This window comes from Pinus tabuliformis, chromosome 6 (assembly GCF_031772625.1).
Source record: "Pinus tabuliformis cultivar Carrire ecotype Pingquan chromosome 6, CPIR1, whole genome shotgun sequence".
In the NCBI taxonomy this organism is placed as follows: domain Eukaryota; kingdom Viridiplantae; phylum Streptophyta; class Pinopsida; order Pinales; family Pinaceae; genus Pinus; species Pinus tabuliformis.
The window spans coordinates 1,059,528,622-1,059,672,800 of record NC_142292.1 but is presented as its reverse complement, the minus strand read 5'-3'; positions in this window follow the sequence as shown (position 1 = coordinate 1,059,672,800).

Sequence of the window (144,179 nt, the reverse complement as noted above, 5' to 3'; positions counted from 1 at the left end):
ACGTAGAAGCTCCCTCATCAATCACAGTCCGATGAATAGGCCTGTTTTTGACTATCACTGGGATTTGGAAAGCCATTTGATGGGGGAGACGCGGTGTACTACTTTCTAGATCAAAGATCATTAGGTTCGGGTCCTGAACATCGACAGCTCCAATAGCCGACAAAAGCAATTTTCGTTGCGCTGGACATGATTGCAGCACTTCGAGTGCCGACATTGCTGAAGGTGAAACAGCTAAGTCTTCAACAATGTTGTAATTCTGGGCTGCTCTCGCATGTGGATTGAAAGCAGACCTTCGAAGTACACCCTTGGCGGGCGGCTTAATCACTAAGTCTGGGTTAGGTTTTTCGATCTGTAGTGGATCGGAACCAGGAGCTGAGGTTGATGGGTTAGAGTGAGAAGATTCTGCTTCCTTACCATCAACAGGAGCCTTACTACCATAATCTTGCGATCGAGTCGCAATCCTGACATGAGACATCATCAAAATGGGTTCTTCACTGGCATTCGAAGAAGAACCTATCATCTTATTCTCCTGCTCTGGAAATGGATTTTTTAACACAGCAGGAGTGGGAGAACCTTTGACTATTTTCACTACCTCGGCCCGATGAGGGCAGTCTCTCGTAAAATGATCTTCTTCACAAATGAGACAAGGATATCGAGGTTTGCGTTTTTCGTCATTGGTTTCCGACTTTTCCGTTTTCTCCTTTGGAGCCTTGTCTGCTTTAGCCTTCTTCTTTCCTTTCTTCTTTCCACCGTTTTTTGATTTGGCCGTAGATGACTCTACAGCGTGAATGTCGGCGGTAAGTTCAGGAGGAGAAGACTCTCCTGTCGGAGAATCAGGCAAAGTGATAATTGGAGTATTGGAGGCCTTGGAAGACTTCTTCTTACTCTTCGTAGTCACGATACCAATCATACCATCAGCGGCATGAGATCCCGAAGGAGCAGCAGCGATTTGGTTTGACTTTGGAAGATCCGGAATTTTCTCGTGTAACGTACCCGACTGAGTGTAAACTAAGTCAAGGTATTGTGCCTGAGCAATGACTTGCTCCTCAGTAACTACTCCGGCCTTAGCTACATCTTCAGTAATTCTTGGTAATAATGATTTGACAAACCATTCAGCTAAGATTTGGTCCGGGATAAAAACTTTCACTAATCTTCTTCGACGTCTCCACTCATGGATGTGATCAGAAATGTACGTGGATGTCGATTGTTTTAGCGAAGTTAATAATTCTGTACCATTATCGTATCTGACTGGTAACTGAAAATGAGTTAAGAACGAGGTAGCTAACTGGCTAAAGTTGTAAAAAGAGGCCCGTGGTAACTCAATGTACCACTTGGCTGCGAGACCAATGAGTGTACGCTGGAAAAGACGTAAGCGGATGGAATCATCTGAGATGGAATTTGATGCACACCAGAGGTGGTAAGTCATCACGTGATTAGACGGATCCTCTCCAGACTTACCTTCGAACTTGGGTATATCGCTGGGCAACTTATTTGGCATTGGCGGCCAGAACTGAAGATATTGAATTGGATCGTTCGTTAGGCGCGTCAAGTCGGGTAAATCTAAAGTCGCAATAAACGGTAACTGCCGGTTAGGATCTCTAAAACTCTGAGTCACAATACCAGCCCCAGGAGGAGGATATCCAGGATAACTAGGAACAGGAGTCGCATTTGGGATATTATATCCTCCTGGAAAACCAGGATTAACCGGACCGTACTGGGGTTGCTGAGGTGGTTGATAAGTGTACCCAGGATACGGTTGATACTGGTAAACCGGTTGTTGGGCAGCTTGCCCAGGTTGATACTGTCCCTGGTACGGAGGTTGAACAAATTGAGGTTGAGTAGTAACAACCGTACTTGTACCAGGTTGGCCTGCAGGCATCTGGACTGTGGTTTGAACCGTGGGTCCAGACAACGGTACAGATGTCTGAGGAGTGGTTACAGGGACAGTAGAAACCGGAGCTGCCGATACTCCAGAAGTAAGCATGGTAGATGAAGCGGTAGTTGCTGCAGCCGTGTGAGGTGGAGTACCAGGTGCAATTGGCGGCTGAGTAACTACGGAAGTTACAGGGGTCTGAACACTTGACTGGACAGGTTGCGGTTGCTGGGGTGGACCAGGAACTGCAGGTTGTCCTGCTTGAGGTACCGACTGTATACTTGGTTGCGACATCTGTTGACCCTGTGACGGATCCCATGTTAACATTCCAGGGTATTGACTCGTAACAGGTTGAGGATACTGAGATCCATAGCCGTATTGAGGATAGGGTTGATAACTGTAAGGTGCAGTCCCATATGATTGCCCTTGAGGTGGTTGATAACCTTGACCAGGGTATTGACCCGTAGGTTGATAACCTTGAGGTAAATACGAGTACTGGGGTTGACCTTGACCTTGGGGTTGGTATCCTTGAGGTTGATACCCTTGGGGTTGATACCCTTGGGGTTGCCATCCTTGAGGTTGCCATCCTTGAGGTTGATATTGATACTGAGGTTGACTTTGGGGTACATATTGAGGCTGGGGTTGATACCCTTGGGGTTGATACCCTTGAGGTTGCCCCCCAGTCACGAATGAAGTACCTTGAGGTTGCCCCCCAGGCATTAACGAAGGTTGCCCCCCAGGCGGTAATTGGCCACCTTGAGGTTGGTTAATGGGAGTTGAACCTGACATCATATAAACATCACCTATACTCAATGGTACATTACCACTGTTTCCAACTAATAACCCATGATCAATGGGTTGAGGAGATGCTCCCGCAAAGGTACCAGAAAGTGATTGATACCCAGTAGGAACAGAAGGACCGCCATGTAAAAATGATTCAGGACTTTGTGAAAACACAGATGACTGACCAGACATATTTACAGGAGAATGAATTCCTCTAGGTGGAATAGGAGTACGAGGTGTAGAAAAACCTACTGAGTTGTCTAAAAAATTGGTTAATGCAAGGTACCAAGATTCACTTCTAGGAGGACTGTAAAAGATGGATTCACGCTCCCTTAGATCAAGGGTAATTAGATCTTCAAAATCAGAAACGCCTATTTCTTCCTCTGGAACAAGTTCTTCTATAGAAATTAATCCAACAGGAAGATTTTCGGTGATAATTCTTTCTATTCTTGGTGAATCAGGAACACTAGGAGTTGGAGTAACAGGTTCGGAAATTTCAGGTTCTTCGCCTGTTTCACTGGCAGATGAAAAACTACCAGCAAGCTCGGAAACTGTAACAGCTTCGGGATTGTAACCTGTTTCTAAACTTTGGTAATCTGGATGGACTACCAAGGAAAATTCTCCTTCTTCAGGTGATCCTACTCTACTGCCACTAGGAGGAGTTACAAGGACCTTTAACCCTTCTAAATTACCTGGGTCGTCTCGAGGAGGGGATCCCCTAAGTCTACGGGATCTTCTCAACAATTCGGCCACAGAAACAACTTCAGGAGACTGGCCCGCAATTCGACGGGACCTTCTCGGTAATTCCGCCACAATTAAAGATTTTTAACTACAACACACGAAAACAAAGTAAAAATTTCAAATCAAACCACCTAAAGTCTTCTAAAGAACCAAACAAATTTGAAGCACACGCCTAAATAATCTAGAGCGTCAAACCACACACAAACAGTAGTCTTCCGGACCAAAAGCGCTAGTTGGTGATTAGGCCCAACCTCGCAGGATTCAGTACAGAAATGGCGGGTGGAACAGTTACCCCGGCAACCTGCTTAATGAATAGACTGGACCAAGTTCCTCCACTTTAACCGTCTCGAAGTGAAGCGAACCCCCCAGAAAATCCAAGTGAGTATAACCGACGTCTGCTCCAGGTACAGTGGGACCTTCCCTCCACCGTCACCTTGGGTAGAATCCTAGATATTATGGCCACTAAGGTTACCAATCACAACAATTACACCTGGGGGAACAGTCTAAACTCCGACAGCACGCAAGGGCAGAGTAGCAAGCTCCAATCCCCTTACCGGCTCCTTGACAACAATCCAAGGTTTACCGATAAGTGACCCCTGGCTCCTCGACAATGGTTAATCCGAGGTTTACCGTTTGTAATACGTACTGCCTGGCGTCGTTCCCAACGAGGGAGGAATGATCCCCTCACTGGTTCGGACACGAGCTCGTGCTTCTCCTTTAAGAGGAGCTTTCCCAGAATGTAACTGAAACAATTGGATTTGTTCTACTCAAGATAGACTATCTGTTTGGTTTTGTAGTCTTGGAGAGTTAAGTACTCACCTACTCCAAGACCCTAGCCTAAGCTATGTTGGTGCTTCAGAGCCCTAGAAAAATAAAGATTACTAGATTGATTTTAATTTAAGCGTTACTTTTAAGGTTGTTTCTTAAGTCAAAAGGTGATGGAAGTGAAACCAGTGGTGTGTTGACTCGACTCGAAACCACTACAAAATGCACCTAGAATGATTTGTCCACTACTTTACTTTTTCGATGAATTGCTTAACTAAAAAGTTGAGAGAATGCAATCTTTATAAAAGCAACTTCTTAATTGAAGACAATCAAAGAAACAATTCGTTTTTCTTTTCCAAGCATAAAAACATAACCTCTCTTTACATGCACGAAAAAAAAACTCTTTTCTTCTTTCAAAAACAAAAAGCTACTTGAAACAAGACTTTTTAAAGAAGATGTTTTTGTATTTTTCTTTTATTAAAGCAAATAAATCTAATATAACCAAAAAATCAATCTTAACAACTCTTAAAATCTATGAAAATGCACTCATAAGCAAACTAAAGGCAAATTTACTCTAAGCAATCTTAACGAGGCCAAAACTAACAATGATTATTTCTAAGGTGTTTTACTTGATCACAATCAAATCAAGGACTAGCTTATTGCAGAATCAAAAACTAGCCAAAACAAAACTCTAATCTTTTTGTTCTTTTTGTAAAATGGAAATCAATACTTTATAAACAAGCAATTCGAAATTTGACCCAAAACAACTCAAATGGCAAGTTGCTCACACAAAGAGACTTTACGACAGGCCCGACTTCTAAGAAGGTTGACTAACCAGAGAGATCTAAGGCTGGACAACTTTCTACTATCAAAGTCACTACAAAACCTATCCAAAAATCAAACCCTAGGTCTAAACTTCGTTGAAAACCACTAAAACACTCAAAGCTCACAAAACAAGTTCAGGTGAAAATTCTTGACAGGGTACTAAAGGATCTGGGCAGAAAACACTAAGGAAAATCAAAATCTAAAAGGAATTTAAAGCAAAAATGGAATTTTCTTAAGTTTTACAGGAAGACGCAGGCAACCCGTTGTCACAGGTGCGGCCCCGCTCTGTGCAAACGGAAACAGCGCGTCCAAAGACGCACTGTGCAGTACTCAGAGGGTGCGTCCTTCTGGAAAAATGCAGAAAAACCAAATCTAACTAAATCTAAAGCTAAGCCACCCAAATACTAATTCTCACAGTCAAAAACCAGAAAATAAAAATGATTTTCTCAAAGCAAAGTTCATATAAAGGAAAAGACTCTCTTAATGGATCATCCCCAGCGGAGTCGCCAATTTGTCACACGGAATCTGTCAAGGGTGCGGACACGACTGACCTTCCTAGAAGTCTAAGACATTCTAATGACAAACAAGACAAAATGGAGTGATCTTTCTCTAAATACACCTTTTACAACATGAAAACTACAAGTGTTTAGGCTTACCTTATTCCAAAACGCTGTTGTTGAAGTCCGTTCTTGACGATCCGGATGAGCTCCTCCTTCAAGTCAATTCCTGCAACCACAAACAATCAAACAATTACCAAGCACTTGCATTTCATATAATAAAACATATATTCAACATGCAGACCAAGGAACACATGAAATAACTCATTAACACAAGCTATTGAGAAAAATAAACCAGTTTGTATTAATAACGAAACAAAGAAACTCTTACAACCTGGCCTTGGTGTTGTGCAAGTTCCTCCCAGGGTCCATCAAGGGTTTTCCTCTACTTTGACAAAGCTCACCCTCTCCCAAGTAGAATCAAGTGAAGACAATCTCTCCTCACAAAGGCTCTAATGGAAGACCTAAATCCTGCAGCATTTACCCAAAGAAAATGTATAGCTCCAACCTCTTCTCCTTCTGGCTCAATGCCTTTATTTATAGTGCTGTAAAGAGGTTATTCAGGTCCACTATCAATGGGATCATCCCCCTCTTTGGGTGGGATAGGTCCCTTATTGATGGGATAAGTTCCCCCTTAATAGAGATACATGAACCAACTGGAGGCGCATCCATTTCATCAAACCGACCTCTAGAATGTTCTAGAAGTAACCACAAGTAACTTTTTCAAGATAAAACTCGCGCATTTTGCCTTTTACAGAGGGACGCACCTGTCCCTTAACATACAGAGCGTCCACGGACGCAGATTTTGTGAACATGGTCAGCGTCCCCGCAGGTAAGGCTAGAGAGAACCTGCGACCCCAGAGATAAACATAGTTTTTACAAGACTTTCTCTCTTCTTTGAGTTTGAGATGGATAACAGAGGCATGAGACTTGCCTAAGAAGGTAGCATGACTGTTGATTTGAGCCATACTAACTGTAAGTAGTCAAGGTGACATTTTTTAGTGTAACAAGGTGTGCACCAATCAAACACTGTGGTGAGACATTCTACTGCTAGGCTCATAGATAATCATGAGGCCTGATGCCAAGCAGCATAACCATTTACCCTGGAAATGGTAAATAGTAGAATCTTCAAGGACAAGCTCTCTAAGTGTTTGATTGGAATCTGACTTCCAATATTTTCAGTATGAATGGGACAATATATGTGGATGTAATCTTCTACAAAAAGACTACCCCTTATCCTGCCAGTAGAATGCACTACCTCTCTCCTTCGAGATAGGCTGGTAATGAAGTAAATATCTTCGATCTCGATCCTTAGGGGCATCTAATCAATCATGAATGCATCATCCTCTGCACTCCAGTAATGAATCAATAACTCAAGCAATTGTGTGTTGGAATTTTAAAATATTTTAGCAAGCCACAACCTCTTAACGCATCCAAGGCATTTTGGTCCTCCATTACTTGATTATCTATAGCACTATGCTCCCTTTCTCGCCAGGTGATGGTCATCCTACCCAAAAAATGTTTCAACCGTTAGATTTATGTTTTAAAGTTTTTACTCGTGCACACATGGGTTGCCTTTTAGCATAATCGTGTGTAGGGCCCTCGTATATGCGGGTTACCTGTATTCACCTCGCGCGTACGTAGAGTTGAAATTTTTGACATATTTTCCTACGGTCAAAACTTGAAAAAAAAACATTCAAAAAGTATCACAAATAATTACAAGCAGGATATAAGGGTTACCTGGAAGTTTTGAAGCGATTTGAACGGTTCAATTGGTCGGAGGAATCTTGTTTGGGTTTATCTCCACAGCTTGCTCAAAACACAAATGAGAAAATTGTGAGTCCATAAGTCCTTATATAAGTTGAAAAATAAAAATTATTTTTTCAAAAATTGATTTTTGTCTTATGGACTTTTTGACCTTATGGCTTAGAGTGTCGAGAATGGGTTGTGAGTTCAAGAAATTTTGGATACTTCTTCGAGACATCATTTTGGTCCCATGACCATAGACCCATCATAGCAGGTATCGTTTTCTTACTGGCATATAGGTTAGAGAATACCACTTTCCACTGCATTTTTCATACTAGCCCCCATATTGTGATACATTAGTCATAGGGTTGACCCCATCGTATCTTGGTTCGCAAACCATTTTCACTCGCCGACTTTAAAAATCATGATGTGATGGTAGAGCCAACCTTTACATGGGCATATTATTTTGATCCTCACTGACATTGGCTACCCATGCTGCTATATTGAGTAGGCTCAGGAGTCTTCTTTGGTCCCGCCATGACTTATGCGTTGAAGACTCATTCTCATTCTTCTACGCTACTTTCTGTCCTTATACCCTAGAGGCTCCTTTGTGTTGAGTTGTACTGATGCATTGCATATTGAATACTTGCACCTTTTGGCCTTGAGCCGGCTTCACTTGGACTCGTGTTTAAGCCACTTATCGATCATGTCTTCTACAAAATCAACCTTGCAATCACTTAGCCTCTGCAACTTGACACACCCTTTTACCCGTGGAAAGAACATCCCTTTGGGTGTCCTTGACCATTTTTTCTAACTTGCATTGAGCATAGGAATGTTCCCCTCCTAGGAACTAGAGCATCTACTTTTTCGAAACTCGTTCTTTCCACTGTACTATAGCATTATTTTATTATTTTTCAAGCTTCATATAAAAGAAAAAGACAAAAAAAATTATATATTCCAAAAAAAGTGGGAACGAGACATTATTTCCATATTTGATGGCAGCTAGAGTCAGTTGTGTCACCCTTGAACAAAGCACTCAAAAGAAAGTATTTCCTCCATTTGGGTGGGCTTTAGTTTGACTTAGGAGAGCCTTAACCTTGTTATTGAGTCAGTTCTCCTCCGATTGGTTACCTCTTCCAATCATATGGAGAGTTTTCTTATGCCTCCTGCATGACAAACTTATACAAAGTTATCATATGCTGCCATGTAGTCACAGTTGAGTCGTGTTTTTTGTTCAAGGGAAGTAAACCTAAGTTAGCCTCTTTGCAGTGTCTCTTGATCTATTTTTCAGTCGACCATCCCTGGTTGTCAGTGTCATGTTCATTATCACATCAGTTTTATTGGTCCTTTGCTCGTGCCGGTTTGAGAAGGTCTTCATTGACTTCTTGCTGGCGGGTCTTGTCCTTATCGACTACGACAAATTTCTCTGAGGGCAGATATAGAGCCACACCTGGCCTTATTTTCATTATTGATATGTCACCTTGTGCTTAGCATCGATCAATATCATGGGTCTTTGACTGGGTGGTTTCCCTTGTGTTCAACATCAGCTTTTATTATCACACATTGGGATTCGTGCAGTGCCTTGGTTTCCATTTGACACTATTGGTGGATTCCTTGCCTTTGTGTCAGCTTTCATTATTGGTTGGTTTAGAGGCTTTCTATCATGCACTAGCCATATTTTGTGTACGCCAGAAACGTGCTTCGGTTAGGTTACTACATCTTTGTTCTTCCGATTCCTTCCATGTTATTGGCCTACGGGTTACACTCGCGCTAGATTGATGAAGGATGTATTAATGCCTTCCTTCTAGTAGATCTTTTCCCATTGACTTCAGCGCATTGATCTAAGAAGGAGATCTAGAATCCATTTGCCAGTACCTTAGGGTTTGCAGTCATTAGTGGCAGATTCCTGCGCTATCGACAGTGGGAAAACATCATTGTTTCCTGATTGATAAATTCTTTCAAGTGTTCGACTACAACTCATTTATTCACACTTGTTAGATTGTACTGGGTACCTTGACTCTCATCATCATTATCGGTGAGTAGTCTCGTGTTTGTTAACGGTATACATCAATGACCAGTAATCAAACAATTTCTCACATGGTCGACTTCAGATCATTCATTCCCATTATGTATAAATGTACCACGGTGGTCGGTGAAGACCTCGGGTTTGCATCAACATGTCTTGGTTCACTTGTCAGTTGCTCCTGTTTCTGCTAGTTGACACCATTCACATTATATGTTGCATTTCCTTATAACGACATCTTATATGCTGGCACCCAATTTGCAGTGTAGTACCATTTATTCCATCATGTTCACTTGGTACTATTTTGATCAGTTTCTTGACTTCAGTGATCAACTTCATACTTCAACATCATTGATCAATTCTTTATATGTGATATTCGGACATGTACTTTCTTGATTATGATAAGATGATCCATTATGTATTTTCAATTCCTTTATACTTATATGCATATTGGATTCACTTTTGTACTTGACATGCGGACATGCTTTACTATTTATGAGCATGGGTATGCTCGCCTCAGACATCAGTTTCTTTTTGATCTCTTTTGATGGCTTGACAGGCTAAATTCGCGTGAACTCCTCGGTCTCGGCATGATTCCTTCCATACACTTAATACATTTCGGCCATCACGTACCCCTTCTAACCTCATATATTGGGGGCATCTGTTATGGCACCATTTACCACTCTTGGTAGATCTGATGCTCTAATTATGGCCTAGGGAAACCCTTCCTTCCAGACTTGGTCCAAAATCTAAAAAAAATGTTTTATTCCTTATATGCTACTTTGCCCTATGATAAAAGTGTGTACACACGGGTTAGCATATATCCAACCTGCGTACATATGTTAAAACACTAAAAAAAAAAAAATTTCCTTAAATTCGGGCGGAGTTCACGGGTTTTACCTGTTACTCACCTCCTATTGCCCGTGGCCCAACTATTTCCCAACTAAAAAAACCAATTTGGAGAATTATAAATAAACCTCCATGGGAAGGCTTTAAGGGAGAAGATATGAGATATTGATACTATAGTTAGATTATCCCTGATCGAGTCCGACGAATCCTTGTGCCTCCTACACTCCCCAAAGCTTCAGGAAACCCTTGTTCCCCTGTTATAGATATCTTCCATCTTGATTGAGATATCCTCGTAATGGTGATGGAGGAAGATTGCTGAAGGCCGGAAAAGGATGGATCCGGAGGACGATTCTTCTTGGAGCCAGAGAGGGACTCAGGTCATATTTCTCCACTTTACTTATAGCTAACTTCAATAAAAGGAATGATGTTTTGTTTCCAATATTAAATGTGTTTATGCATCAAATTATGTTGTAATCTATTTATGAATCTTATATTGATGTATAATTATTCATTCATTTATATGATTTAAAGTTAATATCATGAACATGCTTTATGTTTCTACTGCTGTGTATGTTCCATTTGAATAATTTTTAGGTTTCAAGAACATTAGGAGAAGCCGAGGGTTTGCACCTTGTGGGACCTACCCAAACGAAGGACATCTGGGTAAGGACACTCCTACACAGTTTAGTAGAATAAGCATTTTGGTTGATTGCTTGAGCATTTCTTCTTGTGGTTTGCCCTCTGCTCTGTTGGGGATCTCAAACCAAAGCCCTAGGATGGTTTCACCCACAACAGGCAGAGAAGAAATTGATGTTGAAGAGGGTGAGTCGATGACTCGTCTATCAAAATATATTCCGCCGTGAAAGGATATGCCTAAAGTACCAAAAGATCCAGACAATACGAATTTCATGGTGTCCATGCCAACCATGGTGACCACGAGAAGTTCCCTTAGTTGGTTCCAAACAAATACCTGTCCAAGGTCTATTATGAAGAATCGAAGGTCACAAGGTTGGAGCCTATGAAATGGGTCGCTGGTGTTGGGGCCGCAGGGCTCTTGAATATGATATGGGTGCTGTACTTCAGTCCCACCAACATAAACACCATCTGTGTGCGCCAATTCCTCACATTGGTCCATGATGGGTGTCTTTGGCTGGGGGAACCCATCCCTATCACAAATATGTTGATCCACCAGATTACCCCGTTTCCATTCCAAGGAGTGGACCCTTTAGAGGCGTTTGGAGGAAAAACATAGGAAAAGAAGTTCATGGGCCAAATGAAGAGCAAGTTTGGTTTGATAAAGAATTCGTGGGGATACTCCATCCGCTCTATCTCGGATCTCGCGGTGTAGTTTTCCACACAAATATTAGCAGGAAAGACAATGCGTAAGTGTCACGCATATGAAGTACCAACACCGGTGATCTCTTTGGTTTCTCAGTGTGCCAAAGGAGTCCAGTATAACTGGGCTCAATATTCATGCAAGGAGTTTTTAAGAATTGTAGGTAGGCCCAGGATGAGGGCAAGGCATTCCATTACACCTGGTTGGTGCTATTGATAGCACTCGTGGCTTGGAGGATACCTGAGGATAGTCAATTTCCTCCACATGACGTAGACCTCCCGTAGGCAGCGAAGTTCACTTCACTCTAGGCTACCAAGGACCCTACGCGCATCACCGAGGCAAAGATTTTTTGGGTTCTTTTAAGATGGAACTAAGGAAGGTGATTAGTAGAGGCCACGACTATCACCCACATTGCACATGCAATATTAATCCATAGTTGAATTTAAAGAATATTTCCACAATCTGCATATTCTTGTGAAGGAGGATGCCATGAGGGTATGGAAAAAGTTGCCTTACTTGGTGGCCGAGGAGGACATAGCAGGGGTCGTCAACAAATGGCCAAGTGACTGGCTCACCCCTTCATATGTAGGTGCAAGTACAAGTAAGGCCGTTGAAGGATCAACCGCATAGATGAAGACAACAAAGAAGAAAAAGGAAGCACAATAGGCTTTCGCTCAGGAAAAAGCTGTGCAGAAGAAGGGAGTTGATGTACGAGAGAAAGAAGAGGAAGCCAAAGAAAATAACGTCACAGGACACAATTGACGTCAAAGAGTCAGAAAAGGAGAAAAATTCAGAGGAGGAAGAAACAGAGGAACAAGATGAAGGGGGTGCGGAGTTAGAATCCCCCTTTATGGCAAGGACAAGGAAGAAGCAAACCTCAACTGGGCTGCGCAAGAAACAAAATTTCGACTGATCAGTTGGTGCGGCCCCTTTGGTCTTCACCGAAGGGGACTTAGATGAAATAGGTGATGTGGTCCGCAACACGATGAAAGATCTTTGGGGCCACTTTGAGGAACAATACCAGCAGGCGCTAGGAAAGGTTCAACAAGACCTGCGTGAGTTGCAGGTCCAAACAGGTAGGATACAAGCGAGCATGGGACAAGTGAGTGGGAAGCAAGCGAGCCTGAGTCAAGCAAGCGGGTCAGTTCTGGACACAGAGATGACTTTGGATCTCCGCGCCATTCAACTACTAGAAGGATCTTTGCGCGTCAAGACAGAAGAAGAAAGAGCCCAACTGATGCAGATGAAGAAACTGAGCTTAAATCTCGCGACGCTCCCCATCCAGACCCTGCATGAACTACACCAAGGGGTGTCTGATGAATTGAGGGTTCGGGAGCAACACACACTACTGATAATCAGTGAAGTCAAGACAAGGAATCAACAATATTTTGAGGAGAAGGCGTAGACACTTAAAGAAAAAGAAGAGATCACAACATGAAGCCAACAGTTGGAAGCCACCCTTGTACAAGCTTGTAGTGAGCTTCCCGAGCTTGAGATCCCGACATAAGTGGCCTCAATGGAAAAGATTCAAAAATTGGTCATTTTAGTAAAGGAGTCCAAGGATGAAATCGGCCGAGTTTGGTTCAAGTTGGAGCTGCAGATATTAGAGTTACAACTAAAATTGCAGCCCACGACTCCTCGAGAAGTTAGAGAGCTGCATGAAGCTGCTATCAAAGCAGGCATGGAAACCTTAGAAGATGCAGTCAAGGGCTACACTGAGCTATTTGAGTAGGCCATGGAGATATGGACCTCACTATAGGAGGATCCAACTCTGCAAAAGATTGGCATATACATCAGGGAAAAGCAGCGCTAGTTTGATGAAATCAGATCAACAACGCGAACTTTAGCACCAATGCAAAGGTTTTCCAGACTGCAGGAAGGAAAGTTGATTCAGAACGAGATTGATGAGCTGCATCGCAAGGAAGAGATCATATCTTCAAGGACACATCCATGGACATATGAGGCGAGTTAGTTGACTCTGTCAGTTCAGAGCAAGCTCAAAAGAATGCAACAGACTCAAAGGACCATGAGCCTTGCAGTTGAAGGCCCAACTACTGAAAAATTGGTCGAAGAAGTGCAACAAGATACTATGCAGGGAACAATGGATATACAGGTTTTGAAGATCGAGTTTAGTGAGCTGCAGGTGAAGATCGAGCCTCCGTCAACAGAGTGACTCGAGGATGAGTCACCAAATTGTGTTGGGACAGGTTCCCTTGGGGTAAATTTTGTCATTAATTTTTGTATATTTGTAAAGTATCCGTGTTTTGAGGGAGCAGAGCGTGAAGGTCATAGAGTAAAAAGGGGCTTTAGTCCCTTAGTTTGTTAGAAGATAGGGAGTTTTGTGACCCGCCCATGGTATTGTAAAAGAAAAAGATATATAAAGGATTCATAGCGAGTCTAGGAGGAAAAATAATAGAATAGAATATCATTGTATGGGCAAGTAGTTAGAGACATGAAAGTTTGTTTCTTGTACTTAGGCAAAGGGGAAGGATCCTGCAACTGTGTGCGTGGAGACCTTGGTAAGTTCGTAGGATGAGTGCGCAGGTCCCTACAACTGTGTGCATAGGGAAGAAGAGTCTGTAACATAAGAATACATCTAACAAAAACTATTTTGATCCATACTTGTGTATTTGTGCATCTATATTTACTTATGCAATGTTTGTATATTTTCTCTATTACTCTAAACTTATATGAAGTAATTCTTAATTGATAAGGGAAAGTAGTAGATCTGCTTATTTATTTACTATTATGAATGTTTAAATCATTTCGTGAAGGTTTAGAGTATGTTTCTGCTTGTTACTGTAATTATCTATATTTTAAGGGTTAGGGTTCACGAAAACTGAAAGAGACCCTAGAAACCACAGGGACCCATCACACTAATATTTGGATGCAAAAACCTGGTTCTGTCATACCCCAATACTGCTTTGGGTGAGACTACATCTTGTGCTATGTGAGTTGTTTCCGAAAGGGCCAGTAGTTAGGGTTTTGTTGGTTGGCGCAACTAACTCTGAACCTGGGTCATGACCCCTTAAGCCAACATATACATATCACAAACTCTTTATTTGGATCTGCAATCTTCATGACTAGAGCATCTGTAAGCATGTTTCTTCCCTTTTAACAAGGACGTAATATGATAGGTAATCTGTGAGAAGTTCCTAATGAACCACATGTAGTAACCTACTAATCCCATGAATGATTTGATCTCATCCACATTCCTAGGAGTTTCCTACTCCATGATAGCTCTGATATTTTTTGGGTTCACTACTATAACTTCCTTAGAAACAATATGTCCCAAGTAATGAACTTTTATCTGAAATAAATTGCACTTACTAAGCTTAGCGTACAACTAATGCTCTCTCAACAATCTTAACCCTGCTTCTAGGTGTTTTGCATGCCCTTCCTCATTCTTACAATATACCAATATGTCATCAATGAATACTATCACAAACTTGTCGAGATAAGGATGCAACACGCTATTCATCAAACACATGAAAGTAGACAGAGCATTAGTAAGACCAAAATGAACTACTACAAACTCATAATTCCCATACCTAGTACAAAATGTGGTTTTGTAGATGTCCTGTTTTTTGATGCGTACCTGATGATATCCTGATCTCAATTCAATCTTTGAGAACACTGCTTCTCCCTTCAATTGATGAAACAAGTCATCAATTGTGACAAAGGATACTTGTTATTGATAGTGACCCTGTTCAACTGCTTGTAATCAATACACAACCTAAGAGTACCATCCTTCTTCTTCACAAACAACACTGGTTCACCCCAAAGCGATACACTTGGCCTAATGTATCCATTATCAAGCATTTCCTTAAGCTGCAACTTCAATTTCACCAACTCTGGAGTGCTCATCTTGTAAGGTGCCCTTGATTTTGATGTTGTTCCTGGCATAAAATCAATAGAAAATTCCACTTCCCTATAAGGCGGTAACTCTAAAATCTCGACTGGAAATACATCCCGAAACTACTGCAAAATTGGATACCTCTTCAAGAATTTAGCATCCTCAACATCCTTTCCTTTATGATTGAAAATATGAACTAGAAACAATACACACCCTTTCCTACTACTGTACTTTTCCTGCATAATTGTAACCATTCTCATTGATGTAGGTTTCTTCTTCACTGCAAGATTCTTCTCTCTCCATCATCATCCAAGCACTCAATACCCTTGTCATAACACTGAACATTATTCCTATGAATGTATAACCAATCAATACCCAAAAGCATATTGTGTGATCCCAATGGAAGCACATTTAGATGTGCTGGTGTAGACATACCATTAAGCTCAAATGCACAATATCTCACCCAATGATGAACTCTTTTCTTGGTACCTGTAGCCAACTGCACCAACTAAGACTCTGCATGCACTTTTTTATTCAAGCAACAATTATCCATGAGGTCAGGATTGATATAACTACAGTTAGATATAGGGTCAATCAAAATAGAAACAAATTGATCAAAAATCTTACCTTCCATCTCGATAATAGATGCCTGGTGATCAGCCTGCCAATTATCCAATGTTACATAAATCTGAGGAATATTTTGTCCAACATACCCAACTATCTATGCCTCCTGAGCACTGTAAATTTGAGGTCTACCACCTTGATGCTATGGAAAATCTCTCTTGTGATGATCCTTACCATAATTACAACACTGTAAAGGCTTCCTTCCATCACCCTTATTCTGCTCCTTAGACTGAAATTTCTGTCCTCTATCAACTGCATTGAATTTCTTATATGGTGCTGCATTCTCCTTGTTACCGCATCCTATGGTCTTCCTCGCTTCTTATCCCACTTTCCTATCATCTTATCATTACCTTTCCAACCCTGCTTAGGTTCCATCTTATGCTTAGACTGTTCATAACAATGTTTCAACTTCCCAGTTACTTCCTCTTATGTCGGAGGCTCATCATACTCTATGAAATCCTTAAATTCGAATGGCAAACCACTAACAAATCTTTGAACCTTCATCTTCTCATCCTTAAGATAAGGCACATACCTCAACAACTCCAAAAACTTAGTTATATTGTCTTCATTTTTCATATACCCCATCTTAAGCTCATATAATTCCTTGGCCATACCATTATAGTATCTCTCTCAAAAGTACTTCTTTCTGAAGAGTCTTCTGATTTACTCATGCCAACTCAACTCCTCTATCTTGATGCCTTTGACACGCTTCACATCTTCCCACTAGATGTCTGCTTTTCCCATGAGAATGAAAATTGTTATTGTGGCCTTCATATTCTCCAAATCATCTCGTAGCTCAAAAAACTTGTTCATCCCAAGCAACCATGCTTCTGCATCTTCTCGTTTCTTCAACTCTCCATCAAAGGTAGCGGTTTGGATTTCTTGAACTCATCTGACAAGTATTGCTTCTCACTCCTCCTGTAAGGATGATAATGATGATGACCATGTTGTCTCTTTGATTCAAAACTAGAATAAAACCCATAACCACTACCTCTCTTGTTAGGTGTACCCATTCATCTACCACCTATGACTATGTCATCTCTGTTTGATTTGTGTCCTCCATGAGACCTGCTACCATATGCCCCATTTGTCCTTTCCTCCTATCCATAATTGATTTTTGGTTGTCCTTATCTCTACAAATATGATAAACTCTAAAGGATCACTGCATTGACCTCTGCTTTCTTTTCTTGTTCCTAGGCAGGTATTTCCTATGACTAAATTACCCTGTCATTATTCGCCTTACAACTTCTGACTCTGCCTTTAGGCTTCTCAAGGTTATTGCTATGTCAGGAGAGTACTCATCTCTTTTTTGCTCATATGATCTATAACCGGAGTCACATGAACTATAGTCCACCATTCTACTTGTCCTCTTTAATATTCTTCTTTTTGCAAACATACCATGTCAGATAACCAAATATAAACATAATCAACATACCCAAGTGAAGTTCAGGAGAGGCTATCTCATTTGCACAAATTAATCTATATTGGCATATATATATATATATATATATATATATATATATATATATATATCATCATCATAACATACCCACATCATCAATATCTACATGATGACACAACTGCGACAATGACCATCACGAGAAATAACCAACATGCATGCATGATAGACAGATAGACAATCAGACATGCACACATAATAATCACATCTACCCGGAGGTCCAGTGCTACAACCTCACTCTGATACCACCCTGTAACAAATCCTCCCACATTTACCTAAATTTGCAAGCTCACCAGGGTAAATATGAGATGAGTGTCAGTATGACCTGACCCAACCTCCTAGTTCCAGTTAAGGAAATGGGGCCTACAAATTGACCATAAACTTATATCCTACAAGGACTACATATCACCCTAGAAATGAAGAAACACCACGGTTGTCAATCCCTGAGCTGGAACCCTTTTTCTTTGGATTAGGCCTATAACCGCACCCTTGACACTGCTTGCATGCAGTTGTGAGCCTCCAATCGCACTCACAAGCCTTTCTTCATGCGATTATGACCCCATATCTCCATTTTTGTGCCTGCAGTCTTGGGATCTGAGCCACTTTTCTAGGCTAGTCTCTAGAGCACTACCCAAAACTCCTTGTAACTTTCAAGAATCATATTTCTTATCATGAAAATGCTAATCATTCAAACTTGACCTAGACTGCCTATAACACACTAGACATTTCTTTAAACATGTGGCAAACATGTAAGCTATTGGTCATGAATGCATATATGATCATAAAAGTCTGAGATTCATATGAGAATCGCCAAGAAGGATTTATGCCCTCACCACATAACTGCAACAACACTTGTTAGTCCATATATTCATCAACCATTAGATAACTAAACAAAACATGACATGAGACATAGATAACATACATCATGTAACCAACAAATAACCAACATATAAACCATGGCATTCAGCCATAATAGCACCAACATAATCACTACAATTATACATGAATCACAATAGAAGAATAACTCTTGTTAATATATGAAAATACCAACCAAGTCAGGGACTTCCACGTACCACCCAACCATAGATTGCTTTGAAACAAATCTCTCTTTCAGCCAATCACCCCCATGCCATATTCAAAGCATGAATGTAGGATCTCATGGAATAAACCAAGACAAAAACAACCAGGGCTTCCAGAGGCCAAACCACCTCAACCCTCAACCACGGTGATTCCACCTCTATGATCGGACATCACTAATATCAACTAGATCGGTCTCTACCAAAGTTGTCGAGGGCTCTAGGAACTAGTAACTGAACCCACAACCTTCTAGAGCTCCAGAGCTTTTGTCCAACCCGCCTTCAGGGACTAGTAACTCAACCACCAAGGGCTCTATAATGTTTGTCCCAACCTTGGCTCTAGGACTAGTAACTCAACCTAAGTTGTTCTAGGGCTTCCAAAGCATTTTTTCCAACCCACAACCATTATGAATATGATCAACATTCATAAAAAAAATCAAGTGGAAAAACCCACAACACCATAGATGTCCAGGAAATGTTAAGGCATGGCTAAAACCACTATCAATCCAAGAAAATCCCCAAGCCAATGATAACACATAACCAAAAAATCACATGCATATACCATGCATCCAAAAATCAGCAAGGAAATCACACATGCAACCTATTACCTGCAAAGCAATACAATTGTAGTTGTTGATCCTATCGTTCCCTTGCACTTTCCTACTTTCCTTTCCTTCTTTCTCCAATCCAAGTGAATATTAGAGTGCTCCAAGAATTCTCTAAGCGTGCAAGAGTATGGGAGAATAAAAAGGGAGCTCCAAAACTAAACTGACAAAAGTTGTGCACTGATCCTCCAAAGCCTTTTTATCATTGAGGCCTCTATTTTCTTCATTTTCCTTCATTTTTCCTCTAATTTTCTTTTCTTTCAAATATGTGTCTCTTCACCTTTATTTTCTCCTAGTTTCCTTTATTCCATAAATAAAATGCCAATTATTTCCACTTTGCCTTTTCCATTTCCTTTGTCAATTTCCATAGCCATTAATTAATCACAAGTGATGCCCACCAAAGTGTTTTGCCCAACATTCAACTTGGAATATGTGTCCCATGACCTTGGTCTTATTTTATTTACATAGTAAATCAATGAGGGGTTGTTACATTGTCCATGAAGAAACAAGGGTTGAGGAAGTAAATAAGGTTATGGCCAAAGAAGCAAGTGAGCCCCTATACATCAAAGCAAAGTTAACAAGCCATCCTCCATTTCGAAGATACCTTTAGGATATTGGGGACTGATAGTTTGCAGGCTTTCCAAAGGTGATGGCATGCTCTTCCCCATAGTCTACAAATCAGGGAATATCACTCCCCTAAAAGGTTAAGGAATTCCTTGGAGAGAACCCCATTCTACAAAAGAATTGTTCAAGAAAGAAGATCAATTGGATTGGGCTAAAGCTAAATCCTCCATTGCTAGTGGGCCTACAAGAGAGAATAGATCAAGCAAAGGAACAAAGGGAGTGGGAAACCATAGAGGCAAGTGCAGGATTCTAGCCACATGAAGGCACATCGTTTGAGGTGCCTTGGGATGTTAGAGAGGCCACCAAGGCCATGCATGAGCTACAAATCAATGAGTAAGTTCCTCAAAGGGTGATAAAAAGATTCAGTAGGGGGGTGATAATGGGACCCATAAATAGATATATTATAAGGCCCATTTTTCTATCCTACAACCTATAAGTTATTCTTTTCTCACATTAATTAACATATTTTTGGCTATAATGTGCTTGGTAGGAATACTAAAGGATGTTTGTCATTCTTTGTGGCCTAATGTGGCTAATGTCCAAGGAAAAGAGCATTTTTGAGTGCATTTACTATGCAAAGGTGTGTTGGAGGTATCTAGAGGAGATTTAAGAGGCTTCTCCACTGCATTTACTCTCCATCAACTTCACTTGATCCCTAAAATAATTCATCAGCAACTCGAGATATGCTAGAAGCCAATGAACTCAAGTAATTGTGAGGATCTAAGGGAGATAGATCCACATTTTTTTTAGTTTTTGGAGGGAGGCAATCTTCTTTCCAAGGAGGTTGCCCCTTAGTCATCTTTGTATAAATAAACAACCTAAGGGCTCACTACGATTCAAATTTTAGGAGAAAGGGAGAGCTACTAATAGCCATGGACTTGAGATTGTCATTTTTTCTTTGCATGATGTATTTGAACTTCATTTTAAGTTAATGAAAATTTTATTTTTGTCTCACATTTGAGTTTGTTTCAAAGGGTTGAGTCCCCTTGGGTTAGGGCCCAACCAAGAGGCTCCAATATCTCTTTGCTTATTTTATTTAGGCATTATTTTTAGGAGTAGCATTTCCTTCTTTATTGTTGGGTTGTATTATATTCTTTCCACGACTAGCCCACGTAGTTAACCGGGGGGTTAGAAGGGGGGCAGAGCCCCCCTTTCGTTGCATTGATTGCATAGCGAGGGGGGTCACAGGGGGTTTGAGGGGTGCAGGTAACCCCACTCTATGGGGTCCAGGGTAGCGCCCCAGAAAATTTTGGTTTTGGAACCTATGTTAGGTTGGGCGGACACACCTATGGTTTTGTGCATGATTTTTGCACATGTTTTTTGACGTGATGGTTTTCGGTCCATGGTATTGGATGCTTCAGCATGTATAAATATGTATTATAACATTGAAAGGAACACAATGAAAAATCAAGCTGGTAGTCCTAGTTTTTGGATCCAGGGGAAATCTCTGTGTATATGTGTTTTATGTGTTATGCTCTTGCATTGTTTAGTTTATTTGTTTTAGAATTCGTATGCAGGTAATTTCTGTACGGGGTTAAAACCTACATTTGGTATCAAAGCTGTTTTGGCTTCAAGGGGACACCTTTTTTGCTGAGGGGTTTCACTCATGCCTGTGGTAGACCCTGTTCAGTGGGAGATCTGCGAGATCGATTTTGGTGGTGAAAGAAGATGGCGAGTAGTGGAAAGATAGAGATTGAGAAATTTAATGGTCAGAGTTTTGAGTTGTGGAAACTCAAGATGGAGGATCTATTGGTGGATAAAGATCATTGGATCATGGTAGATCCAGGTACTAAACCAATGGGAGTGTCCGATGAAGAATGGAAGAATTTGGATTGGAAGGAAAAGAGCACAATGTGATTATGTGTCTCAGATTCAGTATTGCTGAATGTATCAGGGGAAGCTACGATGAAGGCTTTGTGGGACAAGTTAGGGACTTTGTACCAATATAAGTCTCTGGTGAATAAACTGTTCCTGTGGAAAAAGCTGTATAACTTGAGGATGAAAGATGGAGATTCGGTGATAGAGCATCTGAACACATTTAATACTGTGGTGAGTCAGTTAGAATTTGTTGATATTAAAATTTCAGATGAAGATAAGTGCATCAGTTTGTTGTGTTCTCTACCAGATTCGCGGGATAGTTTGGTTATTGCAATAGGTAGCAATGAAAATGCCTTGCAATTTGATGAAATAGTCTCATCCTTGCTGATGGAGGAGATGAGACGGAAAAATATGGAGAGATAGAATGGTGATGCCTTGTATGTACGAGGATGGTCCCAGAACAGAAACAAAAATAAGTCATCGAGTGGGAGATCTAATTCTAGAGGGAGATCTAAATCTCCAGGAAAACCTGTAAAGGTGGTTTGCTGGAAATGTGGAAAGGAAGGGCACTACAAAAGGGACTGTAAATCTAAAGCTCCTGATAAAGGAAAGGGATCTGATGATGCTCCTTCTGAAAAGGCGAAAACCACCTTAGATGAAGCTAGGGATGTGTACTTGTCTTCTTCAAGTAAACATGTAGATCATGAGGCATGGTTGATTGACTCAAGTGCATCCTTTCACTTCACTCCCCATAGAGAGTGGTTTTGCGAGTATGAGAAATATGATGGTGGTGATGTCTTCTTGGGGGATGACGGGAAGGCTAGAATTGTTGGTCGCGGAAAAGTAAAGTTGAAGTTGCAAGGTGGAATGGTTAGAACACTTCCGGGTGTTCTGCAAGCAAGTTGGATGATGCAGGTGAAAAAACAGTGTTCGAGAAGGATACCTGCAAGATGGTTCAGGGAGCACTGGTATTGATGTGGGGAGTTTAGGTTGGAACTTTGTACAACTGCAAGGTAGCACAGTTGTTGATGGGTGCAACAGTTTTGTGGTTCCTGAAAGTGGAGCAGCAAATCTAGTGGTCTCTGGAGAGAAGACCATGTTGTGGCATCAAAGGCTTGGACATATTGGAGAGAAGGGCCTTCAAATACTTCATGGTAAAGGTATGGTAGAAGGTATGAGTAATAGCTCTCTGGATTTTGATTTCTATGAAAATTGTGTATATGGGAAGCAGAATCGGGTGAGTTTCCCCTCTGGTGGTAAGAGGGCGAAACATATATTAGAGCTTGTGCATACTGATGTGTTTGGACCTGTGAAGGTTCCATCACTGGGTAAGTCTGTGTACTATATATCATTTATAGATGACTTCTCAAAGAATAAATGGATATATTTCCTTAAGAAGAAATCTGAAGTCTTTGACAGGTTTAAAGAATTCAAGGCTCTGGTGGAAAACTAGACAGAGAAGAAGATAAAGGTGCTAATGAAAGATAACGGTGGAGAGTTTTGTAGTAAGGAATTTGAAGAATTCTATAAGAAGTGTGGTATAGCACTGCATAAGACTACTCCATATACACCTTAGCAAAATGGAGTTGTAGAAAGAATGAACAAGACGTTAATGGAAAGGGCAAGAAGCATGCTTAGTGGTGCCGGGTCAGGACAAGAATTATGGGCAGAGGCGGTGGAGACAACATGTTACCTGGTCAACAGATCACCTTCATCAGCGTTGGAGGATAAAACTCCACAAGAGGTATGGACTGGTAAGAAACCCTCTCTTTCACGTCTGAGGGTATTTGGATATGATGCATATGTACATGTTCCAAAGGAGAAACGAACCAAGTTGGGTAGTAAATTTGAAAAGTGCATCTTTATTGGGTATAAGGATGGTTTAAAGTGTTATAAGATTTGGAACCCAATAACAAGGAAGGTTGTGTACAACTGAGATGTGGTGTTTAGAGAGGTGAAAGATGTTATTAAACATGAAGTCCAACCAAAGGAACCTGAGAAGATAGAGTTTGAGCTAAAGGAGGAAGAATCAGACTCTACATCAGAGGAGGAATCAGAAGATGAAGAGCCACAAACTACGGGTGTGAGAAGATCAGTTAGAAAAACAAGACAACCATAAAGGTATAGTCCATCTGCTTTCTATTCAAAGTTTGCTTTATCTATTACTGATGATGATCCCATAACTGTGAAGGAAGAAGTATATTCAGAGGATGGAAAACTCTGGAAAGAGGCCATGGTTGATGAAATGGCATCTTTGCACAAAAATGAGGCTTGGGATCTGGTGGAGTTGTTGGCTGGAAGGAAACCCATTGGCAACAAATGGGTGTTCAAGAAGAAGACAAATGCATAAGGAAAGGTGGAGAAATACAAAGCTTGGTTAGTAGCAAAAGGTTATTCCCAGGTGTTGGGAATTGATTTTAGTGATATTGTTTCTCCTGTTGCCAAGGTAGCTTCTATTAGATTACTTTTATCTGTTGTTGCTACTTTTGATTTTGAGGTAGAACAGATGGATGTGAAGACAACGTTTCTTCACAAGGATCTGGAAGAGGAGATCTACATGAAGCAACCTGAAGGCTTTGTGGTGAAGGGTAAGAAAGAACTAGTATGCAAGTTAAAGAAGTCTATGTATGGGTTAAAACAGTCACCAAGGATGTGGTATCAGAAATTTGATACATTTGTATGGGGACTTGGCTTCACCAGAAGAAAAGCAGATCACTGTGTGTATTTTAAATTAATTGGTGACCGTGTTATTTATTTGGTCTTGTATGTGGATGATATGTTGTTGGTTGGAAATGACAAAGAAATTATCCAGGATTTGAAGACCTAATTGTCCTCCAAATTCGACATGAAAGATCTTGGTGCTGCAAACTAGATTTTGAGCATGGAAATTAAAAGAGATCGGGAAAAGAGGAAGCTTTGGTTAAACCAGAGGAATTATGTTGAGAAAATATTGCAGAGATTTAATATGCAGGATAGTAAACTAGTGAAGGTTCCTATTCCTGTAGGTGTAAAGTTATCTGCTGAACAGTGTCCCAAGACACAAGAAGAGGAAGAGGACATGTCCCATGTTCCATATGCAAGTGCAGTAAGTAGCCTGATGTATGCAATGGTCTCTACTAGACCATACATTGCACATGCAGTGGGAGTATTGAGCAAGTTTATGTCAAAACCAGGAAAGGAACATTGGACAACAGTGAAGCGGGTTTTCAGGTATTTGCGTGGCACTAGTGATTATGGTTTGTGCTACCAAGGAAGACCAAGATTGGACAGAGTGTTGGATATTCATGGCTTTGTTGATGCAGAATAGGCTGGAGATATGGATCAGAGAAGATCTACAAGTGGGTATGTGTTTAACCTATTTGGAGGTGCAGTCAGTTGGATGAGTAAGAAACAATCTGTAGTGGCACTATCAACTACAGAGGCAGAATACATGGCAGCCACTCATGCAAGCAAGGAAGCAGTTTGGTTGCAGAGATTGTGTTCAAGTATGGGGTTAGTACAGGGAGCTATAAGGATAAACTATGACAACCAAAGTGCAATTTTCTTGGCAGAGAACCCTGCATATCATGCAAAGACAAAGCACATTGATGTTCAGTATCAATTTGTGAGGGATATGATAGAAGACAAAAAGGTGTTGCTGGTAAAGATGGACACTTTAAAGAATACTGCAGATGCATTGAAAAAATCTGTGAGCTCTGAGAAGTTCTCTTGGTGTAGAGAAATAATGGGCATTGCAGGGCTGGATGAATGACTAAGCTCTCTTGTGGCCCCCTGTGGAAAGAAAACAACAAGTGGGAGAATGTTGGGTTGTGTTATATTCTTTCCATGACTAGCCACGTAGTTAACTGGGGGGTTAGAAGGGGGGCGGAGCCCCCCCTTCGTTGCGCTGATTGCATAGCATGGGGAGTCACAGGGGGTTTGAGGGGTGCAGGTGACCCCACTCTATGGGGTCCAGGGTGCAGGTTCCCCTTGGAACCTATGTTAGGTTGGGCGGACCCACCTATGATTTTGTGCATGATTTTCACACATGTTTTTGGATGCGATGGTTTTCGTTCCATGGTTTGGACGCGATGGTTTTCGTTCCATGGTATTGGATGCTTCAACATTTACAAATATGTATTATAACATTGAAAGGAACACAATGAAAATTCTAGCTAGTAGTCCCGGTTTTGGGATCCATGGGAAAATCTCTGTGTATATGTGTTTTATGTGTTATTCTCTCGCATTGTTTATTTTATTTGTTTTAGAATTCATATGCACGTAATTTCTATACGGGGTTAAAACCTACATTTATTAGTAGAAGTTTAATTGAAAAAAAATTATTGTTGTAGGCCTAATTACCACCTCTCTTGTGGGAAGCATGGTTCAAGAGTCTACCACAACAAGTAAAAAATATGTGGTTATTTTCCTTTGTATATTGCTAGGCTTTAGAACATTGCTCTCTTACATACTTTTGGGATGGGGTCCCTTGGGTTAGTTTTGGGGTTAAAATAACCCAAGTTTTGATACATTTTTTAATTAATGTAAAGTCTCCGTGATTTGTGGATGCAGAGCACATAGATGATTAGGAGTCAAAGGGGTTTTATCCCCTTGTTTATGTGAAGTTTGAGTGGTTTTGAGATGTGATTGTATGAAAAAGGCTATAAATAGCTGTGTCTTAGAGAGTCTAAGGCATATATTATATGTAATGGAAAGATAGAAGGGAAGTGATAGAGAAGAGAAGTGGGTCAGATAGGAGAAGAAAGGCATTGCAGATGAGTGCACAGAGGCCTATGTAGAGTCCGCAGCTGAGTGCGCAGGGTAGTTTTGAGTCTGTAATCCTGAATTTAAGATCAATAAAAATAGTTTCTGAAGAATTATTATGTATCTCTGTTTATTACTATTAATATTATATGTTGTTGACGAATGATGTGTTTTATGAAATATTGGTTGAATGTTGCACGATTCTACTGAATAAGTGTTAATGATGTACATAATGCATGTTTATGTGTTTTCGCAAAGACTCTGATGCATTCTCTAATGTTTATGAACAACTTAAGTAAATCTGCGTGAATCCTATTTCAGGACTACTTTTTGATGCACGTAAGTAGATAGATCGACTGTTAAAGGTCCGCAAAGACCAATCATAGACATTCGTGGAGGTCTAAAGACCATTTTGACAAAGTTACAACAGTGAGCCCTAGAAGTGTATCGATCTGAGCAAAGGCAGATCTGAGGAACTAAAAGACATAACACTAGTCTCTAGATGTAGAAACTTGGTACTTGCATCCCCCCATACTGCTTCGGGTGAGACTACAACTTGCTCTATGCGGGTTGTTGCCGAAAGGTCCAGTATTGTAGGGATTTGTTGGTTGGCGCAACTAATTATGAACTTGGGTCAAGACCCCCTAAGCTAACCCATACATTGTTTCTGGATATCTAGGAGTTAAAATCACATTCTTCTTCAATATTTCATGTATGTAGGTCAAATTCATGCTACAAGATAGATTGAATCTTAATGCAATAAAATTCAACTCATCCTTTCCTATTTGGTTTCATAAAATTCAACTCATCCTTTCTTATGTAGTTTATTTTGTTGCGATTTGATCATTAGTTTGGCATTTTTTTCAAGTAAAAAAAGGTATTGATTGTTGGTCTACATGTACTACCAATAGCTTGTAGGTTTGGCACACTCATCCTGCATCTCTCTTGTCATCATCAACCTCTTCCTTGTCATCTGAAATTACCCTTAAAACTATGCCACTGAAACCACATTTATGGGTTATTGAAGGACACCGTGAGCATTTGACTTTGTGCAAGATGGGCCTTTGAGATGTGCTAACTTGTAAAAGGCCTCATATAGCCATCATACACCATCATCTACCCTCCCCCACATTCAGAACACTCTTTCCACCCTCGGGATGCTCACATATCTAATCCTATAGCAAAATAGAGCAATCTTGTAGCATCCTGTAGCACTGTCCAAACTTGACCATATTTGCTCTAGAAGCTTTATTTTTGTCTCTTGGGCTTGAATAATTACCCCTAGGCTCTTAATCCACAATTAGGGAGGACCAAAGACCACTTTAGACCTACCTTTTCTCTGTTACAAGTACAATTCTACAATTAGGGTTAGAGGACAAATTTCCAAATTTGAATAGTAATGATGGTTTTCTTATGAAATGCACATGGGCTCTATCACTAAAGCTAAGTTTCTTTGAAAAAATGATAGAAAGGGTGAGTCATAAATTCAAATTGGATTAGGCCTGATTCTTTAATTCATTCTTTCTTAGGGTTTAAGATGCAAGCATTGGGGTTGAATAGATTAATTTCCTTTTCAAATCAACTTCTCACATTCTACAATTACAATATTGATTCACATTTCTGCAAGTAGCACAAGGTTTACATTCCACAAGTAGAATAATATTATTCATTTATACAATTAGCACAATCTTTACATTCTTGCAGTTAGAGTTAGTCTTTACATTTGAATGAGTAGCATCTTCATTTCTGCAAGTAGAATAATATTTCCATTCCTGAAGTTAGGGTAGATCTCTCTCTCTTTTCATGCAATTTCCATGAGTTAGTTGAAAAAGAGGTCTCTGTATGCCTTGATTTGATCCAGTTCTTGAAGGTGGCTTGGGTACAACTTGACCTACTGTGAATATAACATTGTCACCTCTTAAGTTTGTACAAACCCCGAGTTGATAACTAAAGTTGGTAGCCTTGGGAGTCTCAACATTCTTGTTGTGATACTGAGGCTCATCACTTTTTGGCATTATTTCCGGGGAGTTATCCAAGTAGGTGTTGTTTCTACTTAGAAGTTGACTTTCTTTGTATTTTTTGTTTTTCATCAGCATTGTTTGACTTGAAATAGTTAAAAAAAAATAGTTCTTTCATGCCTCGTAGGAGTAGGGATAATCAAGGGAAATTTCTACCCAAAACTCCCACTCCTTCAAGCAGTCAACCACCACTCTTCTTTTGTGACTGTGAACTTACCTCTCTAACCACAAGAGAGTTAGGAAATCCTCTAGGTGAGAAACCTAAATTTTTTGAATAACCCCTGGGGGAGGAATAGCCCATATCACCTGTCCAAAATATGGCTGAACAGGCAGAATGATTTCTTTCCTATCCAATAAACTAACAAGGAGGCAAGGATCAAGAATATCAACCCCATTTCCCTTACACACTTCCATGTCCTAGCCTATGAGGACCATGAAACATTATTTTTTGAGTTTGTTGTAGTTTGTAGGACCTATGACTATACCTATGACAAAGATAAGCTAAAGTTATTTCCCTCCATCCTCAAAGGTGTAGCCTTGCGCTAGTTTATGAGCCTATTTGGAGGCAACATCACTACTTGGGAACAAATGCAACAAGCCTTTAATCAGATGTATAGGGATTATTGTAGGTCTAAGGTGGCAAAAGAAGAAATCTTTATGATGACCCTAGGGCCATATGAGTCTTAGAAGACTATGAGGAAAGGTTCCAAGTCAACAATAGGAGGGATAATTGTACCCTTGATCTTGAATCACTCAAGATTGTAATTCTCAGAGGGACTAGGGAGGATGTAATTGAGACCCTCAATATGCTATATGGAGGAGGCATTTACCAGCTGACCTATGATGAATTGAAGACAATATTCAAGAACCATTATAGGGTTGTTAGGAAAAGAGTAAGGTCCAATCAAGGTTTGGTTAACTCTTCTCCCTCCACCTCAAAATTCAAGCATGAGATAGGGAGTATGTTGGAAGACTTCAAGAGTGAAATGTTGCATACTTTTGCCTTGAAAATGGACACTATGCAGATTAAAAGGAAGTAAGAGGAAGCATAAAGGGCACCAGCTATTTTTGTTCCCTAGATGCACGGAGAGGCATCCTAGAAATGAGTGCCCACTGAACACCTTAGAAGTTTGCTATGTCTATGAGGAAAACCATGCAACAAAAAAATGTCCCTCTCTTCCAAGCCTAAAAATAGTATACCATGGGGAAGAGAATGGCTTGGAGCAACTCTCCTTCATCAACCAAAGGAGGCCCCAAGGCCTTCAACCATATCATTAGTGCATGCAGGTTGCACAATATCCTCCTTACAATGCAAATGAGAATGCACATTTCCAGCCTTGGTACCCTCCAACCCATCCATCATGGTCCATGCCCTATCCTTGGTCCTATACTCCTCAATACCCCCCCTTAGCCTCTCAACCCACCTTTCCAGCAATATCAACCTTAGCCTTCTCAATGGGGCAACCCTTCACAAGGATAAAGGCCCCAGGTAACCAAACTTCCTGCCCTAATGCCCCCTCCTCAACCTCAACCACAACTACCTCACAAAAACCCACCTAAACAACCTTGAATGCTTGCCCAACCCAATCGTAACCCAAAAAATAAGAAGGCACAACAAGTTTATAGCGGAGAAACATCCTATCCTACTTATGTCACGGAAATCCAAGAGATCAACCTTCGGTCTGGGAAGGTACTTCCAAATTCTCACCCACCTCCTCCACCTGACGATCTTGAAGAAGAGAAGAAGGATAATACCCCTCAAGCTAATGCACCTCTCTATCCTAAAGGGTTGGTCCAACCTAAACAACACACCCCATGAGAGGCTGAACTTCTGGGAGAATTAAAAAAATTGTGTGTTAAAATAACCCTTCTCTAGGCCATAAAAGATTTCCCCATTTACAACAATATTAGTAGGGAAAAATGTTTCAAGGGGCATGGGAGAAGAAAAAGATATGCCACCACTATCAACGTTGTTGGGCAGCTGTCTGATCTAATTCTTGGGAGGGTGATCTCCCCAAAGTATTTGGATCCTGGTAGCCCAGTAGTGGATGTGAATATTAATAGCATTATGGTACCTAATACCTTCATTGACCTTGGGGCTGAAATCAATGTTATGACAAAGGAAACCATGCTATAACTCAACCTCTAAGGAGCCTTAAGGAAGACCACTACAATACTTCAGCTTGCAGATAGATCCATAGTATCCCCCGAAGGATTTATTAAAGATTTGATGGTCTTAATCGACTTGAGGGAGTATCCCACAAATTTCCTTTTCCTCCATCTCAAGACCAAGATTAATGGTTACCCTCTCATCCTAGGGATACCTTGATTTGCTACTGCTGATGCTTACATTAGTTGCAGAGTTGGGAACACGACCATCAAGAATGGGCATTTCTCAAAGAAACTTGTATTATATCCCCCTACTTACTCATCTGTTGAGCATGACTTACCCTTGTGGATAGAGGATGAGGAAGAAGAAGACCTTTATCAATCATCCCTCTACCCATTTTGTACACTAGACACTACTATGGGAAGTAGGCAACTAGATGAAGATGACCTTATTGACCACTTATTACATAATCAACCTCTTACTGCCATGCCAATTGATGAACTGGTGGAAGAATCCTTAGAGAAACCTGAGAACAATCCATGGACTGATCTATGCTTTGTCGATTTTGACCTAGATCATGCCAAGGTTGTGGAAATCAACCCATCTAGAAATCTAAAAATCAACCCTTCCCTCTCAGTCGAGCAAGAAGAGAAATTATGTATTGTGTGGAGGAAACACCTTGATGCCTTTGATTGCTACTACAAGGAAATGAAAGGGGTACATACCTCATTTTGTGCCCATCATATCTATATTGAAGAGGGATGAAAACTATGCACCAACCCCATAGGAGGATGAATCCTACCCTTAAGGATATTGTAAAAGAAGAATTGCAAAAGTTGTTGGATGCAGAGTTTATATACCCCATTTCAGATAGTGAGTGTGTGTCCCCTCTTGTCATAGTCACCAAGAAAAATGGGAAGTGGAGGATTTTTTTTTTTATTATAGAGAAATTAACAAGGCTACAAAAAAGGTCCATTTCCCTTTGCCTTTCATTGATCAAGTCCTAGATGGCCTTGTAGGGAAGAAATTGTTTTCCTTCCTAGATGGATTTAGTGGGTATTACTATATTCAGATCAACCCTAAGGACCAAGATATGACCATATTCACATGACCATGGGGGACCTTTTCCTATAGGGTCCTTCCATTTGGTTTGTGTAATTCCCTTGCCACTTTTTAGAGCGATATTATGAGTATATTTGCTGACCTTGTGCATGACACTGTTGAGATATACATGGATGATTTCACCCCTTATGGGAGTGATTTTATATAACTTCTTTCTAATTTATGTAAAGTATTAAGGAAGTGTATTGAGATGAGTCTTTCATTAATTCTTGAGAAATGTGATTATTTAATGAATGTAGGGACTATCCTAATCCATTTTATATCCAAGGAGGGGATCCACGTTGACCCCAACAAAGTTTCCATCATTAAAAGGGTCCCTACCCCTAAAAAAAATGGATGTCAGAAACTTCCTTGGATTGTTGCATATTACAAAATATTCATCAATGACTTCAGTAAGTTTGCCTCACCCATGTTCAGATTTTTGGCTAAAGATTCATACTTTGTTGGACAAACAGGTGCCAAGAGGCATTTGAAAAGTTGAAAGAAAATTTGACCACTGCACCCATCCTTATAGGCCCCAATTGGGCATTTCCTTTCCACATCCACACAGATGTATTAGATAAATCTATAAGATAAGCCTTAGGACAAGCAGGTGACAAATTTCCCTTTGCTACGTACTTCATTAGTAAGAAGCTTTCTAAAGCTGAACTCAACTATACAATCACTAAAAAACAACTCCTAGTTGTGGTGCATTCTTTGAAAAAGTTTAGGCACTATATCATTGGATATCAAGTCTTCGTTCATACTGATCATGCAACCATTAAATATTTAGTGAAAAACCCTAATGTCAATGCCATAATCATTATATGGTTGTTATTATTACAACAATTTGATCTAACTATTGTTGACAAGTCAGGGAAGGAGAATGTGGTTGCAGATTTTTTTGTCAAGAGTAACCTTGCTTACAGGAAATGAGGAGATGGTAGATGATCAACTTCCAGATGAACACCTATTTTCCATCTTAGTTTTATCTCCTTGGTTTGCTAATATATCAAATTACTTGGTTATTGGGAGGTTCCCTCCTAATCTATCATCTAAGGAGAAGAGTAAGATTGTTAGGAAGAGTGCCCCTTGCACCTGGATTGGGGGAAATTTATTCAAGTTGGGTCCATATGAGATTATGAGAATATGTGTAAGAGAGGAGGAGGTCCTTGACATACTCTCAACATGCCATGATGTCCCCTGTGGGGGCCATTTTGCCACTAGGAGGACAACCTTCAAGGTTCTATAGGCTAGCTACTACTGACCTACTCTACATCAAGATGCAAATAGGTTGACTTCTAGATGTGATTAGTGCCCAAGGATGGGAAAGCCTACAACCAAGAATGAGATTCCCCTGCAACCTAAAGTGACTCTAGAGCCATTTGAGAAGTGGGGCATTGATTTTATTGGGCCCATTGATCCCCCATATGGGCGAAAGAGGTATATAATTATGTGCACTAATTACTGGACCAAGAGGGTTGAAGCAAAGGCAGTAAAGGCACCAACTGAGCAAAAAGTGGTTGAATTTCTAAGGGAAAATATCTTCTACAAGTTTGGTTTTCCTATGGGGTTGGTCACTGATCAAGGGGCATAATTCACATAGAGCCCTGGACAAAATTTTGACCAAGGTTGTTAGCAGCAACATAAGGGATTGGGTAGACTGACTTGTAGATGCAACTTGAGCCTACAATACCACCTGGAAGACCAACACTGGATTCACCCCATTCGAGTTGGTTTATGGAAAGAAAGCCTTATTTTCCATTGAGTTTGAGTACAATACCTTGAGGATGACAACACAGTTGGATTTAGACCTCACTACAACACAACAAGAAAGGTTGCTCCAACTCAATGGTTTGGATGAGTTCAAATTGCAAGCTCTCATGCACACTGAGGTAGTCCAACTACAAAGGAAGTTCTGGAATGATAAACACATTAGTGAGAGAGCCTTCCAAGAGGGTGATTGGGCCCTTCTGTATGATTCAAGGTTCAAGGATTTCAAAGGGAAATTGATGACAAGGTGGTTGGGCCCCTATCTAGTGGAAAAATTTTATGAGAATGAATTTTTCAGATTAAGAATAATTGATGAGGAAGGAACTCCATTGCTTGTTAATGGTTACTGATTAAAGTTATACAAGAAACCTCTATCAAAAGAGGAGTTTACTAGTTCAATAAGTAAGGAGATGAATGTAATTGGGGGCCTCAAAACCCTCAGTTCATCTAGCCTTTGATTAGCAAAAGAAGACAAAGAAAAAAAATTAAAAATAAATAAAAGGCCTAGGTGAAAACCTCCATGAGGCACCTAAGGCCAACTCTAGGGTTGAAAACCTCCATGAGGCAGCCCAAGAGTAGAAAAAAAGAAAAATAAATAAAAATATCCCCAAGTGAAAATCTCCTTTGAGGCACCTGGGGCAGGCCTATAGATTGAAAACCTCTTTAGAGGCAGCCTGCATGTCTCAGAAAAAAAGATACCACTCTTAATATTTTGGGAAGACACACCACTCTTGAGGAGCAACTAAAGAGTCACTGATCACCTCCAACAACAATATTGATCCTTGAATAACCTACATCAGAAGACTTCACTCAGTCAGCCACCTATCAAAGAATATTCATTAAAAAAATACATTTTGTGCAGAGAAGGACCAGTGCATGAAAAAATAGCATGAAAGGTAGCACCTATAGAGGGCAGCAGATAGATCACTAAAGCAGCATGCAGGTATCAATGACAAATCGACATCAACAGGTAGGCTTAGGTATGACACTCCTCACCTCTTCCTTTAAGCGCATAATGGTTCAAAAGTGTTTTTAATGGATGAGGAACGAATTTTATAGGCTGGAGGTGGCCAGTGAACTTGGCCACCCTCAAATAGTTAAAGTGTAGTTCACTCACCTTCCATGCAACATGGAAAAGTCAAAACAAGGGGGTGATAATTACGAGGAGTGGGGCCAACGGTCCAAAAAAATAAATGCATGGTAGGGGCCATCTCACAGAGTGCATTGATCCCGCTACCACAAGAGGAAATAAAAAGGACAAGCCTAATTCCATTTGTACCAAGAAGATCATTCCCAAAATGATTGGAGAGGCCCACTAAGACATCGAGAGTTGAGATACCTACGACCAAGGGTCCCCTTGGGTGCCACAGGGAAGCTACAAAGTTGGCTAGAAGGTGCTACAGGGAAGCTACAAAGTCGGCAAGAAGGTGCTACAGGAACAAAGACATTTGCTACAAGATCGCATAAATTGCTACAAGATTGCAAAGTCGTTGCTACGTTGCTACAAGATCAGGCTGAGAGGGGAAAGAGGCTCCAAATTAACAAAAAGATTCCTCCAAACACCCATAATCATGAACAAAACACCTAGCGAAGGGTAAGTAGTGTTTTTCTCCTCACCTTTCATGGTCAAAAAATGAAATGATTTGGTTGAAATTATGCATGTACAAACATCCTGTAGCAAACCCATGATAAGTTGAATTTCTCTTAAAAAGTATTTTTTTTATACGTGTGAGGCAAGTTGGTAGTAGAGGTATTTTACTTTAATTTTAGCATATAATTCTTCTCCCTCTGACCAAAACAAGATTACCAACTCTCTCACCCCTATCTTGAAACCCTAGACTGCTCAAAACACAACCTTCACTCAAAATTCTTTGAGAAAATTGAGGAAGCAACAATAGGAAACATGGGAGGGGGTTTCAATAGAAAGGATCCCACAAACACTAACATAATCCATCAACATCCTCTTGTAAGAGATATCTTCCTAAGCCACCAATGGATGGGGTTCTTTGAAAAATTAAAGGGGTATGATGATGAGATAACCCATGAATTTTCCATGGCTCTTCACTCTCAAGGGGAAGATAATGTCACCATTATTGTAAGGGGACTTTCCATCCATTTGAATGAAGAGCTCATTAGTAGGGTGAACACCATACCTTTAGGATTTAGATGGGGAGGGGAAGATAGGACATAATCCATCACAACCAAAAAAAAATTCTTCCTCCCTGAAGAGAAGTCGATTGAAGACAATAATGGAGTTAGAAGGGAGAACCTTCCATACCCTTGGGATTAAGTGGCCTATAGCATCCTAAAGTACATATCTTGTGAAAGAAGGATAAGTGTTGTGTATGCCTACCAATTTAGACTAATCTATGATTTGAGGTTCTAAACAAAGTTTCCCATCACAAACAGGCTCAGTATTCCACATTTTCTCCTTTAGTCATCTTAACGGTGCTGGACCTACTAACATGTCAGGGGATCTCCCTGGTAAGAAGTCCCAACTAGAACTCAGACTTCTTGGTGTAGGAGTATGAGCAGTGGGTCGTACGGTATCCACTTGACCGCGGTTGTGCATAGAGGCAAGTAAGATGTCCCTATTGGTAGCAAGGGTGTGACATATGCAACAAGTCAAGGAAGGTGCCTTAACGGTTCTAACACACGGAGGGTGAGGTGAGTGCGCCCCTTGGCAACCTATGAAAGAACAGAGTTAAGAAGGGAACGCATGAGCAAAGATGCATAAAAAATTGGTAAGATTCATCCAAAGTGATGGTTAAACCAACATCACATTTTGGTAAGATTTATACATACTCATATAGGAAATCCATACATGCATGCGTAAGCAAACAGATACATATAACATTTAGAGTAAACAAGATAGCTGAAATATAATATGACATATGCATGAAACGTGTTGTCTCTGTTATATTAAGAAGTGAAAGTTCCAGTCATACAATACAACCATGACCAACCACCAGTTCCGACAGCGAAATGTTATAGTCACTACCGCCTGCTCCTCCAAAGAGATATACTACCTCTGCACAGTGGAGAAGCCAAGGCTCGTTATAATAATCTCCAAGCTTTCTCTAAGATACTCCTATCAAAATCTTGGTTGACCAAAAGCCTGTACAATGAGTTATGAGGGACTATTTATAGTAAAGGGTGGGGTGACCCTTGACATTCCCCTTTGTGACCGTTCATCTACCCTCATGCATCTTCAACTACTATATGACTGTTACATTCAACTATCGACACCTGAAATTCCACTTGACAAGACGTTACATACAATCTACACATGTATCCATGTGAGACAAAATGGCTTGAGCAAGCCATGCCAGACATCACTAACACTCAGACTACTGTGGTAAGACCAACTCTTTGACATCCTTGTGATGGTTGACGGTGGCAAACTGATGCCAATCTTGGTCTTCCGTGATGGTGTCTGGCACTCAATGGTGACATCCTGCTGAAAGCGAACTCTTGCCTCCGTTGCATCCAGCTACACTGATATGGCTCCTTTGTCCAACCCATCTGACAACTTGCACATCATCGTATTGAGTGTAGCTAGACCAACAAAATACTATGCATAGTGTCTGTGTTTATCTCCGAGTGTGTGCTACTGACCATGCACATAAACTTGTCGAAATACATGTTCAACTTCATTCAAAATTGCTTCTTGTCTTCGCCTTGGTGAGTGTGCCAATGGGTGGGATTGCATGCGTGCGCATAATGACATCCATGCTCCTGAATACCCTTGCATGTGATCAACAACAATACTCATCATGTCTGCTCCATGCTAGTTGCTGAATGGGTCTATAACCTGTATGGGCGCAGTTTCATCAGTCTGTGGATGTTGCGCCTCCTGCTGTACCTGTTCCCGCTGCAACTCCTTCTCTTATCTGTGCAGCTCCTATTCTTCTTTGAGCTACCTCTTGAGAACCTGCAACTCCTTATCTATTTCTCTCTCTCTTCCTTCGCACGATACTCTTGTCGCGTTGTCGCCTCATAGCCTCAATCTCTAAAGTTGCTTTCATCACAAGTGGATCCGCTTGAGCTTGCAACTTTGTTTTGCCTTTGTGTTGTCAAGAATATTCCTCTTGCATTTGTCGCATGCAGGTGTGCTAAATTCTATTGCTACTGATGGTGCTGCTCGTTGTGACGCTGCTGCCATTTCATCTTGGTATCCTTTTCCATGAACAACTTGATGTCTTCATAGATAGGAAAATTCATAGACACTTGATCGACTGCATCCCTGGTTCTGCACTGAATGGTGTCTTCGACTCTGCTCTCTGGTAATCCATTATACCCGTGCTACTGAGAGGAAAACAAACACCTGCGATAGCTGTGTGACGGTCTGTGAAGATTGTGCAATTTTCACTGGGAGGATGGGAGACTGACTGCCAAAATTGCGCAAGGCATAGTTCAGGTTGTTGGGAGGTTGAATCACTATTGGAACTGCGCAATACACAGTCCATCCTGTCCTGTTGAGGACTGAAACTGCGCAATACATAATTTCAGTCAGCAGTGACATGCAAAACAACAAACTGCAATGTGCAGTTTCTAGGGCCAGTGAGGCACTGCCTCCTAGAATTGCGCAATGCAAGACTGGAGGTCAGTGCTGGGCCAGACTTGCATAATTTATGGAGGGAAGGCAGAGCCTTCACTTCCAGAAATTCATGATGCTAGTCGGACAAGGCAAGGTCTGGGCCAAGGCAGCCCAGACCCACCGAGGGGCGACTGAAAACATGAGAAGTCTGAATGCATGGTGATACTGAGTGTAAACAAGAGTGGATGATCATGCATGCAAACAGTAAGTGTAGGATTCAAAAAATGGGAAAGCATGCATGTCTGTGAAGCAAGTCACCACAACGGCAACCGTTGGAGCAAAAATAGTGTCATGCATGTGACAACAATGAGATGCGAACGAAAACTGAAATGGTGCTTCTACAAGCTAACAAGCATTGAAACGACAACAAGCACTCATTGAAATCAAGCAGACAACACTCACACAAAGCGATAGAAACGCAATGTAAGACATGCAAAGCGGGCTTACCCAGAAACAACTGAGTTGAATGTGCCGATGACTCCTAGATGCGAAGTGGGATGTCAGAGTTGCAAGATCGATGTCAGGAATGAGCTCTGCAGTGTCCGGTTCATGAGTTTTAATGGAACCAAGGTTATGACATGCATGCTACAAATCTAGGAAAAGCGACACTTGGCGGGAGGTTTCTAAAATGATCCTTGCATGTAACATCCAGCTGCTAAAAATAGATCCCTAACTCTAGGGATGCCTTTGCATGCTGCGTTGGGAAAAGAAGTCCATGCATGCAAATAAGTTTGTCTCGGTCCTAGAGGTAACCAGTCAACCTAAAGGCACATGCATCGGTCTGCGAGCCTGGGATGAAAATTTGTGCAGTTCTTGGGCTAAGATGGGCTGGCTATCCCAAAGGGATTTCACAATTTATGGGAGGAACAGGTGACTGTCTCCCAGGATTGCGCAATTCCTGGGCTGAGCTGCTGTCCTGGGATGAATTCCGCAATTTTTGAGAGGAAGCTTGATAGGTAACATTGCGCAATTCTTGAGCTCAACATGCTAGCCAACTTATTTGCACAATTTAAGGAGGGAAGGCTGGTTCCCCTCTAGAATTGCCAAATTTTCTGAGGGTAGCCTGGTAGACTGATTTATGCAATCCTTGAGCTCAGCAGGCTGGCCAACTGATTTGCGCAATTTTTGGAGGGAAGGCTTGTTCCCCTTCAGAATTGCACAATTTTCAAGGGGAGTTGCTTAGCTAGCACATGGTCTAAGTCTAGAAAGACAACCTGTGAGTGGAGTGAAGCAAATTGACATGCACAGGTTGACAAAATACTGAGAAACAACTGAAGCCTATATGCTTGACGGTGCAAGACATCCTGCTAAGGATGGTTGGTAGGGAGACTCCAAAACGAAGCTAAGGCAGAATTTTGGAGGGTGTTTCTAGCCGCTACAACACTTGGCGACACACTAGTAGAACTCAAGCTCTTTGACTGGACCTTGTTCATGAAAATCAAGTCTAACATCTCGAGAAGTATTGTTCAGTTATCTGTTCGTCCTGGTTTCCACACTTGCTTGATTGTAAGATGTAGCATCTGCCAAGCCCTTGGTCAGCCGACACACATTCCAAGCCAAGTCAACACAGTTGTTTCGATTGGGGATGAGGGGTATATTGGTGCACAAGTCATATGATCGTCAGAGTTTTAGTTTCATCTTTGGTGTTGCTTCGCTGCCAGCAGGCCTGGACAATACCCTGATTGAGTCACGTAGGAACACACGCATCGCTCCGCTGCTAACGAGCATGTTCAGTACCCTGACGGAGTTACTTGCATCACCTCTCTGTGCAGGAAGCCTTTCTCTTCTTTTACCTTATTCATTTTCATTTTTTTCGAAATTTTTCACTTTTTCATTTTTATTTTTATTTTTCATATTCGTAACCATGCATAGCACTTATTCATTTCAGAGGTGGAAGAAGGATCTCGACTTATTGAGAGAAAAAGAGGTTTTTCCTTTAGAGAAGTAGTTTATATATACCTCTAACGTGCTTGTTAAGGTTTCCCCCCTCACCTTACTCTACTTGACTGAGCTGACAAGGGTTAACCCAAAAAAAATCGATTGGAGTAGGTGATACTAGTTAGCGCACAAGCGTTGTGTTTTCACCAAGGTTCACTTTGAAGAGTACATATTTTCCATTGGCGTATCATGGACTGAAGATAACCAGTTCTTCATACAAAGGTAGGACGACAGATAACCAAGTATTGATAACTGCACAAGTCCTCTTGTACTTTACCTAGCTTGTTTCAGGAGTCGCACAAAGTTCCATGCAAAACTAACCTACGGACGTAAACAAGCAAATAAACACAAAACAAAGCAAAAGCACAAGTAAACATGCAAAGTAAGAAGCAAACATTTATGAAGGCAAAAAAACTCAAAAGAAAACACTACTCCTAATCCTATGCTAACGGTGCATGGGTCTGCTCACGTGAAGTGATACTTCCAATGAAGCCACCGGCGCATTGGTCGACCCATGTTGGTGAAGGCATGGTTCGCGATCAACACAACTATGCGAACCAACAAAAAAGAAAGATATAACAATGATGACAAACACACTTCGGGTTTAAATGCGTCCACAGAGCATAAGTGAGTGCAAGGGCATGACATCTGGTCCGTGGAATTATCATGGTTATGTGTGACATTAGGTGAAGATGTTAAGCATACACACTCTTGACTGTGTCATGCAAGCAAACGAAAGAAACAAAGACAACTTGTGTCACGCACGCATGCTTGCTGTGTAAGATTCCTCCAATGCATGAGCGATGGTATCATGTAGTTCGAGTGGAGGAAACATGATCTGTGTGTGAGATTGATCTTAAATGCATACAAATGAGTGATGAGGAGCCTCAGGTGTTTGAACAATTTCCTGACCGGAAGTGAAACCAACCTCAGGACAACGAGGACTTGACATAACCATCAACTCGGGCTGAAGTGCCTCAATAGTCTACGGGGTTTCGACTTCATAGGTAGATAGATCATCATAGACCAATGTCTTAGACATATTAACAATATTTGAATCAATATATGGTTAGATAAAGAAGTAGAGAGTCACGATAACCAAGATCAAAAAATTCAGGATGTTTGTCGGCATCCTCATGATTTGATGAATCACACAGAGGGGTAGATGAGAAGAAAGGATGTTCACCCTCTGCGTTTCCGCAAAAAGCAGATGAAAAATCAAGTGGATTTTCAATGAATGATTTGTCCTCTTTGTTTTCGGATGATTGACTAACATCCAGTTTGTTATGCGAATCATCAATAATGGGTCCATCCGTAGACGGAGGTACACATGCAAAATTAGGGATGGAAGAATCATTGGAGATGTCAGGAAAAAGCGGAGGAGGCGCGGACAGAGAGGGATGTTCCTCTACCGCGGTTGGATGTTCAAGCTCCCAGTCATACTCTTCATGAATGCAAGTGCATGGTGGTTGCACAGCACCAACTTCATCGATAGATCAATCCTCGTTCAAAACAGGTGTAGAGTTTGGAACGAAAGAACACGAGACAGTGCAATCTGGAGGATGATCAGAATATGAAGACGGAGGTTGAGGTATGAAATACATGTGATAACCCATGGGATTTTCAACCGGGTTTGCACGACATTTGAATGAAGTGATGCTGGGAGGGTGTGATAGTTGAAAAGATGTGTGTGCATGTTCTTCCACATCACTCTGCGGTGGTGGAGTTGTTTGAGGAGGGGACGATAGACAGTTACTTGTGACAACAACTGTGTCTATCTGTGATAACGTAGCTCCATCGTCGAAGTATGCTGAGCAGGGCTTGATCTCGAACTTCTTATTGGGATGGATTGATTTGTTAAGACAATATTCGAATGTATCCCAAAGATATGGAAATTTCATCTGGCTTTTAGGAGGTTCAAACTGCAAATCACAGAAGCACTGCCAAAAATGCATAGGCGATTCATGCAGGGCCTTCCGTTGTTGTAAAATTTTTTGGTCAAGAGGTTCTGGATCAAAATGATGGAAAGTAGATTCAATGAGATCACAGAACTTCTCAAGTGAGTGCACGTTGTTAGCTGGCAAACTGCAACACCACCGTTGTGGGGATTTGCGAAGTGTGTATGCAAGCAGTAAGCTGGCCTCTTCATCAGAACATTCATCTACCTTGTCAAGAATGGAAAAGAAGTCTTGTAAGAACACATGCCAGGCCACTTCGCCTTCACCATCTTATGTGAATTCAGACAAGAGATCAAAAAACTCCCTCGTGATGTCGAGAGGTTCGACATGCTAAAACATCGTGGATGGGTGAGTATGACAGAATCCATGATAGATGTGAAAATGTTCAAAATAGGATGAGAGGACACAACTTGCCATATGGCCCTCCTTCTAGCACCAGATATGTTGATGTTACTGGACTCGCCAACATGTCAGGGGATCTCCCTGGTAAGAAGTCCCAACTAGACCTCAGATTGTTTGGTGTAGGAGTCCCAGCAGTGGGTCGTACAATATCGCCTTGACTGTAATTGCACATAGAGGCAAGTAAGATGACCCTGTTGGTAGCAAGGGTGTGACATATGTAGTATGTCAAGGAAGGTGCATGAATGGTTCTAACACATGGAGGGTGAGGTGAGTGCACCCCTTGGAAACCCGTGAAAACACAGATTTAAGAAGGGAACACACAAACAAATATGCATCACAAACTAGAAGGCAAGTAAGCTAGCAATCCAAAGTGATAGTTAAACCAACAACACATTTTGGTAAGATTCGTACATACTTATATAGCAAAGCCATACATGCATGCGTAAGCAAACAAATACATATATCATTTAGAGTAAACAAGATAGCTGAAATACAATATGACATATGCATAAAACATGTTGGCTCTGTTATATTAAGAAGTGAAAGTTCTAGTCATACAATACAACCATGACCAACCACTAGCTTCGACAACGGAACATTACAGTCACTACTGCCTACTCCTCCAAAGAGATATACTAGCTCTGCACAGTGGATAAGCCAAGGCTCATTATAATACTCTCCAAGCTTTCTCTAAGATACTCCTATCTGAAGCTTGCCTGACCAAAAGCCTATATAATGAGTTATGAGAGACTATTTATAGCAAAGGGTGGGGTGACCCTTGACATTCCCCTTTGTGACTTTTCATCTACCCTCATGACCCTTCAACTACTCTATGACTGTTACATTCAACTATCGACACTTGAACTTCCACTTTACAAGACGTTACATACAATCTGCACATGTACCCATGTGAGATAAAATGGCTTGAGCAAGCCATGCCAGACATCACTAACACTCAGACTGTTGTGGTAAGACCAACTCTTCGACATCCTTGTGGTGGGTGACAGTGGCTGACTGATGCCAAGCTTGGTTGTCCGTGATGGTGTCTGTGCACTTACAGGCCTCGGTGAGTGTGCCAATGGGTGGGATCGCATGTGTGCGCATAATGACATCCATGCTCCTGAATACACTTGCATGCGATCGACAACACTGCTCACCCTGTCTGCTCCATGCCAGCAACTGGATTGGTCCATAACCTATATGGGTGCAGTTTCATTAGTCTGTGCATGTTGCACCTTCTGTTACACATGTTCCCGCTGCAACTCCTTCTCTTGTTTGTGCAGCTCTTGTTCTTCTTTGAATTGTCGATTGAGCACCTGCAACTCCTTCTCTGTTTCTCTCTCTATGCGTTCGTGCGATCCTCGTTGCGTTGTCGCCTCATAGCCTCAGTCTCAAAAGTTGCTTTCATCACATACGAATTTGCTTGAGCTTGCAACTTTGTTCCGCCAATGTACTGTTACCAATCTTCCTCTTGCATTTGTTGCATGTAGGCGTGCTACCTTCTACTGCTACTGATGGTGCTGCTCGTTGTGACATTGTTTCTATTTCATCTTGGTATCCCTGTCCATGAAAAACTTGATGTCTTCATAGATAGGCAAGTTCATAGACACTTGATTGACTACATCCTCGGTTGTGCTTTGAACAGTGTCTTCGACTCTACTCTTTGGTAAGCCATTGTACCTGTGCTGTTGAGAGGTAGACGAACACCTGCAATAGTTGTGTGATTGTCTGTGAAGATTGTGTAATTTTCACCAGGAGGTTGGAAGACTGACTGCTGTCACGCGGAAAGAGTCGTTAGTGCGGACACAACCGACCTTCCTAGAAGCCTAAGACTTTCTAATGACAAACAAGACAAATAAGAGCAATCCTTCCCTAAATATGCTTTTACAATATGAGAAATCAAGTGTTTAGATCCTACCTGTAATCCAATGCTGTTGTAGTAGTCCAACTTCGTTGATCCGGATGAGCTCCTCCTTCCCTTCGAAACCTGCATTCACCAACAATCAAACGATTAAATAGCACCTGAATATCACATAAAATAAAACATATTTAACATATAGACCAAGGAGTATATGAAACAACTCATAAATAACAAATTGTTGAGAAGAATGGACTAATTTGTATTAAAAGGTAACAAAAGGAACCATTACAACCTGAGCCTTGGTGTTGTGCAAGCTCCTCCCAGGGTCCACAAGAGTTCTCCCTTACTCTGATCAGCTCACCCACTTCCCAATGGAAACAAGTAAAGATGGTAATCTCTCCTCACAAGCTTCTACAAGGAAGTCCTAATTCCAGCAGCATCTACCCTTAGGAATGTTCAGCTTTCAACCTCCCCTCCCTTTGGCCCAATGCCTGTATTTATAGTGCTCTAGAGGAAGTTATTCAGGTCCACCATCAATGGGATAAGCCCCTCTTTGGATGGGATAGCTCCCCTCTTGATGGGATAAGTTCCTCTTTGGTAGGGGTACATGAACCATCTGGAGGCGCTTCATACACGTCAAACAAGCTTCTAGAAGACTCTAGAAATGACCACAAGTAACTTTTTTGGAGTGAAACTTGCGCCTTTTGACCTTTACAGGAGTACGCACCCATTGCTTTACATACAGAGCGTGCAAGTACGCAGGTATTGTGAACTTGGGTTGCGTACACGCAGGTAAGGCTAAGAGAAACTACGTACCAGAGATAATTGACTTTAAATGACTTTTCCCTCTTTCTTGGAGTTTGACATGAAGAGCAGAGGCATGAGACTTGCCAAGGAGGATAGTATGACAGTGGATGGAGCCATACTAACTGCAAATAGTCATGGTGACATTTTTTAGTGTAACAGATTTCCCCCTAAAGTGCGAAGCCTGTAGTAGATTAGGGTTTCATATGATCTAGGAAGGGTGAAGTACTTTATCATTTCAAGGAGTATCTTGTGGAGAGCCTGGTCGGAACCTGCAAATATTCAACACAAAATACATATATAAGATGATATCATCGCTGAGGTAGGCATTCCCATACTCAGATTGAAAACTTTAACTAACAATCTAACTACTGCTCTGATACAAGAATGATTTTGCAGTACATCACAATCGTAGACTTTTGTAGACATAGTATGGACGCAACCATCTGTTTATGATAAGTCTACTATATAATGAATACAAAACTCCTTGCAGCCTGGATGGTGGAAACTAGATCCAGGGTCTTCATTTCTACTTCCCGAATTGGTACGATTCTATCCATGCGAATAAATGAGTTGATGTCGAGCATGGTAGAAACCACTTGATTACCGGTCAATGATGTAAACTGTTAACAAGTGTGAGAGAGACCACCAGTGATGTCAATGGTTCTCAAAGTACCCAGTACAATCCATGAAATGTGAATGAATGGGTTGATGTCGAACACGTCACGGAATCCCTCGATCGAAAGTCAATGATGTAAACTGTCGTCAAAGGCGAGAAACCTGCCATTGATGCATGCAGACTTCAAGGTACTGACGATTTCTAAGTCATCTTTCTAGATAATGTGCTGATGTCGATAGAAAGCGACCCGTTGCAGGAAAGCCCACAACACGAAATCATTGTTCAAGTTGAAGAAATGTTGCTGTAAGGACTGACTCAGGGATGGTCAAATGGATGACAAGTATTTTGCATATGAATGGTTTATTTGCAGAGACCTCTTGAACACATAACGACACGACAGATGGCTTGGCGACGATTGACCCAAAGTTAATACCCGGAAACGATTGAAGACTTTCAAAGTGGTTTGACCAACTTTAAGGCAAAGGATTTCCCAACCCAGGTGAATGAAAAGTGTCGTGTTCAAGAGCGGTGATAAGGTTCTTCTGTAACAAAGGATGACAAATAGGTTCATTCTTCTCTCTTTTCCCCCACCATTTCTGGCAAGTACCTCTTTATTTTTTACAAGCTTGACGAGGATAACATATGCTTGATTATAAGCTCATCCTTCGGATGAGTCCAACTTAGTTTAGATTCGAACCCTAAGAAGGAGTGGTCCGTTCCTGTTTGTAATCAAACAGGTCCTTTACTATGAAATTTTAACGAGTCCAGTATAGGAGAAACTCGGCGTTTTTCAATTTTAGAGAGTCTGAAAAAACTAAAGAAGACTCCAAGGTGAACTTTTTCGTAAATTTGTGTCTCCCAAGCCCGAAAAAGTATAAAATAATACCTGAGCGAATCGCTTGATCTTGCGACCAAGGAGTACTTTCATCATTAGTGTCTCTGACTTGAAAAGTAAAAAGCGATCAAGGACACGTCGTTTTATTTCCAATATCGAGTTTGAAACGACAAAAACCCGGCAATCTTTTCCTGTTTTTACGGTCAGAAAAGGGCTATAAGGGGACCATCTTTTAATTCCGTTTTAATGAGTGTAAAAGAAACGCTCGGCAATCTTTTCATGTTTTAGGAGTCAGAAAAGGGCTTAAAAGATGACTCTGATGTCTTGGTTCGTAAAAAATGATGATTTTACCCTAAAGTCCTTTTGTCCTGCACAAAGACAACACATTACTCATACCTGTTTAAGATGGGCAAAAATACATTGAAAAATATCCTTTCATGGTGAAAAATAAACAAACTTAGCATTCATTCATCCAAAAAACCTATAAAAAGACTTTTTACCATGTCATTTTTACCATTTTACTGTTGAGGTTGAGAAAAGGGCTTTTGACAAGAAACTTCCCGTGGACTTTGCGGAGAATCCGACCGTCAGAATCGAGCGCCGTCTCTTTCAAGTATTTCACAACATCCTCCTCTTCAATTTCATCCATTTAGAATTTCATTTCAAGTTCTAGTTTGATTTTTTAGAGGGTTTTAGGTTTTAGGGTCCGCTTCTCGGGGGACGCAGGTGCCCCATGGGTGACCTGCGTACCCCGAATTTTTCATATATGGGAAAAAGGTTGGAGTACGCAGCCCACCTTCAGAACAGCTGCGTACTGCTGCTCTGTTTTCTGAACGCGGGGTGCGTACCCCGTGAAACGCGGATTTTCAAACCCCAAACCCCAAATTTAACCAACCAAATTTTGTTTAATGAATTTTAATCATTGTTTTTTGGTGTGTAGGTCACTCACCATGCTAGATTGGCGTGAAAGAGAACACGAAGACGTTGATTTGGCCGCAATAGGTCATCAACCTTCTATTGATGCGATAAAGGCATGCGGTCTCTACAAGTACTGGGCCATACCTGGCATGAGGGCCCAGGTGCCATTCTTAGAGTGGCTGGTTGAAAGGTGGAACATTCAGGATCAATGTTTTTACATCGGAGAACACCAGCTCGAGATAGAGTCCTCCGACATATATTTTTTCACTGGCTTGCCTAACAGGGGTGAGCAACTCTCTCTATTCGGGACTAGGCCGGGTGGCCAATCCCTTGCTAGTCTCCGGCTAGAATGGTGCAACAATCAAAACTAGGAGAAGGGGATAGAAATCAAATACACATCCCGACCTGAACTTATGGTAATTGCCTTTACAGTTACCAGACTTTGCGGTGCTGCTGCTTTGCACATAGCCACTGGTTCCCAAATGCGGATGGCTATAGATTGCTTCCGAGGCACCATTTCCAACTGGTGCGATGCTGTGTTGGCCAATATGAAGGGCCAACTAACCAGGGCAAAGAACGGACAACTGAAGACCTTTGGATATGGGCCTTTAGTTGTGAGCTTTGCCCTAGATAGAGTTCCAATGTTGATCCCCCAGCATCTTACAGTTCCAGTTGGGGCTCCTCGGGAGCCTAAGTTGACGAGATGGGTTGCGGTAATGGCCCGGATTTCTAATGGAATAGACTCTATTAAGCTGTAATACAACGAGTTGAGAATCTAACCTCACTATCAAACTCCGAATCCCAAATGAAATAGATTCAGATAATAATTCAATCACTACACTGTATTCTGCAATGTTGTTTTTTGTTTGACCGAGGCTCACCCCATGCATAGAAACTAACTCGTCAGAGGGCGAATAGATAACCCAAGCTGCGTAAGAGATATTCCGTGTACTACGACAAGCACCATCAGCGAATCCAATGTATGTTTGGAGAGGCATCGACATCTGCAATATCAAGAGTAAAACCAAAATAAGCCAGAATAACGACGAAAAACACACTCTTAAGCACACAGTCTAAACTAAAAATACAGTCTAAACTAAGCACACATACCAGCTAGAAAGAAAAATTAACCTAACTAAACTAACTGAATCTCCATACCCACCATTTAAGCATAATACCTCTTTAGGTAAAGTCCATTTCTGGGTTTACCCAAAGAGTCCCCGTCAAAGTCCACCAGCTCATAGGCCCCTTTTGCTAGCTTGCGCTTGACAATGTAGGGCCCATGCCACATAGGAACGAATTTTCCAGCACCTAACTTATCATTAGCTTGATCATATAACAACACTAGGTCTCCTTCCGAAAAATTTCGAGGGGTTACATTCCGATCATACTGAGATTTCATTCGTTTCGCGTGAGTCTCGATTGCTAAAGCAGCTTCACGTCGAGTCTCATCTAATTTAGCTAAGTATAACAGGTGCTTCTCCTCTTCGGAAGTAGCTGGGAGTAATTCGATGGCCATTTGCAGTGACGGGATTTCGCATTCAATGGGTAGCACGGCTTCCAAACCATAAACTAGTTGGAAAGGAGTGAACCCTGTTGATGTTTTCACTGAGGTTCGGTATGCCCAAAGTGCTGAAAATAACATGTTGTGCCAATTCGACCGATGAATACCAATGATCCGTCGGATCATGATAACTAGAACTTTGTTGATGGATTCAACCAAACCGTTTGCTTGAGGATAATAAGGAGTAGAACTATCATGACGTAAACCAAGCTGGCTTGTAAGTTCTGTCATCATAATGTTTCGAAAATGGCGCCCATGGTCAGTGATTATCGCTTGTGGGACACCAAACCTAGCAATAATGTGATTGAATACGAAAATTGCTGTTGTCTTGCCGCTTGCCTCGAATGTAGGCATCGCCTCGGCCCACTTAGTAAAATAATCAACCGCAAGGATGATATACGCATGCCCCCCGGCCGAGTGAGGGTTACAAGTAATAAAGTCGATACCCCATTTGGTGAAAGGACCAACAGCAATTATAGGGTGGAGAGGAGCAGGTGGCGCGCGCATCTTACGATCAAACACTTGGCAGTTGTGGCATTTTCGGACCGCAATAATACAGTCTTTAAACAAGGACGGCCAAAAATAGCCAGCGCGCAATATCTTTTGGGCTGTGGCATACCCAGACATATGACCGCCACACGCTCCAGAGTGACAGTCATTCAAAACCCTTTCAGCTTCCTCATGAGTTAAGCAACGTCGAAAAATCAAGTCCGCCCCACGACGATAAAGAGTATCTCCAATGATTTTATATTGTTGGGACTGGAATCGAATTTTCCGACGCTCCGACTTTGAGATTTCGGGCCGAAAGGATTGGGTCTGGAGATAGACAATTATATCCCCATACCACGGATCTAAAGTGCTGATAAGAAACAAAGATTCGTCCGCAATGGGCTCCTCTGCCACTGTTTCTGTGTCAGCACGCGGGAAATCACACATTAACTCGGCAAAAACTAAGGATTTCTTAGACTTGGACTTTTCGAACTCCAAATCGAACTCCTGCAGGATGACGATCCATTTGGAGTACTTGCCCCCTAGCAATTGTTTAGTCAGAATATAGATCATAGGGTTGCAATCCGAAATCACTGTAGTTTTACGGAGAAGAATGTAGTGACGAAATCGCTGGACAGCTTGAACGGCTGCCAGTGCCAACTTTTCCACATGCGAGTACTTTAGCTCGGTTGGATTCAACGTCCGACTGAGGTAATATATCACATGTTCCGTTCCGAATTCGTCTTCCTGAACTAAGACCATTCCAATGGTGGAGTGGGAGGCGGCGAGATACAAAAAGTAGTCCTAGTTGTAGTTGGGAGGATGCAGCAACGGTGCATGGGTCAACGCGTGCTTAAGCGCATCAAAAGATTTCTGAGCTATCTCATCCCAAGAAAATTGAGCGTTTTCTTTCAACAACCGGGTGAAACCCTTTGTAACCTCGGCGTAGTTAGGAACGAATCGACGTAAAAAGTTTGCTTTCCCCTGCAAACTTTGGAGTTGGCGCAAACTCGAAGGAGGAGGCAATTTGATGATGGCTTCGACCTTCGAAGGATCGACGCGGATACCAGCTTTTGAAACGACAAATCCTAGTAATCTTCCCACTTCTATGCAGAAGACACATTTGTGTGGGTTCAACCGAATTCGATAATGCCGACACCTCATAAAGATAGCGCGTAAGTGGACAAGGTGATCAGCTCGATGTAAAGAATGAGCAGGCAAATCATCGAGATACGGTTGCACAATGTGCTTGATGTCGTGAAACGCGTAAGACATTGCCCGCTGGAAAGTGGCTCCGGCATTCTTAAGTCCGAAAGGTAATTTGCAGTAAGCAAATGTCCCCCAAGGACAAATGAAAGCCGTTTTTGGTTGATCGGCAGGTAGAATATTGATTTGGTTGTAACCGGAAAAACCGTCCATAAAGGAAAATATTTCACTGCCGGCACAATCATCAATTATTTGATCGATATAGGGCGTGGGATAGTTGTCTTTTGGACAAGCACGATTTATATCCCTATAGTCGATACATATTCTTATTGTTCCTTGTTTCTTGTTAACCGGAACAATATTCGATACCCAATCCGTTAACGGGATCGGATAAATGAAACCTACTTTCAACAGCTTCTCGACTTCTGCTTTAATCGCAGCCGCTTTCCTAGGGTGTATCTGACGCAGACGTTGCCGAACGGGTTTAGCGTCCGGGTAGGTCTTGATTTCATGAACAACAATAGGGGGATCAATTCATGGCATTTCCTCATAGGACCAGGCAAACACGTCGCGGAATTCTTGAAATAGGACCTTGTATGTTTGAATTTCGTTATCTATACACGAGGCACCTATATGAATGTTTTCAATAACTCCGGTTTTGACTGAAATGTCAATGACAATAGTTTGGGAAATGTTTCCCAAATTCAACTCTGAATCAGGATGTTTCATGGGATTCTGAGCGTCCTTGACATATTCAGCGGTAAAAATTGATGAAAAATCATTTTCAAAGTCATCGCCCTTAGGTAAAAACGAAGATCTATGATGAAGATCTTCCCATGGTAGATCGTCTACGCTTAGGATTTCGCGAATTTTTTCGTCAGATGACACGACTTCAGGAAACGTTATCCGTTCTGAGGTTGATGTGAAGAGTGATTCCTCACGGACCACATTCATTTGGTCGGTTTGGGTTGAACGCGAGTTGGTAAAAGACTGCACGGCTTCATAAGCAATTTCATATGGACTCAAAGGCATGGCATCACCGAGTGAGTCTATCTCAGATTCAGATGGGACAATCCAAGGATCATCGTAAATAATAGTGTCTGAAGTAATCATATGAATGGATGTGAATGAAGGGTCTGCATTGATCGAAGGAAAAGGAAAAGTTCCCAGTAAACCGGAATCTTTAACTAATCCTACACCAACATCCTTGTAAGGGATAGTCGTTTTACCGACATGCTGGATGCTCTCTGAAGAGGCTGGGTCGGATGAAAAGTAAGCCAGCTGGTCTATCGTTACGATTTTACCATTGTGTGGAAACTTTATAACTCTGAAGACCGATGACACGACCGCTGTCATAGCGTAAGACCAACTGCGACCCAAAAGAAGGTTGTAGTCTAGAGGGGCATCAACCACCTCCACATCCAGACTAACGGTTTTTCCTTCAACCCCTATAGGTAAATCCTGTAGAATGCCAAACGGATGGAACCCACGGCCATCAAAGGCCTTAAGAATCGTCGGGGATTGGTTCAGTGAAGGAGAACCAAGCGATCTCCAACACTGAATCGACATAATACACATAGAAGCTCCTTCATCAATTACAGTCCGATGAATAGGCCTGTTTTTGACTATCACTGGTATCTGGAAAGCCATTTGATGAGGGAGGCGCGGTGTACTATTTTCTAGATCAAAGATTATCAGGTTCGGGTCCTGAATATCAACAGCTCCTATAGCCGACAAGAGTAATTTTCGCTGTGCTGGGCATGATTGCAGCACTTCCAAAGCCGACATTGCTGAGGGTGAAACAACTAAATCCTCAACAATGTTATAATTCTGAGCTGCTCTCGCATGTGGATTGAAAGCAGACTTTCGAAGTATACCCTTGGCGGGCGGTTTGATTACCAAGTCTGGGTTAGGTTTCTCGATCTGTAGTGGATCGGAACCGGGAGCTGAGGTTGATGGATTAGAATGAGAAGATTCTTCTTCTTTGCCATCAACAGGATTCTTACTACCATAATCTTGCGATCGAGTCGCAATCCGTACATGAGACATCATCAATATGGGTTCTTCACTGGCACTCGAGGAAGAACCTATCATTTTACTCTCCTGCTTTGGAAATGGATCTTTCAAAACAACAGGAGTTGGGGAACCCTTAACGATTTTCACAACCTCTGCCCGATGAGGGCAATCTCTTGTGAAATGATCTTCTTCACAAATTAAACAAGGATAGCGAGGTTTGCGCTTTTTGTCGTTAGATTCTGACTTCTCTTTTTTCTCCTTTGGAGCCTTGTCTGCTTTATCCTTCTTCTTACCTTTCTTCTTACCACCGTTTTTTGATTTAGCCGTAGATGTCTCTACAGCATGAATGTCGGCGGTAATTTCAGGAGAAGACTCTCCTGTCGGGGAGTCTGGTAAGGTTATTATTGGAGAAGAATTCTTTGAGGATTTCTTCTTACTTTTCGTATTCACCGTACCAATCATGCCATCAGCAGCATGAGACCCCGAAGGAGCAGCAGCAATTTGATTCGACTTAGGAAGATCTGGGATCTTCTCGTGCAACGTACCCGACTGAGTGTAAACTAAGTCAAGGTACTGGGCTTGAGCAATGACTTGCTCCTCAATAACCACTCCGGCCTTAGCCACATCCTCATTATTCTTCGGTAATAATGATTTTACAAACCATTCAGCTAAGATTTGGTCCGGGATAAAAACTTTCACTAAACGTCTTCGACGTCTCCATTCATGGATATGATCGGAAATATAAGTGGACGTCGATTGTTTTAATGAAGTTAATAACTCAGTACCATTATCGTATCTGACCGGCAACTGAAAATGAGTTAGGAACGAGGTAGCTAACTGGCTAAAATTGTAAAAAGAGGCCCGTGGTAACTCAATGTACCACTTGGCCGCGAGACCAATGAGCGTATGCTGGAAAAGACGTAAGCAGATCGAATCATCCGAGATAGAATTGGAAGCACACCAGAGGTGGTAAGTCATCACGTGATTGGACGGATCCTCTCCAGACTTGCCTTCGAACTTGGGTATATCACTGGGCAACTTATTTGGCATTGGCGGCCAGAACGGAAGATATTGAATTGGATCGTTCGTTAGGCGCGTCAAGTCTGGTAAATCCAAAGTTGCGATAAACGATAACTGCCGGTTAGGATCTCTAAAACTCTGGGTCACAAGACCAGTCCTAGGAGGAGGATATCCAGGATAACTTGGAACAGGAATCGCATTCGGGATATTATATCCTCCTGGAAAACCAAGATTAACCGGACCGTACTGGGGTTGTTGATAAGTGTACCCAGGATACGGTTGATACTGGTAAACCGATTGTTGGACAGTAGGACCGAGTTGGTACTGTTGATAAGTAAATTGAGGTTGACTTGTTACAACAGTACTTAAACCAGGCTGCCCGACAGGCATCTGGACCGTGGTTTGAATCGTAGATCCGGACAACGGTAAAGATGTCTGAGGAGTGGTTGCAGAGACAGTAGAAACCAGAGCTGTCGATACTCCAGAAGTAAGTGCGGTAGATGTTGCGGTAGTTGCAGCAGTCGTTTGAGATGGAGTACTAGGTGCAATTGGCGGCTGAGTAACCACCGAAGTTACAGAAGTTTGAACATTTGACTGGACAGGTTGCGGTTGCTGGGGTGAACCAGAAACTACGGGTTGTCCAGTTTGAGGTAACAACTGTATACTTGGCTGCAACACCTATTGACCTTGTGATGGATCCCACACTATCATTCCAGGGTATTGACCCGTAACAGGTTGAGGATACTGAGATCCATAACCGGATTGAGGATAGGATTGATAACTGAAAGGTACAGTTCCCATACCTTGAACATATGAATGAACTTGAGGTGGTTGATAACCTTGACCCGAGTATTGACCTTGAGGTTGATAACCTTGAGGTAAATACTGATACTGGGGTTGACCTTGACCTTGAGGTTGATACCCTTGAGGTTGATACCCTTGGGGTTGATACCCTTGAGGTAAATATTGATACTGAGGTTGACCCTAGGGTACATATTGAGGCTGGGGTTGACTTTGAGGCATGTATTGTACCATGGGTACATACTGGCCTTGAGGCTGCCCCCCAGACACAATTTGTGTACCTTGAGGTTGCCCCCCAGGCGTTAATTGAGGCTGCCCCCCAGGCGGTAATTGGCCACCTTGAGGTTGAGAAACGGGAACTGAACCTGACATCATGTAAATGTCCCCTACACCCAACGGTTTATTACCATTGTTTCCAGCTAATAACCCATGATCAATGGGTTGAGGAGATGCCCCCGCAAAGGTACCAGAAAGTGACTGATATCCGGTGGGAACAGAAGGACCGCCGTGTAAGAAAGATTCAGGAGATTGAGTGAACACGGACGACTGACCAGACATATTTACAGGAGTATAAATACCTCCAGGTGGAAAAGGAGTACGAGGTGGAGAAAAACCTACCCCTGAGTTGTCTAAATAATTGGTTAACGAAAGGTACCAAGTAGTACTTCTAGGAGGACTGAAAAGATAGATTCACGCTCCCTTAGATCAATAGTAGGTTGATCTTCAAGGATAGATACGCCTAATTCTTCCTCTGGAGCAAGTTCTTCAATAGCTATCAAACCAGTAGGAAGATTTTCGGTGATGACTCTTTCTACCCTAGGTGAATCTGGTACACTAGAAATTGGAGTAACAGGTTCAGATACTTCAGGTTCTTCGCCTATATCACTAGTAGATGAAAAACTACCAGCAAGCTCAGAAACTGCAACTGCTTCAGGATTATAACCTGTTTCTAGACTTTGGTAATCTTGATGGACTACCAACGAAGACTCTCCTTCTTCAGGTGAACCTACTCTACTGCCGCTAGGAGGAGTTACAAGGACCTTTAAACCTTCGTGATGAATCGGGACGTCTTGAGGAGGTTCACCCCGAAGTCTACGGGATTTCCTCAACAATTCGGCCACAGAAACAACCTCAGGAGACTTGCCCCGAAGTCTACGGGACTGTCTCGGTAATTCCGCCACAGTTAAAAACTTTTAACTACTGCACACGCAAACAAAGTAAAATCTCAAAGCAAACCACCTAAAGTCTCTAAAGAACCAAACAAATTTGAATCACACACCTAAAGAATCTAGGGCGTCAAACCAAGCACAAACAGTAGCCTTCCAGACCGAAAACGCTAGTTGGAGATGAAACCCAACATCGCCGGATTCAGTACAGAAGTGGCGGGTGGAACAGTTACCCCGACAACCTGCTTAATGAATAGACCGGCACAAGTTCCTCCACTTTAACCGTCTCGAGTGAAGTGAACCCCCCGGAAAATCCAAGTGAGTCTAGCTGACGTCTGCTCCAGGTACAGTGGGATCTTCCCTCCACCGTCACCTCGGTAGAATCCTAAAGATAATGGCCACTAAGGTTACCAACCGCAACAAATGCACATGGGGGAACAGTCTACACTCCGACAGCACGCAAGGGCAGAGTATCAAGCTCAATCCCCTTGCTGGCTCCTTGACAACAATCCAAGGTTTACCGACAAGTGACCCCTAGCTCCTCGACAATGGTTAATCCGAGGTTTACCGTTTGTAATACGTGCGTGTCTGGCGTCGTTCCCAACGAGGGAGGATTGATCCCCTCACTGGTTCGGACACGAGCTCGTGCTTCTCCTTTAAGAGGAGCTTTCCCAGAGTACAAATGAAACAATTGGATTTATTCTATCACAAGATAAGCTACTTGTTTGGTTTTGTTGTCTTGGAGAGTTAATTACTCTCCTACTCCAAGACACTAGCCTGATCTAAATTGGTGTTTCAGAGCCCTAGTAAATAAAAGTTACTAAGTTGATTTTACTTTAAGCGTTAATTTTATGGTTTTTCTTAAAGACAAAAGGTAGTGGAGATGAAATTGGTGGTGTGTAGACTCGACTCGCAACCACTACAAAGATGCACCTAAGATGATTTACACTACTTTTCTTTTTTCAATGAATCTCCTAACTAAGAGAGTTGGAAAATGCAAATTTTATAGAAAACAACTTTCTTAGTAAAGACAATCAAAGAAACAATTCTCTTTATCTTTTCAAAACACACAACTCATGACCACTAATTACTCTACGAAATTTCCTTTTTCTCCCAAAAGTCTACAAATGCTACCAAAGCAAACTTTTTCCAAAAGAATTTTTGTATTTTTTTTTCCTAGATTAATAAAGCATGTAAAACTATTTTATCAAATCAAATTTAACAAATCTAATACAATCAAATCAAATTCACTCAAAAGCAAATCAAAAGTAAATTTACCTAAAAGCAAAAAATAATGAGGACAAAAACCTACAAGGATAATTCTCGGATGTTTTACTCAGTCAAAATGCAACTAAGGATCAGTTTATGCAGAATCATAAACTAACCAAAAAACAAAATCGAAATCTTTTTGTTCTTTTTTCTCAAGAATGGAATTCAAGGCTTTAACACACAAACTTTTCGAGATTCGCAAAGAGAAGACACAAAGGTAGGTCTCTCACAAAGGTGACTTCTATGACAGGCCCGACTCCTAAGAGGACTGATCAAAACCAAGGAGATCCAAAGTTTGACAACCTCTAACGCCAAAGTCACTACAGGACCAGTTTAAAAATCAAACCCTAAGGCAAAATCCCTATGAATTCCACCAAAACCCTCGACACTAACGGGACAAGTTCAGGTGAAGATCTCTGACAGTAAACTAATGGATCTGGGCAGTAAAAAAAATTTAAAAACAAAATCTAAAGAGCAAAAAGAGGAAAAATGAAATTTTCTCAAATTTGACAGGGGTACGCAGGTGATCTGTTGACACAGGCGCGGGTACGCCCTGTGCACAAAGACGCAGTGCATACAAGTACGCACTATGTCAAACTCAGAAACTGCATACTACTGGCAAAGCTAAGAAAAATAAAAATCTAAATTGACTCTAAGCTAACCCACCCAAATACACAGTTAGACAACCAAAAATCAGAAAACAAGCGATTTTTCTCAGACCAAAACATCAAATCAAAAAGAACTCAAACACATTCATGGATTCCCCAGCGGAGTCGCCATTTTGTCACGCGGAAAGAGTCGTTAGTGCGGACACAACCGACCTTCCTAGAAGCCTAAGACTTTCTAATGACAAACAAGACAAATAAGAGCAATTCTTCCCTAAATGTGCTTTTACAATATGAGAAATCAAGTGTTTAGATCCTACCTGTAATCCAACGTTGTTGTAGTAGTCCAGCGTCGTTGATCCAGATGAGCTCCTCCTTCCCTTCGAAACCTGCATTCACCAACAATCAAACGATTAAATAGCACCTGAATATCACATAAAATAAAACATATTTAACATATAGACCAAGGAGTATATGAAACAACTCATAAATAACAAATTGTTGAGAAGAATGGACTAATTTGTATTAAAAGGTAACAAAAGGAACCATTACAACCTGAGCCTTGGTGTTGTGCAAGCTTCTCCCAGGGTCCACAAGAGTTCTCCCTTACTCTGATCAGCTCACCCACTTCCCAATGGAAACAAGTAAAGATGGTAATCTCTCCTCACAAGCTTCTACAAGGAAGTCCTAATTCCAGCAGCATCTACCCTTAGGAATGTTCAGCTTTCAACCTCCCCTCCCTTTGGCCCAATGCCTGTATTTATAGTGCTCTAGAGGAAGTTATTCAGGTCCACCATCAATGGGATAAGCCCCTCTTTGGATGGGATAGCTCCCCTCTTGATGGGATAAGTTCCTCTTTGGTAGGGGTACATGAACCATCTGGAGGCGCTTCATACACGTCAAACAAGCTTCTAGAAGACTCTAGAAATGACCACAAGTAACTTTTTTGGAGTGAAACTTGCGCCTTTTGACCTTTACAGGAGTACGCACCCATTGCTTTACATACAGAGCGTGCAAGTACGCAGGTATTGTGAACTTGGGTTGCGTACACGCAGGTAAGGCTAAGAGAAACTGCGTACCAGAGATAATTGACTTTAAATGACTTTTCTCTCTTTCTTGGAGTTTGACATGAAGAGCAGAGGCATGAGACTTGCCAAGGAGGATAGTATGACAGTCGATGGAGCCATACTATCTGCAAATAGTCATGGTGACATTTTTTAGTGTAACAACTGCCAAAACTATGCAAGGGACAGTCTATGCTGTCGGGAGGTTGACTGACTTCTAGAACTAAGTAATACCCAGTCCAGCCTGGCCTGCTGAGTGCTGAAACTGTGTAATGCAAAATTTCAGTCAGCAGTGACATGAAAACCAGCAAATTGCATTGCGCAATTTCTGGGGCCTGTGAGGCATGACCTCCTAGAATTTCGCAATGCAAGCCTGGAGGTTAGTGTTGGGCCAGAGTTGCACAATTTCTGGAGGGAAGGCAGAGCCTTCACTTCCAAAAATGTGCGATGTTAGCTGGGTAAGGCAAGGTCTGAGCCAAGGCAGCCTAGACCCGCCGAGGGGCGACTGAAAACATGAGAAATCTGAATGCATGGTGATACTGAGTGTAAACAAGAGTGAATGATCATTCATGCAAACAGTAAGTGCAAGATTCAGAAAATGGGAAAGCATGCATGTGGGTGAAGCAAGTTGTCGCAAAGACGACGTCGGTGCAAAAACAATGTCATGCATGCGACAACAGTGAGATGTGAACAAAAACTGAAACGGTGCTTCTACAAGCTAACAAACATTGAAATGACAACAAGCGCTCATTGAAATCAAGTAGACAACACTCACACAAAGCAAAACACAAAAAGTGATAGAAACACAGTGCAAGACACACAAAGTGATCTTACCCCGAAATAGCTGAGCTAAATGTGCTGATGACTCCTAGATGCGAAGTGGGATGTCAGAGCTGCAAGATCGATGTGAGGAATGAGCTCTGCAGTGTCTGGTTCATAAGTTTTGATAAAATCGAGGTTATGACGCGCATGCCACAAATCTAGGAAAAGCGACACTTGGCGGGAGGTTTCTAAAATGAGCATTGCATGTAACCTCCAGCTACTAAAAATAGATCCCTAAATCTAGGGATGCCTTTGCATGCTACCTTGGGAAAAGCAGTCCATGCATGCAAATTAGTTTTGCTCAGTCCCGGAGGGAACCGGTCAACCTGAAGGCACATGCATCGGTCTACGAGCCTTTGATGAAAATTTGTGTAGTTCCTGGCATGAGTTGGGTTGGCTGTCCCAGAGGGATTGCACAATTTTTGGTAGGAGTAGGTTGTCTCCCAAGATTGCGCAATTCTTGGGCTAAGCAACTGTCTTGGGATGAATGCGCAATTTTTGAGAGGAAGCTTCACAGGCAGCATTGCTTAGCTCTTGAGCTCAACAGGCTGGCAAATTGATTTGCGCAATTTCTGGAGGGAAGGCTGGTTCCCCTCCATAATTGCAGAATTTTCTAGGGGAGCTGCTTAGCCAACACATGGTCTAAGTCCAGAAAGATAGCCTGTAAGGGGAGTGAAGCAAATTGACATGCACATGTTGACAAAACACTGAGAAACAACTGAAGCCTATATGCTTGACGATACAAGACATGCTGCTCAGGATGGTTGGTAGGGAGGCTCCAAAATGAAGCTAAGGAAAAAATTTGGAGGGTGTTTGTGGCCGCTACAACAAGTCCATGATTGAAATGAGTCGGAGGGTGAGACAAGAGAAACACTAGTACATTGCCCAACATGGCCTCTTAAGGCTCATTGTTATGAATTCCTTAAGTCACCTCAAGATCCCTATGTTATGGATTGATTTGGTGGACATGGATAGGGAGGCCTTCATTGAGACACAAGCCCAAGATCTAACACAACATGAAGAGACCACCAAATCTAGAGTTGCTAAGGAATAAGGTGAACAAGAGGAGGAAGAAGAGGGTGAAGAAAAAGAAGAAGAAACTAAAGAGAAGGAACAATAAATTGAAGGAGAAGTAGGAGAAGAGAGTAAGGAAGAGGAATTGAAACAAAAGGTAGCAAAACATGCCATTGGAGAGCACTCTAGACCTCAGAAGAAGAGAAAACAAAAGCAACAGATAAGCCTCCCAAAAGGGAATACAAAACAAGAGGTGGATGCTACCCTAGAATCCCTTAGCACACCTATCAAACCCAAGAGTAGGCATCCCAAGCAAGGACCATTATACTTTAAAAGAAGGAGGAGCAGTAGGATCAAACAAGGGCAACCTCAACCTCCTTCAACAATCCCAATCACAATTGAGGAATCTATCAGCCACCAAGAGGGAGAATTGGGACAATGCAAAAGGAATATTGAAGAGGTTACCTCCCTCAAATCCAAGGGAAAGTGACCCTTGACACCTATGTTAAGGACAACCACTAGGGTAGCCACAACCAAGTAACTCCAAGCAAAAACTGCCCTACTAAGGGAAAGGACAAGATTGTTACAGGAAAGGACAAAATTGCTACAGGATAAGGAGAAACTGCTACAGGAAGGGACATAAACACCTCAATAGGAATGAGAAGGTCCACAAATACTCCAGTATCCCTATCCATAACCTAATCGTGGATCTTATTACAAGTTTTTTGAAGTAGGAAGAATTATACTTGAAAAGTTTACAATTCCCCTACCATTTGAATTAGAAAAGGAAAGGAAACGAACTCACTGATGGATGTAGATTTCCAAATCAAAGAAAGTAGAGGATGTAGGCCTCATGTAGGAAAATATGCAACCAATGGGTAAGGAAATAGATAACTTGAGGTTCAAAGAATCAATCATGAGGGAGCATCTACAGTTAAAAAACCAGAGGTTAAGAGAGTAGCCACGAGAAAGGGAGGCACAACTTGTCACCATGGAAAGCTTGTCCATGGAGGCCATCTGGTTCAGGTAGCCATCAAAATCATATGCCATCTTCCTCGAAGAACAATGGCTGCAATTTCAAATTAAGACATTGGCACAATATGACTCTCCCCTATTTTAGGATTATAGGAAGTTCATTGACTTATGCCAACAGGTAAGCATCGAAGATAGGGCCAAATTGGTTGAATTTTATATGCACAACAAGATACTCATAAACATGAACCTTTGGGACCTCGATTCAAGGTTTGGAGATTCACAATTGATGGCTCTAACCTCTTGGCTTGTCTTTAACGCCTCCTCCTAAATTTACACAAATTCAAAAACTCGCCAAGGTAAACATGAGATGAGTGTCACTATGACCTGACCCAAACTCCTAGTTCCAATTAAGGAAATGGGGCCTACAAAAAAACCACAAACTGACATCCTAAAGGGATTACAGAATACCCAGGAGTTGAAGAAACACCCTAGGTGGTCAATCCTAGAGCTGGAACCCCTTTTATTTGGCTTAGGCCTATAACCACACCCTTGACACTACCTCCATGCGATTGTGAGCCTCCAACTGCACTCACAAGCCTTGCTCCATGTGGTTATGACCCCAGATCTCTAGTTTTGTGCCTGCAGTCCTGGGATCTAAGCCACTTTTCTAGGCTAGTCTCTATACCACTGCCTATAAGTTCCTGTAAATTTCCAGAATCGCATTTCTCATAATGACAATGCTAATCATTCAAACTTGAAGGCACAACTTGACCTAGACTGCCTAGAACACACTAGACATTTCGTCAAACACATGAAAAATATGTAAGTATAAGAGTCTGAGATTCATCTGAGAATAACAAAGAAGGCTCTATTCCCTCTCCACATAGCTGCAACAACACTTATTATTCCATATATTCATCAACCATTAGATAACTAAACAAATCATGACATGAGCCATAGATAACATACATCATGTAACCAACAAATAACCAACATATATACCATGGCAACTCAACCATAATATCACCAACATAATCACTACAAGTATACATGAACCATAGTAGAATAATATATCTTATTAATATATGAAAATAGCAACCAACTCAGGGACTTCCACGTACCACCTGACCATAGAATGGGCTAAAAGAAATCTCTCTTTCAACCAATCACCCTCGTGTTAGATTCCAATCATGAATGTGGGATCTCATGGAATAAACCAAGACAAAACCAAACAGGGCTTCCAGAGGCCAAGCCACCTCAATCCTTAACCATAGTGATTCCACCTCTACGGTCAGACATCACTAACATAAACCAAATCGGTCTCTACACAAGTTGTCTAAGCTCCAGGAACTAGTAACTAAACCCATAACCTTCTAGGGTTTCAGAGTGCTTTTCCAACCCGACTCCAGGGACTAGTAGCTGAAGCCAACAAGGGATCCAGAGAATTTGTCCTAGCCTAGGCTCGAGGATTAGTAACTCAACCCAAGTTGTTACAAGGCTTCCAGAGCGTTTGTTCCAACCCACAACCATAAGGAACATGAGCATCAATCATTAAAAAAAAAAATCAAGTGGAAAAACCCACAACACCATGGCTATCCAGGAAATGGCAAGGCAAGGCTAAAAGCACTGTCGATCTAGGAAAATCCCCATGCCAATGACAACACATAACCATAAAATCACATGCATATATTATGCATCCAGAAATCAACAAGGAAATCACACATGCAACCTGTTACCAGCGAAGCAATCCAAATCTTGTTGTTGATCCAACTGTTCCCTTGCGCTTTTCTTCTTTCCTTGCCTTCTTTCTCCAACCCAATTGAATATTAGAGTGCATCAAGAATGCTCTAAGAATACTCTAAGTGTGCAAGCATAGGAGAGAATGAAATGAGAGTTCCAAAACTGAATTGACAAAAGTTGTGTATTGATCCTCATAAGCATTTTTTATCATTGAGGCCTATGTTTTCTTCATTTTTCCTCTAATTTCCTTCTCATGAAAATATGTGTCTCTTTGCCTTCCTATTATCCAATTTTCCTTTATTTGATAAATAAAATGTCAATTATTGCCAATTTGTCTTTTCCAATGAAGTATCTACAAAAACTTTTCCCATAAAGAGCCTCAAATGGACTCATATTCAAGGACCCCTAATACTCTTTATTATATGAAAACTCTACCAATGTAAGATAGTCTTCCCACTTACTCTATTGATGCATGACACACATCCTCAATATGTCCTCAAGAATCCTGTTAGCCCTCTTTGTCTGTCCATCTATCTTTGGATGATAAGTTATACTAAACACTAACTTTATCCCCAAACCTACAAACAACTCCTTCCAAAACCTAGAAGTGAACTTGGCATCTCTATCAGATACAATGTTTTTAGGGACACCATGCAATCTCACTATCTCCCTGGTGAAAATATGAGCTACCTTGCTAGATGAATTCGTAGACTTAACTGCAATGAAGTGAGATACCTTAATTAACTTGTCAACCACAACCAAGATGGAATCACGCTGCCTCGATGTCCTCAACAAATATATAATGAAATCCATGGAAATGATCTCCCATTTCCACTTTAGAATTAGAATTGGCTGCAATAAACCACATGAATGCTTACACTTTTCTTTTACCTGTTGACAATCCAAACATCTCGCAACAAACACAACCACTTATTTTTTCATATTCTGTCAATGATAGAACTTCTTGACTATTGTCAATGTCTTCTGATATCTCAAGTGACCTAACTATGACTTAATATGAAATTCCCTCAAGATAATCTTCTTGAGCTCACTATCATCTGGCACATAATATTGTCCTTAAATCTAACCAAGCCATATGTTGTGTGATGATACTCCTCATCCCTATCACCTTCACCTTGTTTTTTTAACCTATACCTCAACTACTGATACCTATCATCATATTGTCCTGCTTACAAGATCTGCTCCCATAAGTATGCCCCATAAGAACTCATTGTTGCAATGTGATTCACCTGCACTCTTCTAATAAGAGAATCTACAACCTTTTTGTCCTTTCCCTTGATGTACCTGATTTCGAAGTCAAACTCACTAAGAGTAGCCAGCCATCTAGCGTGCATGACATTTAGATTAGGTTGGTCAAACAAGTACCTCATCCCACTATGGTCACTCATTAGAATAAATCTCCTACCAAGAAGATAATGTCTCCACATCTTCAAGGCATGAATGATAGCTTCCAACTCAATATCATGAGTCACATAGCTCTGATCATGCTCATTCGACTTCCTCAACTCATATTATACCTCATGTCCTTCCTGCATAATGACTCCACCAAGTCCTCTCTTGCAAGCATCTATACATATCACAAACTCTTTATTTAGATCTACAATCTTCATAACCAGAGCATCTATAAGAAAATGCTTCAACTGCTCAAAATTAGTTGTGCACTCCTCATTCCATTTATATTTCTTCCCTTTTGGCTACAAGGATGTAATATGATAGATAATCCGTGAGAAGTTCCTAATGAATCGCATGTAGTAACCTGCTAATCCCATGAATGATTTGATCTCATCCACATTCCTAGGAGTTGCCCACTCCATGATAGCTCTGATCTTTTCTACCTCGACTACTATACCTTCCTTAGAAACAACATGTCCCAAGTAATGAGATTTTGTTTGAAAGAAACTGCACTTACTAAGCTTAGCATACAACTAATGCTCTCTCAACAATCTTAACATTGTTTTTAGGTGTTCTGCATGCTCTTCCTCATTCTTAAAATATAACAATATGTCATCAACGAATACTATCACAAAATTGTCGAGATAAGGATGCAACACGCTATTCATCAAACACATGAAAGTAGATGGAGCATTATTAAGACCAAAAGTAACTACCACAAACTCATAATTCCCATACCTAGTAAAAAATTTGGTTTCGTAGATGTCTTGTTATTTGATATGTAACTGATGATATCCTGATCTTAAGTAAATCTTTGAGAACACTGATGCTCCCTTCAATTGATAAAACAAGTCATCAATCTGTGACAAAGGGCACTTGTTCTTGATATTCACCTTGTTCAACTGCTTGTAATCAATACACAACCTAAGAGTACATCCTTCTTCTTCACAAACAACACTGGTTCACCCCAAGGTGATACACTTGGCCTAATGTATCCCTTATCAAGCATTTACTTAAGTTGCAAATTCAATTTCACCAACTCTAAAGTGCTCATATTGTAATGTGCCTCTGATTTTGATGTTACTCCTGGCATCAACTCAATAGAAAAGTCCACTTCCCTATAACGCGGTAACTCTAAAATATTGATTGGAAATACATCCTGAAACTACTGCAAAACTGGATACCTCTTCAAGATTTCAACATCCTCAACGTCCTTCCCTTTGTCAATGGAAATATGAACTAGAAATAATACACACCCTTTCCTACTACTGCGCTTTGTTTTCATAATTGTAACCCTTCTCATTGATGTAGGCTTCTTCTTACCCTGCAAGATTCTCCTCTCTTCATCATCATCCAGGCACTCAATACCCTTGTCATAACACTCCACCTTATTCCTGTGAATGTATAACCAATCAATATCGAATAGCATATTGTATGATCCCAACGGAAGAAAAATTATATGTGATGGTGTAGACATACCTTTAAGCTCAAATGCACAAGATCTCACCCGATGATGAACTATTTTCTTGGTACCAGTAACCAACTATGCCAACCAAGACTCTGCATGCACTTTTTTATTCAATCAACAATTATCCACTAGGTCAGGACTGATATAACTACAGTTAGATCCAGGGTCAATCAAAATAGAAACAAATTGATCACAAATCTTACCTTCCACCTCAATAATAGATGCCTAGTGATAAGCCTGCCTATTATCCAATGTTGCATAAATATGAAGAGTACTTTGTCCAACATCCCCGACTATATGTGCCTCATGAGCACTGTAAATATGAGGTCTACCACCCTTATGCTATGGAAAATATCTCTTGCGATGATCCTTACCATAATTCCAACACTGCAAAGGCTTCCTTCCATCACCCTTGTTCTCCTTCTCAGACTGAAATCCATGTCCTCTGTCAACTACATTGAATTTATTATACGTCGTTGCATTCCCCTTGTTACCTGCATCCTATGATATTCCTCGCTTCGTATCCCAATTTCATTCAGTATTATCATTACCTTTCCAACCTTTCTTAGGTTCCGACTTACACTTAGATTGTTCATAACAATGTTTCAACTTCCCAATTACTTCCTCCTATGTCTGAGGCTCATGATACTCAATGCAATCCTTAAATTCTAATGGAAAACCACTAACGAATATTTGAACATTCATCTTCTAATCCATAAGATAAGGCATATACCTCAACAAATCCAAAAACTTAGTTATTTAGCCTTCATTTGTCATAGACCCCATCTTAATCTCATGGAATTCCTTGGCCTTACTATTATAATATCTCTCTGAAAAGTACTTCTTTTTGAAGAGTCTTCTAAACTTGTGCCAACTCAACTCCTCCATCTTGATGCCTTTGACACGCTTCACATCTTCCCACTAGTTGTCTGATTTTGCCATGAGACTAAAAATAACTATCTTGACCTTCATATTCTCCAAATAATCACCCAGCTTGAAAAACTTGTTCATCCCAAGCAACCATGCTTTTGCATCTTTTGGTTTATTCAACTCTCCATCAAAGGTAGCGGTTTGGATTTCTTCAACTCATCCTACAAGTATTTCTTCTCACTCCTCCTGTAAGGATGATAATGATGATGACCATGTTGTATCTCTGATACAAAACTAGAATATAACCCATAACCACTACCTCTCTTGTCACGTGTACCCATTAATCTACCACCTCTGACTATGTCATTATGTCTGATATGTGTCCTCCATGAGACTTGATACCAAATGCCCCATTTTTCCTTTCCTCCTGTCCATAATTGATTTGTGGTTGCCCCCATCTCTTCAAATCTAATAAACTCTAAAGGATCATTGCATTGACTCTGCTTACTTTTATTGTTCTTGGGCAAGTATTTCCTATGGCTAAATTACCTTTTAATTATCTGCCTTACAACTTCTGATCTTTGTCTTTAGACTTCTCAAAGTATCTGCTATGTCAGGAGAGTACTCATCTCTTTTTTTCTCATATGATCTATAATGGGAGTCACATGAACTATAGTCCACCATTCTGCTTGTCCTCTTTGATCTTATTCTTTTTGCAAACATACCATGTTAGATAACCAAATATAAACATAATCAACATACCTAACGAAGTTCATGAGAGGCTATCTTGTTTGCACAAATCAATCCAGGTTATATATATATACCAATCATTATAACATACCAACACCATCAATCTCTACATGATGACACAACTGCGACAATGACCATCACGAGAAATAACCAACATTCATTCATGATAAACACATAGACAATCAGACATGCATGCGTAATAATCACATCTACCCTGAGGTCCAGTGCTACAACCTCGCTCTGATACCACCCGGTAACACGTCCTCCCACATTTACCCAAATTTACAAGCTCACCACGGTAAATATGAGATTAGTGTCAATATGACCTAACCCAACCTCCTAGTTCTAGTTAAGGAAATGGGGCCTACAAACTGACCATAAACTGACATCCTACAGGGACTATAGATCACCCTAGAGATGAAGAAACACCTCGGTGGTCAATTTGTGAGCTAGAACCCTTTTTCTTTGGTTTAGGCCTATAACCACACCATTGACATTGCCTTCATGTAGGTGTGAGCCTCCAATCACACTCACAAGCCTTACTCCATGAGTTTATGACCCCATATCTCCAGTTTTGTGCCTACGGTCTCGGGATCTAAGCCACTTTTCTAGGCTAGTCTCTAGACCACTACCCAAAAATTCCTGTAACTTTCCAGAATCATATTTCTCATCATGAAAATGTTAATCATTCAAACTTGAAGGCAAAACTTGACCTAGACTGCCTATGACACACTAGACATTTCTTCAAACATGTGGTAAACATGTAAGCTTTTGGTCGTGAATGCATATATGATCATAAGAGTCTGAGACTCATCTGAGAATCACCAAGAATGATTTATGCCCTCTCCACATAACTGCAACAACACTTATTAGTCCATATATTCATCAACCATTAGATAACTAAAAAAATCATGACATGAGCCATAGATAACATACATCATGTAACCAATAAATAACCAACATATAAACCATGGAAACTCAGCCATAATATCACCAACATAATCACTACAAGTATACATGAATCACAAATTGTTAATATATGAAAATACCGACCAAGTTAGGGACTTCCATGTACCACCCAACCATAGATTGCTTTGAAACAAATCTCTCTTTCAGACAATCATCACCATGCCATATTCGAAGCATGAATGTAGGATCTCATGGAATAAACCAAGACAAAACCGACTAGGGCTTCCAAAGGCCAAACCACCTCAACCCTCAACCACAGTGATCGCACCTCTATAGTCGAACATCATTAATATCAACTATATTGGTCTTTACCCAAGTTATCAAGGGCTCTAGGAACTAGTAACTGAATCCACAACCTTCTAGGGCTCTAGAGCATTTGTCCAACCCGTCTCCTGGGACTAGTAACTCAACCCACCAAGGGCTCCATAGTGTTTCTCCTAGCCTAGGCTCTAGGACTAGTAACTCAACCCAAGTTGTTCTAGGGCTTCCAGAGCATTTTTTCCAACCCACAACCATAAGGAACATGAGCACAATTCATAAAAATAATCAAGTGGAAAAACCCACAACACCATGGATATCCAAGAAATGGCAAGGCAATCATAAAACCATTGTCAATCCAGGAAAATCCACATGCCAATGACAACACATAACCAAAAAATCACATGCATATAACATGCATCCAAAAATCCACAAGGAAATCATACATGCAGCCTGTTACCTACGAAATAATACAACTGTAGTTGTTGATCCAACTGTTTCCTTGCACTTTCCTGCTTTCCTCTCCTTCTTTCCCCAATATAAGTGAATACTAGAGTGCTCCAAGCATGCTCCAAGAATGCTCTAAGTGTGCAAGAGTATGAGAGAATAAAATGAGAGCTCCAAAACTAAACTGACAAAAGTTGTGTACTGATCCTTAGAAGCCTTTTTATCATTGAGGCCTCTATTTTCTTAATTTTCCCTCTAATTTCCTTCTCATTCAAATATGTGCCTCTTCACCTTTATTTTATCCTATTTTCCTTTATTCCATAAAAAGAATGCCAATTATTTTCACTTTGCATTTTCCAATGCCTTTGTCAATTTCCATAGCCATTAATTAATCAAAAGTGATGCCCACTAAAGTGTTTTTCCCAACATTTAGCTTGGAATATGTGTCCCATGACCTTGGTCTTGTTTTATTTACATAGAAAATCAACCAGGGGATGTTACATTGTCCATGAAGAAACAAGGGTTGAGGAAGTGAGCCCCTATACATCAAAGCAAAGTTAATAAGTCTCAAGGTTGTCATGAGAAACCATAACCTTATCTTTTCATATCCCAAAGTTTCCCCTTGCTACCTAGAAAAGCAAGAACAAGCCATCCTCCATTTCGAATATACCTTGAGGATATTGGGGACTGAGAGTTTGTAGGATTTCCAAAGGAGATGGCATGTTCTGCCCCATAGTATACAAATCAGGGAATAACACTCCCCTAAAAGGTTAAGGAATGCCCTTGAGAGAACCCCATTCTACAAAATAATTGTTCAAGAAAGATGATCAATTGGATTGGGCTAAAGCTAGTCCTACCTTGCTATTGGGCCTACAAAAGAGAATAGATCAAGCAAAGGAACAAAGGGAGTGGGAAACCATAGAGGCAAGTGCGAGATTCTACCCACATGAAGGTACACCACCTGAGGTGCCTTGGGATGTCAGAGAGGCCACCAAGGCCAATAAAATTCAACTCATCCTTTCTTATCTAATTTATTTTTCTTCGATTTGATCATTATTTTGGCATTCCTTTCAAGTACAAAAATGGATTGATTGTTGGTATGAAGGTACTACTAGTGGCTTGCAAGGTTGGTACACTCATCCTACATCACTCTTTTCATCATCAATCTCTTCCTTGTCATCTCACATTGTCGTCAAAACTTTGCCACCGAAACCACATTTTTGAATCATTGAAGGACACCGTGAACATTTACTTTTGTGAAATATATGCCTCTAAGAGGTAATAAGCTTGTGAAAGGCCTAATATATCTTTCATACACCCTCATCTACCCTTCCCCACCTCCAAAACACTTTTTCCACCCTCAAGATGCTCACGAATCCAATCCTGGAGCAAAACAGAGAAATCTTGTAACATCCTATAACAATCCTGTAGTAGTCTTGTAGCATCCTCTAGCACTATCCAAACTTGACCAATTTTTCTCTAGAATATTTATTTTTGTCTCTTGGGCTTAAATAATGACCCACAGGCTATGAATCCATGATTGTGGAGGACCAAAGACCACTTTAGACCTACCTTTTCTTCACTGCAAGTACAATTATGAAATTAGTGTTAGAGGAAAAATTTCCAAATTTGAATGGTAATGATGGATTTCCAAATGCACATGGGATTTGTTACTAAAGCTAAGTTTCTTTGAAAACAATGATAGAAAGGGTGATTCATCAATGCAAAGTAGATTAGGCATGATTCTTGAATTCATGCTTTCTTAGGGTGTTAGTTGCAATTGTTGGTGTTGAATAGATTAATTTCGTTTTCAAAGCAACTTCCCACATTTTTGAAATTAGAGTATTGATTTACATTTCTCCAAATAGCATAGGGTTTACTTTCTACAAGTAGAATAATATTCTTCATTTATGCAATTAGCACAACCTTTACATTCCCGCAATAAAAGTTAGTCTTTAGATTTGAATGAGTAGCATCTTCATTTGTGCAAGTAGAATAATATTTCCTTTCATGTAGTTAGTGTAGAACTCTCTCACTTTTCATGCAATTTCATTCCTTGAGTTAGTTGAAAGAGTGGTCTTTGTATTCCTTGATCCGATCCATTTCTTGAAGGTGGCATGAGTAGAACTTGACCTACTATGCATAAAAAATTGTCACCTCTTAAGTTTGTATGAACCCCGAGTTGATAATTAAAGTTGATAGCCTTGGGAGTCTCAACATTCATGTAGTGATATCTAGGTTCATCACACACCTCCCTTCAATTTGGGTCTATATATCTTATCCCAACCTACAAGTGCCCATTTTGTTTCCAATTTTTCTCCACCCCATAGAAAGTACCACTACAAGCTCTTGATTAGTTAATGGAGGAGGGAGCCCCAAAATAATAACATAAATATATGGGAAAAAAATTTAAGAACCAACTCTAGGAGGACTAGTCTTCCTGCCAAGTTTAGTGATCAGATAGTTAACTTCTTGTTGAATTCGCTAATGAGATCCTCCCATAAATTGAGTCTAAGGGAACTATCCACAAGTCATGTATTTTGTTGGCAATTTGTTGATTGGGAAATCGAGCATATTTGCATTATGTTTTCGCATAACTAAAGGTCTATTAAAGAAAAAAAATATGAGATTTAGATTTATTTATTTCCATACTCAAGTAAAGAAAGAAGCCCTATAGAATTTGAGAAAATCATTTGGCTTCTTGAATAGTTGGAAGGCCCATACTCAAGGTATCATCCACATATTGTTGGCATGATAAAGGGAGATTGTCGCTAAATAGATGCAGTCCTTTGGTTTTTTATTTATTATTTTCTTTTCAAGTGCTTCTTTGAATGCCTGGCCAACAAATAGAAAATGTGACATTGGATCTACTTGTATACCATGAGAGGTTGAAAAAGGTGAAATAGGTGATCTATTTAGAAAAGCAGAGGATAAGGTTGACGAGATAACACTTTTAATCCAACAGGACATGTCATGGTTGAAGCCAAAGGCACAAATAATGCTAAAGACATAGTTCCAATTGAGTTTATAAAACACATTATAGATATCAAGTTTCTTGGAGGATATTAAAGAGTGAACGGTTTCGTGCACATTCATTATACCATCCAAAATTTGATGCCCCTCCAAAAAACTAGTTCGTTCCACTAAAGTGAGTTGAGGAAGGATGGGTTTTAGGCACTTGGTTATTATTTTGGTGATAAATTTGTAGATTACGTTACACAGAGGAATGGGACCAAAGCTGCTAGGGTCCTCAACTTTTTCCTTTTTCGGAACCAAAGTGAAGAAGGTTGCTTCAAGAGCTTTTGGGATCGTTTTCGATCTCCTTGAATACTCCACTTCTTACCATATATCTTGTCTGATTATTGACCAATGAGCCTAAAGAAAGTTAGTGGTGAAGTATTTTGGTCCAGGGGCCTTGTTCTGGGGCATATGTTTTATTACCTCTTCTACTTGTTCGATAAATATTGACTCGTTATGCACTTTGGTAACCAAAGGTGGAATGTGATGAATTATTTTGTGTATAGGTTTCAAGAGAAATGGCTTGGGGTTTGATGGTAGCTATTTATAATATTGAACCAACGCATTACCCATGTCCTTGTGATCTTGAACCTTGACATCTTCAAGGTTTTTTAAGGAATAAATATGATTGTGGTGACAATGTTGAAGCATCGAACTATGGAAGAAAGTAGTATTTTGCTCTCCTTCCTTTAGCTATCTAATTCTATTTTTTTGTTCCCAAAGTATTCCTACATAATTCCTTCTTTCTTCAAGTAGAGTGAGAGTACATCCTTCCTCCTTTATAAGGTCCTCTAATATTCCTTGTTGAATGGATTCCTACTGAATGTGCTCCATTTCGGCTTCTAGGTTATGTTTTTCCTTGGTGATGTTCCCAATTTTCCCTTATTCTAGGTTTTGAATTGATATTTAATGTGCTTCAACTTCCTTTGTAGGTGGAACATGGCCGATCCTTCCAAGTTGGCTAGTTCATCCCACCAATCCTTGATGATGGATTGGAAGTCAGGATGTTGGACCCAAAAAAACTCTAGGCGAAAAGGCCTATTTTTGGGGTGGGGCTTGATTTCCATGTCTAATTTGATAGCCTAGTGATTCAAGCCATGGCTAGGGATGATGGAAGCTTCCATGAAAAAGTACCTAGACATGATACTTTCAAAGATGAGATACCTATCCAATTTTGAATATAGTTGCTGCCATCTCTATGGTTTTTCCAAGTATAAGTGTCGTTGATGGTGTTGAGGTTGACCAAATGAGAAGAAGTCATGACATCTTGGAAGAGGCTAGATTCCACTTCTAGCTTTCTAACACCACTATTTTTTTCTTCTAAATATTTTATCAAAATGAAATTCCCCCTAAATCCAGGTTGTTAGGGAGATGATAAACTAAGTTGCTTAATGGAGTCAATAATATGCGGCTTGCCTCTGGGTAATGAAGAGTGTAGATGTTTGAAGGAAAAAAGTTTTTGATAATCCCATGACCTGAAATTGTATAGTGAGAATTATGATGAAGAAGACACGTTAAATATGTATACCTCTTGAGAGATCCAGATGATAGAAAGTGTTAGGACCATAAAGCAGATTCATGAGCTTGTAATTAATTTCCTAGAATTTTTACAAGTTAACTAATAGAATTAATGAGGGTACTTACCTGTGCACTTGCGGTTGATGTTGCCTCCAGCTACTCTGCTTTGGTTACCAAAAGACCGAATCCACCCAGCCAAACTGAGCAGAACCTCGCTACTCAGTCTAGTAAGCTTCTTATATGAAGCAGACTATTCCCAAGTGCCCAGAAACCTCAGAACAATCCGCGCTCTTCCTGTTGGTAACTTCAGTTTATGATGTCTTTCCTCCTTCAGTTTCCCTTTCCTCCGTTCTTTTCCTTCCTCCCGCTCCCCTATAAAATTCTACTCGGTGGTTTTTATCTGGTTTCTAGGCGGTGGCCGCTCTTCCACCAGCAGCCCACCGCTTAGTCTCTTGGTGACACCCTTCCATGTCATGTATCATATCCTATATTTCTTTTATGGTCACGTATATATATATTCTTTATGATTTAATACATTGTATTTTTTATTTTTTATGTTTTACTAGAGTACTTGTTTTAATATAGAGATTATAAGATTATACTAAGTACCCTTTTAATTAATTTATTATATATATATTTAATCATTTTATTAATTTATTAATATAATAATTTTTTTATTAATAATCTGAAATATATAATTTATATAGCCATCTTTTAGGATTTACCCATTAATCATGATATATTAAGCAATATGGGTGTTGATGGGTGAGTAGAACTTCTATTAGAAGAAGTGTCATGATATTTAATACTTATAGTTAATTTAGTATATAAATACTAGTGCAGTGTATGCGACACATGCATATGTAGCTACCATATGCATGCATCGTATGCCTGCTATTATTCTTGTGTTCTCTATATTTATATATAGCTTATTACAGAAAGACCTTCATATTGTCCTTGGGTGTCAGAAGCTATTGATTGGCATCCATGACCCCATTTGTCTATCAACTTACATACAACTTCACAGGAAGTTTTAGTTTACTAAATCATCAAGAAGATTGGATATTTTTTGAGACACTTGTATTTGAGAAGCCTTTTCTTGCCCTTGCAATTGAGGCCTCTAATATTCTAAGAGATTATCTTCATGGGGGAGATGATTTGGTGGAGGGATAAACCTTCGAGATCAACTTTATTCTACCTAAATTGACAAGAATGTTGCCCAATTCTTCCAAAATGTGTTGATTTCTCTTACACCATTTTTTCTTCTTGTCCTTGTGCTACTTTGTTCTCTCCTTCATAGGTTGGACATGAACCCTTATAGGATTGGCATTAGGTTTTCCTAAATGCATACTAGTATAAAATGTAAATTGACATCGAGCATACATATTTTTATTAGCCTATTTGCTATCAGAAAATGTTTATCTAAGATATCTTGATTACTCTGGATAAAGTGAAGCTAAACATAAAAGCTAAAATTATAAATCCTTCCCTGGAGGAAACCAGGAATTTCAAAGTTTATAAATTTGACTACTTGACACGTATATATTAATTTTAATAAGGGCTAGGTCTTGACATTTTTGGAACCAAGTCACTTTGAATCAATATCCCTAGCAAGGCCCATAGAAAAAAAGATAAACCAAAACTAAAAAAAAATCTAAAAATTAAATTGAAAGAGGAGCTCAATGTGCAAGAACATACAATATAACGTCTATGGGATTATCCCTAAATCCCGCACCATCTTTTGTGACTAAAACCCACTCTTTTTTTTCCAACCTCTCATAGAGAGTTAGAAGAAGCCACCCATGTTTCTCCATTCTATCCAAACAAGCCTTCAAATCCATATGCTTAGCTTCCTCACTTGTTATAGCATGTGCTATCAATATCTTGGTGTGTCAATATAGTTCAAGGGTGTGGAAAGATTTAATGTTGCAGGTGTTACTAGAGCGTACAATTATATTTATCATTTCAATGTTATGGTGCACATTAATATAATACACATCGATGATAATATATGTATCAATTCTGAGTAACAAGAAATGGCATCAACATCTCATTACAAAAGTTTGGAATTTTGTGTCCCTTCATTGTACATTGTACTATAGGTACCAATGTAGTTATATGTACAATATAAAGCTCAATACATGCTGATACTTAATTTAGATGTATGAGCACTAATAATATAAAAACAAATTAGTCTGGTCCATAAAAATGTTATGATCACTAGTGTGCCATAAAACAAATAAGAACGACCAAGTGTATAATGTTTATACGAGCACTAATGCATCATATAATAGACCCGGAGTCTTAATTGTTTCAACTTTATTTTGTTGGCAAACCAAACATTCCGCCACAAACTTTTGAATATCTAATTTAAGGCGATCCCAAAAAAAATTCCTTCTTAACCCTATGGTAATTTTTTAAAAATCTTGAGTGCCCTCCTAAGGGAGAAGTGTGCAATTCCATAAGAATTTTTTGTTTGAGTTGCGGATTCTTACAGAGGTATAAGCGATCTTTGTACCATAACGAATCATTTTGCCAGCTAAATGTATCAGATGTACTGGAATCTTGTTGTAACTTTCGAATAAGTGCCCATACTTCTTCATCATTCTTCCATTCCTCCCTTGCTTCGTTTATCCAATCTGGTTGGATAATAGAAATGGCGCACAACAATGCTTCCACATCCTCATCCTTTCTTGAGAGTGCATCTGCCACCACATTTTGCTTCCCTTTTTGTAGATGATTTCAAAGTCATAACCCAACATCTTTGTGACCCACTTTTGTTGCTCTTCAAAGGATAATCTTTGTTCTAAAAAGTATTTAAGGCTATCATGATCCGTTTTTACCTTGAAGTGTCTTCCCATTAGGTAGGGTCGCCATTTCTTAAGTGCATGTAGTATTGCCAACATTTCCTTCTCATAAATAGCTTTGTGTAAAAACTTTCCCTTGATTGGACGACTTCCAAAAGCAATGGGTCTTTCATCTTGCATTAAAACAACACCAATTCCATTTCCTGAAGCATCAAATTCCACAATAAAGGTTTTGTGAAGTCCGGTGTAGCTAAGACCGGTGCTTGGCACATTGCCTCTTTAAGATGTTTGAAGGCCTTTGTTGCTTCTAGAGTCCATGAAAATGCATCTTTCTTCAATAATGTTGTTAGAGGTGCTGCTATTCTCCCATAATTCTTAACAAACTTGCGATAATACCCTGTCAACCCGAGAAATCCTTGCAGATGCTTTATGGATGTGGGGATTTTCCATTCCTTAATGGCTTTGATTTTGCTAGGGTCTACCTTAACTCCTTCATGAGATACAATATGACCTATATTTTCCACCTCTTGTACTCCAAAGAAACATTTGGATATTTTTTCATATAATTGTTTCTCCTCCAATATTTGTAGCACCCTGTCAACATGTTCAACATGATCCTTCCAAGACTTGTTGTAGATTAGTATATCATCGAAAAATACTAACATAAATTTTCTAAGGAAGGGTTTGAAAATGGAATTCATCAAACCTTGAAATGTAGAAGGTGCACTGGTAAGGCCAAAAGGCATGACCAAAAATTCATAATGACCCTCATGAGTTCTAAATGTTATTTTTGGAATGTCTTCAGTCTTCATTCTGATTTGATGATATCTTGAATGAAGATCCAACTTGGTGAAGTAAATTGATCTATGCAATTCATCCAGTAATTCATCAATGACAGAAATGGGAACCTTATCTTTAATAGTGAGTTTGTTGATCTCCCTATAATTCGGACACATGCGCCATGATCCATCCTTCTTGTGCACCAATACTACTGGAGCAGAGAAAGAACTTTGACTAGGTTGAATTATACCAGCCTCTAGCATTTCTGCAACCATACGTTCAATTTGCATAGGGATATCTGTACGGCCTGATGTTTGGGGGAACACTTCCTGGAATCAGATGAATAGCATGATCATGATCATGAATAGGTGGGAGACCTTTGAGAGTCTCAAATACCCTGGAATGATTGTCTAAGACCTTTTGGAGATCTAGAGAAATAGATGATTCTGATGTGGAAACATCTAGCGAACATAATTGAGCAATTACACCTCTTTGTTCCTTTTTTAGAAGCTTTGTCATACCGTTAGAGATGATTCCTTTCCTGGTTTCCCTGCAATACCCCTTAATTCAACTTCCTTTCCTTCAGCAGAAAATTTCATGAAAAGTTCTTGAAAATTAAAAGCTATTATACCCAAGGATTGTAGCCATTGAACTCCTAGTAAAACATCAGCACCTCCCATTGGAATGGAAAGCATTGGGCTAGTCAATACATATTCTCCCATGGATAGCTTGATATTATGGCACTTTCCAGAGCAATTTATCGTTCCTCCATTTGCAATCATCACTTGGCACTCTGGTGCTGGATATAGGAAGCAATTCAATTCTTTTGCTACCTTACAATGAATAAAATTGTGGGTACTTCCTAAATCAATCAACACTATTACCTTTTTCTTCTTGATTTGTCCTTCTATCTTGATGGTTTGAGGAGTGGTATTTCCAACCAATGCATTACAAGATATGGTCGGATTCATTTCTTCTTTATCTAGGCTTTGTTCCTGGAGTATATCCTCTTCCTTTGACCTTTCTTGCTCCTTTTCTTCTTCCTCTTCACAATCTATGTAGAATAATTTCTTCTCAGCACACTTATGACCTTTAGTGTATTTGCTATCACAACTGTAACAAAGCCCTATTTCTCTTTTTTCTTCCAATTGTTGTGGTGTCAACCTTATAGGTTGTGGAAGGCTAGGGGTAACAACACTTCCATCTTTATAGTTGTGACTGGTATGCTTCCTGGTTGCTATAATTTTGCTTTCCATTTTTCTTGCTAACCTGAATGCTTTCTCTAATGAATCAGGTTCCCAAAGGCGAACATCATGTTGGATATTATCCTTTAAAGTCCCTATGAACACATCAATCCTATGCTCCTCTGGAATATTTTTGACCCTTATGTTCAATTTTTGGAACTCCTCAATATGCTCCATTATTGAACCCTTTTGTTTGAGACTTATCAATTGGCTAAAAAAAGTGTTTCTTTTTGTATCCTTATAATGTGCTGTCAATTCTTTCGTAAAAATTGCCCAAGTGATAATTTGTTTACGAGAGAAAAGCCATTGATACCATACAAATTGATTTGGTTCCAAATATAAAGTTGCAATACGTACCTTTTGTGTGTTTTGCACATTATTGAGATCGAAAAATTGCTTCATCTGTAATATCCATGTTGCGGGATCCTTGCCATCAAACTTCCTCATATCGATTTTTGGAATATGGTGGGACTTTGATCCAACATTAGAGTCTATGGAATCATGATTAACATTTTTTTGTTCTCATCATGAGTTTCCTTTACTACCCTTTCACCATTAGTGACCATTTCTTGTAGAAACTTATTCATATTTATCTTCAATTCTTCCATCTTATCATCCATGCCATTCATTTTAGCGTCCATGCAATTCATCTTAGCTTCCATGCCACCCATCTTAGCTTCTACACCTTTCTTTAAACAATCCATCTTAGTTTCTACACCTTTATTTAAACCATCCATCTTATCTTCTACATCTTTCATCTTAGATTCTGTTACTTTTTGTGCAAGTGACACTTGTTGGACTTGGTCTCGTAATTTTGATATATCATGTTGCATTTCTTCCTCTTCTTCATGAGTCATGCTAGAGCTTTCAGGTTGCTTACTAGGTGTTTGCATTTTCTTTCCTCAAGGCATCAATTACCAATAATAATGCTTTACTATGCCCTTTGAATTCCTTCAAACTAATTTTTCAAACCAAGCTTAAGCAAAAATAAAAAATAAAAACTACACCTTTTTTCACTTTGTAGGAGCTTGATATTGAATTTGATGTATCTCCATAATTTCGGATCATCCAGTTCTGAAATTGCGACCTGTAGTAGCCCTCTGCGTTCTCTTTCCAATGCCACTAGTCTGATCCAAATTGGATTCTCCAAGAAAGAGTTATGTATAATCTCCCAAGATGACCTGATTATAGACCTTTCCAGAAGAGCGAAATTTTATGAAGTGCCACATGTCACTGTTTCAACCTATGGCACTTAAAAATATATACAAGAAACTACAGTCCGTCCTCTTTTTGTACCTTCTTACAAAATTTCAATCTGATGCTCAGAGAGAAAGTTATGACGATTTTCCCCAGGTCACTTGTTTGGAATGTAATTCAGGAGTCTGCAAGAAGACCAACTTCTTCAGATCATATATCCGCAAATATAGCACAAAAAGCTCTGAAATTCAGACCCGAGGTTCAGTGCGATTTCATCTCAAATGGGTTTTTTTTTTCGCTTCTGAAACTTCGCACAAAAAAAGTTATAGTGAAAATTCCACGATGACCTATTTGGAGCAGCAAAACCCTAGAATCCAAAGCTCTGATACCAAATGTTATGAAACCAGCTCACAAAAAGATAGAAAAGAGAGATCAACGCCTTAGAATTCAGCCTCTTCAAGGGGGAAACCTCCTTTACATTACACAAATGAACAATTCTGGGATGATTCAAATGACAAAACCTCCTTTCTATATATAGGAGTCTATGGAGTCACAATATAACCCAGCCGACCTAACAATAATAATATAAAGCCACAAAAATAACAATAGAGGGATTCTATGGGGCATAGTAATAAAAATACGGGGACAATAGGGGCTCAATAATATTAATAAGTGATACAACTACAATAGTAATGGGGTAATCACTAGTATTATAGGGACCTAACATGTGGCCCCATTATTATTAGGATGGGAGAGAGAGAGAGAGAGAAGCCATGTTGTCATTATTGTGGACATGTGATTTAGATGTACGAATGTATCAGGGTATTTGGAGAAGTTTCTCCTATTCTATAATGATTTATCATGTAATTAATCTCCCTTTCGTATATTGGAGTTGTGCTCCATGTTCACATTGGTGTACATGTTGTGTACTTCTGGTTTCTTAAGATATGTTAAATATTTGGACTATAACAAGCAACTTGTAACCACCCCTCCCACATTTACCAAGTTTCACTGGCCTACTGGGGTAAACATGAGACAAAGAGTTACTATGACATGACCTGACCTCCTATATCCACTTAAAGAAGTGGTACCGACAAACTGACCACATACTGACATCCTACAGGGGCTACAGGTCACCCAGAGGTTGAACAACCACCCTAGGTGGCCAAAATCTGAGTTGGAACCATTTTTCTCTGTCTTGGGCCTACAATCGCACCCACAACAAGACATGCATGTGGTTAGAAGCCTCCAAGCATGCAAAACACTGCTTCCATGCATTTATAGCCAAATTTGTCTAGTTCTGAGCATGCAATCTTGGGATATGTGCCACCTTTTCAGGCTTGCCTCTAGACCACCACCCAGGATTGCTTGAGAGTTTTCATAATCATATTTAAGATGGAAACAAAGATAAACATTCAATATCAACTCAAAAAATTGTCTTAGACTACCTAGAACATAATAGACATTTCGTCAAACACATGGCAAGCATGTAAGATACAGGTCATGAATGCATATATGATCATAATAGTCTGAGATTCATATGAGAATAATCGATAAGGCCCTATTCCCTCTCCACATAGTTGCAACAACACTTATTAGTCCATACATTCATCAATTGATCAATCAATAAACAATTCATGACAAGAGCCATAAAAGATACACATAATATGAACAACATATAACCAGAAAATAACCAGCATATAAACCATGGAAACCCAACCATAATATCATCAACACATTTCCAACAAATATACATGAATCACAATAGAAGATTAGATCTTATTAACAGATGAATATACCAACCAAGTCAAGGACTTCCACGTACCACTCGACCATAGATTGGGATGAACCAAATCTCTCTTTCAACCAATCACCCTCATGCCATGTTCTAAGCATGAATGTAGGATCTCATGGAATAAGCTAAGATAAACCAAACGAGCACTTCCATAGGCCAAACCACCTCAACCCTCAAACAATGATTCCACCTCATGATCGGACATCAATAACACCACCTAGATCGATCTCTACCTAAGTTGTCCAGTGCTCCAGGAACTAGTAACTCAACCCACAACCTTCCAAGACTCCAGAGTGTTTATCCAACCTAGCACCAGGGACTAGTAACTCAACACACCAAGGGCTCCAAATCATTTATCCCAACCTAGGCTCTAAGACTAGTAACTCAACCCAAGCTATTCCAAGGCTTCCAGTGCGTTTGTTTCAACCCACAATTGTAAGGAATTATGAGCACCAACCAGAAAACAATCAAGTGAGAAAATCCACAACAACATGGCTATCTAGGAAATGGGAAGGAAAGGCTAAAACCATTGTTAATCCAGGCAATCCTCCATGCCAATGATAACTCATAACCAAATAATCACATGTATATACCATGCATCCATAAACTAATAAGGAAACCACACATGCAACCTATTACATACAAAGCAATCCAACTGTAGCTGTTGATCCACCTTTTCCCTTGTGCTTTCCTGCTTTCCTTTACCTTCTTTCTCCAAATCCAAGTGAATGCTAAAGTGCTCTAAGAATGCTCCAAGAATACTTTAAGTGTGCAAGAGTCTTGAAAGAACATAATGAGAACCAAAGACTAAACTGACAAAATCTAAACCAACAAAAGTTGTGAATTGATCCTCATATGCCTTTTTATCATTGAGGCCTTTATTTTCTTCACTTTCCTCTATTTTTCCTTCAATTTACTCCATGCAAATTTGTGACCTTTCATCTCCCTTTTCTCCTATTTTCCTTTATTTTCATAAATAAAATTCCAATTAATGCCTCTTTGCCTTTGCCAATTTCCATAGCCATAAATAAATCACCAGTGATACCCCATCACTATGTACCCAATATTAAGCTTGTAATATATGTCCCATGACCTTGGTTTTATTTTTATGTACATAGAAAATCAACTAGGGGTTGTTACAAATCCCTCCCCCTTAGGGGAACACCTTCATTGGTGTTCAATGACACCTACAAACCAACAAAACATATGTTGCCCATGGAGCTTTATAACATAGCTCGATGGAACATTTACATCATATCATATTGTTGAGACCATCACCATCATAACATAAGCGCAATACCACTTACTGTATCTTTATAACACAATTCGATGTGATATTTACATACATAAATATATATACATAACCAAAACACATCACCAAAACATATATTAAGGCACATCTACTCAACCAATGAATAAAGATGGATACATAGTCTACATCTGGTCAGCCATCTCCCATGTAGCTTCATCGGGCCCAAAGTGCTTCCACTACACTTTAACTTGCTCGATTACTCAATTCCAGAGCATGAGCATCTTTCACTGCAAAATGCACTGATGTTCTAGCTGGAATTCTCCTTCTGGGTCCACCTGCAATACAAACCAAAGAATTACACGATCAACACATTTCACACACTTCTTAAGAAATGAGACATGGAAAAAATCATGGAATTTCATTGTCGGAGGTAGTGCAAGTTGGTAGGCCATCGATCCAATCCTCTCAAGGATCTCGAAGGGCCCCCAATACCGAGGTGCTAGCATGGCACATGATCCAATCCTCAAGGAGCTCTTCTTGGGCTTAATGCGCAAGTACATATTCTCCCCAACCTGAAACTCCTTAAATACCTTGTGTTGATTTGCATAACTCTTATGTCTACCCTGTTTTGTCTTTAGATTCTTCTTAATAACCTACATTTCATGTTCCAGCTCTGCTAGCATATCCGATCCCAATCAATACCTTATTCACTAGATCACTCCAACTTATGGGAGTATTACAACTCCACCCATAAAGTACCTCAAATGGACTCATCTTCAAGGACTCATGATACTCATTATTGTAAGCAAACTCTACTAGTGGAAGATACTCTTATCACTTCTGTTGTTGATGCATGATGTACATCCTCAACATGTCCTCAAGAATCTTGTTGACCCTCTCTATATGTCCATCTATCTATGTCCTCAAGAATCCTATTGACCCTCTCTATTTGTCCATCTATCTATGGATGATAAGTTGTACTAAAGGCCAAATTTGTCCCCAAACCTGCAAACAATTCTTTCCAAAACCTGAAAGTGAACTTGGCATCTCTATCTGACACAATATTCCTAGGAATACCATGTTATCTCGCTATCTCCCTGATGAAGATCTAATCTGCCTCACTTGTTGAATGAGTAGACTTCACTAGAATGAAGTGAGCTACTTTTGTCAACCTTTCAACCACAACCATAAGAGAGTCATGTTGTCTAGATGTCCTTGACAAACCTGCAATGAAGTCCATGGACATGACCTCCCATTTCCACTTTAGAATCAGAATCAGCTGCAATAAATCACTTGGATGCTTACACTCTGCTTTTACTTGTTGACAATCCAAACACCTAATGAAAAACTCAACCGCCTCTTTCTTTATATTCGTCCAATAGTATAACTTCTTAAATGTTGTTAATGTCTTTTAATATCTTGGGTGACATGAATATTACTTAAAATGAAATTCCCACAAGATTAGATTCCTGAGCTCACTATTGTCCGACACATAGATCGTGTCCCTAAATTTGACCAAACCATATGTCGTGAGATGATAACCCACTTTTTGTTCACCTGTACCCTACCACTGTAACCTGTGCTTAAGTTGTTGGTACCTGTCACCTTGTTGTCCTACCTGTAAGATCTGATCCTGTAAATCTGTCCCATATGAACTCATAGTTGCAATCTGATTTACCTGTACTCTTATACTAAGAGCATCTGCAACCCTGTTTTCTTTACCCTTAATGTACCTGATCTCGAAGTCAAACTCACTGAGTGCAGCCAACCACCTAGCTTTCTTGGAATTTAGATTAGGTTGGTCAAATAAGTACCTCAGCCCACTGTGATCACTCATCAAAATGAACCTACTGCTAAGAATATAGTGTCTCCACATGTTTAATGCATGAATGATAGCTTCCAACTCAAGATCACATGTCACGTAGTTCTGCTCGTGCTCATTCAATTTCCTTGAATCATAGCATACTACCTATTCTTCATGCATCATAACACCACCAATTCCTCTTCTGCAAGCATCTGTACATACCACAAACTCTTTATCTAGATCTGTGATCTTTAGAATTGGAGCATTTGTAAGCAACTACTTCAATTGCTCAAAACTAGCTTTACATTCCTCTATCCATCCAAACTTCTTCCCTTTTCGCTGCAAGGATGTAATAGGATAGGAAATCTATGAGAAGTTCTTGATGAACCTCCTGTAATAACCTGCTAGCCCCATGAATGATCTGACCTCATCCAAATTCCTAGGAGTTTCCCACTCCATGATAACTATGATCTTTTCTGGATCCACTATTATACCTTCCTTGGAAACCACATGCCCCAAGTAATGAAATTTTGTCTAAAAGAAATTGGACTTACTAAGCTTGGCATACAACTGATGCTCTCTTAACAATCTCAACATTGTTGTTAGATGTTCTGCATGCACTTCCTCATTCTTAGAATATTTCAATATGTCATCAATGAATATTATCACAAAATTTTCCATATAAGGACACAACACACAATTCATCAAACACATGAAAGTAGTTGGAGCATTATTCAAACCAAAAGGAACCACAACAAACTAATAGTGCCCATACCTAATCTAGAATGTAGTCTTGTAGATGTCCTCTTCTTTGATGCGTACCTGATGATATCCTGATCTCAAATCAATCTTCGAGATCACTGATGCTCCCTTCAACTAATCAAACAAATCATCAATCCACAGTAAAGGGTACATTTTCTTGATTGTCACCTTGTTCAACTACCTATAATAAATGCACAACCTAAGAGTACCATCCTTCTTATTCACAAACAATATTGGTCCACCCCAAGGCGACACACTTGGCCTAATGTATCTCTTATCAAGCATTTCCTTCAACTATAACTTCAGTTCCACCAACTCTGGAGTGATCATCCTTTAAGGTGCCTTTGATGTTGGTGTTGTTCTCGGCATCAACTCAATAGAAAATTCCACTTCCCTATGATGCGGTAACTCTGAAATATCTGCTACAAATACATCCTAAAATTTCTACAAAATAAGATACATCTTCAAGACTCCAGCATCCTTAACATACTTCCCTTTGTCACTGAAAATATGAACTACAAACAATACGCATCCTTTCATGATACTGCGCTTGGCATGCATAGTTGTAACCGTCCTCACTGATGTATGCTTCTTCTTACCTTGTAAGATTCTCCTCTTTCCATCATAATCCAGTCACTCAATAGCCTTATCATAGTAATCCACCTTAGTCTGTGAATGTACAACCAATCCATACCCAGCAACATAATGTATGGTCCCAATGGAAAAACATTTAGATGCACTAATGTAGACATACTATTCAAATAAATTGCAAAATATCTTACCCAATGATGAACTCTTTTCTTGGTACCTGTAGCAAACTGCACCAACCAAGACTTTGCATGCACTTCTTTATTCAAGCAACACTTATCCACCCAGTCAAGACTGATATAACTATAGTTAGATCTAGGGCCAATCAAAATAGAAACAACTTAATCACAAAGCTTACCTTCCATCTCAATAATAGATGTCTGATGATCAACCTGACTATTATCCAATGCTACATAAATATGAGGAATAATATGTCCAACATCCCCAACTGTCTAGGCCTCCTGAGCATTGTAAATCTGCATTTTTCCACTTGATGTTGTGGAAAATCTCTATAGCGATGATCCTTGCCACAAGTCCAACGTTGTAAAGGCATCTTGTTCTGATCCTTCGTCCGAAATCGTTTTACTCCGTCAACTGCATTGACTTTATTGTACGATGTTGCATTATCCTTGTCATCTATATCCTGAGGTTTTCCTCTATTCTTAGACCACTTTCCTTTATTCTTCTCATTAATTTTCCAATCCTTCTTAGACTCATCCTTGCGCTTCGATTGCTCATAACAATGCTTCAACTTTCTGATGACTTCCTCCAATGATCTAGGCTCATCAAAATCAATCTTGTCTTTGAATGATATTGACAACCCACTGATGAATCTCTAAATCTTTGCTTTCTCCTCCTTAAGATAAGGCACATATCTCAACAACTCCAAGAATTTGCTAGTATACTCCTCATTGGTCATAGATCCCATCTTCAACTCATAAAACTCCTTTTCCCTGTCATCATAGTATCTTTCAGATAGATACTTCTTCCTGAAAAGTCTCTCGAACTCACTCCAAGTCAACTCCTCTTCTCGAATTCCTCTGACATTCTTCACATCTTCCCACAAAATGTTTGCTTTTCCTTTAAGATTGAAAGTAGCTATCCTGGTTTTCATGTTCTCTGAGTAATCATGTAGTCTTGAAAAACTTATTCATCCCAAGCAACCATGCTTCTGCATCTTGTGACTTCTTCATTTCTCCATCAAATCTAGGAGGCTTTACTTTCTTGAAATCTTCTAGCAAGTATTTCTTCTCACTCCTATACGAATGGTGATGGTGATGATGATGTTATCTCTCTGAACCAGAACTAGAATAGAACCCATGATCATTACCCCTCCTATCAGGTGTATCTAAGAACCTACCATCTCTAACTATATCATCCATGTCAAACTTGTATCTTGATTGGGATGTGCTGCCATATGCCCCATTGGTCCTTTCCTCTTGTCCATGACTGATCCTAAGCCGTACCTATCTATGCAAATATGATAAACTCTAAAGAATCACTGCATTGACCTCTGCTTGTTTTTCTTGTGCCCTATCAATTCTTTCCTATGACTGAATGATCCTATCATTATTTGTAGAAATTCCTTATAGATTCAAACTGCATATTGTAATATGCTAAAATAATATACTTGAATCTACTCCACTCATCAGCGGAAACAATAAACAATCGATGAAATCACTAAGCATCTAACACAATGATTTTATGGGGAAAGCCACAACTAAAAACCCCTACTATATGTTTATTGCATTAATCAGAAAATATGAGAAGATTACAATGCTTTGCTCAAGCCTGAGCAACCTCTGCACTATCTCTATCTATCTAACTACTTCCCAGACAAGTTCAAGCCAATACTTAGCCAATTATATTGCCTGCCAAGCTCCTATTTCCTTTCCCTTTAATTGCATGCACCACTTGTACAATTTAGATGATTATACAATTGATAATACACTGTCCCTGAACTCCAATCTCAACTGGGTCTTTCTCTGATCTGACACGCATGAGTTAATTATGAGTGAACCTTCATTTTACCGTTGGATCACTGCAGGGTACACCCCCCTACTGCAGGTTACACCCCACTATAGTAAGTTACACCCCACTTCTGCAGGTCACACCCCACTACAGTAAGCTACACCCCACTACTGGATCTCCCACTAATTCCTCCATCAGTTGGAACTAGTTTAACTGAATTTAACTCAGTTGGACTGAATTAAATAATTACAACTCAAAAAAAACTCAACTAGTGCTCCTAATTGTAGGAGACAGTCTATATGACTCTAGTTAGACCTTCAACTCGAATTAATTGAGCTACGTAAGTCAAATTAACTGAGTTAACTATTACAATTTGTCGTGAGATGTGGAACTACAATTTAATTCACAATTTAATTCAAGGACAAATTAAATTAGGATTTTTCTTGATGCTATTTTTAACATTTCTTGTTGCTATTTACAACACTCCCTCTCAACATGAAAGGGATTCACATCTATCCTAATCAAGTACCTTTGGAATGTTCTGCATTCAACTCTTGTCATTTTTTTTGCTACTACTGCAACATCTACAACCCAAAAAAGGCATCCAAACAAAACAAACTGAATCAACCGTGTCTGCAACTGTCTACTGGGAAAAATTGTGTTGTTGTTGACTCTGCTACTAAACCTCTTGCTCTACTGTCAACTTTGATCTTCACTCCTTAGTATCTGACTGACACTAATCCTCATTCTGGATTTAAGAGATCTGTGGCTAGTGTATTTTGAATTAGTGATCGGAGAATCCACAGTTTTAACATCTTTATACCAACGTTTCAAATCCCAAGTGGGATCCATCATCAGGGTTGAAGAATGATGATACAAGAAGAGCAAAAGACTTTAATAAATACTAATGAGGAGGAAGAATAAGAGAGAACAAAGAGTCGGCTTGAATTTTTATTTATTTTATATATTTTAATTTCATTTTTATTTTTATTTTATTGATATTATAAATAATTAATTTTTATAATAAATAATTAATTAGTATTAATAACATTATTTGTTATACATATTATTATAAATAATTAATATTTTCTAATTTTTTTTTATTAATTATAATACATAATTAATAATAATCATATTTCCTTGTTATTTCATATTAATTACTAATTATTAAACATAAATGATATTTATAATTAAGAAATTAATTAATCAAATTAAATTAATATGAAACTACAACAAAGAAAACAATTATTATATAAATAATTGATTAATATTGAATAATAAATAATTAATTATTATTATTGAATATTAATAATTAAATATAATAATAATTAATTAATTAATATACTACTTAATATATTAATATAATTATTAAATAAAGTAAATAATTCAAATCATATTAGTAAATTTAGGTGATTAGGATTAAGGTTGACTAATATAATAATTACTAATTAATATGATTAAGTCAAATTAACTAATAAACAAATTAATAATTATTATTAATTAATTTTATAGCTAACTAATATAATAATTCCAATATTAAAAGATGTAATAGATAATAAATAAATTAGATAATATAAACATAATAATGAAATTGTTATTAATTAAATATTCCAATATAATGATGATTAAAATATTATAGAATATTATAATAATTAATTAATTAATTGATTAATTAATGTATTAAATAAAATTGTAAATTAAATTATAGGGGATTAGTATCTAAAGATGATTAATAAAATGTTAATAAACTAAATAATATTTATCACATTAATTAATTAATATATTAATACAAATTAATAATTAAAATTTTTATGGCTAACTAATATTCAAATATTAATTAATATAATAGTTAATAAATTAATATAATATTAATATGAGACTAATCAAAAGTTATATAATAATTCTTAATAATCAATTAATAATTGGTATAAAATGATAATTAAATAAATATTATAATAATTAATTAATATAATAATTAATATATTAATTATTAAGTAAATTAAATTTTATTAATATATTTATTTAAATTATATTAGTAATTATAAATAGTTAATATTTATAGTTAACTAATATAATATAATAAAATATATTAAATTAAATTATTAAAGAAGACAAATGATGAAAATAGAATAAAAAAGGGGAGGGGGGGGGACAACATACCTGCATCACTTGCATTACCTGGGGATGGGTTGGCGACTTCTGATTTCTTTTATCACGGGGAGCCAGCTTCCGCTAATATCCATACCGTTGTCTCTGTTCAGATTCTGAGGATGTTTAATAATCTCAAGAGCTTCTCTGATCTTTCGTCTTTGATGATGCTCCTCTCTTGCGATAATGGATGCGCTTTCTAGGCAAATATGGTGATTAGTCTTCAGGGAGTGTTCCGCCAATGCTGAGGTACGAGATCTTCCATTTCTGATATCAGCGCCATGTTCTTTGAGCCTTGTCTGGAGGGAGCGACCAGTTTCACCTATGTAGCTTATTCCACAAGAACAGTCTATTTTGTAGACTCCTTTAAGTTGAAGACTGTCAATATCATCTTTAACAGATTTCAAACTATGTCTGATGGTACCGGGGGCTGAGAAATGAGTGATAATGTTTTTCTTTTTCAAAGCCGACTCTTTGTTCTCTCTTATTCTTCCTCCTCATTAGTATTTATTAAAGTCTTTTGCTCTTCTTGTATCATCATTCTTCAACCCTGATGATGGATCCCACTTGGGATTTGAAACGTTGGTATAAAGATGTTAAAATTGTGGATTCTCCGATCACTAATTCAAAATCCTCATTCTATTGAATACTATGCCCCCTCATAGCAAGGTAATGATCCATGCGACAAAAAACACCTCAATGGATCCTACCCAATTTCTAAAATTCTTGGACTAAGGTTTCATATCGCCCCACCTCACACCTAGATGTATGGCTGCATGTGCTCTTTCTTCCCACTTGGCTCGAAATCCCCCCTTACTAGAGGTCTTTGTTTGAGTAGATGTCTTCACTCGATCTCCTCTTTGCTTCTCCAATTGTGGCTGCTCCACAAATTGCTGAGGCTGCTTTTGAGGCTACATCTAAGGATGCATGTTGAGAGGTAATTCATGCTCCCTCTCAACCACCAAATATCTTGTCTCTGCCTTGCTCCTCAAGGCTTTGCATGCATAAGATAAATTTGATCTACTCATATCGTTGCTGCTACTGTTCTGTTATTGCTTCTGCACTGCTATTGCAACAATTTCAATAATGAGTTTGATCTCCCCAGAACCAGAAGTACTAGCTTCCATAGGGATGCTCCCTATGAAACTAGACTCCCTATGAGTCTCGATATCCCTGTGGGAAATCTCTCTGCTCCTCAATCTACCAATATCAATGATCACAACTCCTTTTTGTGTCACTAAACATTGGCTCGTTGATCTGCCCACTAGAAACCTTCTAGCTCCATTAAGAAGTCTGCACATAGGGTCTTTTGGATCTACCGTGAACTAGAGCTCCATCAAAATGCAAGGGAAAATTTGAATTCTTCTCTTCTATTGTGATTTCAGCTTCGATACCATGTAGAATTTTTTACAAATCTAGCTCTAATACCATGTAGAAATTTCTACAAATCTAGCTCTGATATCATGCATAAATTCTACAAATATAGCTCTGATACCATGTATAAATTTCTACAAATCTAGCTTTGATATCATGTAGAAATTTATAGCTCTGATACCATGTAGAGATTTCTAGCTCTAATACCATGTAGAGATTTCTACAGATCTAGCTCTGATACCATGTAGAAATTTCTAGCTCTGATACCATGTAGATATTTCTACAGATCTAGCTCTGATACCAAGTAGAAATTTCTAAAAATCTAGCTCTGATAACATGTAGAAATTTCTACAAATATAACTTTGATACCATGTAGAAATTCCTTGTAGATTCAAAATGCATATTGTAATATGATAAAAACAATAGACTTGATTCTACTCTACTCATCAACGGAAACTATAAACGATCAATGAAATCACAAAGCATATAAGAGAAATAATTCAATCACACGTAACATAATGATTTTTTGGGGAAAGCCATAGCTAAAAACCCCTGCTATCTATATATTGCATTAATCAGAAAATATGAGAAGATTACTATGCTTTGCTCAAGCCCAAGCAACCTCTACACTATCTCTATCTATCTCACTGCTTCCCAAACAAGCTAAAGCCAATACTTAGCCAATTTTGCTGCCTGCCAAGCTCCTATTTCCTTTTCCTTTGATTGCATGCACCACATGTATAATTCATATGATTATACAACTAATAATACACTTTCCTTGAACTCTAATCTCTACTGGGTCTTTCTCTAATATGACATGCATGAGTTAATTATGAGTGAATCTTCAGTTTACTAGTTGATCACTGTAGGTTACACCCCACTACTACATTTTACACACCACTACTGTAGGTTACACCCCACTACAGTAAGTTACACCCCGCTGCTTCAGGTCACACCCCACTATAGTAAGTTACACCCCATTATTGTATCTCCCACTAATTCTTCCATTAGTTGGAACTAGTTTAACTAAATTTGACTCAGTTGGACTGAATTAAATAATTACAACTCAAAATAAACTCAACTAGTGCTCCTAATTGTAGGAGACACTCTACATGACTCTAATTAGACCCTCAACTCGAATTAACTAATATAACTAAGTAAAATTAACTTAGTTAACTATTACAAGTTGTCATGAGATGTGGAATTACAATTTAATTCAAGGACAAACTAAATTAGGATTTTTATTGATGTTATTTTTGACATTTCTTGTTGCTATTTTCAACATTATCTGCCTTACAACTTCTAATCTCTACTTTCAAACTTCTCATTGTATCTACTATGTCAGGTGAGTACTCATCACCATGCTTTTTATCCGATCTGTAGGGAGAATCATGTGAATTGTAGTCCATTCTTCTTATCATCTTGATCTTCTACTTGTTGCAAACATACCATGTCAGATAAACCAAATATAAACATAATCAACATACCTCAATGAAGTTCAGGGGAGGTTATCTCGTCTGCACAATCAATTCAGGTTAACATGAAACATGTATATATATAATAAAATCAACATATCAAACATCTAAATATCCACATCACCAACCTCTACATGATGGCACAACTGCAACAATGACTATCACAATGCATGCATAACAACACATAGACAACTCACATGCATGCATGACAAACACATGTCGCCCATCTAGTCCAAGTGCTTGAAATTGGAAGCTCTTATACCAAACTGTAACCACCTCTCCCACATTTACCCATTTTCACCGGCCTATCAGGGTAAACATGAGACAAAGAGCTACTATGACATGACCCGACTTCCTAGATCCACTTAAGGAAGTGGGGCCGATAATCTGATCACATACTGACGTTTTATAGGGGCTACAAGTCACCCAAAGGTTGAACAACCACCCCAGGTGGCTAAACCTTCAGCTAGAACCCTTTTTCTTTGCCCTAGGCCCACAACCGCACCTACAACAAGGCATGCATGCGGTTATAGGCCTCCAACCACATGCACAACACTACTTCCAAGCAGTTATAGCCCAATTTCACATACGTCCTAGGATTAGTGTCACCTTTTTAGGCCTTCCTCCAGACTACCGCCCAAGATTGCTTGATACTTTCGATAATCATATTTAACATGGAAACAAAGCTAAACATTCAATCTCAACTAAAAAACTTGACCTAGACTTCCTAGAACATAACATACATTTCATCAAACACATGGTAAACATGTAAGCTACAGGTCATGAATGCATATCTGATCATAAAAGTTTGAGATTCATCTGAGAATCACCGAGAAGGCCTTATGCCCTCTCCACATAGCTTTAACAACACTTATTAGTTGATACATTCATCAACTGATCAATCGCTAAACAATTCAGGACAGATGCATAGAAGATACACATCGTATGAATAACATATAACTAGAAAACAACCAACATATAAACCATGGCAACCCAACCATAATATCACCAACACATTGCCAACAAATATACATTAATAACAATAGAATAATGGCCCTTATTAACATATGAAGATTGCAACCAAGTCAAGGACTTCCACTTACCACCCGACCAGAGATTGGGCTGAACCAATTCTCTCTTTTAAACAATCACCCCTGTGCCATATTCCAAGCATGAATGCAGGATCTCATGGAATAAAGCAAGACAAACCAAACTAGGGCTTCCAGAGGCCAAACCACCTCAACCCTCAACTAATGATTCCACCTCATGGTCGGACATCACTAACACCAACCAGATCGGTCTCTAACTAATTTGTCCAGGGCTCCAAGAACTGGTAACTCAACCCACAACCTTTCAAGGCTCCAGAGCGTTTGTCCAACCAAGCCCTAGGGACTAGTAACTCAACCCACCAAAGGCGCCAAAGCATTTGTCCCAACCTAGGCTCCATGACTACTAACTACCCCGAAGTTGTTCCAGAGCTTCTAAAGCATTTGTTCCAACCCACATGCATAAGGAATTATGAGCACCAACCATAAAACAATCAAGTGGAAAAACCCACAACACCATGTCTATCCAGGAAATGGCGAGGCAAGACTAAGACCTCTATCAACCCAGGAAATCCTCCATGCCAATGATAACTCATAACCAAATAATCACATGCATTTACCATGCATCCACAAATCAACAAAGAAATCACACATGCAACATATTACCTACAAAGTAATCCAATTGTAGTTACTGATCCACATGTTCCCTTGCACTTTCTTGCTTTCCTTTGCCTTCTTTCTCGAAATCCAAGTGAATGTTTAAGTGCTCCAAGAACGCTCCAAGAGTACTCTAAGTGTGCAAGAGTATGAGAGAGTGAGAGAATAGAATGAGGGAGCCAAAGACTGGACTGACAAAAGCTAAACCAACAAAAGCTATGAATTGATCCTCAAAATCCTTTTTATCATTGAGGCCTCTATTTTCTTCATTTTCCTCTATCTTTCCTTCAATTTCCTCCTCATGAAAATTTGTGACCTTTCATCTCCATTTTCTCCTATTTTCCTTTATTTTCATAAATAATATGCCAATTAATGCCTCTTTTCTTTTGCCAATGTATTTTCCAATTTCCATAGCCATAAATAAATCACCAATGATACCTCATCACTATGTTTTGACCAAAAATTATCTTGGAACGTGTGTCCCATAACCTTGGTTTTATTGTTATTTACATAGAAAATCAACCAGGGGCTATTATACCACCTCAATAGAAAAATCCTTAAAACAACTTATTTTCAATTGGTGATATCTTCACTTCTTAGAATTTTGATTTGAAAGGACGTTTTTTTTCTTGGAGAGGAGTTCAAATTGGAAATTTGTTTCTTCAAGTTTTAAATCGAAAGCGTTAGAAATGGATATGAGTGTTGTGGTCCTACTTTTCCCCTTGTAAATATACAAATAATAATTAAAAAAAAAATCAATTTTTGTCAAAGAAAGAGCTCTAGTACCACTTCTAGTGTTCCTTAATGTTGAAGATGAATAACATTCAATATAACCAAGAATATGATATAGAATCCACTTTACCTTATTAATAAAAATACCCTTAAGGTAGGGCAACACTTTGTAATGATCCTTTTATGGAAGGATCAACTCTTCTTTACTCACCTCTTTGAGGCGGAAACCTCTTATTAAGCAACGCTCCAATACATGATCACATGAGGAGGAACCCATCCTCATTTATAGCTACAAAATGCTAATTACCTATAAGGCCTTATTTAATGAGGCCAAATTTCATATATTCAATGCCAACTACCTGATGCATTTTCTTTAATAATAACTAACATTGTGGACCTAGTCCATATTATATTAAATGACCGTCATACTTATCATATATGAACTATAATGGGACCATAAGCACTTATTACACTCCTAGAGGGGATGTCAAAATTCCATCGCCCTTTGAGGACATTGTCCTTAATAGTTGTAGTAATGATGTACAAACATAAACTATGGTTTTTTGTAGGATTGTTGACCACAACACTAAATTAGTCTAGAAAATCAAGGTCCCATGTACAAGAGTTGGTGGCAACACTGAAGTTGACTAAGAAACTCACCCATAAGATTGGTTCCCATGTCTTAGTGCTCATGTTGACTCCCAACTAATGACACATGTATGATTGAGTGATTGAGTGTAATGATTAAAATTCTCACTATAGTCATGTGGATCTAGAAGGAAAATCATCCTTGTAAAAGAAACATACTTGAAACTATTAGGAAACACGTTCTCATTGACCTCCCTTAGTCATGTGTTCTTCATATGAAGGGGTATATGCATCAAAGATAAGTTGAAAGTAGTTGTCTTCCCATAAACAATAATTGTTCACATAACATTCCTTGCAATGCTCATCTAAAGAATGTTATTCGAACCTTTCTCTTTTATATTCCTCATTAATATTTTCCCAAGGTTTAAACCTTTGGATTGCTTAAGATGTATTTTGTACTGTTTGTACTTGGTGCTCTTGATCTAGTAACTCCTTATACCTTTGGTTTTAAAAATTCTTCCACTTCAAGTAGCCATTGTTTCATATGCTCTTCATATTCCACACTAAATTTAAGAAAACTTATCGAAAGGCTTCTTCCATGTAATTTTCATATAACCCTATATATGCTTTAGTGATGGGGGCTAATATATCTAAGTTAATTTATATGTACCTGTTAACTATGCAGAAAAAAAGAGACTGTTGGAATACTCTCTCGGCCTTTTTAGATCAGCACTCCCTAAAAAATATTGTCCTGGGAGGAGATCTCAACTTAGTCATGAAGCCTAAAGAAAAAAGGGGGGGAAACAACAACAGAGATCAGATGCTCCCTTTGGTAGAGGAAATAATGCAACAGTGGGATCTTCTAGATTTTGCCCCGGTGAGAGGCAAATATACTTGGACAAATAATAGAACTGGGCCTGAACACATCGCTGCCCGGCTGGACAGATTTCTAATTCAAAGCTCCCTGCTGATGGAAAAACTCCTCATATCAACAAAAATTCTCCCCAAGCTCTCCTCGGATCACAAGCCTATCCTTCTCCTTTTGGCCCCTGAAGAAGATCTTGGGCCCATTCCCTTTAAATTTAATCCTCTATGGATCGAAAAAGAAGGGTTCATGGACACTATCCAATCAGCTTGGGATATCCCCATCAATGGATCACCAAGTTTCTTGTGGGAGAAAAAATTAAAAGCCACCAAACAAGCTCTTAAGAAGTGGCTAAGGAACCTTCAGAACCCCACCACCCACCAGAGAAAAATCGATGTCCAGCAGCTGGAAACCTTGCAAATAGGTATGGAAGGGCTTCACATCACCCCGGAAATTTTAAATAAAGAAGCTGCCTTACAAAGAAACATCCATCAATCCATCAGAAGGGAAGAAGAGCACTGGAGACTTAAATCTCGCAGCCTCTGGTTAAAGGCAGGAGACCGAAATACTTCCTTTTTCCACCGACAATACAAAGCCCGCCTATCTCGGAATCATATTACAGAGATAAAAAATGATGAAGGGCAGATCTGTAATAAATTTGACCAAATAAAAATTGCAGCTGAAAACCATTTGAAAGATCTATATGGCACAAGGCATGAAGGAAGCAAAGAAGATACTGAAAATCTACTCTCGCATATTCCTCACCTCATCAACCATGAGGACAATCAGGCTTTACTGAAACCAGTATCTGAAGAAGAAATCATCAAGGTTATTTGGGCAATGGACTCAGATAAGGCCCCCGGGCCGGACGACTTCACAATTCACTTCTTCAAAGTCTGCTAGGACATCATCAAAACAGACCTGCTGAAAATGATACACGGATTCTTTGGGAAAGCCAAGATTGGGGGAGGCATCAACTCCACCTTTCTTGCATTAATACCAAAAGAGGTCAATCCGGAAACATTTGGCAGGTTCAGGCCCATCTCCCTATGCAATGCCTCCTATAAAATTCTGTCAAAAATCATGGCAAATAGAATTAAACCCCTTCTTGAAAAACTAATATCCAAAGCCCAAGGGGGGTTCGTCAAAGGCAGACACATATTGGATAATATCATCCAAGTGCAGGAAGCTATCCACTCCAGCAAACAGAGGAAAGAGAAGGGGATGTTGATCAAGCTTGATATGGCGAACGCATTTGACAGAGTCAACCATGCCTATCTCCTCCAAGTCCTACGAGCCTTCGGCTTCCCTCCTCAGTTCATCAATCTCATCAAAGCATGCATCTCATGCCCTTGGATTGCCCCCATGGTCAACGGTCGTCCAGCATCCTTCTTTCAAGCTCACCGCGGATTAAGGCAAGGCTGTCCTCTCTCACCTTTCTTGTACATTCTTATGGCCGATTCTCTCAGCAGGAAGCTAGCTGCGGAAATGAACACAGGTGATCTCCCAGGAATCCGAATCGCAAATGCTCTAAACCCAATGAATCATGCTCTCTTTGCAGACGAATCTATTCTTCTAGGAGGAGCCTCCACTAGAATAGCAGTCAATTTTGATGCTGTTTTAAAAAGCTATTGTAGAGCTTCAGGAGCTGTGATAAATTACAGAAAAAGCTCGATTTTCGGATGGAATTTGAGTCAGCACAACCTCAATAATATAGCCCAGATCCTAGGATTCGAGTGCTTCGCCCAATGGGACAACATTAAATATCTAGGCTTACCCCTCACATCTGGAGTCAATAACAGATCTCTGTGGCAGGGGGTCATTAGCAAAATTAAAGACAAGATTAACTTCTGGGGAGGCTATTGGCTAACCAAGGGAGGGAAAGTCATCCTTCTCAAATCCGTCTTATCTGCTCTTCCCATTTATCAAGCCTCCTTTCTTCTGGCCCCGAAACACATCATGGAGCAGATCTCTTGTCTTCTAAGAGACTTTCTCTGGAAAGGAGGTAGAGGCAATCAAAATAAAATCCATCTAGCAAACTGGGAACTAGTCAAGCGGCCAATTCTGGAAGGCGGGCTCCAGATCAGAGATCCTGCTCTTTCGAACTTGTCACTTGGATGCAAGCTCCTGTGGAAAATACATTCAGATCCAACTCATCAGATCAGCGAAACATTCATCGCCAAATATGCGCAGGGGATCCCCCTCAGGTACCTAACAGCAAATAACACAACAGCAGGCACAAATACCTGGAGCCTCTGTAGGAAAAGCATGAGCAGCTTCAGCAAACATCTATACCGCATCCCGGGCAATGGGGAAAAGACCCTTCTCTGGAAAGATCGCATAATGAACAGGCCTCCACTCAGCTCCCAAGCAGAAATCCGGGACATCAGAAACTGGCTCCATGATGTAGGAATAAGAAAGCTGAACGAAATCTCTGAGTGGGATAGCAGAGGGAATTGGGTTGGATGGGCAATCCCTCCTGTGCCAGAGCAGCTTCAACATCAAACCGAAATTCTCAAATCTCTGCTCATAAATGCAGCGCCAGTACACCGCAACATCGAAGACAGATGGGGATGGGGCGAATCCGGGTTTTACACGCCATCTTTGGGTTACTCTGCCCTTCAGATCAAAAAAGACAGAATGAGAACACCATCGTTCTGGAAACAGGTATGGAATGCCAAGGGACTTCCCAAAGTTAATTTCTTCTTTTGGATCCTCATGCAAAATAAACAGCTCATAGGGGACAATTTGTCAAAGTGAAACTTTGCTGGGCCTCACAGATGTGCAATGTGCAAAAATTCAGGAGAAACAACTTCCCATCTGTTTATTGACTGCATTTTTTCCAAAGAAGTATGGACATTAACTCTTCTTGGACTGCCCGTCTCCCCGCCCCAGCACAGCTCCATAGCAGACCTCTTTTCCGGATGGCTCCAATACTACCCTCAATCCATTCCAAAGAAATCCTTATGGCTTCATATATGGCTTTCCATTCCCAAATTTGTTTGCTGGGAAATTTGGCTTGCCTGGAATGACTCAATTTTCAATAATACCTCTCGCTCCCCTGCAAAAACCGCCTCAATTGCCAAAGGACTTCTTATTGAATCTGTCCTCCAGCATTCTCACTTCTCTGAATCCTCCCTTCTTCCCTCTGAAAAGGCATGGCTGAACCTCCACAGCCCCTGTCCCCCTAGCAAAATCCGTCCCCTTCCCCCTCCTCTCCCCCCTCCTCCTTGGAAAATCAGAGAATCTGAAGCGGCCTTTCAAAACTGGTGGAAGATCCAAAACACAACCTCAATCTTCTTTGACGGTGCCTCCAAAGGAAATCCGGGGGCTGCGGGAGTTGGAGGAGTCATTTACTTCGCTGACAATCTAAGGAAGGCCCACTTCTGCTGGGGGCTCGGCATCTCCACAAACAATCAAGCAGAGCTTCTTGCCCTCACAAAAGCTTGTCAAATAGCCGGGACGAAGGCACCAAAGAATGCCAAGTATTCGGAGACTCTGAAATCCTCATCAGGAAGATCAACTCAGAAGAGAAGTTCAACAATGCAATCCTCAACAAGTCCCTGAACAGACTAAAGCTAATCCTGCAAGATTTTACCTCCTTTAAAATATTCCACATCCTCAGAAGTTTGAATAAGGAGGCAGATGAAATGGCAAACAAAGGCTGCCTATTAGCTCCGGGAACTCTCAACTACAATGGCAACAGTGCTATCTCAAATTGCATTCCTTAGCACAAGGGCAGATCAGATCAAGAAGCAGGAAGACTGGAGTAATCACTCTGCACAGGCTCGAGAAGAATTTGTTTGATATTTCTGGCACATTACCTGTAACTGGCCACACCAAAATGAGCACAGATCACTCTGGGGTTTTTATTTCAATCTCAACACACAGGGAAGGCGCAACCAGGAAAAAAGGGAGGCCTGCAAGCTCAACATCTGAACAGAGGAGCCTAGTTTCTTGATTCTGAAGGCGGCACAAGCACCTCTCCTCGACATCCAGATGACCCATACGACATCCGCAACGAGGACGACTCTGCAGTCCGAAAGGGACCGGATGGAGGACTTTGCAAATCGGATAGCTCACTGCCAGCGCCATTGTGCTAGGCTGCAGGGCTCCTCATCGGAAAGCAATGGCCAGAGACTGATATTAATCGCCCACAACAGCCAGCAATCCACCGTCCCAGATTCCATAACGTCTTCCAGCTAAATCCACAGCAAATCTAGTCTCTTTGTCGGTAATGAGCAGAGCTCTGAGAGGCCCAGGCATTTTCTCAGGCTCGCAGAATCCTATAAGGCGGGAAATAGGAAAGGAAAGCATTGTAATTAAGCTGAATAAGCCTCGGTTCACCCACATTTTTAAATAAATGATATCCGTTACCGTTAAAATATATATATATATATATATATATATATATATATATATATATATATATATATATATATAGATATATATATATCTAAGTTAAATTTTATAATATACTAGAAGTGTGAAAGCTAAGGTTTTGAAAGAGAATTGAGAGAAGTTTACATCCAATGGATATCCCTTGTGCAACTTGGGTTTTGAGGTGGTAATTTGAAATGGTCATAAGTACCTAACACATGGCTTAGAAACGTATCATATAATATGTTTAATTGAAGTTGTTGAAGTCCTCTTTCCCCTTGCTTTTGTCTAGTTTCAGCTTGGATAGTTTATCCAAAGTAATATGCTTTGCAATACCCATGACAAATTCATGACCATAACATAAAAAATCCAAAACAACTTATTTTAAATTGTTGACATCTTCAATTATTGAACTTTGGTTTGAGCAATTTTTTTCAATAGGAACTCAGATTACTACTTTGTTTTCTTAGAAATGATCTAATTGTCACAATTCCACTTTTCCCCTTGAAAATATGCCAAAAAATAAATCTTCCACTTTTTACCAAGAAAGAGTTCTAATACCAGTAATGGTGTTCCTTGATGTTGAATATGAATACTTATCAATATAATGAAGAATATGATAAAAAATACCCTTTACTTCATTAATAAAAATAACCTCGAGGAAGGGAGACACCTTGTAATGATTATTTTATAGAATGATTGATAAAATATTTTTAACCATCCTCTTTTTGGGGGAAACCTCCCATTAAGTTATGCTCCAATACAATAGTATTCCAATGCATGATCGCATAAGGATGATTACATCCTTTGTATCTATTAAATGATAATTTCCCAACAAGCATTCTTTAATGAGGCCACATTACATTCTTTAACGAGAACTACCTAATTCTAGCTAACATTATGGACGTAGTCCACATTACCTTAAATGGCCAACATCTTATCCTATTTTAAACTCTAATGGGCTAGTAGGCCCTTATTACACCCCTAGGGAAGAACATGCCCTTCCGTACCCTTTTGAAAAGTGTTGTTCTTAATACTTGTAATGATGATGTACATCCATAAAGTAGTGTCCCATGTATATATGTTGACCATAACATTGAAAATATCCATAAATCCAAGGTCCCATGTACAATTGTTGGATGCAATGCTGGAGTAGTCCATGAAGTTTGTCATATACCTTGGTCCCATATGTAAGTGCTAATGCTAACTCTTAACTAATGGCATATAAATGGTTGAGTGCAATGCTCAAAATTCTTACCACGATCATGTGGATCAAAATGGATTAGTCTCTCCATATTAAAAATATCATTTTCATAGCTATAAATGAACAATTCTAGAAGGAAGGTTATGTAACACCCTCCTCCCACATCTACCCAAGCAACCGGCCAACCGGGGTAAACATGCGACGAGAGGCCACTATGATATGATTCGACCTCCTAAGTCATGTTAAGGAAGTGGAACTGACAGAAACACACCATACAAACATTCAACATCAACATTAGGACCCTCAGGAACCAATCCAACCTTTCTACCAACCAGCCCCTGGGTCCCACTGATCTTTTGGACCACTTGAAATTTAGACGCTCTCATGCTATGGGCATGCCAGTGTCTAGGGATCTCTGAACACAATAACAGGCCTGTACGTCAGCGTCTAAGGACTCTTTTTGTCAGTGTTGTGCTAGTATCCCCGGGATTTGAGCCACTTTTTCAGGCCCAAAGCCCAGGTCACTACCCAAAATTGAATCACATCTTCAGAACAATAAAATAACAAGGAAATGATAGTATAAATGAAATCACTTTAATGAGACCTTAGCTTGACCATTACTAGCCATGACAGGAATTTCGTCAAACATATCACGAATATGTAATCTACAAGTGTAAATAAAAAAAATTGAGCATAGGGGTCTCATACTTAGCTGAGAATCGTTAAGAAACATTGATGCCTCAACGCATCAACTGCCATTTCATACATTAGGTCATAGATACATTCTTCATTCATTTATCAGTAGAAACATGATGAGATCCATACATAGCTCCTGTTTTTTTCCACTGGAAAAATCGTAATCTTTCATTATCTTGAAAAATTACATATTGTAGATGCACGATGCATATGCTATAGAGTCAGTCAACCTTTTGTGGGCTCAGTATATGATCTAAAATATCAGCATCTAACCAGAAACATCACGCAGGATGTTTGTTTATAGTTGTTCTATTTATATGTACATATATGCCACGCAGGGCCCTGTAGAAAGATTCTGTCCACTATATACATAAAAACTGTTTCAAAGATATCAAAAAATTTATCAGATGTTGCAGTTCAAGGGCTATCTGCCCTATGATAATGTGGGTCTATGTAAGGTCGATGATAGTATTGGTATGCATTTGACCCACGCTGCTCCTGGATCATCCACTCTCCTCGGGGTAGTGTCGTGGCCTCCTTGGATAGTTGGTCTGCACTGCTGTTGTGTTCCCTGTAGATATGATTGCAAGTAATGTCAATAAAATGAGCCTTCATTATATTTATTTCATCCAATATGTTACTGAGTGTATGTGTGTGGCAAACAGTAATATTGTTGAACCAATCAATGATGATCTTTGAATCTCCAAAAATATGAATGTTCATGCAATTATGTCCCAATGAGAAATGCATGAGATGACGAAGAGTGATGAGTTCAGAAAAATTGTTTGAGCCAATCCCCAAACCCATCCAGACTTTATAGAAATGTTGATCACTGATGTATAAGATGAAACCACCCCTGCTGCTGGGCAGCACCATCAAAAAAAGCCCAAGGGGTACGTTTATCGATACGTGGAGGGTCGCGAGGTCTTCGAGTGCGAGGTTGGGGAGGCTCAGGCATATCATTATAAGCTGATATTATAAGTGCTGAAAGATGCGGCCAGCTCACAGGTTTTTCATCAAAGATAGTCCGGTTCCGAGCCAACCAGAGATACCAGCTGATAATAATAGGGAGGCTCTGTAGTTTAGTTCCTTTGTGCCGGTGATACCATGATTCCCAAGCTCTGTTAATATCATCGCCTTCCCAGGAGCCCGAAAAGTGTATAGATGTGGAGATGATTTGCCACAGGTTCATCAAGGCTGTGCAATTCAGGAATAGGTGAAGAGTCGATTCTGTTGCACTTTTGCATAGAGTGCACCAGGTAGGCCCGTAGATAGCTCTGTGCATGAGGTTTTCACCTGTGGGAACTATACCTTTTAGAATGCACCAAAAAAAGAGTTTTGTCTGTGGAGGCGCAGTAAGTTTCCATATTGCCTTCCACCAAAAAGAGATCAGATCCGGTACCTTATGAGAGATCAGTGCTAAATAGCCCACCTTTGGAGTATATATTCCATTCTCAGATTGATGCCATATAAGTTCATCCGGTCCCTGTTTGATCCTAATGTGAGATTCTGATAGAGCATTTATATAATCGGTCCATTCTTGGTGCCAGCAGAGTGGTAGATTAATCTGAAGTGCGGATTTCCAGCGTTGTTCAAAAATGGAAGTATTGAGTGGATCCGTGATGTCAGCTAGTACTTTGATCTCGTGTGAGTTTAGATGTTGTATGAGAGCCCCGGATAATAGATGTCTGCCTCCACTCCCATTCCATGGATCTGTACCAATACGGGCCAATGATCCATCGTTAATTTTCCAAACCAGGTTTTCCCTGATGAGAGGCAAAGAATTTAGAAGTGCTTTCCATATAGATGATATGTCGGATTTGGGCCAATTTGGAAGCCAGATCCAATCCATGATGTGCACAGGCAAAATATATTTGTGATGTGTGATGCTAGTCCAGAGATTATGAGCTGTGAGTAATGTCCACCCCATTTTTGCTGCAAGAGCCTGTGCAAATGGGGGCAGGTCTTTTAATCCCCAGCCTCCCCATTTTTTGGGCAACGCTATCTTCTTCCATCCCACCCATGCAAATATCCTTTTGTCCTGGTTCCCATTCCAAATATATCTGTTACATAATTGGTGTAACCTTGCCAAGATGTTTCTCGAAATCCAGGCAAGAGCCATCCAAAAGACCGGCGTTGCCTCCAGAACAGATTTAACCAATACAAGTCTACCGGCTCTGGATAAATATCGGTGACTCCATATGTTAAGCCGCTTTTCCAGTTTTGAGACGAGCCAAGTCTAGTCGGCTATCTTCTGGCTGACAGGCTTGATCCAGAAGCCTAAATACTTAAGACCACGATCTAAGGGGCTAATGCAGAATGGAAACAGTTGTCGAGCAAAATGAGACTCATGGAATGAAGTTCGGGTAAGAATGATTGATGATTTTGAATGATTTGCTAGCATCCCTAATATTGCCATCAAGAAAAATCATCCATACATAGCTCCTGTTATAAAACATATATATATATATATATATCTATATATGTAACCAAAATAATAGCAACAAAAATACCAATGAAATCACAACCATATAAACCACATATAATCCAATATAATACTCATAGCAATAGAAGGATAAATAACCTCATTTTAATGATGCAAAATCCAAACTCGGGATGGAACTTCCATGTTCCATCAGATCGTAGAATGGTTGAGCCAAATCTCTCTTCATTCATTCACCCCCATGCCTTTTTCCAAGCATGAATGTGGGATCTCATAGAAAACATCAATCTAAAACCATCTAGGGCTTCTAGAGGCCATCCACCTCAACCCATCAAATAGTGATTCCACCTCACAGCCGGACATGACAAAACCATCATCAAATTGGTCTCTATCCCATCCATCCAGGGCTCTACAGCGTTTGTTCCAACCAAGGCTCCAGGACTAGTAAATAAACCCACAGTTGTCGTCGGTCTATAGAGAGTTTGTCCAACCAAGGCTCCAGGACTAGTAACTCAAACCACCAAGGGCTTTAGAGCATTTGTCCAACCAAGGCTACTAGACTAGTAACTCAACCCAAGTTGTTATAGGGCTCCAGAGCGTTTGTCCAACCAAGGCTCCAAGACTAATAACTTAACCCAAGCTAAGGAAATATGAGAACCAACCAAACCAAAACAATGAAATAAACCCACAATCTCCATGGCTATCCAGGAAATGGAAAGGCTAAACAAATCCACTGTCAATCTTGACCATCCTCCATGCTAATGACATATCACAACCAACAAACCACGTGCATATGCCATGCATGCCAAAACTAGTGAGGAAAACATACATGCAACTTGGTACCTGCAAGCAAAACCCGTTGTAGTTTTTGATCCCGATGTCTTCTTGCACTTTCCTGCTTTTCCTTTGCCTTATTGCTCCAAAACTCCAAGTATGCCACACCCTCCAAGAGTGATCCAAGAAAACTATAAGTGTCCAAGAATAAGAAAGAGAGAGAGAATAGAAGAGAGATCCACCAAAACTGAATTGACCAAGTTTACACTGACCAAGCCTGCCCACTGATACTCAAAAGCCTTTTTATTAATGAGGCCTTTATTTTCTTCAATTTCCATTATTTTCCTTCAATTTCCTCCTCACATGCAACCTATGACCTTTCACCTTCCTTTTCTCCCAATTTCTATTATTTTCATAAATAAATGTCAATTAATGTCTCTTGACTTTCCAAATCCTTTGCCATTGCCTTTGCCAATTTCCTTAGCCATAATAAACCAAAATGAACACCCACTAGGACGTTTTTTCCCACCATTCAGCTTTGAATACATGTCCCATCACCATGGCCTTATATATTTTTACATGGATTTTAACTAGGGTTGTTACGGAACCCTCCCCTTGGGTGAACACTGTCCCTAATGTTCAATGACACCTATAACCAAAAACACTGCTGAAAACAAAACATAATGCCCATGGAGCTTTATAATATAGCTTGTTGCAATATTTACAATTACCATATTCTAAAACATGACAAACATATCATTTACTAGAGCTTTATAACACAACTCGTTACGGTATTTACAATCCATGTATACTCATGCACATTTGCTTCAACTAGAAAATAACCATACTGTCTATGGAGCTTTATAAATCCAACTCGATACAATATTTACAATAATATACACATGCACATTTAATCAACTAACAAATAAAAGGACATGATGCCCGTATCAATCAACAAGGGAATCTAGAGGCTCACACCTCCACCCTCAAAAGTAGTACCAGGATTCACCTCCTTCCCAGGAAGTCCAAAATCCACTCTCAAAGTCAAGGCTGCATCCAATGTCCAACGCTACCATTATGTGCCACTTGTCCTATCAACGAATAGTTACTAACTCATTGTTCCAGTGCACACTCCCAATGTGCATCTAATTCCATCTGGCAATGCTTATGACCAAAACAAATATATCCTCAACCTTCCCTTCTCTGTTACATAGTCCCTCATGCAATCCAGTCACCCCCTTCTGTGCAGTCACACACCTTCTAAGTTCCACTGGCACCCCTATCTTGGGCAGTCCATCCCTTGGTAAGGATTCCTCGCATCGGAAGATACAAAAACCAAGGCATATCCCTGCCTTAAAACCATCATACTGATCATAGTATGTTAATGGAAATCAATGTAAACCATTGGGTACCAGTGTCCCACAATGGCCCTATTCCTGAAGTGCGTTACCATCATACTACTACATGTTCCAATTCCTTTTGTCATTGCGGCTAATTCTTGTATTCAGCTTCAACCACCTAACCAGTCATTTCCATGCTTCCTGTACCAAACACATAACTTACATTAGATTAAAATAAATTGAAATAAATTCACATTGTACCTCATTGTTAGCTCGTCAATAAGGTACACTTGCAATCCTATTTACTTCTTGTCACAATAAGTAAAACTAACATCTTTGACAAAATCATCATGTATAAACATATAACATCAGGTTAATTCAAGACACAACCATCATAGATCAAAATCATAATTCACATGTAACCATCATAAACCAGAATCATAGGTCACATGCATAATAAAAATTAAATAAGATATCGATACTTGTCCTTCATCGATCCTTACTTTTGCCTTTATATTTATTTTGTATGCACACCCGATCGGTTGCCACACCCGAGAAACACCCAGTGCCTTCTCCTCAACCATGTGCACATACACATAGTGTGCATCACACACATACAACCACATATGACATACAACACCATGAAATACATGCACCTACTCCAGACATATCACACATACATCTACACCCAGTGTACAACACAACGCAATACATATGCATACATCCAGTGTACATCCCCACACAATACATACACCTAGACTCGATGTACAACACAATACGTACATCTATACCCGATGTACAATGCCACAAAATACATGTACCTACGCCTGGCATACAACACAACACAATACATCTATACGCGATGTACAATACCACACAATACATGCACGTACGCATAGTACAACATAACGAATACACATGTCACAATACCATGACTACACAATGCACATACATAGTACTACATCCCCGCAACACAACATGTACGACATGCACACAATATCACATGTACACCAATACCATATGCACAACATATACATAGTACCACCTGTACACTGCACCACTTGCACAATGTGTGCACAACATCACATGTACACGACACCACTTGCACAACGTGTACACAACGCCACATGTACACTGCACCACATGTACAATGTGTACACAATACCACATGTACACAGTACCACATGCACGACATGTACACAACACCACATGCACGACATGTACATAACACCACATGCACACAACACCATATGTACAACATATACACGACACCACATGCCCACAACATCACTTGTACAATCATGCACACAACACCATATGTACATAGCATTGCATATACAACATGTACATAACACCCTATGTACACAACACTTCATATCCAACATGCGCGCATCACCATATGCACACAACACCACATATCCATCATGCACGCAGTATAATATGTACACAACACCACATATCCAACAGGTACATAACACCATCTATACCCAACATTGCATATGCAACATTCACACAACACTATATGTACCAACCTATACATAACATTTCATAAACATGTACACACACTATATATGCACAACACCTCATGCACACAACATCACAGATGCAACATGTACAACATATGCACAACAATAGTACCACACATCCGAAACCACATTGTCTCTACCAAACAACCTTGCTTCTAGTGTTTCTCTGCCATCCATGCTTATCCCAACATGTTGCGACCACATTGTTTTCATTCCGCTAATGTATCTCTCAACGTTAGCCGGTCCACCACATAAACATAGACATTGTATAATCACATAATATCAACTCATATCCACATTATACTGACCTCAGAGATTTGTCAGTCTACTCTTCCCACTTCATTCCTCATGAACCAGGAATCTCTTCATGCCATTCTCCTGCATAAGCAATCATTCCTTCACAAGAATGATCCCTGATGACCCTGTCAAATAGGATACATATATACATACATATATGTAAACATTAGCATAAACAATCATGATCCTATCATACAACGATATGCATACATACACATATATACATATCAACATCAACAAAAAATAATAATGATCTAGTAAGTCAATGACATACATACATACATATGTACATATAAACATTAGCATAAAACAATCATGATCCATGATGACCCTGTCAGACATGACATACATACATACATGTATACATATATAGACATCAACATAATCATGATCACAACATAATTACCAGATAGCATAAGGTCAAGATTAAGAGAACTCATTTATCCATGCACATCATGCACAACATTGAGAACAATTGTTCCCAACATAGCCAAGGAATTGAATGCCTCACATCCATTCACTTTAACTTTCTTGTTACCTTTCTCATAACCGTACTGTCACTGTCCATTTACACCAATGGACTAAACCACTCCAACCGATTGTCATGTTCTTACCTTCAACTGCCCTTACTCATGTACCTAGCTTTGTCCAAGTCTTACATTACCTGCTAGGTTTCATTCAACTCTCCCTGAGCTCCATTAACTTTCCTCTTTACTAACCAATTCCCAAGACTCCCAAAACATAAGGAAATACCAATAAGCAAGAGAAAACAATGAAAACCAATAATAATATGACACCAGAAACAAAGCGGTATGGCCATACTCCAGATGTAAGCAAAGACGCAATCAAACACAACAAATCACAAAAGACCAAATGCACAAAACTAGCAACAAACACCATGACTCAATCCCCATGGTTCCCAAAGCCTCCATGGGAAAGCCCAAGCTGAGCCTTCTTCACGACTTCATGGCAGTCTCCTTTTCCATTCAATCCCTTGCATCGTACTTCCATAAACACATAACTATCAGTGCTTAAATAAACATAACAATACACCAATTACCTTACCTTGCTATGCCAAGCATGTTGACTTATAACTGAACACATCCATACCATCTCTCAAGGGACTCCAATTCCATTGGTAGACCTAGCTATAATTGGAAACTAGCTAATATACCTGTCAAATACATGTCCATGAATATAACACATGTCCACATAATTTCAGGCAAATTAGGGTTAAGAAGAATTCCTGTATGCAAAGCACTCATTCTTTTATAATTGTGTTTTCCAAACATAGCCAAAGGAATTCTTACCTGATTCCTTTCTTTTACCTTTACATTGCTGCAATCAAGTCTTCCTATGTACTGTCACATCACCCAATGGATATTTATATAAACAAATCAACTATTACCTTGTCATACTAATGCCAAGCATGTTACCCTACAACTGCTCACAAATGTCAACCACATGTTCCAAATATCAAGTCAATCATATCTATCAATTTGAAATCAACCTTTACCAAGACTAACAATCATGTCATAATCCATAGTCAACTCATAGTCATTAGGCATAATGCTACAACTATCACCTACTACACTCAAGTACATATCAACTGTCTCAACACATATGTATTAGTACAATCACCTTAAAACAAGATCGTTTGAACACATACTCATATTATGCAATTCATCAAACATCCAACCAGCTTGCAAACATACCATTTTAAAATCAATCAACTAGATGACATAATCAACAGTCAAGCACCAAATATATGAAATAAGCAAACTCATACCTTAATGTATCTCAGGGGAGGCTATCTTATCTGCACAATCAATCTAGTTAGCATGTTATAACTTCACGACATATCAACTCAAACATAAATAGGGTCATGATATCCATTATAGTAACTAGCTAACATGTTCACATCATAAGCCCATAAATAATTGTCATTCATGCATAGCAATCACATATGCACAATCATTCTAGATTAGTATGACATAATATCACAACATATTAACTCATACATGAATGTCATAACCTTAACCTTTTGCATAGACCGATCCAACTTAGTATGATACATATAACATCAAGATCCTAGTGTGATAACCCTAATCATCAAGTTACTAGCATATAACAAAAAGAAGTTAACCTGTAACATACTCATCAACAACATATAACATAATCATCAAGTTATCTAACATAAAACAAAAATAGCAATGCATACAACCGCATGTTATTATCATTCATGACTATTCGACACGTGTGCATATGACTACACTAATCAACTAGCATCTATCTGTATGTAACCATACATCAATATACATGTACATAAACCTAATGTATATAACCCTAATGCATATAACAATCCATTAACCTACATACCTTCACGCCCAACATCCAAACATATATGATGACATGCTCTTGCCTAGAAGTCCAATGCTACAACTTCATTTTAATGATTTACATCTCCTTCTCAATCTTAGTCAACACACTAGAATCATAGCATAAGAATATCATCATGATGACCTAATATGCATACAATGACCTCACAATGCATGTTAAAACTTGTTATACATGCATAACTATAACCATGAAAATGCATGCATAATAACATATAAACACCGACATGCCTAATAAATGCATATACAACCATACACTCATGACGACACATCCCACAACAACACCATCAACCTTCACATGGAAACACAATTGTAACAATGACCACTACCAAGCATACATAACAAGCACATAGTCCACAAATATAAAGAACACATGCAACTGACATGCATGCAATGCACAACTAATCATACACTCATGACGACACACTTCACAACAACAACATCCTCTTTCACATGGCGACATCACCACAAACATGACCAAAACCATGCAAATGCAACAAGCACATGGACTACAAGCATAAGGAACACATATGCAACCGACACAAATGCATTACCAACACATCACCCATCTAGTCTGAGGGGTGAACCATGCTCTAATACCACTCTGTAACACCCTCCTCCCACATCTACCTAAGCAACATGCAACCTGGGGTAAACATGCGACGAGAGGCCACTATGGTATGATTCAACCTTCCAAGTCACGTTAAGGAATTGGAACTGATGGAAACACACTATAAAAACTTTCAACATCAGCATTAGGACCCTCAGGAACTAATCCAACCCTTCTGCCAACCAACCCCTGGGTCCCACTAAGCTTTTGGATGTCTTGACCTCTGGATGCTCTCATGCTATGGGCATGCTAGCGTCCAGGGACCTCTGGACGCTCTCACAGGGCTGCAAGCCAATTTCCACAGACTCTTTTTGTTAGTGTTGTGCCAATGTCCCCAGGATTTAAGCCACCTTTTTAGGCCCAAAGCCCAGGTCGCTGCCCAGAATTGAATCACATCTTCTAAACAGTAAAATAACAAGGAAATGACAATATAAATTCAATCACTTCAATGAGACCTTGACTTGACATCTACTAGCCATGACAGGAATTTCGTCAAACATATCACGAATATGTAATCTATAAGTGTAAATAAAAAAATTGAGCATAGGGGTCCCATACGTAGTTGAGAATCGCTAAGAAACATTGATGCCTCAACGCATCAACTGCCATTTCATTCATTAGGTCATAGATACATTGTTCATTCATTTATCAGTAGAAACGTGATGAGAGCCATACAAAGTTCTTGTCATAAAACATATATATATACAACATAATAGCAACAAAAATACCAATGAAATCACAGCCATATAAACCACATATAATCCAGTATAATACTCATAGAAATACAAGGAGGAATAACCTAAAAATGATGATGCAGAATCCAAACTTGGATGGGACTTCCACGTTCCACCTGACCGTAGAATGGCTCAGCCAAATATCTCTTCATCCATTCACCCATGTGCCATATTCCAAGCATGAATGTGGGATATCATATAACATATCAATCCAAAACCATCTAGTTCCAGAGGCCATGCACCTCAACCCATCAAACAATGATTCCACCTCATGATCAGACATCGCAAAACCATCATCAAATTGGTCTCTATCCCATCCATCCAGGGCTCCAGAGTATTTGTTCCAACCAAGGCTCCAAGACTGGTAACTCAACTCACAGTTGTCATCGGGCTCCAGTGCGTTTTTCCAACCAAGGCTCTAGGACTAGTAACTCAACCCACCAAGAGCTCTAGAGAATTTTTCCAACCAAGGCTACTAGACTAGTAACTCAACTCAAGTTGTTACCTAGATCCAGAGCGTTTGTCCAACCAAGGCTCCATAACTAATAACTCAACCCAAGCTAAGGAAATATGAGAACCAACCAAAACAAAACAATGAAATAAACCCACAATATCCATGGCTATCCAGGAAATATAAAGGCTAGGAAAGTCCACTGTTAATCCCGACCATCCTCCATGCCAATGACAGATCACAACCAACAAATCACATGCGTATGCCATGCATGCCAAAACTAGTGAGAAAAACATACATGCAACTCGGTACCTGCAAGAAAAACCCGTTGTAGCTGTTGATCCCGATGTCCTCTTGCACTTTTCTGCTTTTCCTTTGCCTTCTTTCTCCAAAACTCCAAGTATGCCACACCCTCCAAGAGTACTCCAAGAAAACTATAAGTGTCCAAGAATGTGAGAGAGAGAGAATAGAAGAAAGCTCCACCAAAATTGAACTAACCAAGCTTGCCCACTGATCCTCAGAAGCCTTCTTATTAATGAGGCCTCTATTTTCTTCGATTTCTATTATTTTCCTTCAATTTCCTCCTCACATGAAACCTGTGACCTTTCATCTTCCTTTTCTTCTAATTTATGTTATTTTCATAAATAAATGTCAATTAATGTCTCTTTCCTTTCCAAATCCTTTTCCAATTTCCTTAGCCATAATAAATCGAAATGAACACTCACTAGGATGTTTTTTCCCACCATTCAGCTTGGAATATGTGTCCCATCACCGTGGCCTTAAATATTTTTACATGGATTTTAACCAGGGCTATTATAGGTTACACTTATAGAAGAATCAAACTAGAAACTAATAGGCACCCCCTTCTCATGTCTCGTTAATCATGGGCTCTTCACATAAAGGGGTATGTGTATCTAAGTGTTGAGTGTGTCGACAATTGTTTTCATTGAGGTCAAGTTCAAGGGGAGTCTATTGGTTTGATACCCTATCACAGAGATTTCCAATGGTATATGGCACTTAGTCTAACTCCTTAATAATGAAGACAAACCTGAGTTTGAAGTGATAGAGTCCAGCCACAATTCCATATGAGAAAAGGTTCCACTATGTTTAGAAAGTATCTGATCATGTGGGGGACATAAAGTGAAAGTTGTTTTTATCATCACGTTATCCCGGATGGTGGATTCTAGATGAATTTGAACTTTGACAAATTTTGGTTACTATGAGGGTATTCGGGGATGCAGCCATCGAGGGGTTACCCAAGACAAACACCTACAAGATAGGTCAAATGTCAGATTTCTCAGACAAGTAGTGAACCCCATAATAGGTGGTAGAGAATGAAGTGAAATGGCATACATGTGGCATCTATATGGTAGTACAAGTGGCAGTGACATGGCACTCTATGATCATGACACATGGTAGGTGGATTCAACATTTTTTCATGGCCAAGTGGTCCCTTTTTGAGTGACATGTGGTAGTGACATGACATGATATGTGGTAGAGAGACAAGGTGGCAGATGATGTGGCCATCTCAGGGTTCATACCAAGAAGCTATTTTGTAAGGCTTCATGGTGTTAAAATATTTTTGCATTTTTCAGTTCCAAGGAAAAATACCATATGTGCATTCAGGAGTTGATGGGTGTAAGTGGTTTGATAGTTGAATAAATGGCTAGATGTCAGATTCTCTATATATATCCCTTAGCATAAGTTTTTAGGTTTAAGTGCACCCCACATCGTGATTTTTAATGTCATTCGAGATTTTTGTTATTATCTAGGCCTTCAAGTGCAATGTAGCACAAGTGATCAACTCATTGAGAATGGGTTGGATACCGGATCTCTTGGATCTAGAAATTATCATAGAGGTGTTATCTAGACTATAACGCATCTGGTGGAGTATTTTTGTTGTAAAGGGAAGTGGGGATTTAATATTGGATCCTCGGATTCATCCAGATGTGAGGATATCCAGGCCTTCGAAAAGGTTTGGCATCGTGACATCTTTGGATCCATGGATTTTGTATATGCGACAATAAAAATGACATGGTCCCAACCATAGGTCATGAGGTGCCTAGGGATTGACATCGGGTGGTGAATGAAAATGTGAATGTGACATCTAGGAATATGGGATTTTCTGGTGTTCAAAGTTCACTTGCTAACAAAAGGGTTGGATACCAAATTTGCTTAGCAATGGCAGGGCTAGCCCACGATCTAGCATGTGGTTTTATGAGGAAAGTGTAAAAAGAAAAAGAGCTTAAGCACTCTGACACCATTTATGAATTCAATGGTTGATAGGCATGTTTTTTTTGATACAATAAAGCAATAAATTCTATGGGTAAATGCCATGGATTCATACCCATGGTAAATAAAGGGCCAAAACCATAAAATAACAAGAGAACGATGCAAGTAATGTGTGATTGAATGTATGATTAGTGAATGTAACCCTTGTAAACTGATAAGAACAATGAATTTAGTAACAAGAATGAGAGGGAGAGGAGTTGCAGGATGATAACTATAAATAATCATCAAACTTGTGGCTCTGAGTGTTGAACATGTAAGTTTTGAGCTGTGTAGGGTACATATGTTGGAAAAGGTAAAAAAATTGATGTTGTTGTGTGTGTGTGAGTACATGTTGATTAGATTATTTGAACCATGTTGTGTGGGAGGAGTCACAAGTCTAAGTTTTGAATTTAATGAAAGAGCGATCAAAGTGACTCAACAAGTAGCTGCTTGTAGAGTAGGGGATCATGGTCTCCTTCAGTTTATGCCCGAAAAACTTGGGAGGTTGGTGCCTGCAACCATGGAAGTGGGTGCTTCTGGCAAGTAGTTTCTTCCGGAGAAAGGAGATTGGTGCCTCTTGTAATTTGGTTCCTACAAAATCTATTGTAAACTTAAGTTGGTTCTTGTGTTTATCTAAAAATTCAATAAGTATTGTAGTTTTTTCCCTTTATGAGTTTCCATGTTAACATCATGTGTTTAAAACTTTATGTGAATCATACACGGTTATGTTATTGTTGTAGTCGCTACAACACCACCCTAAAATTTCTCTTATCACTATTTTTTGGGTCCCCTTCTTGTTCAAGGTCCTAAAGGTTGTCCCTATGTTCGAGTTAGTTAACTCTCTCAATGACCTTGTTGTTTTCAAACTCTATTAATAATCATTCTTTCATGATGAAAATTACCCATGCTTACTTTCTCTGCCATGAACCTCATCCTATCATAATAGGGTTTGGTAGGTCATTGTTGCCATTGTGTACTTTCACACATTGCCTTCCCATTCATATGCACTTCAAGTGACAGGTAGGTGTTTGTTTCGACAGTGATACTTCACTTTGGTCCTCAGTCTTTGGAATGCATTAGGATTTAAGAAACTCTACTTTACTTATGCATTTGTTAAACCCTATATTGTTATGATCAAAATCTTACCTATGTTTTAATTTAATCCCCTAGCCTTTAATATGCATTCTCACGAGTATTTCAGGGATGTACTATATCATTGCATCATGTAGAGGAACACATTTCATATCATCCTACAATCATCAAGCTCGTCCATGTGCTTGAATACCACATTATTTGAAGAAAGGATCTTACTAGGGAATGAAAGACGAAGTCCTCAAAATTCCATTAAATGCATGACATACCGCAGTTTCAAGAAGACATTCGGCACATTTGCATACTCCTTGGAACTTACATGTGCTTTCTCAATCCTTGTTATGCATGCTAGGATTTATCTTTGAAATTATAAAACGTTATTATATGACATCATTTAACTAACCTATTGCTAGATTGTGGTATGCAGGGCAAGCAAAGGCAACACACTTAAAATTCTAATTAAGGTGCAATCTAAAGGTCCTATCTTCTGCTAAATCTATATGGAAAGATATATTTAAAATGCAACATATAAGAAAGGACCTTTTAAATGATGTTATTGCATTATAAAGATGTGAACCATGAAGCCTATTCTACGCCACGGGCACATAGGTGCATGGAGTTCCTATTTGTTGGGAGGCAGTATCGTGAAGAGTAATATGTGAGATATATATAAGCTAGTTGCTTTGAGAACATGATGATATACATTATGTTGAAAGCCTATTCAAAGAACGCATGGAATATTTTTGGGCAACGTTGAATCCTGTGTTGAGTTAATATAAAATAGAAATGGATACCGCAAGCAAAAGGAATGCAATCATGTGAATGCCATGTTGGCTCCAAACAAGGCATTGATGATAATATGAAGAAGATTAGTAAGCACAAGGCCATTGCATACATTTGAAGATGCCATAAAAATAAAGTTATTCAAAGGACGCATATGATGATGGAAGAAGAGTCCATTTGTCTTCAGGTTTTGAAAATTGGAGCCAAGATATTTGCAACCTGGAAACGAAGTCTCAGTTCAGGAAGAGGTTGTTGGTGCTCTAAAAGCTTTTTCTGCTCAGTTGAAGGATGCAAGATGTGATATTGTACCCATAGACCTTGTTGTTTATCACTCAGTACACATTGATGTAGCTAGATCTTAAATGCATTTCTTGCAAACATGGAGTTTGAATTTAATCACAACAAGGAAAGGTTTGCTTTCCTCATAAGTCGTATTTCTATTTTGGGCACATATTGCAACTCCCAAATGCGATTGCCCACAGGTCACAATTTTAATTTGCGATCTCTAATAGGTCACATTTCCATTTGGAGGTTTAAATTCCATCTACAAGTCACATTTTCCACTTGTGACTCCTCAAGTCACAACTTTCATATACGACCTTCCATAGGTCGCAATTCCAAGTTGTGATCTCCCCACAGGTCGCAATTCCTACCTTTGACTTAGCCTTGCAAATGAAAATTGTGACTTGCATGTAGTAACCAATTGTGACAAGGTTTGAAAATGTGACTTAGATGATGCTACCAACAATGCGATTTAGATGATGCAACCAAGGTTCACGTCGCAGCCGCATTCACATTCTCTATTAACACTTCTCGCCTGCAGATGTGACTTGCAATGGAAGCCAGGAGTTGCGACCTATAAGATGAAAGCTAGGAGTGCGACCTACGATGGAAGCCAGGAAGCCCAAGTCATATTCCCAATTGTGACTTGGCTTGAGTTGCACTTATAAATGTGCCTTCTATTGCTTATGTGTTGGTTTGCTTCACTATTGTTTGAAAAACAATGGATGATATATCTCAGTGCCCGAAGTTGATCATATCTCTTGCTACATCCATACTCACTTCCAATTCATTTCCCATCGCCAATTTCAATAGTTGTTGAATACACTAGTCTTTATAAAACAGTAGCAAAGGCACATGAAGATTGGTTATTTTATGACAAGTCATCACATGTCCATTCGACATATCTTGTGGCCCTGCTGATTTTGCTTGTCTAGATATCCATATTGTAGTGAGTGTTGGGGACAATTGCTATTTTGCACCAGCCAAAGGTCCATTAATTGAAGAACATGTGTTGATAGTTCCCATTGAACATTCACCTTCCACTCTTTCCTTGCATTCATATGCAAATAGTGAATTAGAGAGGCTTTAGTATGCTCTTAAAAGATATTCCAGGAAGCATGGAAATGAAATGATTGTATTTGAAAGATACCTGAATCTAGGAACAACTAATCATGTTCATTTACAGGGTATTCCCACACCCTTGTCCAAAGCATTAATTTTGCAAAGTGAATTTATAAAGCTAGGGAAGAAGTTAGGCTTTGGGTTTGATGTGATTAGACCTAGAGGGAATGATATTAATGAAAAAATTCTATTGAGGAAATTATGGCATGCAGGAATGGGGTATTTCTTTGTGGAGTTCCTAGAGGGAACTATATTTAGCACATTCCCTTGAACTGATGATTCCTATGTAATTTGGACGTGTGACATTAACCATCCTATTACGAAAAACATGCCAAAGTTATTGGAGAGACTACAAATACAATAAATAATTGAGCACCTTGCGGTGAAAATACATGCCTCCTTGCACTGCGAGATAATGAAGTTGTATTCAACATTTTTTGTATAGATGATGCCTCCATTAGATTAGGTACATGGATGATCACAAAGCCCAAGATATTTTGCATAGAACACTGGTTGATGGAGTACCTCTTGGATTATGTCATGAATCATGTGTGGGCTATGCATAACTTGATGATATTGAACTACAAAAAAGGACTACATAGGGGTTCCAAATTGGTGTTTCATGAATATATCACATTTCTGATGTTGTTCTTTAAATGCAACATGCGTAACCATTGTAATTTGCTTACGGGTACAAAAGAGGGAATGAGAATGTTAGCCTATGTATAGGAAGCTAGGGTTCCTCAAAAAGTTACATAATTAGGGTTTTGACAAGCCAAAAAGTTGGTTCCACACAAGCTCCTAGAACCAGTTAGCAATACTAAAGGCACAACATTGAAAGGTTGGTTGGAAACAAGTACTCTAGCATTTCCAAGAAACCTTTGTATTCTTCCCATATCTCTTCTTTTGCCATATTATACATATTTCTCATCCTAATGCCCACAACTATGAAAAGATCAATTGGGCATGTAATAGTCACTAGACATGAGAAAATAGTGAGGAAGGTCAAGAGTCATGGGGGTAGATGAAAGGTCACCCTCCTCGTATCTATAAATATACCCACATGCCTCATTTATGGGGGACTTTAGCACTTGAGTTAGGGGTAGCATTAAATAATTGATTTGTGCTTAAGGATCTAGAGGCACTCACCTCTTGGCAGTTATTAGGGGGATTGGTGGTGAGGATAGGGTTTTTCTCTGGATGATGGTATGAATAGCCTATGTTCCACTACTAGGCCTTGATTGACTTATTGAATATGTACTTGGATATGTATCAAGGATAATGAGAAGTTCTTCTCTTTCGACATGTATTCCCATGCATATTTATGATGGTTGTATTGGCTTTCTTGTATTTCCATCAAGTTTGTATGTGTGCTTTCGTGCAGGAATATGTTAATGAACTCATTCTTAGCTTATGGATTTCATGTTCACTTTGAATCTTTTCATTCTTATTCCACGCAATCGCGATAACTCGTTGTGAACTAATTTTCAATTAACCTCTGACATGCTCATGTTCATGTATGTTTGAGATGGTTTTAGCTTACTAATCCTTCTTGTGGCATGCCTCTTGTTGTTTCTTTGTTGTTATATAATTGTATCTCATTTTGCAGGTTATCAATTGTGGGTTGAACTCATTCCCATTGTCCAAGCATTTATTTCTTACACTTGCTCTTACATCTCCATGTTCGACAACTAGGAGTGAAACCTACATGGTGGCAACGAGACCCACATACTGAATGGGGCTCCTAGCCAAAATGATGTGAGGTCTAATTAGGACTTCACACTGGGGAGACCCCCTAGCTGTTGGTGATACATTCCAACCCATCAACAGTTATTGAATTTGTTTGGTTGGCTAAATAATTGTAAAATTTACATAACGCTAATTCACCCCCTTCTCAATATTATTTTGGTTTCTAAAAATTAAAATCAGAGTTGGTTCCTTCAACAACCTTCTAAAACCTAGAAGTTAGATCTAGATATGAAACATGGCTAGCTAGGATGGAAATCTCAATAACAAAGTTACTTTGTTCATTGGAACAAATTATGTGTTTTGTAAGGTAAGAATGAGGACTTACCTAATGTCCCTCGGTGCATATGCCTAGGTTGCAGTGTTCAATGGCTGTGAAAACCCAGATGTATTGGTTGTCAGAGAAGACAAGCTCGAGTTTTCTTATAATATTAAAGCAATTAATGCAATCCTAAGTGGATTTTCTGAATCCAAATTTGTTAAAGTCATGCACTACAACACAACCAAAGAGATATGGGATAAGCTGCAAAATTTCTATGAAGGTGATAACAAGGTAAAGAAGGCTAGACTCTAAGTTTATAAAATGCAATTTGAATCACTGAAGATGAATGAGGATGAGGACATAGATAAATTATTTCTTCGTGTATATGAAATAGTTAACACTATAAGAGGTCTTGTTGAAATTGTGAAATAGTCCACAAGAGTTCAAAATGTGTTAAGATCTCTTCCTGCCAGATTCAATACCGAAGGATCAACTATTGAGGAGATGTAAGACCCAAACACATTAACGATGGAACAAATACATGGAACATTAATTGCCTATGAAATGAGAACCGAAAAAGGAATATCTAAATCAAGGGAAGTAACATTCAAAACTAATAAGAAGACCAAAGAATACCAGGAAGACTCAAGCTATGGACTTGATGAAGAAGAAGCCAAAATTGTCAGAAGATTGAAGAGAGAATCCAAAAAATAAAAAGGTAAGTTTCCTTTAAAATGTTTCATTTGTGGAAAAGTTGGTCAATATGCATCTAAATGCCCACGCAAGAAACAAAATAATGAATATGATAATAAATAAAAGGATAAACCTACGAGAGTCAAGAAGGAAAGAAACTTAAAGAAGAAAAGCTTCTATACCTAAGAGATGTTACACAATATTTTGTCATATCTCTTGTTCACTTCCCGTGCCATATCCCAGAGTGATAAAACATTAACTACTGTGCAACATATCCATCATGATATACAGACCAAAACCTCCCTGAATAATCAAAGGAAAGCTACCCTGAAATCATTCTGGAGAAAGTTGCCTAAAAACCTAATTTTTGGAATCAATGTGTTTTGTTCCACCGCCTGCTTGTGCTAATGGTGGGTTTCTCAGTTAGACACTCGTGCTACCATTGCATGTTTTCATAGGAAAACTAGCGATGTTAGTGTCAGTTTTCATAGGAAAACTCGCGTTGAACTCCTTCTAGCAGGCTTTCCCAAACTGGAGGAGAAGCTTCGTTCACTAAAACCTTCAGGAACAATGAGATGGATATTGGTTGTTGTTGTTATGGTCAAGCTCTCTCATTTGGGCCTCTTGATGTTATCATCATGGGCTTTCCCCTTGATATGTTGACCTTCCTCCCTCTTTTGTGGATCTCTAACTCCCTATCCCTTCCTATAAATTCACTCCCTTCCATCCCCAAATGGTTGGCCATTGATTGTTGCATCCATATGCTGAGATTATGCTTACATGCTACCCATTGTAGCTCTGAGAAGGAGTGCTTGAAGAGTATTTGCTTGGACTTGGACATCCACCAAAAGGAGATCTCCAACATCAAGGCATAGGTTGTATGCTTCACTTTTTAGCTTATTAATATATACATCTGATGTTCACTTTCCATAATTATGTAAATGTTTATGCTATTAGCTTAATGTTCCTTGATCTATTAAGTAATTTATGTTTGATGTATGCTATAAATGCTCGGGTATTTTGCATAGTTCTTTGATCTTCCTTACAGGTAATCAGATGTGAAGAACAAGTAAGGAGCGATGCCTGGAGCAAAATATTCAAAGCCATCTCCAAGGAACAAGCGATTAGCATCAGAATGAGGTAGGTTTCTCCTTCTCTCTGCATTTGCCGAACATAAACTAGGAAAGTGTATGTTAGTTTGTTAAATTTGTTGCTAGACCCATTCATTGGGCTAGAGGGATAACCTCTGTCCTCAGAGGGAATTTGCCTTCACAACAAAATGGTGACTCTACTGGGGAAGCTATAGCCTCTTCAATCTCTTTTCTCATCTGATCTCTTGATCAGTTTGACCAACCATTGAGTTCTCAATTAGTTTGAGTCTGTATAGGTCTTCATAACCATTGATTGCTATGTTAGAGTGCTAAGTCTGGAGTGTTTATGAATTTATTTATTTTTCCCATATTCCTCACTCAACGCAAATTTTATCAGTGACAATCTCGCTGGAAACACATTTTTTTACCTGTACAGTCACGCTAGAAACCCTGTCTTCCACTTTTTACCTGACCTGAAGACCAATACAGGTTTCACTGTGAAAAGTAGCATTGATGACCCTGTCAACATGGGTTTTGCTATATAAAGTAGCGTTTCTCCTTGAATGTGAGAATTTTTAAGGTCTCTCTGTCAAAATCCAGTGTGTCTTGGCCCCTAAGGTCTTTTCCCATCTTGTATGCTTTGCAAAATTTGTCTCATTGGCTTTGAAGTGAAAACTGATTGAGTTCTAGGGTTTCTAGTCAATTGGTCATCACTTGCTTCTTGTTAGTGTCATTGAGATGTTGGTTTTGCTGATTCATTGAGGATTTTCTTTTTTTAATCATTGAAAACTTCGTTTTGCATTTGTTTTAGCTTGTCTTTCAAAATTTACTTTTCATGAAAATGCATTAGATTAGTTTCATTGAAAAGTTATTTTTTGAGATTCCTCATTGAAAATAAATCACATTTTTCGGTGATTGAAAGCTAAAAACTGTATTAGGTGCATCAAATCATTCAAAACGAAAAGAAAATCATAATTCATATAAGTGCATATTAGTAAAGTAAAATCATTTTGCTTTCGAAAAAGTTGCATTTAGGATAGTGAAATGTGAAAATCATTTTTTGGCATCGCATTTGGAAGACGAAAGTGGAAGTTAGTGAAAGGCATTTTGCTTGATGCATTATTGATTGAAACCTCTTCCCTTGATAGCTTAGCTTTCATTGAAGTGAAAAGTTTCCTTTTCTCATATAATTTCATTTTAGGATTCAGGTGACATCGTTTGAGCCAAAAATTGAAACATAATTCAAGAACAACATTAAAATTTACTGAATTAGCGTAAGGAGCATTTGGAACCTAACACAAACATTTAGAGGTCTAGGCTAGAGACGTAATCTAGCGTCTATAAACCTAGTAGTTGTAGTTAATTGCCTACATTGTATCCTGGGGGTGAAATCTTGTTCCAATGCGGAAGTATATCGGAGGTTCTCTAGTACTCTTGGGTATATCGGAGGCACTCTTGTATGGCAAGTTTATCGAAACGCTCTCACCAAACGATTATGCATTAGACAATGCTAACATGGACTTGTGCTCCCCGTACCGTTGCATATATATTGGGAGACCCCACTAGGTTGTTATCCTTTAGCCATAGGTAACTGAGTCAGCTGCCTTGTAAATGTGATACATCGAACACAACATTGGGGGAGATTGGTCACTGTACGTTAATTACTTGGTTTCAACTAAGGTGTATATTGTGGTTCACGGATACTTGGTAAACCCTCTTTCCTAGCTTACCCCTTTTTTATTTTGTTTTGTTAATTTCTAAAATCAATTAATTGACCACGGAAAAACATCTTTCCTGTGGAATTAATCCTTAGTAGATATTAGGTTGATATTGGTGGCAACATTTCCTGAGTCTACCAGTCAAGGAAACACCTCTGACAATAATCCTATTCCTTTTCCTTCTTTTGGAAATACTGGTACTCCCTATATGACATCGTTGTCCCTTCCTGGTTTGACCATTGGTCTGCCCGTTTGGTTATTTTCGACCTCAGTGATTCCGAGTGTCCAAACTAGCTTTCAACCGAGTCCTCCTCCACTTCAACAACATCAACCTCCAGTTGTTATTAAAGTTGACCCTTTTCCTTCTTCGCCTATTTCTTCACCTCGTTCTTCCTCTTCGCCTGGTGAAAGTCTGGATTCTAGTAACCAGGAAGCTAATAAGAATAAGAAGAGGACAAAGAAGAAGAAGCAAAATAAGCAAGGGGGAAACCAAGCAACCATTGCTACAGATGCAATTGATGTAGAAAAATCTTCCAACCAACCCCAGAAAGTAAAATTCCCTTACATGTTATGTAAGGGTGACCACCTTCTTAGAAATTGTCGTGGTATTCCAAAAGTCTTAGAAGTGTGGTCCATAGGTTCACATCAACCTTTGTCATCGGCCTCTGGCAATCATGCTGGTGATAATCCTTCAACTAGTAATAATAAGGTCCACAGGAAAAAGTGAAAAGCCAAACTTCCCTGTAATTTGTGTGAAGGTAATCATCCCTTTCACCTTTGTCCTTTTATGGATGAAGCTTCTAAAGAGTTGGAAAACCTTACAGCTTCTCAGCCTTATCTTTCAGCCGGTTATCGAAAGCTTTCCCCTGATCCTCCACTAGTTGATCAAGTGATTGATCAAAAGTCATCTTTGGTCAACCCCACTCTCTCTGAAAGTGAGTCTCATGAGTCCATTCTCGACCAACCATTGGTTAAGAAAATGGTAGACCTAACTCCACATTCAGTTAATCATACCTTTTTAGCAGAGAGTGAACCTCATACTGCCTAGGTTCTTCTGGTTTCTTCAGTTTCAAATGAACTGGAGGGAAATCCTCCCATTTCTAAGGTGCATGAGAGCAGTTCTCTTGTTCCCATAGTGCAAGAGCGTAGCTCCCATGTTCCTATGACACCCCCTCCGAGTAGTTTAGTTACTTCTTTTTATTGGAGTCTACTAGCAGGATATTGTCTTTTGTCTTAAGTGCCTTTCCATATTACAGTGCAAGCTTACAATATGGTTGTACCTAGAACAGTCATAGACGAAGGCGCATATGTTATCATTTTGTCCTCAACTACTTGGAAATCTTTGGGTTCTCCTCAACTTGTCCTTGTCATCCAGAATCTGTTAGCTTTTAACAAAGGAACCAGTCAACCATTAGGGATCCTTCCTAAGTTACCTATTACTTTGGGAGGAAAGATTGTCTATATAGACGTGATGGTTGTCCAAGGCCCTTTAGATTTTAATCTACTCATTGGTTGTGACTATGTTTATGTCATGGGAGCTCTTGTCTCTTCTCTCTTTCGTGTGATGTGTTTCCCACATGAAGGAAGAATTGTGATCATTGATCATATTACATTCATTGGTCCTGAATCAACCCCCAATCAACCATCATCTCTAAATGGTTCTTATGTGTAAGCAATATCACCCCCACCATAGGTTAATTACATGGCTACCTATTCCATGCCCACATCTAATGATGATCTAGTAGGTGATGTAGTGCGCCATGTACTGGGGGCATTGGAGCCTGATTTTTCAATTGGATCCCTAGACATGTATTCCTTCCAAAGTATTGTTCTCCCATCTTATGAGAACCTCTTGGAAGCCATGGCCTCTTTTAGTCTGTGATCAAGACCTTTGTAGCAGAGTTCCGTGTCTTGTGTCAAGCTCGTTAAACACCATTCACACTTTACCTCTTGTGATTGCCATCTTTAATAGCCTATTTTGCTGGATAAGCCTTGGTTTTTTCATTCCATCGTCACTATCTCTTTGGTCAATCATACACTTTCACTTGGTTGTTTTACCCTTGCCTAGGGAACCTCTACAATGAGTGGTCTTATTAGCCAGCCTCTTGACCCTTACATGTCTTGAGCAGTTCCATCATCACTGGAACTAGTTGCTACCTTTTATACCATTTGTTCCTCTAGGAGGAGTCCTCTTTCAACTCTTTTCAGACTCCAAAAAAATGAAAAGATTGTCGAGCACTTGTCTTTTCTAACTCATTAAAGTAAATGAAATGACGTCTACTCAGTATAAGTTTAACACTTTTCCGGACTGAGATAGACTATTGTACAAAAAAGGAATACCTTAGTCAAACATGGCTAAGAGGTTCTCTTGGATATCGTTTTCTACCTTTTCGGATTCAAGAGATGATTTACGAAAAGGGACTTTTGGAGATTTATTTTCTGCTTCTTTTCAAACTCTCTAAACATGAAAAAGATGTTGAGTTTCACCTCTGTCGGAATCGTAAATCTTAAACGACACAGGATTTGTCACTATGATGGGACCGAGTTTCTCCTTCCTAGGGCACGTAAAACTTACTAGGATGGATTCATCCGAAGGGTGAACTTATATGGCAAGCATATGTTATCCCCTTCAAGCTTGCAATAAAAAAAAATATATGAGGTACTTGCCATAGATGGCGAGGGAAAAAAGTGAAAGTGTTCATCTCTTGTATCCTGTAAAGGTAGCATGTCTCTCTTGAACATGACACTCATTTGTTACTCGTGTCGGGTTTGGGATATCCTCACTTCGTCAATTGCATTCCTGGGTTTGGGAAATCCATTTCGCCTCTTATTTGATCATACCTTTCAGTCATCATGACCTATGATCCTATGTTGAGTCCAATGTTACCAAATTTTGGCGTCGTATCGCCGATATGTTAAAGAGAAGTCCTATTTGCGATTCTTTACGCTTGTACACTGTCTGATTTTCTGCTATAGTCCTGAATCATACTTGTTCACTTTGCTACATTGTTAGGTCCTTATAATACTAGTGATTCCCCCATTACTATTGTCATTGTAGCCCTTATTGTTATTATTTTGCCCCTGTTGTCCCCATATTGTTATTAGTGTGCCCAATAGAAACCCACTATTGTTATTGTTGTGCCCTTATGTTACAGTGTCAGCCTTTGGCTTACTTAACATGCATTTTGTAGTGTTTGTACTTAGTGTTCTATATCGAGAGGAGCTTTTATGAATTACTTTTAGGATTAAAAATTCTTCAACTTTGAGTAGCCATTGTTTAATATGCTCTTCATATTTAATGCAAATTCAAGAGAACCTATAAGAGGGGCTTCTTCCATATAATTTGCACATAAACTTGGATACATCTCAACATTAGGGGATAATATATCCATGTTAAATGTAATAATCTATTGTAAGTATTCCAGCTAGTGTTGGCTTATAGGGGCTTGACCTAGGTTCAGAGGTGATTAGCCAAACAAATCCCGGTACTATCGGCCCTTTCGACAATAGTCCGCAGAGTGCGGACTGAAGTCTCACCCGAAGTAGTGTGGGAGGGTGCTAGAACTAGGTTTCCACACCATAGAGATGTTTGATGATTTTCAGTGGTTCGCAGATTCGCCCTGCGCACGTCACTACGCGCACCTATCAATACCTCGTAGCCTGTAATGTTGCCTTCGCGCAGCCCTGCTCGAGGCGCGATCTGTGTTATAACCAAATTTCCTTATTATTAACCCGATATTATCTAATTACTTAACTTATATGTATGAGCCCAATTATACTTAAAAGTGTTCAATATTCATATAAGTGTGTGCAATAAACAAAACAATATAAATGCATAAAAAGTAACACAAAAGCAGATACACAGTAATTAGAATCAGACATCTCTTTATTATTCTTCTTCTTGGGTTACAGACTCGACTCCGCCCTGCACACTCAGCTGCAGGGGTCCACACACTCAGCTACGGACTCTACTAGGCCTCTGCGCACTCAGCTGCAGAGCCTCTTCCTACTACTATGACCCAAGACACTTAGACTTCTTCTCTATGCTCGCTATCTTCTAGACTCTATTCCTGTTCATCTATCTCCATTTTACAACTTAGAGCCTTGCTCTATTTATACAATCCCATGGTCCACGACCATGGGTAGGCCGAAATTACATTACAAAACTTAGGGCGGACAACCCTATGACTCAACATACATTTCGCGCTCTGCGCCTGCAATTCGCGGAGTCTTACAACATTATTTGACCAAAACTTGGGCTTTGAGCCCCAAAACATGTTGTGGGGGGATTCCATGCCCAACAGGCCCCTAACACAAACATTGTGACTCGCCCTCGAGTCACCCTATCGATGTGGCGATCTTGGCGCGGAGTCCCTCCAACTGGTCCCGAACAACCTGAATGTTTGCAACGCACTGCGATGCTGCCTACTAAACCTACTGCATTCTTGCGTCTGAACCCTCTGTTTCTGATGTGTTGTGCTGCATCTGTGTATGGATTCCTTGAATCTGTGCAAGCTTTCCTTCAATGTCAGTCGTGATTATGAAGGCTTCATCAATCCATGGTTGGATGCACGCTTTTAGAACTGCTTCTCTATGGCGTGCGGCATCCACCTGCTCTTTTAAGGCCTTGACCTGCTGCATCCTTACAACCCGCTGAGTAAGGACTACTATCTATGTAGTCCCTCTAATGTTGTCTTATTGCTGTTGGAGTTCGTGTGCCTCTATGTGGCCTCAAAACGGACCTCCCATCATGAACAGTGACACCAACGATCACTTCCCAGCCTACCCGCGTGGCAACACAGCCCTCCGTGCGCGGGTGCGAACCTTGTGACATGCTGACTCTATGCGCACCCCCCTTATCGCGCAGCTCCCAAGCAGAGTCTGGAGCGCTGAGACCATTCTTCCGACAGCTAGTCAGGTGGTCGCACCACCCATGCGGGGCTCCATTTCGCCCCTTAGGATAGTCCGCGGAAAACCCTCAGTTGGCTTCATGACAATCGACGCCACACACTCTACTATTTGTAGTGCGCTTTCCTGATTACTCTATTTGGTTATATATGGTCCTAGCCACGGCAGCAGACTAATTAAATCTCGACGGTAGTTCTCCCACTTATCACTATGGGTGTGCACACCTTGCCGTACCACCCTTGGTTTTTCGAGAAAGGCTTCCTTTATTTTGTCTTCCAACTTCTTGACCTCTGCGTCCATCAAAATGATTTTCTTCCTTAGCCGTACCTGATCCTTTTCAAGTTTGCGAAGTCTAAGGTTCCCTTGCCAAATGGCTTCCTGAAGTCTTACGTGTGCTACTTCACGTAACTGTGTGATTTCTTCGTCCTGGGCTTCGCGCACTGTCACACCTGCAGGTGCTATTATGTGTGGATTCCTCTTTGCATGCTCTTCAGAAATTACGATCCCTACTCTATTCCACAACCTTGGAATCGTTTCCACGGTCATGGTTTTGCACATTGTCCTATAGGCCCATTGGATCATTGGAACGTGCAGGTCCCAGTCGGTACGTCGCACCTGGTGAACCCTGTTCAGCACTTCGCACACCCTGTCGAACGCTTCTCCGTGGATAATTTGTAGTGTGCATCACCTTTCTTGCTGCTGCGTTTTTCTCTAATTCTCTATTCTGGGAACGGTGTGTGCTGGGACGGGTTGCAAGTCTTAGGTCTGCACCCATCGGGAAAGGTGGGCGCACAAGTTGTTTTGTCCCTCGCAACCGGCTCTCATCCGTAACTGGGGTTTTCCAAATTGTAGGCGCATCATTCTTTTGCATTCACACCAATCCTTGAAAATTCTTTGATGCGTACCCCACCATCTTGCGGGCGTAGCGCGCAGTGCCCATTTCAGCACATCAAATCGTTGTTGTTCTAGTACTTCGCTTTCAAATTTGTTCAGAAATTCCTCCACCGCTGTCAACCCATCGTACATAGGAAGATTCGTTACCTCTGTTGTCACGTAGCACAGTGATCTCATTATTGTATTGCAATTGAGCATTGTTACTTCGTGCAGCCGATTCTGCCATCGTTCAATTTCTTCTTCTGAATCCAAAGTGCAGGAGCTTTCGCACTCCCACAAAATCCTTCCATCTGCAGTTGGATTCACCCAATCCTGTTCTCGCACAGTTATCTTATAGATGCAATCGAGATCGTCATCATTATCATCGTCGTGCACCAGTTCAGTGTATCGCGCTCCTTCGGCTGGATCTAGCGGTGCTACTACGCGTAGTGACTTTTTCTCAAAAATCATTTTGCGCTTCTTCATATTTATGATTCTGTTCATATCGGTGGCCTAGCCTATTCCTAGTAGTGTGGGATAGGGATTGCTACCATTGACAATCTTTATCACTTCAAAATCCGCCTGCTCGCACCTTCAATATCCACTGTTACCCCTTGCAATCTTTCCATGGGCAAGATCTTCTATTGGTTCGCCATTCGCAACTGAATAGGAGACCATTGTAGCGTAGGTCTGCCCATGCGTTCCCATGTTTGTTTCGGCAATACATTCACATCTGATCCGAGATCCAGGATTAGCTGATCCATTTCATGTTCACCGATTTGCGCAATCAACCTCATTTCCCTTCCTGTGTGCAATGAATGCTTTCCAAGTTTCTGGACCACGCGCGGTTCTCCTGGCCCCGCGCACCTAGTGATAAGTTCTTGTATTCCTTTTACTGCCTTCCTATCACATAGTAGTTTCATGCATGTCTTCGGAAAGGTAGTGAGCATTGAAGGATCCATTCCTGGTTCTAGTTGATCCTTAGTACCTGAAGTGGAGGCCACCGCGAAGCTCTTCTTAGCTTCCATGAATGTCTCCTTCGCGCGTTCTAAATCAAATTCAGGTTCCTTTGTAGGATCCTTGCGAACCCACGCAATTTCTTCTAACTACTTACCTTTATCATCACCAGTGGTCATACCGCTCCTGAGCACTATGTTTACATTCGGGTCTTTTTCGCGTGGCTCAAACCTCATCATCTACAAATTCTGAGTCGAAGGAGGCTGGAGTACCCTTTTTCACGTAGCCTTGCTATTAATGTAGCGCAGTCTTTTGCCTCATGATCAAATTGAGTACAGTACAACATGATGTCCTTGTCGGGTTTGTACAATCGCGGGCATAGAGCCCTGGCCCTCTGCAATTGTAACAAATTAGTTGTCTGCGACCCCTTCCTGGTCCCATTCCACCTCGACCTTGTCTGCGCCCCTGAAATTCGGTGCGCATTGTTACAAAGTAATTTGTCACTGCCTTCACTCCAGTCCATCTACTGTGTCATGTGTCCAAGTCAAACATGCTCATATCGAACAAATGCTCTCTTGTGCTGCCAAATGACCCACTTTTCCTAAGTTATCTGCCTCATCACGACTGTGGACTTAATATACGCGCTGAAGGGCGCTCATAAACAGTCCAGTTGTGCTGCCAGCGCGGAAGTACATCTGATTCCCGCGATGGTCCGATTTCATGCTCCAGCACGAGGTTACTTGTTATCTTTAGCGATGATCAGATTGGCTACATTTCTCACTAGTGATGTCAGCCCTAAGGATCAATTATGCCCCTGCGATGATCCAGATTAGGTGAGTTTGTTCCAACAATTGGCCTTCCAGATGACTCCAGACCTGGTTGTTGGCATAGTTTGTATCACCCTCCTTTCTCTGGCATGGCAGTTCCATCAATTGTGCTACCTTCCTTTGGGATAAGCTCACTCTTCCACCTTTCATGGAGACTCCTTCTCCTATTTAAACTCTCACCATTGCTATGCATTGCTAGTTTCTGATAGTTGGCTAGTTGAGCAGTGCTGTTAGTGTTTGTGAGTTTGCTAGATAGCTGGTGTGAGTGTGACAAGTGTGGGATTGTTGATAGCTCATGGAAGGTTGTGAAGTGCCCTTAACATTGTGTAGAACTTATGAGTGAGAGAGACTTGTATGTTGGGAGATCCATCTTCATAGAGTGAATGCTTGAGGAACATGTTGGTTGGATCCCTCTGAGAAGGCTTGCGACGTCAAGACTTTGGTTGTAAGCTTACTCTTATTTCATTATTAATACAATCAATGATGTTTTCCTATGTCTTGTATGTAATTTACTTGATAGCTCATGACTTCTTGACTTTGTGAGTAAATAGATGATTGTTGTTTTCTGGTTACGTGCTTTGTTGTGTTTCATTTGCATTGTTTCAGGTTGATCACTCATTAGGAGAAGGAAGCGGAAGCTGGAGCAGCGCAACGGAACTCCATCGAACACCGGTTGAGGTAGGCCTCCAACTATGATTGTTTAAGGAAAGCCATTGTTGATCTGTCCTTGTTTGTGACTAGACCCACTCTAGGGCTAGAGGGGTTGCCTCTGTCCGCAGAGGGAACACTTTCCTGCATCACAAATTGGCGACTCCGCTGGGGAGTTTGGCCTTCGTTCTTCCTTTGTTTGCTCTTGTTTTGATTTTTTGATTTGGTCTCTTTTGAAGTTTTGGGATTAGCTATCATCCTTTTGAGTTTCCTGGCTTGATCTAGGAAGTACCTCTATTTGATTGAAGGATTGACTGCTTTTGATTTGGGAGTTTTTGTTTGATTGTCATTGTTTTGAACATCATCGCAGATTTAAATTTAAAAGTCGCGCTGTCATTGCGCTCACCCTTTTGTAATATCCTGTGTGTTAGCACCTAAATTTGCCTTAGGCTGAAGGAAGGAAAAATTCAGGGTAACCACAAACCACGCTCAGTCTGGTAGCTAGCCCTACCAGAACAGGAGAGGGCTTTCTCAGGTCACACTCAGGAAAATAAACAATAGGGTCTGAGATGACTCAAAAATGAATACTGATTTTAGGCTAGGTAAATAAATATGATGGAGGTATTTTGATGAATGACTGAGTTTTCTGGGATGTGTGGGGCTAAGGAACAACATGAGCAGAGAATTTAACTCAAAGATGCAGATTATTTCGTGAGGCAAGACAGGCGGAAAGTATAGCAATTAGATTTGAAATAATATGAAGTGGAGAGATTGTTTAAGAGTGCGCAAAGGGCATAAATACATGAATCCTTTTCAACAGAAGAAAACGTAGAACGTGAAAACTATCCCAAGGCAGAGCAGTACACTGAATTCTACCTTTTCTTACTTAGAAAGCTTTCACTGGAAACGAATATGAATGAAAATATGAAACATAACAAAATACATATGAAACATAAATAAAATACATTTGCTAAACTCATGCCACATGAATCTCATGAACCAGAGCTGCAACCTTTCATTAATTCTCTGTCAAAATGTACAGTGAGTGACTGGGTTTCTCTCCCACAGTTTCCCAGAAATTCCAACCCTTTACAAATGATTTTTCAATACAATAAATAACCTCAGAAGTGGGAAAGAAAATCGCTGAAGATAGGGAGTCGTTTAATCATCATTAGTGAACTGAAGCTGAAGAGCGAACTGTTTGCCAGCGTTGCATTTTCCACCCAAACGATCGATGGAGAGGTTTGGGGACTCAAAATTTGCCCAAATTTCTTGGCCAAGCACCATCAGTCATGATTTTTCATGCAAATCCAAAAATATAATTTTTTTTCAATGTAGAGCTCCCTAGCATAAGCACGCGCCACGTGCGCGGCACATAGAGAAGTGGTGCGGCGCACTGGGCTTGAGGCGTGGCGCATAGAGCCTGTGCGTAAAGGTTTTTTCAGGAGACTTTTGGAGGCCTTCCCGGTGTGAAAATTGGGTGCAGGATAGCTCGTTGGAAATTTATTTGAGTCTACTTTCCAACACAACCAGAATTTTTCAATTTGGAGTTCATTTGCCCTGTCAAATATCAAATCTCCCAAGACTGGTCAGAATGTGCCAAATGAGGCTGCTTCAAGGCAGAGTGCTGTTGCAGTCAACTTTTAAAGTTGTTCCTCAACTCAAAATTGAGCTCATGATAGCTCATTGGAAAGATATTTGTGTCTAGTTATCATTTTACTCATCAAGCAAGTCATTTGGCTAACCAAGCTAGGAGAAAACTTGATTTTCCCAAGGTCACCCTAGAGGTGCATCAATTCTCTCGAGGCAATTGTATTTTTGACATTTCTCTAACACCATGACACCTGTGTAAAAAGTGAAGGAGGTTTTTCTTCCTTGGCATATTGTGGACAAAAACCTCTCTCATTTTTCCAAAATTCATCTTCTCTTGCTCAGAAACATCATTTGAGTGAATTATTGAGCCTTCCTTTAGCCTGCAAGTATTATTGAAGCACTTTGAGAACAACAATTTGCAAACCTTAGACCTAATGAAAAAGTTGAATATTTGCTTTATCAAGTGATAAAAACAATACTATAAATGATTTCAAGACAGTCTTAATGAACTTTAATAAACAGAGCTAAGCCAGCAGGATACGGCATAAGGGATAAATGAGTGACCAGGTCCTTCCGTCAGAATATGGCATGCTCCTAAATGGAATGTAGGTGATCAAGCAAAATGGGACACCTAAAAATGAAATGAAAAAAAAGTTTTGATCTCTGAGGAGGACTGACAAGACCGACTTTGACACTGTGCATCACGTAATTACGCCTCACAGTCACGACGGTCTTGCAAATCCGACCATCGTGGAAAAGTCGTGTACTTCCGCGCTGACATCGCTCTGTTGCTGCGGTTAGTTCTTTATCAGCACTTGTTGCTTGTGTATTACCCGCGCTAATTGCTGTAGAATTGATTTTCTCAATTCTGCCTCCTGAGTCCATCAGTCCTGCTGGTCCCTTGCTTTTCTCGCCTGCTTAGTAGCTCGTTTTTTACTGTTTATAGTTGAGGCACTCTTTTGTGAGCATTGTTGAATGAATCTTGTTTTTTTTTGCCTGTGTGACCTAGTTCATTATTTCAAGTCTCTTGAATCAGTTGGCTTGGTTGCTGGTTTGCTCAAGGTTCGTTTGCAGCTTTTTGTTAGTTTGATTGAGCCTTCCCCATTTCTTGTTTTTGGTTGATTGTTTAGTGACTATTATTGAACCCATCCTTGGTGTTGGTTCAATTTCTTTTCGCTACCGAACATAGATCACAATTGTTTGGATCAACCGGTTTTTTCCACACTTGCTTGTTGCTTATTTGTTTCTTCTAGATTTAAAGACATCAAAATCAAAATGATTGCATTCATTTAGTGTATAAAAGTGAAAGTGAATTTGCATTTCAAGTTTGCATTTTGGAAAGCGAATGATAAGATCTCTCATTAGTAGTATCCGTGCACTTTATGAATTGATGTCTGTATGCATTGAGTGATTGCCTTTGTTGCCTTGGTTTGGGAATAATCTCTCTACCCTCCCATAGGTAGATGTTCATTGAAGAAAAAGGATTTTTTCATTCATTCTAGTTGCATCCTAGGATTTCTTGTATGCATACGATAAGGCCTGGAAACTGGAACATAATCCAAGTTCAACTCTAAAATGAACTGAATAAATCTAACAAAGCATTGGAACATAACGCACACTATTTAGAGGTCTAGGCTAGAGACGTGCTCTGGCGTCGTTAAACCTAGTCACTTTTGTTTCCACTCAAGGTTGGGTGATTCCTCCTTCTATGACTCAATAGTGGTCTAGTATGGAATTGTGCTCCCATGTACCGTCGAGTACATGTTGGGAGACCCCACTAGGTTATCAACCTTTATCCCTAGGAAGCTGTGTCTACCGCCATACAAACTGTAACGCACCGAACACATCATTCGAGAAGATTGACTGTCGTACCAAAAGTCCTTGATTTTCATACGACTGCCAAGGTGTATATGCAGTTTTACGAGTTGTCTGGTAAACCTTTTGCTTAGTTCTCCAGAGTAGTCACTTTCGTTCCTTTTCGGACTCCCTAAAAGAAAAGGTCCATCTGAGCACTTGTCACTTCAGGCTCATTAAATATTCAAAGGCGACTAGAGTCATATTTTTTTCCTTTTCTCGACTCTTTAAAGATGAAAAGGTCAAGTTATGTTCCTGTGTCTTAAAATTTATTCGGCCAGTTCACATTTACCCTGTTAGATCTTGTTTGCGTTAGCTTGAGTAGGGTTCTTTCTCATTAAGTTTTCTTAGGATTTTTGAATCAAATCATCCTAGTGGAATCACCGATCCCATCTCCCGTTCCAAGTGACCAAGGGTCTCCCTCTTCTGTTGCTCCTCAGATACCAGTTCTTAGTGATACTCTCCCTGTTATTCCGAGTATCCAACCAATTAACTCTCGCGCTCTAGAAGACGAGTCTTACGATATTCATTGGAACCCCGTTTGGGAGCCTTCCGAAGAAGATATTCCCGGCACTCCTCCTAGTGTTTAAGTCCCAATGTCTTCTTCTGACATGGATGACACATCCCCCATTACGAGTGAAGAATCCATTGTGACGGCGGTGAAATTCCTATCTCAACGGAAACTACACCCTTCCGTGTCACCCCTCTCAGGGTCACACTGCCTTTACGCTATAAGGATTTGAGGGATGTTATGGGTTGTAGGACCTCCCTTACGAGTTCTATGTGGTCTCATACCATCACTCCGACTTCGGAGTCTTTTATTCCTCAAATTCACAATGTGTCTGTCACCTCAATCCTGACTATTCCAACTGTCTGCGTGGCTTCTTCAACCCCTGTTGTTGGTGCTATCACTGCATCCTTAGTTGTGACCATTATTGCTGGACCTTCGTCTGAATCTGTGAATGGTGGCCCGTCAGCATCTACACTCGGAGTTGTTGATCCTACACTAAATGCCCCACCTTCTTCTGGTTCCATTCTAGCAAGGGGGGCATACGATCAATATTTGCACGCTCTTCAAAATTCGGACCCCCAAGATCCATTTCATTATTACGATTCTCGAGGAGCTCATATTTATTACCCCGAACCTTTGCCCTCTCAGCCTGCGGTTGAGGTTATGGTCTCGTTATACGTTGCTTGGGGTACCACCGATTATCATGTTGGCCAAGTACCCCTTGCCAATTTTCAAGGAACACCTTATCAAGGTCAACCGCCTTACACGCAACCCTCCTATGGGCAGCAGTATTACAGACAACCTTATATAGGGCAACCTAGAGGCCCACAAGGACAACCCTTCCAGGGACAGGCTTCGGCCTCTGGTGGTTCACCTTTTACCTATTTTGGGCAACCTTCTGGTAATCCGAGACAACCTTACATGCAACAAGGCCAACCTGGTGTCCAGTAGGGCTACCCTTCTGGGCAAGTCAGTTAGCCTTACGTTCAGTAAGGCCAACCCACTATCCAGTCTGGTCAACCATCTGGACAAGTTGGTCAGCCTCAAATCCAATCAGGCCAACCAACTATCCAGTCTGCTCAGCCATCCGGTCCATCAGGACAGCCCTCAGTTGTGCAAGGACAACCCAATACCCAGCAAGCTCAACCTTCTAGGCAAATGGGTCAGTCTCAATCTCAAGTAGGCCAACCTTCTGGCCAGGTGGCTCAACCTCAGTTCTCTCAAGGACATCCATCTGGGCCTGCTCAACTGAGCACTCAAATGATTGTTGCTTCTCAAGCTCCACCCGGTTTTCAGCCCTAGTCTGGGCTCCAGACCCAATCTGATCTTCAAATGCAGGTTGGATCCCAATCTCAACCTGCTTATCAAACGCAGCCTGGCTCCCAGGCTCAGTTTGGAGCCCAGCCGCCTTATGGTTTCCAACAATCCCAAGGGCAAACCCAATTTTCCCCGTACCAAAATTATCAACAACTGCAGGTGAGTCCTTATCAGAATTACCAGCAACTGTATGTTGCTCCTGCAGGCCAAGTTGGTAATCAATGGAATGCTGGGGGGCAAATCCAGGGTCAGCCATCCAGTTATAGCTATAACCCCTATGGAAAAAATCCCTACGGACAGAACCCTCCTGGGCCAAATCCGTCCGGACAGAATCAATGGAGGCAACAAGCAGCTAGCTGGAACTCTGGTGCTACCTCTTACCCACGGCCTCAGATGTCATTCAACCCTCAGTTACCCTGTTTAGCAACGTTGGAATTACCGAATGTGTCCAAACTGACTAATGATCCTATTCTTCATAATCCATATTGGCCGCCGGTTCCAACTAAGATTCCTGGTGATTCTTCCAAATTTGATGGTAAAGCTGGAGAAGATCCCCAAGCCCACATTATGACTTATCATCTATGGTGTTTGTCAAATTCATGGCTTGATGATTCAATCCGACTCCGCCTTTTTCAAAGGACCCTCACTGGCTCTGCTGCTAAATGGTATATTGAGCTGGCTCGCGGATCTTTTCAGGATTTTAACTCATCGGCTATGGCATTTTCAACTCATTTTCAGTTGCTGATTCGATATGAAACGGGCACACATCTCCTGACATCCTTAAAACAAACAATGGCTACGCATATCTCCGATCATATCCATGAATGGAGACGGCGTCGCTGTTTGATTAAGTTTTGGATTCCCGATCAGCTTCTGATCGACTGGTTCAGTTGTCGGTCTGATAGCACGGGACATTGCTATGGGGGCATGTGTAACTAAAGAGCAGGCTATTGCACATGCTCAGTACCTTGACTTGGTTTATTCCCAGTCTGGTACACTATATGATTATTTTCCTGATGCCTCGAGGCCTGGAACTTCTAAAGCCCCACCAACACCATCTGTTGATGGCATCATTGGTTCTGTTAATCCGCCCTCTAAGAAATATTCCGCGAACCTTGGGAAGCAAAAGTTGAATGCTCTGAATGAAAACATTTCTCAGACTGTGTCCAATTCCAGTAATACTTCTAATGTTAATGTCGTCCAGTCCACCACGGCAAACAAAGCCTCGAAAGGAAAGAAGAAGGGAAAAGGAAAGAATAAAGTTGATCAACCCAAGCAGGATTCCCCTAAACCTCCACCCGAGGAAGGTGCCAAACGCAAGCCCAAGTATCCTTGCCTTATCTGTGACGAGGATCACTATACCAAAGACTGCCCGAGGTGGTCTGAAGTTATTCGTTTGTTGAAAGGTGCTCCCGGGACTCCTGCCATGCTCAAAGAGCCTTTTCCCTCGCAGCAAATGCAAATGGTGGCTGATCCATCTCAATCCTCTTCTCCCTTTGGTTCCCAAGTGTTTATGGCTGGGACGATTCCCATCCACATTAGTACTCGAGCAAAAGAGTATTCGTCACCTGTCGGGAAAGAGCCTGAGGTCCCCTCTAGCGCTCCTCCGTCCAGTTTTGGTCCCCTCCATATCGAGACCTAGCACTAAGACGACCATCTGACCCCCTCCTAAAGGTGTACTCCGGAAATATTCTTACAACCCTAATGCTCATGCTGCTCAGCACTATAGCATCGTTGAGGACTTAGCCCAGGCTCCGTCAGCTATGTCCACTTTAGAAGTTCTCCAGAGCTGCCCCTCTCAGAGGAAGTCCTTACTATCGGCCATCGGTGGCATTGACCCGGCCGACTTGGATTTGATCACTTTTGACCTCGACAACCATATACCGAGACTGCCTCACCAAATTGCCTTCCTTATCCAGGTCATCATCAATTCCAAAACGATTCATTGTACCATCATTGATGAAGGCACTTCGACTTGCATAATTTATGTTGCTTGTTGGAAGGCTATTGGTTCTCCGACTCTCAGCCAGTCTCCTACGACCTTGGAAGCCTTTGATGGGAGAGAGTCTCGTCCTTATGGTATACTCCAACGCTTGCCTATTAATTTGGAAGGGAAGATGGTCGAAGTGGAAGTTGAAGTCGTTGATGCCAATCTAACTTACAACCTCCTTTTGGGACAAAGCTAGACATATGCCATGCGAGCCGTGGCTTCATCTCTATTTCGTGTCATTCGTTTCCCTCATCAGGGGAAGATCGTCACAGTAGACCAACTGTCTTTCTTCGCCTCCTCTTCCGATGGAAACATGCCTTTCGTGGAGCATACCTCCATCCCATGTGAGAGTGTGGGAGTTGGACTCTTTAAAGATCCTGCCCTTATGGGTGTTTTTTCACTCCCACCTCCCAACGTCGCTCCTATTAATATGATTTATGTTTGCTCTGATCCTTGGGTTCTTCCCCCCGCTGATCAGATAGAATCTTGGGGCAATGAGATGCCGTTGAGTCCCGCTGAGCTCAACTATGTCGAAATTGTTGCTGCATCGGCTCCACCCTCTGAATCTACTCCTTCGAGAAGAACTCTCAAATCGTACGCTCATTCCCCTTGGCTTGGAGGCGACGCTTCTTCAGACCCTTTAAAGGAAATTTTTCCTTCTGATGAAGCCATTATCAAAACCATGTCTCTCGAGGAACCCCCTTGGTCTGATCATCACCATTGTTCCTCGTTTATCCCTGCCCACTGGGAGATGCTTACCTGTCTCAAGCATTTTGCTCCTTGTTTCCCATCCCAACCCCTTCAGACACCCATTCAAGTTTATCAAGTTTCTTCTCAAGGGAACATGGGAAACATTACACAAACCCAGCCAATTGACATCTATGTTAAACCTGGGATTGTCGAGCACATCCATGTTGGAGTAACTTGTACTTCGAAGGAGATTCAGCTCTATACTGATCTTTTTCGCAAATTCCGTGATGTGTTTGCTTGGTCTTATGAAGAAATGCCCGGCATCGATCCTAGTATCGTGGTGCATGAGATACCTACATATACGGGTTCTAAACCTGTTCGGCAGCGTTTACGCCCCATGCACCCCCGAAAGGCTGCGGCTATTAAAGCGGAAGTTGAAAATCTTCTTAAGGCTGGTTTTATTTACCCCATCCCACTCACAGATTAGGTCTCCAATATCGTCCCTGTGACTAAAAAACAAGGCACTATCAGGGTCTGTGTTGATTACCGTGATATTAATCGGGCCTATCCCAAAGATAACTACCCCACACCCTTCATTGACCAGCTCATTGATGAGTGTGCCGGGAGTGAAATGTATTCATTCATGGACGGCTTTTCTAGTTATAACCAGATTAATATTGCGCCCGCAGATCAACACAAGACCGCCTTTATCTATCCGTGGGGCACTTTCGCCTACAAAAAGCTCCCTTTCGGTTTGAAAAATGTCGGTGCCACCTTCCAATGCGCAATGTCTTATGCATTCCATGATATTTGACACATTGTGCAACCTTACCTGGATGATCTACCAGCTCATTCAGCAAAATGCCAGGACCATCCCGCTCACCTTTGCGAAATCTTTCTCCGCTGTCGACACTACTGCATTCGGCTTAATCCACATAAGTGTGTCTTCTGCGTTGAGTCAGGCAGACTTCTCGGGTTCATCTCTTGAGAGGGTATCCGTTTGGATCCCCTTAAAGTAGAGGCCATTCTGAATCTCCCTCCCCTTGCTCCTTTGCAGCAATTGTAGAGTTTGCAGGGCAAAGCGAATTTTTTACGACGATTCATTCTGAACTATGCCGAGGTGGCCAAAGGCTATACGCAGTTATTGAAGCAGAATACCCCTTTTCTTTGGGATGCCGCTGATCAAGAGTCCTTCGAGCACCTCAAGGTTCTCCTTGTTTCTGCTCCGTTGTTGCGTCCTCTTAATTATCTTCATGACTACACTCTGTATTTGGCTGCTGCCAATACCACTATTGGCATGGTTCTCGTTCAAGATGATGATGATGACACTGAGCATGTCATTTATTATCTCAGCCGCAATCTACTAGATCCGGAAACTCGATATGCTTACCTCGAGAAGTTGGCATTGGTTGTTGTTTATGCCACCCAACGTTTCCGCCATTATATCTTATTGCACACCACGACAGTAGTTTCTGATTGCAACCCAATGACGTACATCCTGTTGCGTCAGTTGCTGAGGGACAAGTACTCGAAGTGGATTGTTATCCTCCAAGAGTTAGACTTGGACTTCCCCACTACCAAGTCTAAGAAATCCCTCGTCTTTGCTGAGTTGCTTTGCTCTCTACCATCTCTTACCGCGCCCTCTCAGTTAGAGGACCATATTCTGGACGGAACTCTGTTCTTAATTAGCACCCTCAATCCCTGGTACGGGGACATCATTGTTTATCTACAGACGTCCTCTTTTCATCCCGATGTGTCTAAGGATGCTCGGTGGCAGATTCGCCATCAATATCAGCCCTACCGTATTATTGGGGACACCCTGTACCGTCTCGGCACCGACTCTATTCTCCGTCGATGCTTAACATTTGAGGAAGTTGAGTGAGTTCTAAATGACTGCCATTCTGGCACCTATGGTGGTCACATGTACGGATATACTACTGCTCAAAAGATCCTCCATGCTGGTTACTTTTGGCCCTCCATATTCAAGGATTTCATTCTTGTCGTCCACTCCTATCATGAGTGCCAAATATACTAGTGGAAAATGCATGTGCCCCTCTCTCCATTGCACCCTGTTATTACCGTCGGCCCTTTTGCCAAATGGGGCATTGATTATATGACTTGTAACCCTTGCTCGGCTAGGGGGCATGGGTATATCATCATTGCCATTGACTACTTCATAAAATGGGCCAAGGCAATGCCCACACTATCTGAAGATGGTCACACAGCGGCACAATTTTTGTTTAATCATGTTATCTCGCGGTTCGGAGTCCCTCAGGCTATCGTCATTGATCACGGTAAGCATTTCCGTAATCATATGATGACTAAGCTAACAACCCAGCTAAGCTTGCGGCACGATAGCTCGACACCATACTATCCTTAGGCTAATGGTCAAGTAGAAGCCGTCAACAAGGTTCTGGTTACGATGCTTCAACGCACCATTGGCATGCACAAGTCTAACTAGCACTTGATGTTGTTCTCTGCCTTATGGGCCTACCGAACTTCTGTAAAGGATGCCACCAGTTTCACTCTGTTCCAATTAGTTTACGGACTGGAGGCTACCCTTCCCATCGAGTGCGAGATCCCTTCTTTGAAATTAGCCGTCGAATTACTCCCCAACACTACTCTGGTAGAAGAATGCCTTCTTTACCTAGAACGGTTGGATGAGACTCGTCGACTAGCCTCTCTAGCTATTGAAGCACAGAAGAAGAGAGTGAAAACTCACTTCGATCATACTGTCCATCCTCGTTCTTTTGTTGAAGGAGATTTAGTCCTGCTCTACGATCAAGCAAATGATAAGCTGGGGGTAGGCAAATTCGAGCCCATGTGGCACAGGCCTTATATTGTAAAGCGAGTTTTGCAAAAAGGGGCCTACAAGCTGATTGATTATGAAGGGAACCCTTTGGATAAGCCCTGAAATGGGCTTTACTTGAAAAAATATTATGCGTGAATTTCATGCACTTCGATTTGTACATGCGTGTGTTTTTAGCAGGTGTGTGTGTGTGGTTTCATGTTTTTGGCTTGGTGTGTAGGCGTATTGCCGCTTATTGTATCTTTTGCTTCTTGTGTAGATGTCTAGTGCACCTTACGTTGATTTCGCTGATGGTGCCTGCCGCAGTACCCGCAACCTGTCGTCTGCGGCATGGGTGATCTACAATCCTCACGGTGAGTTGGTAGACCTTCAAGGTGTTTGTCTAGGGTGTACCACGAACAATGTCACTGAATATAGTGTTGTTATTGAGTTACTGACCGAGGCGATCAATCTTGGTATTCGTACATTGGTTGTGAACCTGGATTCTCAGCTTGTCGTCCGCCA